Source organism: Notolepis coatsorum (genome assembly GCF_963971535.1).
Source record: "Notolepis coatsorum genome assembly, chromosome: 5".
In the NCBI taxonomy this organism is placed as follows: domain Eukaryota; kingdom Metazoa; phylum Chordata; class Actinopteri; order Aulopiformes; family Paralepididae; genus Notolepis; species Notolepis coatsorum.
In genome coordinates, this window is record NC_140169.1 from 192108999 (window position 1) to 192253177 (window position 144179).

The 144179-nt window shown below is 45.5% G+C and overlaps 3 protein-coding genes across 3 annotated transcripts in view; 2 read left to right on the forward strand and 1 right to left on the reverse strand.

Moving 5' to 3' along the window:
* Nucleotides 1-355, forward strand: part of LOC311229240 (gap junction beta-2 protein-like) — a gene marked incomplete at its 3' end in the record, with an annotated part of 5594 nt that extends 5239 nt beyond the window's left edge. Inside the window, exon 3 of the mRNA XM_084315307.1 lies at nucleotides 318-355. Within this exon, the coding sequence (XP_084171433.1) occupies nucleotides 318-355 (38 nt within the window). The remainder of the gene's footprint in view (nucleotides 1-317) is intronic.
* Nucleotides 1-5670, reverse strand: part of cryl1 (crystallin, lambda 1) — a 140109-nt gene extending 134439 nt beyond the window's left edge. The window contains exons 1-2 of the mRNA XM_084314525.1: nucleotides 5545-5670; nucleotides 1443-1550 (exon numbers count right to left, since the gene is read on the reverse strand). Of these exons, the coding sequence (XP_084170651.1) occupies nucleotides 1443-1550; nucleotides 5545-5582 (146 nt within the window). The 5' untranslated portion in view covers nucleotides 5583-5670. The remainder of the gene's footprint in view (nucleotides 1-1442; nucleotides 1551-5544) is intronic.
* Nucleotides 5671-12067: 6397 nt separating this feature from the next.
* LOC311228996 (intraflagellar transport protein 88 homolog) lies at nucleotides 12068-116392 on the forward strand. The gene is made up of 24 exons (XM_084314983.1): nucleotides 12068-12240; nucleotides 17224-17286; nucleotides 17415-17474; nucleotides 19448-19501; nucleotides 20222-20285; nucleotides 22057-22126; nucleotides 22285-22375; nucleotides 22883-22987; nucleotides 23416-23518; nucleotides 26267-26613; nucleotides 27037-27107; nucleotides 40985-41071; nucleotides 42154-42253; nucleotides 43279-43365; nucleotides 53473-53659; nucleotides 60086-60194; nucleotides 65901-66051; nucleotides 66191-66306; nucleotides 66801-66853; nucleotides 95866-95931; nucleotides 96036-96142; nucleotides 97755-97824; nucleotides 106889-106984; nucleotides 113940-116392. The coding sequence occupies exons 1-24, from the start codon at nucleotides 12139-12141 to the stop codon at nucleotides 114059-114061; spliced, it is 2481 nt and encodes an 826-aa protein (XP_084171109.1). The 5' UTR covers nucleotides 12068-12138; the 3' UTR covers nucleotides 114062-116392.
* The last annotated feature ends 27787 nt before the right edge of the window (nucleotides 116393-144179 follow it).

A 144179-nucleotide genomic window follows, 5' to 3' on the forward strand; every position in this document is an offset into this window, starting at 1 on the left:
TTATAGTGGTGGGGGGGTCAGCCTCTCTGGTGTGTAGGTCTCTACCACATCTGTCTCTGGTCTGGTGTGTAGGTCTCTACCACATCTGTCTCTGGTCTGGTGTGTAGGTCTCTACCACATCTGTCTCTGGTCTGGTGTGTAGGTCTCTACCACATCTGTCTCTGGTCTGGTGTGTAGGTCTCTACCACATCTGTCTCTGGTCTGGTGTGTAGGTCTCTACCACATCTGTCTCTGGTCTGGTGTGTAGGTCTCTACCACATCTGTCTCTGGTCTGGTGTGTAGGTCTCTACCACATCTGTCTCTGGTCTGGTGTGTAGGTCTCTACCACATCTGTCCTTTGAAGACCTGCTTTTAAATGGATGGGCAATTTTTAAGAATACATCCGAATTGTCACAAATGGGAGTTCTTTCAGGGTCACTTGCACCAGTGTTTTTGAGATATTAAAAGCAGAATAATGTTTTGCATATCAATGTGTTATTGCCCCCCGTTGACTTCCACTACACGAGACCAAATCTAAATACTGAAAAGAGGCTTTTCTTTTCTACTGTACCTTGCCAAGGGAACATTTCTGGGGTAAACACTATTTCTAGTGACACGTATCACCTGGATGATGCTACCTGAGGAAGAGCTAGAGTTTGAAAACATGCCGCCCGTCTAGACTCCCCTTAAGACAACTATATGCCTTTAATGCCTAATCTATGAGCTATGTGAGCAAATAAAACAATGTACTTTGCACTCAAGTGGCTTCCCACTTTTCAATCTATCGACCATATTCACACAGTGGCCATTCTTCTCTCATGTCATGCTCAGGTTGGGTTCCTTTCCACCCTGGAAAGAAATCACAACCTGAGCATGACATAAGAGCAAAATGGCCACTGTTTAAATATGGTAAATCTTGGGCTTTTTGGGAGCCAATTTCTCACATGGTTTACCAGGGAGGTAAACACAGCTCAAATATGTCTCCATGATTCCATCTTTCTGAAAAGTTAATCAATAAACAAATAGACAAACTAAGAAAAAAAAGAAAAAAAACAACAACAACCTTGTATCCTTGTACTGTACTAGTCTGCACTCTACCTTGCCTATTATTACTACCTACTATGCTATTATGCACTCAAGTCTGTAGCACTGTTTGACGAACAATGTTACTGACCCTTAGGCCTTAGCTGCCAGAGTTGTACCTCTCCTGCTGACTTGTTGTACAGAACTTGTAAGTCGCTTTGGATAAAAGTGTCAGCTAAATGTAAATGTAAATGTAATGTAAAATAAATAAAAGGATCTCTCTGGTATTGAGAGAACACAGTGACACCTAGAGGAGAGGATGCCACAGTACAGAAGGGGATGTGAGGTGATTCGTTGATGACCTAATAGTTCTAACAATGAATGGACTTGAGTAAGTAAGTAAAGTAGGTCTGGTGTTAGTAGTAGTTAGCAGTACTGACCTGATCTCTGTGATGGCCTTGGCAGCCTGGCCCGGCTGGTTGTCATAGATCTTCACTCTGTAGCCGCCGCTGACAAACACCATGGCCCAGGAACGGCCAATCAACCCACTGCCCCATACACACACACACACACACACACACACACACACACACACACACACACACACACACACACACACACAGACACACACACACACACACACACACACACACACACACACACACACACACACACACACACACACACACACACACACACACACAAAGGATAACATGAGAAAGAGTAAAACCCTTATTTCCGTCATGGTCCCAGGGCTGTTAGGCCACAACAAAAACACGACAATAACACAAAACACATACATTTAAAACATTAGAAGACTAACCTATAGCTAAAATTGTATACCCAACAATAACTAAAAACTGATTGGAAACCCATTCAAACTATGATATGACGCTCTATCAGCCCAATTGAAGTTTAGATTAGAATAGAAATAGTCTGGTTGTTTTCCTGTAGAATAGACAGAAGGAGCAGCATGAGGCTGGTGGCTGCTCTTCATTCCCCACCTTGACTGTACATAAGAGTTCAGTCCCCCTCCCTCCCTCCCTCTCTCTCTCTCTCTCTCTCTCTCTCTCTCTCTCTCTCTCTCTCTCTCTCTCTCTCTCTCTCTCTCTCTCTCTCTCTCTCTCTCTCTCTCTCTCTCTCTCTCTCTCTCTCTCTCTCTCTGTCCTTTCACCAGTCAGTTATATCTGCTCCCTCTATCTGCCCTATAGTGTCATAATTCTGATTCTGATTATTTTATTGTCACAACTTTTTGAAATGTACATACATTCAGAAGAAACTCTTATATAAACTATAACTAAAAACGAAATAAACTATAAACTAAACATAATAAACAAACACAACATATATTATATCTATACAAACTATACAATACAAGGTATATAGATATTTATTTTCTTTTTACAAGGTAAGAAAACAGCAGATACATTGAAAATAAAGAGAAAAATTATTTGACAGTGTAAGTAGCAGCAGTGTGTGTGTGTGTGTGTGTGTGTGTGTGTGTGTGTGTGTGTGTGTGTGTGTGTGTGTGTGTGTGTGTGTATGTGTGTGTGTGTGTGTATGTGTGTGTGTGTGTGTGTGTGTGTGTGTGAGAGTGTAATAACTGTGCAATAATCTTCACTCATTCATTTCTGTAGTATTTTTCACTTGACAACATGTCTAATTACTGTTGGGATCAAAGATCTTGTGTCATGTTAATAATTAACAGGGGACAAAATAATGTCTTAAAATGCAAACATCCCTCACAGAAAAGAATGGCTCCAATTATGAGTTCATGTCATAAAGTTGTCAATTCCACAATATAGTTGCAGAGACATACTATGAGGTCATGTGCAGCCAGACCCAGACATCCTCCTAAACTGATGACTAGACGAGGAGACCCTCAATAACAGGAAACCAAAGTACAAGTTGGACAATCAATGAAAACTTTCCCTCAAATGGGCATATGAGCTTAATACTAACCATGAATATGATTAGATCATTATGAGGGATCATCATAACTAGTTGGAAGCTTAATAATAACCATTAATATAATGCTGAGGTCATTATAAATGATTGTTAATTTATTATGGAGGCCAGTGAATGACATCATATGAACATAGGCAGATACATTAAACCTCATCATCACTAACGTTAGGCGTAATCATGAGACAAAGCGTTGCCTTTGTAGGACAGAGTAGTACTTTAGTTTACATGATTGTGTATAACGTTATAACGTGTATAACGTTACATGTACGTTATATGAATTTACATGTAGGCCTGAATTGAATTGATTGAAAAACTTTATTAACAGATTGCAGAATGGGTACAATACAGTACAGCTCAATACACACAATTGTTAAGGAGATGCAGACCAGAGAAAGACTTTCGTCTTGTTTACATCAGGGTCCCCCGATGTAAAATTTTTCATTTTTCATTTCAACCTTTATTTAAAATCGTAAGCATCTGAGGTTTCCCTCATTTACAGAAACGACGATTGTACAGTACATAATAAAAACAATATTCACAGAAATTTAAACACCAGAGTAAAAAAAATTAAAAACGTTTAAAAATTATTTTAAAATATCAACTAAAACAGTTACAGGTAGTCACACAATGGTCTGAAATCATACATTTAAACATTCCAAGGGAAGGGAGAACCTCCAATTTTAGCTGAGTTGAAGGACATTCCATGAGTTAGAGGCATCAAAGGAAAAGGCTGACTTCCCTAGCTCAGAAAAAATCTGAGGAACCCTAAGAACCATCCAGTCATTCGATCGAGTTGAATAGGTTCCAATATTCCAATCTAACAGTGAGGAGATATAAATAGGTTGTTTACCAATAAGGGCTTTAAAAATAAATAAATACCAGTGTTTGTTGCGCCTTTCTGCAAGAGAAGGCCAACCCACCCTATCATACAGGACACAATGGTGAGTATCATATCTGTCACCAGTTATAAATCTGAGAGTGATATGCAGAATCCAGCGGTTTAAGAGTTGATTCCGCAGCATGCCTATAAATTACATCACCATAGTCCAAAACTGATAAGAAGACTGATTCCACAATTCTTTTTCTACTAAATAGAGGAAAATTGGATCTGTTTCTGTACAGGAAACCAATTTTCTGTCGCAGTTTAGTGGCAAGATTTTCCACATGGAACTTAAATGTTAATTTCTCGTCGAGCCACAGGCCAAGATATTTATACTCCGTGACTCTCTCTATACAAGAGCCACTGACAGTAGATATCCTCACATCATCAAAGTTAATATTCCTTGCTCTTGAAAACAACATAAACTTTGTCTTACTAGCATTAAGAACCAATTTAAGACTAGTAAGGGCATCCTGTAGAGCATAAAAGGAAAGTTGCAATTTCTCAAAGGCCAGCTGTACAGAGTCTGCAATACAGTACACAATTGTGTCATCAGCATACAAATGGGCATGACATCCATACAAAGAAGAAACAATATCATTAATATAAATTGTAAAAAGGACAGGACCCAAAACTGAACCTTGTGGCACACCTTTAGTCATGGCCAAGAATTCAGATTGTGCTTGACCTAACTTCACACACTGCCGCCTAGAAGATAGATAATCCTGAAACATACATAGATACATACACAACACCAGCGGGAGCTCCACAAATCATGTTAAACCCAGATTCGGCTCAAACAAGTGACTAAACACGTTTCGCAATTATGCCACATCAATGTGGAATGCCCTACCCACAGCTGTAAAGGAATGTGAATCACTACCCAGTACCCACTTTCAAAAACACTCTCAAAAAACACCTACGGGAGACTGCAATTCGAAACTGGCCCCTGTAAATGTCCTAACACAACCCCCTCCAATGTACAGTAAATGACCAAGTATGGTCTTGTCAATATTCCAATGTACAGTTTTGCTTGTACAGTTGTACAGTGTCCCCCACCCACCCCTCCTACCCAACCCCCCCCCCCCCACCACCTACCCAACCTCCTCCAATGTACAGTTTCTACGTCAAATGTATATACTCTCTTTTCTGGACTCTTTTCGTATCACAAACAGTACTGTATTTGCAAATCTGGTATGTCATAAATGTATAGATGTAGCAGTACTGTCTATCTGTATGTCATGTATGTCATATATGTTATGATGAATTGAAAATGGGGGACCCTGATGTAAACAAGACGAAAGTCTTTCTCTGGTCTGCATCCCCTTAACAATTGTATTGAGCTGTACTGTACTGTACCCATTCTGCAATCTGTTAATAAAGTTTTCAATCAATCAATCAATCAATCAATCAATATCTACATGTATGTACTACACCACGGCACTATCAGTGCTGCTGCCCTACAAAGGCTCACTGCTGTGCGGATTGTATGTATGTATGTTATGTATGTATGTAATTAATGCAATATTATCAAGCCATTAGAATTAACTGAAGTCAAATGCAGTGAGATGATATAACACTATTGTTAACTGCTGGCTGCCAGTGCAGCAGGACAAATATAGGAACAAAACTAAAGGAAAGCCAAATATTTCGCGGAGACTATCATCATTCTAAAGTAAACGTTAGCCACTCACCTGCCAATTACAGTGATGGTTTTCTGTTTAGAGCTCATTTTGGAACGGTCTCCTTTTCCCGTTCAGATCGCAATGTTTTCCAGTCAAGTCTGCAGTCAAAGCACAGAAACCAGTCACAGGTTTCAGTTCATGACGTCATGCAGGTCGTGCACCGCCCCCGCGTGATTTTTCCCCCCGTAGCCTATGTGTGCGAAGACGCTCTCTGATTGGCTAGTCGCGTACAGCGAAGGCCCTCTCTGATTGGTTTAGCGCCGAAGGGTCTCTTCCGCCTTGTACATATTCTCTGCTTCAAAGAGAGTGGTTATGCTTTGTGTTATATCTGATCTGGTAGTATAACAAGGAATCATCACAGACACGGAGGTACTCAGTAACGAGGCTTTATCTTGATAGCAGGTAAAAACCATAACAACACAGGTGCGCAATCACCACGTACATATACAGGGCGAGTACGGCGATCGCCCTGGGACAAACCCAACCCAATACATAACATCTCCTCCCCACTTAGCATAATGGTACCCCTAAGTTGCAACAGCCCGCATGGCAATACAACATCATAATAATATATATATATTTTTTTCTTTTTCATTTGCCCGGTCAACAACATTCCAAAAAATCTAACTCTCCCCCTTTCCCATTTTGGACACAGACTTTTTTTTCCCCTTTTTATTACATTTTTTTTTTTTTTACTCAGTCTTTCATTTAGGTAAGTCTATAGATCCAAACGAATGGGTGGCCGCCGTTCCCGACTTGGATATCGGCGGTCACCACTGTCCATTTGTGGCGTCGGTGGCATGGACTTTGGTGCCGGGGTGTCGGCGTCATCATCACCCTCCTGGGTGGGTGAGGCCACTGTAGGCTCTTCCAGGGAAGGCAAGTCAATTGACACCGGCTGCATAGTTGGAGTGTCATTCAAAAACAGCTCTGTAATTCCAGCAGTGGATTGGGGTTCCCTAGGGGTCTCTACACTCCCCAATAACTGCTCTTTGTGCCGTTTCCACACCAGATCGCTGTCTGTCTGTACTGTATAGGACAGCGGTCCTGTCTGTCGGACTACAGTGGCGGGCACCCACTTCGGTCCACGATGGTAGTTCCGTGCCAGTACGTGGTCACCAGCACTGAAAGCCCTGGTCTTGGCTCTCAATGCTCTTCTTCTTACTTGCTTATCCTGTTCATGCCACACAATTTCTGCTTCCTCTGGTGGTCTGAGAAGATCCAGGTTGGTGCGCAGCGGTCTCTTAAGGAGCAGTTCTGCTGGGGATGCCTTGGTGGTTGCGTGTGCAGTGTTCCGGTAGGTTAAGAGGAAACCGTGAAGGCGTTGGTGGAGACTACCTTGTCCCTGTGACGCCTTTAGGCTGTGTTTCAAAGTCTGCACAAATCTCTCAGCTAACCCATTAGTTGCTGGGTGGTAGGGTGCAGATCTAATGTGTTTAACTCCGTTGACCTTTAAGAAAGTGTCCATCTCCTGAGAGATAAATTGGGGCCCATTGTCACTCACCAGTTGTTCTGGACACCCGAAACGGCTAAACATTTCCCCCAGTTTCTCAATGGTCCTCTCAGCCGTTGTGGATTTCATTATTGCCACTTCGGGCCATTTGCTGTGGGCGTCTACCGCCACAAGGAACATTTTCTCTTCGTACGGCCCAGCAAAATCAACATGTAGCCGTTTCCATGGCTCACTTGGCCACTCCCAGGGGTGTAGTGGTGCCGGCTGGGGTGCATTACGGACCCGCTGACAGGTGGGGCATGTCTTAGCCTTTTCTTCAATGTTGCTGTCCAGCCCGGGCCACCAAAAATAGCTACGTCCGACCTCTTTCATACGGACCATGCCACAGTGTCCCGTATGAAGTTGTTGTAGCATGGACTTACGCAGCGAAGGAGGGATGACCACTCTTCTTCCCCAGAGCAGGCACCCAGCTTGAGTCGACAGTTCATGTTGTCTAGAGATGAAAGGCTTGAGCTCGGGTGTGTCCTTCATTCTCACCCCCTTTACGATGGAGTCCATTACTTGTGAAAACACTGGGTCATTCCTAGTGGCCCTCCTCACCTGTTGCGCGGTGACTGGTGCATTCTCCACTTGACTGAAATAAAAGATGTCAATCTGACCCGGGCCTGGCTTTGACACAGGTAACGGTAGCCTGGATAGGCCGTCTGCGTTACCATGCAATTCTGACTTCCGATATTTAATTGCATAGTCATGGGCAGACAAGAGCAATGCCCATCTCTGCATCCTGCTCGCTGCGAGCGGTGGGATGCCCACATGCGGACCTAGTATGGTCGTGAGTGGCTTGTGGTCGGTCAGGAGTGTGAACCGTCTCCCGAAAAGGTACTGGTGAAATTTTCGTATGCCGAACACGATGCTTAGTGCTTCACGCTCTATTTGAGCGTAATTTGATTCAGCCTTGTTCAGTGTTCTGGACGCAAAAGCAATGGGTTTCTCTACCCCATCCAGCATGATATGGGAGATAACCGCCCCTACTCCGTCACAGGCCAGCTGTATCGGCAATGCCGGGTCAAAGTACGTTAAGGCCTCTGACCTCAGCAGCGTCTCTTTTGATGCTACGAAAGCCTTCTGACACTCCTCAGTCCAGGCCCATGGCTTCTCCCGACAGAGCAGTTGGTGCAGCGGCTTCAGCGCTGTCGAGAGACCCTTCATGAATCGTCCATAATAGTTCAGTAGTCCCAAGTATGAACGGAGTTGGGCCACATTTTGGGGGGCAGGAGCCTCCACAATGGCCTTAGTCTTTGAAGGAGCCTTGTGCAGCCCTGCAGCGTCAATTACATGGCCGAGGTATTCGATGGAAGACTGAAAAAATTCACATTTCCCTTTGTGGACTCTCAGTCCATAATCCTGCAGCCTCTGCAGGGTCTCATCCAGGTTCTGAAGATGGTCTTTGTCATCCTTCCCCGTCACCAGGATATCATCTAGGTAGCATTGTACCCCAGGCAACCCACACAAAATCTGATCCATCGCCCTTTGGAACAGAGCAGGGGCTGAGGTTATCCCGAATGCCAACCGACAGTACCTGAACAACCCTTTGTGGGTGTTAACCGTCAGAAACTTTCTGGAGTCTTGATCCACGTGCATCTGCAGGTACGCATGGCGGAGGTCAATTTTACTGAATTTCTGGCCGCCAGACAGGCCAGCGAACAAGTCCTCGATAAGAGGCAAGGGGTATTTCTCCACTTCCAGCACTGGGTTCAATGTAGTCTTGAAATCACCACATACCCTTATTTCCCCATCCTTTTTTACAATGGGCACGATGGGGGTACTCCAATCGCTGACGCTAACTGGCTCCAGCACCCCACTTTTCACCAGAGCATCCAGTTCCGCCTCCACCTTGGGCCTGATGGCGTATGGCACTGGCCGCGCTTTCAAGAACTTAGGTGTGCTGCCTGGTTTACCTCTCAGCTTCACCGTAATGTCCTTCATGCTTCCGAGCTCCTTTTTAAAAACATCAGCATGTTTCTTAAGAACTGCGGGTAACCCTGTGTCCCCCTGTGTCACCAGTCGCACCGCGGGCCAGTCCAATTGTATTTTCTCCATCCACGCCCGTCTCCATTGTTCCACGCTCTCATCAAAGGGGCCGATACTCCCCAATATTCCAGCCATTGTTCTTGTTACGACATGCACTTCTTGTTTGTCCGTACTGTTGTTATCACTGGCTGTGTCTAGATCCGACATTCACACACACATCAACGTTACCAGTCCGCCACATAGCTCCGTTAGCCGCTCAGGGTACACGTATTAGCTCCGTTGCTAATGGCAACCAAATGTCCTCCACTTAGTTTCCAAAGTCCAACTTTTCTTTCGACCAAGGATGCCGCGCAGTTCCGTCGTCCTCGTCGCCAATTTGTTATATCTGATCTGGTAGTATAACAAGGAATCAATCATTAAGGTTAGGGTTAAGGGTAGCGTTAGGCCTCTGCATGCTACAGAAACTTCAAAGCAACTGCAACACAACATCGACAAAGCAACGGTGTTGCAGACACATTACCTTTATGCTTCTGCAAAATCAACGCGCAGCCTATGATGCAACAAAATGTACCCCGGTTGTGCGGCTCGAGCTCGCCCAGCCCGCCTGAATACTTTGGGCAGCCGAAGGTGCGCACTCTAGCAATTACAAACGGATTTCCCTTCTCAACCATACATCGTTAGTATAATAATAGCCCTGTTTATGTTTGTTTTCGCTTGTGTTCTTGTATATAGTGTAATATAGTTATATCGCCACATCAACCCAGTCCATCCCCATTGTTTCCCCAATCTCCTTCCACGAATTCATCGTCATAATGCTATCCTTGTAGTCTTTAGACCCGCTATTATATAAATGTTGGTACTTTCGGACCTCCTCTGCAATACGTTCCTGCATTTGATTCATTTTAAACAAACAATTAAACAAGTGTAATGAAACAATACACTAGCTATCGAGCTCCTGTCAGAAAGTTTTCTTTTGGTCTCGAGCTCCTGTCAGAAAGTTTTCTTTTGGTCTCGAGCCAGGAACACTAGAAGTGACAGACAGCCCCGCCCCCATTCACTACCAACCAATCACTGCTACGCAATACCAACGCAACGGGTCTTTAGATTAGATTTTGGACACAGGTACGCAACGCCCAAGCAACACAGTCTACAAGACTGTCTGCAACAAGCGCGCTGAAATCGCGCCGATGTTGTGTTGAAGTTGCTTTGAATTTGCTGTAGCATGCAGAGGCCTTTAGTGTTAGGGTTAGGGAGGGTTAAGGCCTCTACATGCTACAGCAACTTCAAAGCAACTGCAACACAACATCGGCGCGATTTCAGCGCGGTTGTTTTAGAGGGTCTTGTAGACTGTGTTGCTTGGACGTTGCGTACATGTCCCCAGAATCTAATCTGAACAACCGTTGCGTTGATATTGCGTAGCAGTGATTGGTTGGTTAGCGAATGGGGGCGGGGCTGTCATAGAATAATATTAGTCCCGCAGAGAATAATATCCTCCATTGTTGAAGCCAGCGTTGACGCTAAATAATCAGCGTCACATAGCTCGCCTTTTTCTGAAAACCCAGGCACATATTGTTCCATAGCATACGCCTTCAGTTGATCATGACAAATCCTCTCTTACCTTGACGATTAAAAAGCCTCCATAATTTAGTAAATAAAGCTGTAGCCAGCCAGCTAGCATTGGGTCTATTCAAAATGCTATCCACATTAGCTACTTAGCTAACCAAGTAAATACAATGGTATCCGTCCTGAGGTAACGTTAAATACAACGTTTGCTAGTCGAAATGACTGGACACACACAGGGACAAGTTAAACATCAATCAAGTAATTTATTCCAATAGGTAGTTTGAGCTGCATGTGAGCCGAGGTCCTCTCCCTGATGAATTGAAAATGGGGGACCCTGATGTAAACAAGACGAAAGTCTTTCTCTGGTCTGCATCCCCTTAACAATTGTGTGTATTGAGCTGTACTGTATTGTACCCATTCTGCAATCTGTTAATAAAGTTTTCAATCAATCAATCAATCAATCAATCAATCAATCCATTGGAAACTAATGATGTTACGGTAACGTTAGCTCGAAAAGCACAGAAAGTTAAGCTGCTAGCAACAGACACTATAACACTTCCGGTCGGGGGTTTTCAAAATAAAAGAGCGACGTCTAAAATCACCGGAAATACGTTTATTTTGTACATTATCCAAAGTTAACACGAACCTAAACTAACTTTAGATTAGATTAGGTTCGTGTAACGTTAGATATTGTAAAAAATAAACGTATTTACGGTGCTTTTAGACTCGCTCTTTTATTTTGAAACCCCCCGCCCGGAAGTAAAAATTATGCTTATTTTTCTGCTTTTATCAATGGGTTGGTTGAGAAGGGAAGCGTCATCTATCTAGGGAACCTAGCTACATACGGGGTACAATGTTACATAGGCTGCGCGTTGATTTTGCAGAAGCATAAAGGTAGAGTGTCTGCAACACCGTTGCTTTGTCGATGTTGTGTCGAAGTTGCTTTGAATTTGCTGTAGCATGCAGAGGCCTTTAGGCGGAAGAGACCCTTCGGCGCTAAACCAATCAGAGAGGGTCTTCGCTGTACGCGGCTAGCCAATCAGAGAGCGTCTGCGCACACATAGGCTACGTTTAAAAATCACGCCACCGCCCCTTACTCCCTACAGCACCCCGACAGGGACAAAAAGAACGAGAACAGAGTTCGTCAAATCACCCATAGTATCAGCGTTAGTAACATTGTTATGAAATTGCGGCCCGTGGATATAACGTCTGTGATTATAAGGTGGCTGTGTCAAATAACTAGGACGGTGTGGTGGTAGATGTGACGTTACTAGTTGGTTGTAAATTAATTAAAGACAGCGGGGTGAGCAACAGCAGACAGCAGCTTCTTTCTGTATCTTAGCAACGAACAAAAATCCCCTTTAGACCAATTACATTAGCGAAATGTAATGATTGACAATGATTTAACCAACCAGAAGTCTGGAAACGATTTATTCCGCCCATGCTGCGTTGCCTTGTGGGACTGAAACAAAAGTCTAGTGACAACAAACACCAGCAGCGCTAACGTCGGCTAGCTGGGAGGGACATGAAGGACGTGTTCTGTATAAGTGACTTTAATGAGTGAGAAATCAAACATGGAGAATGTGCACCTGCTTGCTGAGGATGATGATGATATTTATTCGGGCTACAACGACTTTAATCCAACATTTGATTCTGAGGTAAATTAATGATCCGTTGTTTTAGCTGAAGCGTTAGCCAATGATCGCAACATGTCAAGTTTAGCTTTTGGTTCAACCAGAATGACGTTAGCCAACGTTTGCTAAAGTTCGTGAATGAAAACTTTATTTAACAGATTGCAGAATGGGTACAATACAGTACGGCTCAATACACACAATTGTTAAGGGGATGCAGACCTGAGAAAGACGTTTGTCTTGTTTCCATCAGGGTCCCCCATTTTCAATTCATATAGACATTTATGACATACACAACATACATGACATTTATGGCATAGGGACATATAGGTATTTAGTACTGATACATTTGTGACATAAACGGTATTCAAATATACAGTACTGTTACCCCTAGATCCTGACAGAGTATATACACATATGATGGGGAGGGGACTGTACATTAGGAGGGGGTGGGTGGGAGAGAGATATACATACGGCGGGGAGGGAATATATACATGCGGTGGGGAGGAGACTGTCTATTAGGAGGTGGTGGGGGTTTTGGGCATTTACGGTGGCCAGTTTCGAATTGCAGCCTCCCGTAGGTGCTCTTTAAGAGCGGTTTTGAATGTGGGTAGGGATTCACATTCCTTTACAGCTTTAGGTAGGGCGTTCCACATTGATGTGGCATAATTGCGAAATGTATTTAGTCCCTTGTTTGAGCCGAATCTGGGTTTAACATGATTTGTTGAGCTTCCTCTGGTTGTGGTATTCACTGACCTTTGGGAAGTATTTTGACATGTACATGGGTACCTTAGTCGTATAGTGTATCTTGTAGACCAGGCCCATTGCAAGTTGCTGTACTCTGTCGTCTACTCTAAGCCATCCTAGGTTGTCAAAGTGGGCAGGGGTGAGGTGGGTTCTGGGGGTAAGGTCAAGTAGTAGTCTGACCAGTTTGTTTTGTGATGTTTGTAATTTTGTTTTAAGCGCCTTTGAGGTGCTTTGGTACCATGAGGTGCACGCATAGTCGTAGTACCCTTGAATGAGTGCTCCTGCCAGAGTCTTCAGGGTATTCTTGTTTACCAGAGAGGAGATCCGGTACAAGAATCTAGTTCGTTGGTTGACTTTTTTTTATTACATTGGATGCCATTTTGTCACAGGAAAGATTTGCCTCTAGGATGGAACCCAGGTAGGTAATTTCGTCTTTCCTTGTGACAATATTGTCACCCACTGCAACTGAGAAGCCGTCGGTCTTGCTGAGTTTGTTATTTGAACCGAAGAGAATGGACTCTGTTTTGCCCATGTGTAATGATAGTTTGTTATCAGCGAGCCATATGCAGATTTTGCCTAGTTCCGAGCTGAGGGTTTTTTCAACCTGCAACTTGTTCTTGTCAGAGACCAGCAGGGCTGAGTCGTCCGCAAACAGGAACAAGTTGCAGTCACAGGCTGACGACATGTCATTTGCATAAATTAGGAAGAGTAGCGGAACACCACAGCTCACTGTGAGGGGGGGGGGATAGAGTACCGTTTACCTCTACCATCTGTTCTCTCCCCTCCAGGTAGGATTGCATCCAGCTCACTGATAAGCTATCAAAACCAATTGCTTTTAGCTTGTCAATCAGAATGGAGTGATTGACAGTGTCGAAGGCCTTTTGTAGGTCCAGCATGACCATGCCGCAGTATTTTCCCGCGTCCACCTCTTGTTTGATGTGGTCGTTCAAATAGAGGAGGCATGTGTCAGTGGAGTGGGACGTTCTGAAGCCAGATTGGAATTCGCCTGGGTCTAATTTGCTGCCCTTTTTGTGCAGAGGGGTCACTCTCGCAATTTTGAAGTCCTTGGGGACGTGTCCCTGTTTTATAGAGAGGTTTATTATGTGAGTGATGACTGGTGTGATGGCGGCTGCTGCGTCTCTGAGGAATTTGGAGGGGATGTTGTCATGGCCAGTGGCCTTGTTAGGTAGGAGGGCGCTCAATTTTTTGAGTACCTCATCGGTTGTTACCATTTCAAGTTTGAAGTCGTCTTTGTGGAACCCTAGGTTTTTGTAATAATACTTCGTTTTATATAGCGCCTTTCAGAGGACCCAAGGTCGCTTTACATAAGGGGGGGGGGGGGAGATAACAAGTCAACAAACATAGTGGACAGACACAACACATAACATATAAAGTGAGAAGGTTAGGGGTTGAAGGCCAGGTTGAAAAGGTGGGTTTTGAGCAGTTTTTTAAATGAGTCCAGAGTTGGGGTGGTGCGTAGTATGGTGTAGTATGCTACTATGTGTTCTACCCCATAATGCCCTGAGTGGGAGGGTAGTTTGTTTACCAGTGTGTTGTGGCTATGTTTGTGAAGAAGATGTTTAAGTAATTGGCTACATCCAGCTTGTCTGTGATGAGCGTGTTGTCCGTCTTTATGTTTATGTTTGAGAATCTGGTTCGGCTCAATACACACAATTGCAGATGCAGACCAGAGAAAGACGTTTGTCTTGTTTACATCAGGGTCCCCCATTTTCAATTCATAGTGACATTTATGACATACACAACATACATGACACATCATGACATTTATGGCATAGGGACATACATGACATACAGGTTGTAACTGAGGGGTACAATTCCCTGACTGTATTGAATAAGTATGGTATCATTAAACCACTACTGACTTATGTACATTACTACTGGCCATACAGTACACAGGTATATGAGATGAACACATCCACAATAACACGGTTTCACACAAATACTCGTTTAGAAGAATATTTATTAGCAGCACGAAGATTATCTTACATTACTTTACTTATCAAGATTGAGAATTGCGCTTGTAAGGCGAAGAATGTGCATGAATAGGTCAAGAGCGTAAGTCCATGAGCATATTACGCAGGAGATAATTAATACCACCTGTATCATAAGAATTATATATATGGTACACTAGTAGGGCAGCTGGAGATACTAATAGGGTCCCTCCGGTTGTAGGCCAGCAGGGGAGAGGATTTGTCGGTAGCGAAAGTCTGGGTCAACGAGGAATAAGGAGACTCCAGGTACAGGAGACAGTGCAATAATCTCTTGATCCGCAGACGAACAACAGCTATTCTCCGGTATGCAGTGCCGCATGGAAGAAAGCTAGCCAGCCTCAGGCGTCCTAGAGGCGGGCTCGACGTTGCTCCTCACAGGGTAAATCCCACACAATTGTGGGTGTAGACTATTCTCCGCTCCATCAGCTACAGGACCAAAGCAAATATAATCCAGCCGAAAAGGGCTCTGTAGTCGCCGGTGTAAGTTATCCAGTGTACATATCCACACGGTTCTCGTCTAGGGCTCCTCGGATGACGGCACCAGGTTAAGCCGCCCAGCCTGGATAAGCACACTAGCTCGGTACGAGGAAGCGTTGGTAATGCTGGTCACTGTAGAACGGTAGCCGCACGATACACTATACATAATAGACTATTACTTAAATAATAGAATAGGTCGAACTCGACGATACAGCGTTAAACTCTGACACTTCAGCTATCAATTCGCACGCGGTCTCAAGGCTCTATTTTGGGGCAAAAAGGGCCCACTTCACAGCACGTTGTATCGTGGTGTGAGGCTTCAACTTATTGGTTAACATACTGCTGTATTCACCTGCGCCGTATTTATACGTTAGGTGAACAATCTAGTACCAGCCTCATTTCTGTCTCGTATTCTTGCGCAGAGCCGGTCATGTCCAGGCATGTCTTTGGCGGTGACTTTGAACTAGACATTGGGGGTATGGCCGTGACGCCTAGGGGATCGCTGTCCAATAGGAGAACGAAATATTATGGTCTGTACTAGGTAAAGGGATATTCCGTGTATATGTACAAAGAATATACAAGGGATATCAGACGATATATAAATACTATACAATATATCTCAAGTAATAAATATATATATTCGGTTTAATCTGATCCTTCGTAACACAGGTATATAGTACTGTTACATTTGTGACATATACGATATGCAAATATACAGTACTGTTACCCATAGATCCTGACAGAGAATATACATATGATGGGGAGGGGACTGTACATTAGGAGGGGCTGGGTGGGACTGGGAGAGAAATATACATACGGTGGGGAGAGAATATATACATACAGTGGGGAGGAGACTGTACATTAGGAGGGGGTGGGTGGGTGGGAGAGAAATATACATACGGTGGGGAGAGAATATATACATACAGTGGGGAGGAGACTACATTAGGAGGGGGTGGGTGGGTGGGAGAGAAATATACATACAGTGGGGAGAGAATATATACATACGATTTGGGAGGAGACCACATTAGGAGGGGGTGGGTGGGTGGGAGAGAAATATACATACGGTGGGGAGGAGACGGTCTATTAGGAGGGGGTGGGGGGTTTGGACATTTACGGTGGCCAGTTTCGAATTGCAGCCTCCCGTCGGTGCTCTTTAAGAGCGGTTTTGAATGTGGGTAGTGATTCACATTCCTTTACAGCTTTCGGTAGGGCGTTCCACATTGATGTGGCATAATTGCGAAACGTGTTTAGTCCCTTGTTTGAGCCGAATCTGGGTTTAACATGATTTGTTGAGTTTCCTCTGGTGTTCTGGTCGTGGTATTCACTGACCTTTGGGAAGTATTTCAACATGTACATGGGTACCTTAGTCGTATAGTGTATCTTGTAGACCAGGCCCATTGCAAGTTGCTGTACTCTGTCGTCTACTCTAAGCCATCCTAGGTTGTCAAAGTGGTCAGGGGTGAGGTGGGTTCTAGGGGTAAGGTCAAGTGGAAGTCTGACCAGTTTGTTTTGTGATGTTTGTAATCTTGTTTTTAGCGCCTTTGAGGTGCTAAAACTCGTCATACACTTTTTGTGAAATAAGCTAACGTAAAGCATAATTTGTATTTGTCTTGAATCAGGTTATGGCCAGGCTAACGTTACGTTTATATAACGTTAGCTAATTTAACCAGCTGACTTCACACAGTTCACACTTCACTCATGCTTTTATTTGCTCTTTATGGTTGCCTTACAGGTTTTTCCTTTAGTTTAATTAACACATTTTTATATTTTACAGGAGCTTGACAATGATGCTGGTTTCCAGCAAGCAGTGAGGACAAGTCATGGAAGAAGACCTCCAGTAAGTAGCAAGCTAGTAAACTGACCTATTCAAGGAGTTGTTTTTGTTTTGAAACAGTGAGAGAGAAAGAGTAAACACTCAGGTTTGTGTTCGCTTTTCAATTTAACATCAGTCTTTTCTTTTTTCAGATGACTGCCAAGTTTCCTGGCACTGCTGTCGGAGGTCGGCCTATAGGGACTTCTTTTGGAGTAAGATCAAGAAAAGTGTTGCTTTTGATGTAAACCAGGGGTTCTCAACGTTTTGATGACTGATGGCCAATCTAGGGACCTAACATTGGATTGAGGGCTGCTCAAAAAAACTTTTTTTCCGGCTCCTCCACCTTTAACTATGGTCAAACCTTTGAAAATGTCAATCACTGAAATCGCTAGGTAACATACCTGCAATGATACACGACTCGCGAGATGCCTAGTTGCCATGGAACTTAGCCCAGGATGCACTGTTTTACCTTCATCATGGTACTGTTTTATTAAAAGGTCATGGAACAGAAGAGCTTCTTGAAACTACTAGTTGTAACAAAACAGAAGACCTTTGGTAGAGGGTATGGATCTTTGGGGTATGGATCTTTGGTAGAGGGTATGGATCTTTGGTAGAGGGTATTCATCTTTGGTAGAGGGTATGACTTTTTGGTAGAAGGTGTGAATCTTTGGTTGATCATTAATGCATAATGATATAAAATATATATCTAACCCTAACTAACCTTACTGTCATGCACTTGTCCTAATATACTAACCAACACTTTGATGAACATTGTTACTCAGCTGATAGAGTTGTACGGCTCTCTGACCCCGTTATTTTTGGGTCGCGGCCTGAAAAGTTTGGGAACCCCTGAGCTAAATGACAAAATGTGAATGTAAATGTAATGCATGTATTTAGAGAGTCAGGCACCATTCTCTGAGACAGAACAAGCCAAGGCTGAGAAAGTGTGACGCGAACTCATTTGAAACGTGTCAGGAGAGATTCAATCAATATGGTTGTATGTTTGTATTCTATGTGTGATCTAAAAACAATCAGATAGAGCAGGGGTTCCCAAACTTTTCAGGCCGCGACCCAAAAATAACGGGGTCAGAGAGCCGCGACCCCCACTATTATAGGAGGTAAAAAAAATTTTTTTTAATAAATGGAAATGTATGGTTGAAACATGCACACGTTCAAACGCACACACACTAATAAGCATTGGAGGCTTTTAACCAGGGCCGGACTGGGGAAATCATTCAGGCCAGGAAATATAGTGCAAAATATAGCCCCAGTCAGGCCACTTTTTAAGCAGGGGGTCTGGGGGTCCCCCACCAGGACATTTCTTGTTACAAAGACTTCATTTCCTGCATTCTGGTGCAGGATTTTTTTTATTTGTACCCTTTAAATGCCAGTGTTTGTGATGGCATCACAAATTATTGTTAAAAAACAGGCTAGCATATGTATGATTAGCAACAACACTGATTTTGATGGATTTTCAGTTTTTTTGTAATGTCAGATTGAAAATAATACAAAATAATACAATCTTTTATTCAACTTCAGCCCCGATCATAACACCACATATTAATTTTATAATTCTAACCCTTTAAATGCCAGTGTGTGTGATGGCATATATGTGTCAATGATTAGCAACAACAGTTTTTTGTAAGGGTCCCGCCTCCACCAATCACATGCGGCTCCTTTTGTGTGTGTGTGTGTGTGAGAGCAAGAGAGAGAGAGAGAGAGATAGTTCTTCAACTTGTGTGAGTTGCAGTGATCTCCTGGTTGTTCCCCACATAGGTTATCTAACTATTGCGCTGCTGCAACTAGAAACACTGCCCTGGCCTGCTTCTAAGTTCAGTGGCCTGACAAAAAAAAATAAAAAATTGTACTTTAAAAAAAAAAATCATCTGGCGACCCACCCCGACTTTGGGAACCACTGAGATAGAGAACAGATTTAGCAGGGAGTGCAGTGTTAACGGCAATATTAAACAAAGACTCTGCGCTTCTATAGTTTATGAGCTCAAGTGTCTCAAACTTGGATATGTTTGAAGAAAGACTAAATTGATGAATCAACGGATTGAAAAAGTTTACTAATAGATATTTTTTTATTTTGTTGAATTTTGATGAACATGTTTTTTCCCCCACAACTGGTTGTCCGTTTCACAACATTAGTGAAAATGATCAATACATCTGTTGTATCTTCCAGGCCAGGGTGCCTCTGGCCTCTTCACTGGGTCGACCCATGACTGGAGCTGTGCAGGTGAGAGCGTCCTGTATGATTATGGAGGTTATGATTCAAAGCTACATCCCTTTTCTTTTTTATCTTTCCCTGACCGACATGATACAACATCATTACATCATTATCTATTAACATCATTACAGCCTCAAACGTTATTTATACCTCATCTTTATCTGCAACCACAGATTGTTCCTGTATGTGTGCATTTATGTTATCCATATAACACTGTATAATAACATTGTACACACTGTATATATATATCTATATCTGTATATATAATATATGTATATATATTTGTAACACTGGCTAGATTGGTTATATGAACCATAGTGTGTTCATACTCGTACCACTGTATATAATAATTGTATACATACATTAGCTTAGTATATTTACTCCATAGTTTTTCATATATATATATACAGAAGTTATACATTTACACTACAGTACACTACAATGCACTTTACTGCCCCTTTGCCCTCTGGTTGGATACAAACTTAATTTAGTTGTACTCTGTACTTGTACCCTGTGCAATGACGAATAAATATAATCTAATATAATCTAATTTGAGTCTCTGCGTGGGTAATATTGTGCAACTATTTTGGAAACAATATCTTCACAATGTTACAGTATATGGCAACTCTGTTTTGTGAAAATAAAAGCATGTAGCAAAATGAAGCATGCAGGCTCGGCTATCGGTATCAGTAAGTATTATATTTTTTTGTTTTGTTTTGTGTGTGTCAGGATGGAACAGCCAGGCCAATGACAGCAGTCAGAGCAGCAGGATACACTTCATCCCTGACCAGAGGTGAGTGTTGTTTAGAAGTTTCTAGGTAGGTAAGAGTAACAATCAATCACCATAATCTGACCAGAGGAGAGTGTTGTTCAGCAGAGTTTAGTGGAAGTGTGTAGGTAGGTAAGAATAACAATCAATCAACATAATCTGACCAGAGGTGAGTGTTGTTTAGAAGAGTTTAGGGGAAGTGTGTAGGTACTAGGTAAGAATAACAATCAATCAACATAATCTGACTAGCAGTGAGTCTTGTTTAACAGAGTTTAGGGGAAGTGTGTAGGTAGGTAAGAGTAACAATCATCATAATCTGACTAGAGGTGAGTGTTGTTTAACAGATTTTAGGGGAAGTGTGTAGGTAGGTAAGAGTAACAATCAATCATCATAATCTGACTAGAGGTGAGTGTTGTTTAACAGTTTAGGGGAAGTGTGTAGGTAGGTAAGAGTAATGATTAATCATCAGCGTCAGTACGGATTATCTGTCAGAAGTCGTCAATATCGCGGCTGGGTGGCGCAGCGGAGATTGCGCTCGTCACCAATGCAAGAGACTCCGGTATCGAATCCGGGTGTCAGCATTGCCTCCGGCTTGGGCCAGCCGTCATACTAACTCATTGGCAGAGTTAGAGGGTGGAAGTCGATGGGTGGGGATTTGGACGCTGTGGACAGCGACTCCTACAGGTCGGTTGGGAGACGCCTGCACAGCAGAGACAGGAAGTAGCAGGGGTAGTGTGAGCCTCCCATGCGTTACACCTCGCCACTGAGAGTCCGTGCTGGCAGGTGAAAAGATGTGACAGGCTGCCTCCTCGTGTACCGGAGGGGACACGTGATGCAAGGCTTCTATCCTCCCTACAACCGACCAGTGGGGGGCATAGTCGAGCAACGTTCAAGACAGGGGAGGGGGGAATTGGAAACACGAAATTGGGATGGGAGAAAAATTGAAAAATAAGGAGAAAAAGTGGATAAAAAAAAATAAGTCGTCAATATCAGCATTGCAAAGCAGAACATTGGTGTCCTGCAGAAACCTTTTATGTCTAATTATTTCAAATTTGTATACTTTTTTATTTATTTATCATAATTGACAGCTGACGTTGCCCCCTAATGATCTGGAACCTAGTCAGACTATTGGTTGAGCTTATATGACTAGATATTACAATCCCTTTGGCTTAGATAATCAGCACTTTTTATTGAATGGGGTAGTGGTAAGCTTCACTGGGGTCTTCAGGTGGGCACCCTCCTTCATTGGTGTTTCGTTGACAGGCCCACGACACCTCCGAAGGGCTCAACGGCAACACCTGGCGTCCCAGCTGTGCCCCCCTCTGCTTTTACCCCTCGATGGTCATTTTGCAGCCTAGTTGGGGTCCTTTCTCTTAATCCATCTGCTGCTTCGTTTGGCAGCCTCTGACAGTGTTTTGACAGCTTGTCGGAACGCCTGTCCTCGCACTCCCATCCCCTTAAGAAGCTTGGTTGTGGACATGGCAACAAATCCTCTAGATCCAACCTCAACCGGAAGCACCTGGGCACGCCAGCCGCGTTGTTCTGCCTCGGCTGCTATGTTGGAGTACTTCAGTCGTTTACGTTCATATGCTTCACCAACTGCAGCCTCCCATGGTAAAGTTAGTTCCACAATGAATACAGAATACATTGAATTGTATTGGACAGTATTAAAAAAGTATGGACGTCAATGGGATTTTCTTCTCATTCGCCTAAAAGTTGACTTGTAAGAAGTAAAAAGACCCTGGAAGAAACTTCTGCAGCTCAGATGGTCTAAAAACTCTCTGCCCATGTTTAGGTTCAGCCTTTGACCCCCTGGGCCAGTCTAAAGGACCTGCACCCCCTCTGGAGGCCAAGAACGAGGACACGTAAGTTGTTATCTCAGTCTTAAATTAAACAGTAGTCTCTTTCTCCAGACTATTCTCAAGATAATTTTTGTGTCTTTCCCCTGAAGAAGAAGAATCTTGTCTTCTAGTAAAATGGTGATGTTGGATATTATGATTCTAATGTCTCTGTGTCCTTTTAGGCCGGAGGAGAAGATCAAGATTCTGGAGAAGAAAGTGAATGACCTGATAGAGGAGAGCTGCATGGCTCACAGTTTGGGAGCCTCTCAGCTGGTCAGACTCTCTGCTCTCATTGGACTCTATAGAAACAGAACATCTAAGATTCACTTTGATATTTAACATTCATTAGGATCCAAAAGTACAGTTTTTTTTTTTTAAGCATTTGATTGATTAAAAAAAAATACAATATTGGATGTAAATAGGGTCTTAGTAATTTGGCAAAATCTGTAAAACCTATTTATTTATGGAGCGGAAGTAACTTGACGCATTTGTGGTTTTGCATGTCATCACAGGCTCTTGTGTGTATGCATGTCATCACAGGCTCTTGTGTGTGCATGTCATCACAGGCTTGTGTGTGTGTGTGTGTGTGTGTGTGTGTGTGTGTGTGTGTGTGTGTGTGTGTGTGTGTGTGTGTGTGTGTGTGTGTGTGTGTGTGTGTGTGTGTGTGTGTGTGTGTGTGTGTGTGTGTGTGTGTGTGTGTGTGTGTGTGTGTGTGTGTGTGTGTGTGTGTGTGTGTGTGTGTGTGTGTGTGTGTGTGTGTGTGTGTGTGTGTCATCACAGGCTCTTGAGAAGGCAAAGGAGGCAGGGAAGAAGGAGAGAGCGCTGGTGAGACAGAGGGAACAGTCAGGCAACGCAGATAACATCAATCTGGACCTCACCTACTCTGTAAGTAACGTCAGTCTACTAGACTACAGCACAACAGAGTAGACATACTTAGACCACAACCTATATGCACATATGTTAAGTGCAATTTAGAAAATGTTTTTGGGTATACATAAGTTATATGTTGTATAGGTCTTTGTATGTGAGATGTTCTCTGTTGTGTACCCTGTGTGTTAGCCTGTTAGAACGTGGATTGTTCTAGCTAACCAAGACAAATTAAACTAATTAAATTAAATTAAATTAAACTGTTACAGTTATAATATACTGTATCTTTTTGTAATATACTGTCTTTTCTTGTAATATACTGTATCCTTTTGTAATATACTGTATCCATTTGTAATATACTGTATCTTTTTGTAATATACTGCATCCATTTGTAATATACTGTATCTTTTTGTAATATACTGTACATGTTTATCTTTTTTACTCAGGTACTTTTCAACCTTGCTAACCAGTTTGCTAACAATGAAATGTACCCAGAGGCCCTGAACACCTACCAGGTCATCGTGAAGAACAAGATGTTCAGTAATGCAGGTGGGTGGGACTGAGAGAAGATGGCTACTGTAAGTTTAGCATGTGATAGCATTCACTATCACAATTATGTTCTCATTTAAAAAACACTTTAACCAGTCACACAAGCCAAGATCAAGTTTCAAGTTCAAGTTTTGTTTTATTTGTCACATAAGCTATTTTAGTTAAATGCTTGGTTCTGTATGACCCTCCTGAGATTGTGCTCCAAACAATATACAAAATGTACAATATACAAAACTAAAATGTACTAAATGCAAAAATTAGGTAGAAGAGGTATTCATTTTGTAATCCCTCCTTTAATACTGTATTTAAAGATACGTTTATAGAAAGTAGCATTTAGTATAATATTTAAGTGTTTAATGTACTATGCCAACAAATTCATTACATTGTTTTTTTTTTTATCCACTTTTTCTCCCATTTTCTATTTTTCTCCCATCCCAATTTCGTATCATCAAATTCAACCCTCCCCTGTCACGGACGCTGTTTCTTGCCTCCCACAAGCCGGCTGCAATGTGGACTAAGTCATACATAGATACTCGAGGTAACAGCAGTCGCATCTTTTCACCTGCGCGGCGCGATCTTTCAGCGTCAGGGGTCTGTGCTTTGGAAGGGCGCCGCCCCCATCGCTTCCTGATTCTACTGCGCAGGCGCACCAACCGACCTGTAGGAGTCGCTGTCCACAACGCCCGATCCCCACCCATCAGTTTCCCACCCCCTAATACTGCCAATGTGTATATTAGTACGGACGACCAGCTAAACTGAAAGCAATGTGGAGCGCTGGGCTCGAACAGGCGAACCCAGCGTCTCCAGTATTTGTGGTGAGCGCCTTGCCCACTGCACCACGTAGCCGCCCTAATTCATTACATTGTTAAAGAGTCTATTGTTAAAAAAGGTCAGCAGAGGATCTACCTGCTGAGAAAGCTGAACTCTTTTAATGTTAGTGCGAAGATCCTAAGCACTTTTTATAGTTCTTTTATTGAAAGCCTCCTAACTTTTTCTTTTATCTGCTGGTTCAGTGGCCTGTCCATTAAAGATAGGAACAGCCTACAGTACATAGTGAAAGTGTGCTCCGAAACTATGTTCTCTCTGGACGGACCAGGTGGTCAAGAAGGGGACGAGCATCACTAATCAACCCCTCCATGCTCTGTCTCAGCGGTTTTCACTGTTGCCTTCTGGCCGCCGTTATGACGTCCCACCAAGTAGGACCAACCGCTACGCCAAATCTTTTGTCCCCTCGGCTATCAGACTTTTAAACACTGACAGTAGTCATTTTAAGTAGCCTTTTGCACTTGGTTGTCTGTTTTTACTTTTACTTTGCTGGATTGTGTATCACATGGAGTGTTTCTCTTTTTTTTTGCCGTGCTGTCGTTGAGATGTTTTGTTGTTTGTTTGTCTTTGTTGCTCGTTGGTGAAGCTGCAAATATGAATTGCCCCACGCGGGATCAATAAAGTTGTCTGAATCTGAATCTGAATCTGAATTTAACTTAAGCTATATTGCAAAGAGCATGCTGATTGTGTGTTTTCGTTCCATACTACTTTGGATGTGAATTTAACACTAGAACAGCCATGGAGAAAATGTCACTGATTCCCGCCGGAAGGGGTCAGATGACCCCACAGCTTATATGAGAAATATGAGAAAGATAAACAGTGAGGTTTACCACAGGTTTGAGTGACAAAAAAAAAAAAAAAAAAAAAAATTATAATGGATAAAAAATATTATTATTTTTTATTTTATTTTTGATGGAAGAGCCACACATTGATGGGCAAAGAGCCACATGCGGCTTGCGAGCCATGGGTTGGCCACCCCTACACTATACGCTCGCAAAGTGCTGTGACTTTCTACATATATATTCCATATGGAATAACGTTCTAATTACATTTTCCTGAAGTCATTTGGAAATTTCAGAAACCGTGCCATATAAAACGGGTACTTTTAGGAAAAGTCATTGAGTGACAGAGCTGGAGCTCGACCGAGTGACGAGGATACATTTATTGAAAATGCCTAGGGGTCATTTGACCCCTTGTCGGCTGTGCTAGTGTTAAGGGTATTTCTTTTTGTATCCATATGTGGTGAACAAGACTGAAGCTGACCGTTTGTAATTAACCTCATAGTTATTGTGTAATTGAAGTAATAACGGCACAGCTGTCAAAGCATCAAACGACGTGTCACTCAAAACACTTCTGGAGTTCACTGTATAACAAGACCTATGTTAATTAATATTTATATTTACAGCATATATACATATCCATATCTGTCTGCATATAATCTTCCTATTCACCTGCATATAACCCATATAACTCTGTATGATAGCATGTACAATAATGCTGTATATACCACGTATATATATTTATTCTCACCGTATATCTATCCACCTGTCCGTATATATATACCTGCACATAATCCTTTTATATATCTGTAGATACTAGATCTATATCTGTACATATGCCTTACCTACTCTACTAGTTATGCTGCTGGCCAGTATGACTACTACCATACTGTCTTTATACCTGTATCACTGTACAAATTGGTATTATAACTCATACACCCAGTAGTACTAATTTATTATTTATATATTTTATACCAAGTTTAATCACCTGTACATTGTATATTACTATTGCACTTTACTGTGACATTTGCACTCTGGTTGGATGCTAAACCTTTTTAATTGTGTACTTGTGATGTATGATGACGATACATTTTAATCTAATCGAATGTAATTAATGCCCCATGTGTCCCCTTTGCCTCTTCAGGCAGACTGAAAGTCAACATGGCCAACATCTACCTGAAGCAGAAGAACTACCCCAAGGCCGTCAAGCTGTACCGCATGGCCCTGGACCAGATCTCCAACGCCCACAAGGAGATGAGGATCAAGATCATGCATAACATCGGCGTGGTCTTCATCCGCATGGGCCAGTACTCTGACGCCATCACGTCCTTCGAGCACATCATGAGCGAGAGCCCCAACATCAAGACGGGCTTCAACCTCATCCTGTGCTACTACGCCATCGGAGACCAGGAGAGGATGAAGAAGGCCTTCCACAAGCTCATCTGTGTCCCTCTGGGCATCGACGAGGAGGACAAGTACATCGCCCCTAATGTGAGTGTGTGAATGGGAAGGGTGTGGACTGGACACAGTTGTACATGCACACAGACTATTTATCTTCCTTTACAAAAAGTCTGTTCATTAGGCCACCACTTCTTTTAAAGGAACACGCCAACATTATGGGAAATTATCTTACCATCTTCTCCAGAGTCAGACGAGAACATAGATACCAGTACCAGTCTCCTCTCTGTGAGTTCAGTAGAAAGCTATCCAGCTGCAAGCTAGCCTAGCTTAGCACAAATGACTGGAAGCGGATACGGACCACTAGCTTAGCTGTAGTTTTAAGCTAGGCTAGTGGTCTGTATCGCCTGACCTGCATAAAGCACAGAGTTCAAACCTTGCTGCTTCCCTGTCGCTTATTCTTGTGACTCCCCTACTGACTGAACCTGTTGGAAATTATTGAATGTTCTCTTTCAGGACGACACCCACGCAAACATGGTCATCGAGGCCATCAAGAACGACAGGCTTCACCAGATGGAGAGAGAACGGTAAAAAGAAAACTATCTGTATTAGTTGACTCTGCTCTGGGTCACCATTGGGTTATATAAACTCCTCAAAAAAGGTTCGGAAACGTTATCTTGGTCGATTATTCCTCCCCTTTAATAATACCAATTGTTATTGTATTTTATATAGTTGGAAAGCCTGATTAGTCACCTTTACAATGAGGTACAACTTGTAAGGAGCATGCATTCCTGGAATGAGCAACACAGCTAACCGTGTGGGCAGCGGCTCAAATTTCTTTGCCAAAAAAGCCTGCAATATTCTTCTGTTGGTATTCACTCTCATTTTGAGTTGCTTGGTGGATTGGATCAGCTTGAGCGTGCTGTATGTGGGATCAGCTTGGGCGTGCTGTACGTGGGATCAGCTTGGGCGTGCCAGAGTGACCAACGCAACCATGTTGGCTGACTTGCAGCAAATCCTGGTTGAGACTCATACAGCAGTGTGTGACCAGGCTGGTGACCAGCATGAGGAGGAGGTGCCAAGCTGTTGTGACTGCATATGGATCTTCCACACAGGTCCCTGACAGTGTAAAATGAATAAAGTGTAAAATGGCCAATATGTGTTTTTTTTTCTTATTACTGTGGGAGAGTGCAATCATCCAATCCACCAAGCAACTCAAAACGAGAGTGAATACCAATAGAAGAATATTGCATGTTCCTTACAAGTTGTACCTTGTTGTAAAGGTGACTAATCAGGCTTTCCAATGATATAAAATACAATAACGATTGGTATTAAAGGGGAGGAATAATCGACCGAAATAACGTTTCCAATTTCTTTTTGAGGAGTTTAAAATTTAAATATATATAATTTTTTATATTTATTTAACCCGGTTTGAAGAACAGCAGCAACACAGAGTTACTCAACAAATACAAAGACATTACAGCTAAAAGTGACATTACAACATGATCAGATAGAACATTTGCACACTCTATGCTCGATGCCAAAAAATGAAAATTTATAAAAAGCCTTGGTGTCACCTTTGACAGTGATCTAAAATTTGACAGACAGATTGGGTCTGTAGTAAAAGGCTCCTTTTTTCAGGTGAGGCTCTTGGCAAAGGTAAAGCTCTACCTCTCTCACAATGACCAGGGCCCCCATTTATCAACGTGGCGTACGCACAGATATGTGCGTAACCCGTGCGTACGATCATTTCTAAGCAAAGTGTGGGATTTATCAATTTGAACTTGTGCTTGACTTTGTGCGTATATTTAAGCACAGGTCGGACCATGCGTAGCTGGCGCCCGTTGGTAGAATATATTATTACAACAAGGAAATAAGCTTCTGTGCATTAGTTTCAACACTGGCATGTTCTGTATGAACCGTAATTCATTATAGTTCATTGTAAAATAGCAACAGTAGTGTAATTATGGTCAAAACCCTATAAATAGCATTTGGAATAATAGGTCTTTATCTCCGAATGAATGCAGCATGGTTTATATAGCGTTATCGCTATCGGAATATACGGGGTGTACTGACTGACTGCGCTCCGCGTAACTCAACTTGTTATTATTTTGCGCACAGACCGCAGAAACACGGGAACGTTTTGATTATATTTAAACGGCTTTACGTTAAACGAAACAAGTGGAATTTCGAAGCTGTAAGCAGAATACAAGTCATATGAACACCCACGATATAGTGTTCTTCCCCTTCCTACTGTATAAGAAAGAATAAAAAACGCATTGCAATGAGACCAGGGTGTATGTGTATTACAAAACCCTTGCAATAATGTGTCTTAAATGAATGAAAAGCATACATGCTCTGGACACAGAGCATATATCGTGTGGGTGATATGACTTGTATTATGCTTACATAATTCCACGTATTTAGTTTTACAATGTCAAAGCCTTTTAATATAAATCAAAACGTCCCCGTATTTCTGCAATCTATGCGCAAATTTAATAAGGAGTTGAGGTAGATACACACTCAGAACGTATTACATGCTGGTATGCTGATAGACTCAGAGTAAACTATTATATGAATATGATATGATATAAGGTATACACTGGTCCGTCGCATACACTGGTATGCGCAAGTTACTGTTGCATAATGTAGGCTATGGCTGCTATTATATGTAATTCATATAGGCTACCTAATAGTATATGATTTTTAGAGGCATCTATTTTGTTGTCGGTATTATTAGGCTAATACCGACAACAACAGGGGGGGACCCTGATGTAAACAAGACGAACGTCTTTCTCTGGTCTCAGGGTGTCTGCGGATCCTTAAAAAGTCTTAAAAGGTCTTAAATTTGTTTATCAATAATTAAGGCCTTAGTTTGTCTTAAAATGTCATAAATCCATTTTCAGAGGTCTTAAAAATGCCATAGAAAGGAAAGATAAAATGCCATGTCATCTTATGTTTTATTATGAAATCTGGGGGAAAACGGTTAACGGGAGATAAAGTTTGACTTTTCATTGACCGTGTTGTAGAATCACGCAGACCGGAATGGGGCGGAACCAACACAACTCCTTGTGTAATGTGTTGGCCGGGGAACCATTTCAGCAACGGAGTCTAGCTAACGTTAGCAAGGCGAAGCGATAACACTAACGTTACGTTTAGTTTAGTTTAGCATTTGCACTCGTTAATATGGGAAAGTGCCAATTTAACGAGAACTGGCTCGACAATCCACTGTTTGCGCGATGGTTGGTCCCAGTCAAAGACCATTACAAGCCCCGCTGCAACAAAAAAAAAAAGCAGTCGCGTCGCACATGCTGAGCGCTCTGCAAAAACCGCCTGCAAACTACTATTTCGCATTTATTTTCGGCCCCTGCCTCCACACCAGCTGCGCCATCTCAGGTAGGACTATAACATCTGCACCAACAGAAGTCCGGATAACATTCGGCTCCATGCCAAAGCTTGAAGCTGAGGTCTTAACTTGAAAATAATCTATTCACGGATGTAAACAAGGACACGTTTGTGTTTATGTTCGATGAGAGCTTCACCCACTATGTATTTTTTCCTCCCACCCACCCCCTCCTAATGACGTACAGTATCCTCCCATGTATGTTAGGATCTATGGGTAACAGTACTGTATATTTGCATATCGTATATGTCACAAATGTAACGGTACAGTACTATATACCTGTATGTCCCTATGCCATAAATGTCATGCATGTTGAGTGTCATAAATGTCACTATGAATTGAAAATGGGGGACCCTGATGTAAACAAGACAAACGTCTTTCTCTGGTCTGCATCCCCTTAACAATTGTGTGTATTGAGCCGTACTGTATTGTACCCATTCTGCAATCTGTTAAACAAAGTATTCATTCATTCAACCAAAACCACAAAAACAAAACAACTGGATGAATGAATGAAAACTTTATTTAACAGATTGTAGAATGGGTACAATACGTGTGTCTTGTTTACATCAGGGTCCCCCATTTTCAATTATAGTGACATGACATTTATGACATACTCAACATACATGACATCATGACATTTATGGCATAGCGACATACATGACATACAGGTATACTATATAGTACTGTAGTGTTACAATTGTGACATACGATATGCAAATATACAGTACTGTTACCCAGAGATCCTAACAGAAAATATATACATATGATGGGGAGGAGACTGTACATTAGGGGGGGGGGGGGGGTTGGAAATTTACGGTGCCCAGTTTCTAATTGCAGCCTCCCGTAGGTGCTCTTTTAGAGCGGTTTTGAATGTGGGCAGGGGTAAAGTGGGTTTTAGGAGTGAGGTTAAGCAGTAGTCTGACCAGTTTGTTTTGTGATGTTTGTAATCTTGTTTTTAGGGCCTTTGAGGTGCTTTGGTACCATGAGGTGCAAGCATAGTCGTAGTACCCTTGAATGAGTGCTCCTGTTAGAGTCTTCAGGGTATTCTTGTTTACCAGAGAGGAGATCCGGCACAAGAATCTTGTTTGTTGGTTGACTTTTTTGATACCCTGGGGAGGGTGGTAATAGTTATGTGTTCTGACAGTGGCTGTTGCACTTGCTGCTTGGCCCCTGGTATATTTTGTATAGCTATATTTGCTATTTATGTTTGGTCACCCCTTTGTTGAAATTCATCCAATCCAGTTACTCCTTTAAGTTCAAGATTTTTAAGTTTCCAAGTTATGTTTTAATAAACATCTTTGGACCAATGTGTACCTAAACTTAAACTAATTGGTGTCGTTGCATGATTTTTGTCATTTTGTTATTGTGAAATTGGTATTAAATTTAATTCTGAGTGGCATTAAAAAGTCTTAAAAAGCATTAAATCTGACTGGGCTAAACCTGCAGATACCCTGTGGTCTGCATCCCCTTAACAATTGTGTGTATTGAGCCATACTGTATTGTACCCATTCTGCAATCTGTTAAATAAAGTTTTCATTCATTCATTCATTCAAAATAGATGCCTCTAAAAATCATATTATAGCCAATCGAACACAACTAATAAAGGCATTCATATTACAGCACGGTTATAATGACACACACATGATGAATTGAAAATGGGGGACCCTGATGTAAACAATTAAGACGAAAGTCTTTCTCTGGTCTGCATCCCCTTAATAATTGTATGTATTGAGCTGTACTGTATGCTACTGTACCCATTCTGCAATCTGTTAACACTTTGGGTGCCGGGAAACGCTTTACAGCGTCATTCCCGGCCATGCTCAAGTTGCCGAAGACGCTTTACAGCGTCTTTGATCTGTTTACATCTTTTTTCGATTTTCCCCGTCTGAACTTCACCGCGGAGCTTTTGGCAGAAAGTTTGAACAGGAAACTGCATTTCCTCTCAAATTACACTAGGTGGCAGTGTCCCCCTATTTTCTAACACTATCACATGAGGGTGAATATTGTACCCCACAATGAATCTGGCATTTGTTTGGCCAGCATACCTGGCCAATGTGACCACAGGTATAAAAAGTTTGCGCGATCCCAGAATCGACAAGGTTTTGGAGGGAGAGAGAGAGAGAGAGATAGATAGAGCGATAGAGAGAGAGAGATTGAGAGAGATATTTGAATTGAGATCAGCCTATAGTCTATATTTATAGTGTTATACAGTATAGTGGTAGTATCAGAATAATTGTAAGGTTTCAGCTGTGCTTTAGAAAGTACTTAGTCGTGCTAAGTAGTAGTACTATTGTGAGGGATTAGTGTGTAGTCTAGGTAGTATATTTCAGTAGTAGTAATAGTAGTTTGATCAGTTAGTAGTTCCATTTAGATTATTAGTTCAGTATGAGGAGACGTAGTGTAGGTAAGAGAGGCGACGAACCGACAGCGGATCGGTTTGTTCAAACGAAGCTGGCGTTTGGACCCGCGGTTACAGCAGCGGCACCAACGACCGGACCTTTGGTAGCTCCAGCAGCGGCACCAACGACCGGACCTTTGGTAGCTCCAGCAGCAGCACCAACGACTTTGGTAGCTCCGATCGGAGAGAGCCGTGAGACCGTTGCTGGGCCCAGCAACGCGTCTCGCCCCGGGACCGGGAGCGGCTCTCCCCGACGCAGTTCGAGGAAGAGGAAGGCTGCCGCTGTGGTCATAGCTTCTTCATCCGAGTCAGCGGACAGCGATTCGACCACCCATGAATCTGATGGGAGCGCCGATTGGGAACCACCAGGTAATTACACGGTCTTATATATATGTGATTGTGTGTGTGTGTGAAACGTGTATTTGATGATTTACCTAACGCTAATTGATTCATTGTATACTGTGAATATGTAACGTTAGTTCGCCAAACCAACGCCGATATGCATTTATTATATGTGATTGTGTGTGTGTGTGAAACGTGTATTTGATGATTTACCTAACGCTAATTGATTCATTGTATACTGTGAATATGTAACGTTAGTTCGCCAAACCAACGCCGATATGCATTTATTATATTATAGCTCCGGAGTCATCTGACGATGATCTCGATTTGGGTCGGAGGTGTTATGGGTCTGATTCATCGCACGAGTCAGACGTGGGACGCGGTGGTGGTCGAGGGGGCAATGGTACGTCATGTTTATGTGAATATTGTTTTACGTGCATGTTCAAATCGATAGTTGATGACCATGTGCTACACGTTAGGTTGCATGGCCTTGTGTGTGTGTGTGTGTGTGTAGGTGCACGCCCTTTGATGCGTGTAGCTATCAATGTAAGTGATATAGTTGCATGCTGTGCAGGACACCATGTGCTAAGTTGGGGTGCACAGCCTTTGTTGTGTGTGTGTGTAGGTGCATGCCCTTTGATGTGTGTAGCTATCAATGTAAGTGATATAGTTGCATGCTGTGCAGGACACCATGTGCTAAGTTGGGGTGCACAGCCTTTGTTGTGTGTGTGTGTGTGTGTGTGTGTGTAGGTGCACGCCCTTTGATGTGTGTAGCTATCAATGTAAGTGATATAGTTGCATGCTGTGCATGCCACCATGTGCTAAGTTGGGGTGCATGGCCTGTAGGCCTGTTTGAAGTGAGATGGAGTAGGGCCTCTCTTTTTTTTTACAAGGGCTTGTGTGTGTGTGTGGTGTGTGATATGCAGGCCTCGCCATAATTCAAAGGTGTTTGAGAGGGTTCATGCCTTTGATGTGGTGTGTGTGTGTGTGTGTGTGTGTGTTGTAATCGATGCTATTTCATTTAGCATAGTCCCAATATCATTGATTACAGCACACACACACACACAAAAAGAGGCCCTACTCCATGCTTTGATGTACAATGGCCGCTGATTTATTTTGTGTTCATTACAGGATCTGACACCGAGTCCGGGGCTGATACACCAACATGCTTGGGTATGTACTAACTACATTTATGTATGTAAATGTATTACTATTGTGTTTTATGAGACTTACTTACTGAATGAATTTAATCCAATTCAGATTCTGGCGCAGACCCTGCAGAGAGTGACGCAGAGACTGGCAACGACATAGGATCACATTCTACTCCTGCAGGTAATTGTACATAAAATATAACACATAATGCTATATATATATATAAATATCATGTAAATACAATGACAATACGTTGCCCTAGTGTAATGTATTACATCATGTGATTCTAGAACTGGATGCTAGTCTGGACTTGCCGGAACCCGTTGCAGGGCGGAAACGCACATCTAAGAACGGTAAGTTGGCCTCACTCTGCACACCACTTCCAGCTCTGACCTCTGACCCCCACACCACGTCCAGCTCTGACATCTGAACCCCACACACACTCACTCATTCACTCACACACAGTTTGTAACTACGTGGCATATGAATGTTTGTCTACAGTAGGGGTGTTATAGTATATTTGTATAATTGACAGGTCGTGGCGTGCAACGCGGAGGAGCGAAGAGCAGGGCTGCGATCCGTCAGGAAGAGGAGAATGCCTGGTCTCGTGAGGGCTGGGTGCCTCACAGGATCCCCTTCACAGCCCAACCGGGGTTGCTCCAGGATGCCGCGGCACTCAAATCGTACCGGCCTGCAAAATGGATGGATCTGTTCCTGGCTGATGCTTTTCTGATTTCAATTGATCTGGCGATTCCTCCACTTTGCGGACAATACATCCCTGGAAGTTAGAGACAAATTGTGTAAAGTACGCCCTGTAGTCGACCATGTAAACGCGAGGTGCAAGGACCTGTACCAGCCTGAACGTGAGCTCGCCATTGACGAGGGGGTGATGGCATGGCGAGGCCGCCTGACCTTCCGGGTCTACAACCCCAACAAGCCCACCCGCTATGGCATCAAGTCGTACTTCCTGTGCGAATCACGCACAGGATATTGCTTTGCATTTAAGCCATATTGTCGGGAAGGCTCGCTCCTGGGGGACACGTCGTCGGTCTGCTTGGACGTCTGTCTGGGGCCGGATATACGTTGTACATGGACAATTTCTACAACTCGGTACGTATGTCCGCCAGGCTCCGACAGTTGAGGACCGACGTCTGTGGTACCCTCAGGAAGCACCGGGGGGAGCCAGCCATCATCAAGAACGTGACCAAACGTGACATCGGTGTGGGGGAGCGCATTGCGGTCAACAACAAGGAGGTCCTGATCGTGGCATGGCGCGATAAGAGGATTGTGAAGACCATCAGCAGCTACCACGAGGACACCATGGAAATGGCGATGGTGTCGAAGAAGCAGAAGAAGGGCAAAGCGCTGAGGGTGGAGATGCTCAAGCCGTCATCAATCATGTCGTACAATAAATTCATGAACGGCGTCGATCAGCTGGATCAGAACATCTCGTACTATCCGGTTACACGTAAGACTGGAAAGTGGACCAAAAAGTTTGTGATGTATCTGATCCAAATATGTATGTTCAACGCTTTTGTCTTGTACAAAAAAAAGCACCCACAAGGGCATTACTACAACCTCTTCCGGTTCACCAGGGCTGTGGCGCGGACCTACACAGATGGTCTGGAGAAGAAGATTCCTGGGGTGACAGCGGAGATGGAGGCGGAGGCGGAGGCAGGGGAGGAGGCAGGGGAGGAGGCAGGGGGTGGGGATGAGGAGGAGGCAGGGGCTGAGCAGGTGGGGCGTGACGACCCTAGGGCCCCACTGGGGGACCCGCAGAGCAGATTAGTGGGTGGCTTTGTAAAGCATGTAATGGTTGCATACAAAGCCACCCCCAAGCGAAAGCTACCGTGTAGGAAATGTCGGGTCTGCAGTAGGCGTGGCATCAGGAGTGAGACCAGATATTTTTGCACATCGTGCAAAGTCCCCCTGCATCGTGACGAATGCTTCGCTCTGTACCACACAAAGAGGGATTTCTCTAAATAGTTTCTTTATTAGTTGTCATACAGAAGTACAGACTACTTCTAAATAATCCGGCACACAGAAGTACAGATTACTTCTAAATAATCCATCATTGTGTGATACAGACAGAACCATGTGTACCGGTACATAGTATAGCTAGCTGAGAGTAGTATAGTATAGTGTATGGGTAGTTGCACTGTTTTCTGTACAAGACAAATGCGTTGAACACATGTATTTGGGCCACGGTTGTCGATATTGCATAGGCATGTTTGGACCACTTGCAGATGAGACGTTATGTTAGCGATCTAGCTGTATCGACTCCATTCATAATTTGCATTGTGTGTATATAGTTTATTTATCTTTTTCCCCCCTCATTTTACCGTTTGCACAGAACCAATGGTTGCTGACAGTCACCCAGTTTATAAAAGTATATACTGTAGGTAACATACCACACTTTTCTAATGCAGTCCATTGGCCTCTTATTTATATACTTTGGAAGCATGTATTGGATATTTTTTGGTCCACAGATCATCTGGCGCTTCATCCATTTATCAATGGACAATGCAGTCATCGATGCGAGAGACCAAGTAAGATACGCCCTGTAGTTCGTGTGACGTGCCTGTACTGTGAATGTTACCAGCAAACTTCTAAATGCACTGAAACAATGGTTGGTTATCCTCCAGTGTTCACTTTTTATAAGGTATTGTCTTGGTAAATTACCATAATCCTATACTGTGAATGTTACCAGCAAACTTCTAAATGCACTGAAACAATGGTTGGTTATCATCAGCCAGTGTTCACTTTTTATAAGGTATTGTCTTGGTAAATTACCATAATCCTATACTGTGAATGTTACCAGCAAACTTCTAAATGCACTGAAACAATGGTTGGTTATCATCAGCCAGTGTTAACTTTTTATAAGGTATTGTCTTGGTAAATTACCATAATCCTATACTGTGAATGTTACCAGCAAACTTCTAAATGCACTGAAACAATGGTTGATTATCCTCCAGTGTTCACTTTTTATAAGGTATTGTCTTGGTAAATTACCATAATCCTATACTGTGAATGTTACCAGCAAACTCCTAAATGCACTGAAACAATGGTTGGTTATCATCAGCCAGTGTTCACTTTTTATAAGGTATTGTCTTGGTAAATTACCATAATCCTATACTGTGAATGTTACCAGCAAACTTCTAAATGCACTGAAACAATGGTTGATTATCCTCCAGTGTTCACTTTTTATAAGGTATTGTCTTGGTAAATTACCATAATCCTATACTGTGAATGTTACCAGCAAACTCCTAAATGCACTGAAACAATGGTTGGTTATCATCAGCCAGTGTTCACCTTTTATAAGGTATTGTCTTGGTAAATTACCATAATTTTATACTGTGAATGTTACCAGCATATGTGTCTAATGCACAGCAACAATGGTTGGTACTGATGACTTGTCACCCAGTTTATTGAACATATTTTGCAATAAAAATGTTCATTTCATCAAAGTTTCAAGTTTTCTGCATTGTAAAGTATTCTGTATTTTATAATAATGTTTTCTGGACCTACACCAGTAGTTATAACTTACTTGTTCATTAGCGCCAGGCATGGTGGTTGATAAGGTAGTAGTATTTCCAGGTGAAACTAATTGATATATTATCAATACAAGATATTATTACTTTATGAATGTGTTTATCATGTATGGACTAATAAATTGGAAAACAGGTAGGTACAGAGCAACACAGTTTTTACAACACAGGAGCAGATTATGCACAGTACATGAATGAGAAACAGTCGAAATGTTTTTTTTTAGTTTATTGCATGCACATGATCTATAATACCTGATCGGTACAATATCTACTAACCTGATCAATACAATATATTCCCACCTGATCGATATAATAGTATTACTGCATTTCAAGTTTGTCAGTCAGTCGGACTGTCAGTCAGTCGGACTGTCAATCAATCAAACAATCAAACAACCAACAAAACAATCAAACAATCAATCAAACAACCAACAAAACAATCAATCAAACAAAACAATCAAACAACCAACAAAACAATAAAACAATCTATCAATCAAACCAATAAAACAATCTATCAAACAATCTATCAATCAAACAACCAATAAAACAATCAAACAACCAACAAAACAATCAATCAATCAAACAACCAATAAAACAATCAAACAATCTATCAATCAACAAAACAACCAATAAAACAATCAAACAATCAAACAACCAACAAAACAATAAAACAATCTATCAATCAAACCAATACAACAATCTATCAAACAATCTATCAATCAAACAACCAATCAAACAATCAATCAAACAACCAACAAAACAATCAATCAAACAAAACAATCAATCAAACAACCAACAAAACAATAAAACAATCTATCAATCAAACCAATAAAACAATCTATCAAACAATCTATCAATCAAACCATCCATCCATCCATCCCAGTCTAAATTGCTTTATAACACATATAAAATAAAATAAAAACAATAAAAAAAATCTAACCCTAACTAACCGTACTGTCATGCACTTGTCCTAATAAACTAACCTACACTGTAGCACTCAACACTTTGATGAACATTGTTGCTCAGCTGATAGAGTTGTGCCCTTCCTGATGGCTTGTCGTACAGAACTTGTAAGTCGCTTTGGATAAAAGCGTCAGCTAAATGACTAAATGTAAATGTAAATGTATAACACGTTCAGTACCTATTATCACCCCGGCGTCGCCGGCGGCGCACCTTTCATAAAAGAGCCCATAACTCCTGTTCTAAAGAATATACCTGGATTTTTACCCTTTGTTGACGTTTTTTAACTTGTAATTGTGAACGAACGAAGACATGCAGAAACAAACGTTTTTTTTCATTGTGTACATCAACTTGTCGTCGTCAAATGAGCCAAACCATTTCCCCATAGTTATAATATAAAATATAGAAATAGCTCCGCTAAGATCATGAGATATGCTAAAATCGCCCAGGAATCCTGGCAATCCAGTCATTTTCCGGATTTCTGGCCGGCACCCAAAGTGTTAATAAACTTTTCAATCAATCAATCAAACCACCAACGCCAAACAGTGGTCAACGAACGGTCTTTATTAGTATTTTGAGCTGTCCAGGCAGAATTGCAACAATGGTCTTAGGGAGCCGTTGATATCTGACATCACTGTTTACAAGTCAGCCTTTTATTTATCCCATAACACCGGTTGTGTCTTCTTGGTTCGACAGCGCCTCAGTGAACAATCTCCCGTGAAGTTTCTCAGAGTTCCGCTCGGGTCAGTCCATTATTTCACATCCCATGGGGGTTGTTTCATCACTTTCATGACCATATATATGGATAATCATGCACGAGCATTGGCGGTAGAACAAAGAGGTATTTATCAACACGGAGGAGCGTAGGACCTGTTTTTTTCACATTCTAAATTCTGTGCTTACGTATGAAAATAGAATACTTTCTAAGAAAAATTGATAAATGAGGGCCCTGGAGAGGGTCATCCATGCTTTTATATCGTCTAGGCTGGACTATTGTAATCCCCTGTATGTGGGTCTAGACCAGCTCTCCCTGCGACGCCTGCAGCTAGTGCAGACCGCTGCTGCACGCCTCTTGACTGGCACAAAGAGGCATGAGCACATCAGACCAGTACTGGCTTCCCTGCACTGGCTCCCTGTTCGTTTCAGAATTGATTTCAAAATTGCTATGTTTGTGTTCAAGACCTTAAATGGTCTGGCCCCTCAGTATCTAGCTGAACTCCTCCATCTTTGTACCCCTGCTAGAGCACTGAGGTAAGCAAATAAACTACTCTTAGATGTCCCGAGGTCTAGGCTAAAGACTAAAGGCGATCAAGCTTTTGCGGTGGCTGCCCCTAAATTATGGAACAGTCTTCCACTGCAAATTAGGTCTGCCCAGACCATACAGAGTTTTAAAACACAGCTGAAGACTCACCTGTTTTTATTGGCGTTCTGAGGCTTGGTAAGCCACACATCCCTGGTCGTGTCGTGATTGTTTTAAAAATTGTATTGTAGTTTTTATGACTGTGTATACTGTATTTTGTATTTCTTTTAGTATTTCTGTTTTTGTATTGTACAGCACTTTGGTACAACTTCGGTTGATTTGAAATATATATGCTATATAAATAAAGTTGACCATGACCTTGACCACACAGAGAACCTGGTTCCAATAGGCTTCACCATCAGCCTTAAATACATTCATGGATTGGTTACCAAGCTTTGAGTTTTAAGATCAGACTGAAGATTGTTCAGTATGTGAAGAGAGTCCTTCTGATGGATATTGTAGTTTAATCTCCATTGGTCAAATATAAAAGAGACGATAAGTAAATCTGAACCATAACCAAGAATGACCCGGTATAGATCAGAACATACCAGTGACTGAGCCTGTAGATCAGAACATACCAGTGACTGAGCCTGTAGATCAGAACATACCAGTGACCGAGCCTGTAGATCAGAACATACCAGTGACTGAGCCTGTAGATCAGAACATACCAGTGACCGAGCCTGTAGATCAGAACATACCAGTGACTGAGCCTGTAGATCAGAACATACCAGTGACCGAGCCTGTAGATCAGAACATACCAGTGACTGAGCCTGTAGATCAGAACATACCAGTGACCGAGCCTGTAGATCAGAACATACCAGTGACAGGCGTTCATATAGAATACATCATCATCATCATCATCATCATCATCATCATCATCATCATCATCATCATCATCATCATCATCATCATCATCATCATCATCATCATCATCATCATCATCATCATCATCATCATCATCATCATCATCATGTGGAGACAGTGAGCACAGGCGTTCATATAGAACGCATCACCATCTTGAATCACAGGTAGAAAGGTTTGGGTTAATGGCTGCTTTTTTATATAGCGCTTTTATCCAAAGCGCTTTACAATTTGTTACTCACATTTTACCCATTCACTCATACATTCACACACTGACAGCGGAGGCAACCATGCAAGGTGCCAACCTGCTCATCGGGAGCAATTAGGGTTTAAGTGTCTTGCTCAAGGACACATCAACACGATGCCCGGGAGGAGCGAGAATCGAACCGGGAACCTCCGGATTGTCAGACGACTGCTCTACCTCCCGAGCCACTGTCGCCCCATTAATGCGTTACTGGGTTAATGAACATTAATTTTCTTCCCTCCGTCATCTCCACATGTAGAAAAGCTCTGGCGGAGAAGTTCATCATGACGTCGGCCAAACTCATCGCTCCAGCCATCGAGACCTCCTTTGCTGCTGGATTCGACTGGTTTGTTTTATCCCCCCTATCTCGCCACTAGAGGGTGACACAGCATAAAAGTGGACATTAGCCACACCTTTGGCGTGATTTTTTAACATAGCCTCTGTTTTCCGACGACACTCTCTGATTGGCTAGGCCACGTACAGAGAAGAAGAAAATACCCTCTCTGATTGGTTTCGCTCCGAAGGGTCTCTTCCGCCTTGTACATATATTCTCTGTTATGCTTAGGCATTCTTTCGAAGTGGTTATGCTTAGGCATTCTTTCGAAGTGGTTATGCTTAGAGTTAGGGTTAGGGTTAGCCAATCGGAGAGGGTCTTTTTCTTCTTCGCTGCAATCAAAGAGCGTCTTCGCTCACAGAGGCTACGTTAAAAAATCACGCACACATTTGACCATTTTATGCCTCCTCTGGTCAGCTGCAATGAGGTTGATTGATTAGTAGGCTGGTAAAGATATGCCTCCTAAAATATCTAAACGGAAGTACAGGAAGTAAAGGCTACAGGCCTTCCGGTTTCGACAAAACAATTATAGAAACGTGTGAAGTGCACAATATTTCCTTGTTTAAGCCACTGCAACGGCTTTGCCTGAAGAATTTACTACATGACCGGGACATTCTAGCTTGTTTGCCGACAGGATTCGGGAAAAGTTTGGTCCGTTCGGAGGCAGCTTCCAGGGGAAGTACATACGCCGGAAATGCTACCCCATAGACACTTTCGGCCGTAGTTCTTTACCAGGCTTTATCTCACGGAGATAAAACTGGGAACGAGGTTAATTGCTGTATGGGTACCTGAGCCAAATAGATCTTTTAGAATATAACCTCTAAAAGCTGGTTGGTTACTTGGTCAAAGTGTCAAACTTAACTGGCCAGTCACAGCTCAAATCTACCATCATTCAACTCGATACTCGTAACAGTAGTTGCTATTCATTTCTCAACCTCATTTCCTTACATGGAAATGCATGGTTTACAATCTTGATTCAAGGTGCCGTCTTGATATTTGCCCTGTGTTCAGCCAAAAACCGAGCTGCTCTGCATTTAATATGTTATTTGATGATGGAAGATTGGAAGGGGCTGCTCTTACGGTTGTCTCTCAAGGTGTGTGGACATGGTGAAGAGTTCTCAGTACGTAGAGCTGGCCAACGACTTGGAGATCAACAAAGCCATCACCTATCTCAGACAACGGGATTTTAATCAGGTGAGTGTGTTCCTAATGTGAACACAACCATGTGAAGAATCTGATGTTTGTTTTGTGGTGTGTGTTTTCTTTCAGTTTTGTGTGTCTGTATAGCTGCTGCCCGTCTCTGTTGTTCATGTGTGTCACCTTTCCTACGCTGAAGCCCTTTCAGCGGTGCAGCTTGGAAACTGTGTCTCCCCCTTTCTCACTCCCTGCGTTCTCTCTTGTGTTCCTTTCCCTATCTCTCTCTCTCTCTCTCTCTCTCTCTCTCTCTCTCTCCGTCTGCATGGCTAAGGTCGAGGTATGTGTGCATTCTGTTTCCTTGTTTGTTTGCATTTTTAAAGTTATTTATTTGGCTTGAAATACAACACATACTGATGGCATTTACTCGAGCATGCATAGATACTCAGGCATGCATAATTACAAAGGATATTAATCGGTTCATGTGTATGAACTCATACTGCGCAATTGCACAATGTCCTTGATTCACACTGACATGTTAGAGGATATACAGTATGTCCAGTTTTAAGATGCTTGTGTCGATGGCTCCCTCCCTCTCTCCTTACAGCAGAATGTGGTAGTGGTACAGTAGTGCTAGTAGTAGTAGTAGTAGTAGTAGTAGTAGTAGTAGTAGTAGTAGTAGTAGTAGTAGTAGTAGTGGTGGTGGTGGTGGTGGGAGTAGTAGTTGTATCGTAACAGCAGCCCTGTGATAGATAACCTAGCTAGTAGGGGTGTGGGGAAAAATCGATACAGCGATATATTGCAATATTTTACATGCTGATATTATATTGATACAATGACGCCAAGTATCGATATACAATCTTTATTGTTTTTTTTTACAAGCTGTATAGTGTGTGTATATATATAATGTATAATTAGAGCTCTGTGGTATGAATACATTTAAATGAATAAAGACATGACCGCAAATTCGAAATTCTTATCAGATTTGAAAACGTGTGTATCGTTACACCCCTACTCGGTTCCCATTCGTGCATCCTTTCCATCCTGAGCCACGCTGAATATCTGTGATGGCTTCTACTCTGCAGGCTGTGGAAACCTTGAAGACCTTTGAAAAGAAGGACAGCAGAGTGAAGAGCGCTGCAGCCACCAACCTCTCCTTCCTCTACTTCCTGGTACGACCCGAGATCTTTAGAAAAACAAAAGGTTGAGATGTTGATGACGTTTCCTTAACTACAATGTGAAAATGCTGAGCTCACAGGACAGTGGCAGCGCAGGTCCCAGGATTCTATTTAAATGACTGAAAGGTTTAGAACGCTGGTCCCAGGATTCTATTTAAATGACTGAAAGGTGGCGGCTACGTGGTGCAGTGGGCAAGGCGCTCACCACGAATACTGGAGACGCTGGGTTTGCCTGTTCGAGCCCAGCGCTCCACATTGCTTTCAGTTTAGCTGGTCATCCGTACTAATACACATTGGCAGTATTAGGGGGTGGGAAACTGATGGGTGGGGATCGGGCGTTGTGGACAGCGCCTCCTACAGGTCGGTTGGTGCGCCTGCGCAGTAGAATCAGGAAGCGATGGGGGCGGCGCCCCTCCAAAGCGCAGACCCCTGACGCTGAAAGATCGCGCCGCGCAGGTGAAAAGATGCGACTGCTGTTACCTCGAGTATCGGAGGGGACTCGTGCTATGCATGACTTAGTCCACATTGCAGCCGGCTTGTGGGAGGCAAGAAACAGCGTTCGAGACAGGGGAGGGTTGAATTGGATGATACGAAATTGGGATGGGAGAAAAATATAAAATGGGAGAAAAAGTGGATACAAAAATATAAAATTACTGAAAGGTTTAGAACCCAGTCAACACTTTACATAAAAACCCTGGTATGACCCATGTATTTATGATTAGTATGAGTATACGTTATTACATGTATTATGAATATAAAATTGGGTAAATAGAACCTCTCCTATCTCTATGTATTGGTTCGACCCCACGTTACTCATTAGTATTCATGTGTGCATTCTATACATGTGGTTGTAAGTAGCCTGAACAAGACAGAATTGTATGCAAAACACACACTCATCAAGTTGTGAGATTAGATTAGATTCGATTCAGAATTCAAATCAAATCAAATTTATTTGTAAGGCCCGACAACACACGTTAATGTCCCCATGGGCAGGACACGTCTTCTTTAAACAAGTCAAGAAGAAACATCACAATAAGTCAAGAACAAAACAAGAAACACCATAAAGTCCAAAAAAGTAAATACACTCCCAGACATACTCCACACGAAGGTAAGGAAAAACTCACTAAAACCTAGCAATAGGAAAAAATGCACCACAGGCAGTGTGGAGGAGAGAAACCTTAGAAGGGGGATCTCCCTTCTTAGATGTCGGTGATAGTAGTGTTGCAGTAAAACAGGCGAACAGTTGGTAAGCATGCACTCATGTGTGTAGTGAAACACAGATAAGTGCATGCGATAGCAACTGAACATTTTGAAAGATTAAAGATAGAGCTGATAGCGATAGCAACTGAACATTTTGAAAGATTAAAGATAGAGCTGATAGCGGATCTATTTGAGGCAAAGGGGCGGCGCAGAGAGGGTCGCGTCCTCCGGGTCTTCATCACGGGACGTCCAACACTCCGGTCATCACTCCGAGACAGCCGGAGACAGGGAGACAGGGGGGGCGGCGCAGAGAGGGTCGCATCCTCCCGGTCATCATCACGGGACGTCCAACACCGGTCGCGTCTATACTTTCTACAACGGAGCTCGGTTTCCGGGTTCCTCCGATTGGCCACGACGCCCACGTGACCTCCGCTAGCACGCCCCCTTCCTGCCGCGTGCTGCGCTCGCCAAGCTCCTGCCGCGCCGCGCTCCCGCCTTCCTCAATGAAATGGAAATTGCTACTTTACATCAGGGTGAACGCTGGCTGTTGGTAACACCACCCACTTCAATGACAGGCTCTCATATTTGTGAATGCATAAACTATTAAAAAAAATATACCGTTAACTGGAATATGTTGTTTCTTTACACATATGTTGGATTATGTAATTGGTTTGTCATGACAAACCAATAAAATCGCTACTTTACATCAGGCTGAACGCTGTTATGCTGCCACCACCCACTTCAATGACAGAGCTCGGCGCATTACATCAGGCTGAACGCTGTTATGCTGCCACCACCCACTTCAATGACAGAGCTCAGCGCATTACATCAGGCTGAACGCTGTTATGCTGCCACCACCCACTTCAATGACAGAGCTCAGCGCATTACATCAGGCTGAACGCTGTTATGCTGCCACCACCCACTTCAATGACAGAGCTCGGCGCATTACATCAGGCTGAACGCTGTTATGCTGCCACCACCCACTTCAATGACAGAGCTCGGCGCATTACATCAGGCTGAACGCTGTTATGCTGCCACCACCCACTTCAATGACAGAGCTCGGCGCATTACATCAGGCTGAACGCTGTTATGCTGCCACCACCCACTTCAATGACAGAGCTCGGCGCATTACATCAGGCTGAACACTGTTATGCTGCCACCACCCACTTCAATGACAGAGCTCGGCGCATTACATCAGGCTGAACGCTCTTATGCTGCCACCACCCACTTCAATGACAGAGCTTGGCGCGGCTGGAGCTTGGCGCTTAGGAAGCTGGCGAGCGCGGCGCGCGGCAGGAAGGGGGCGTGCTAGCGGAGGTCACGTGGGGGCGTCGTGGCCAATCGGAGGAACCCGGAAACCGAGCTCCGTTGTAGAAAGTATAGACGCACACCGGTCATCACTACGAGACAGCCGGAGACAGGGAGACAGGGGGGGCGGCGCAGAGAGGGTCGCGTCCTCCGGGTCTTCATCACGGGACGTCCAACACTCCGGTCATCACTCCGAGACAGCCGGAGACAGGGGGGCAGCGCAGAGAGGGTCGCATCCTCCCGGTCTTCACGGGACGTCCAACACTCCCACTATGAGACAGCCGGAGACAGGGAGACAGGGGGGGCGGCGCAGAGAGGGTCGCATCCTCCCCGTCTTCATCACGGGACGTCCAACACTCTGGTCATCACTCCGGGACAGCCACTCACAGGCAGACGGGACAGGTGTTAGACAGCTCTGGACTATACTTAACCTAGACACTCAGCTCAAGTTTCAAGTTTCAAGTTTCTTTAATAGTTGTCATACAGAAGTACAGAATACTTTTGTACAAAATGCTTCTTACTGTTGCGCTCCAGAGACTGTGCAAGACAAGATAAGTATGAAATAAAAACATAGTAAAATTAGAAGTAAAAAAAAGAGGTCACAGTGTTCAGTTTAGACATATGTACAATGTTCGATGCAGAATAGACGTAGTTACCATACAATATACAATACTGTGCAGTGTACTAATATACAATACTATATAGTGCAAGGCAGAAATGGAGAAATGGGACGAGGTGCAATTTAGGTACAATTCACAGTAGGTGTACGAGTTGTAGTGCAAATCCTTTATCAATAAATATAAAGTGTAAGTGTGTTTGTGTGATCTAAAGTGTGGAGAGTGGGTGCTGCAGTGTGTTGTTTGTTTGAGTGAGTGTGTGCGTGTGGGTGTGTGTGCTGTGTGCATTTGATGGTTGTTGCATAGTGATTATTGTTCGTTTAGCGATTATTGTTCGTTTAGCAGCCTGATGGCCTGGGGATAGAAGCTTCTTCTGAGTCTTTCTGTGCTCGCCTTAAGACTCCGGTATCGCTTGCCTGACCGCAGCAGTTCAAAGAGGCAGTTGTTCGGGTGGCTCGAGTCCTTAATAATTCTCTTAGCCTTCCCCTTGCACCGCTTGTTGTAAATGTTCTGGAGGGTGGGAAGCCCCCCTCCAATTGTGCGTTCGGCTGAACGTGTCACTCTTTGTAGTCTGCTACGGTCTTGTGCAGTGCTATTCCCAAACCAGGAGGTGATGTTGCCGGTCAGGATGCTCTCAGCTTAAGGCACCCTTGCATGTTGTATGAGTCTTATGTATATAAATGTTAAATGGTATATGTGATGTATTGTGATGTCATCATGTCTGTATGATGCATGTCTAAGCATCACACTCCCCTACCCCCCTACAAGGACCACAATGGAAATAAGCTCTGAGCTTTTTTGTGTTCATCCTTGGCAGTATCTCCTGACTGTGCTTTCTGTCACATGTTTATTTTTATTTTTATTTTTTGGTCAAATTTTTATTATTATTCACATGAAACAAGACAACACATTAACCACAATCACAATACATAAAACTTCACAAGAAAATAACAAAAACAATAATAATAATACAGACTAACAATTTATACCGACAAAGAGAAAAGAAAACAGAGTTCAACCTTCTAAATTTTAATTCCAAGGGGTACTATCTAATAAATGGTCTTTCCCAGTGTTCAGCCCCGATTCCCGGCCGTGTGACCCTATATTAATAAAACGTACATCTCCAATCCACCACAAGGACCATTTTTTGAGAACACAACCCGAAAACAGAGCAATGAACCTTCATGAAAAAACAAAAACCTGTAGAGGTGTTCCATAGATTCACAGAGACCGTGTAAAAGTGGCCAAGCAGTGAAGAAATAGTTAAATAGCTGCCCCCCCATAATATCCCCAGCTAAACTCAAGATGACAAGACAAAAGACAAGACAGACAAAACATTTCCTCCTCCCCCTCCCAAGAGACCGCCGGACTCACCCGAACACGCACCTCAACCCTGCTCAGCCGCACACTGCGGTCTTTACCTTCTCAGCTGCTGCGAACCACAGGTCAATTCCAGCCTGCCCTACCCCAATCACCCGGGCTGTGGATATCTCAAGATAAATCACATCCAATAGAGTTAGGGACCAGTTAATCATTGTAAGCTTCTCAGGCTCCTTCCATCTCATTGCTATCAGCTTCTTTGCTGCTGTGACGCCCGCTAGGACAACCCTTTTCAGTTGTACGGAAGCGGGTAGTGTCGTTATATCGTTCAGGAGTAGCGTAACAGCTGTGAATGGGATAGTTAAGCCACACAGATCTGAAAGTTTGTCCGTTATTGACCTCCAGAAGCGGGCCACTGGTGGGCAATCCCAATACATATGCATATAAGTGCCCGTGGCCTTTTGAGAGCACAAAGTGCACCGAGAGTCGGTTATCAGTCCCATAGCATATAGCTTCCTAGGTGTAAGATAGGTCCTATGAATATAATTAAAATTAATTTGCTGGTGATTGGGGTTGCGGGAAGATAATGCCACATTTGCCCAAACATCATCCCAGTCAAACTCGGGGTCCAACTCCGGGATATCCACACGCCAGATTGTATCCAATGATACATTTTTATACGTGGATTGAATTAAGAGCGTATAAAAGTCGGAGACAAACCCTCTGGATGTCGTCCTGTCCACTATGAGCCTGAGGAAGGGGTGTGGGTGCAAGGCTTGAGCCCACGGTACGCCATGCGCCCTCAGTGCTGACCTTAGTTGAAGGTAAAGAAAGAAGGACTCGCCGGGAAGATCATAAAATTCTCTTAAGTCCTGAAACGCACGGAGGCCGTTCTTATCATAAATATCCTCCAGACAGTTTCAAGTACCTCGGAGCCCACATATCCGAGGACTTGACATGGACCACACACATTGACAGTGTTGTGAAGAAGGCACGACAACGCCTCTACTTCCTCAGGCGCCTAAGGAAGTTCCAAGTCAGTCAGAAGATCCTTAGGAACTTCTACTCATGTACAATAGAGAGCATCCTGACCGGCAACATCACCTCCTGGTTTGGGAATAGCACTGCAAAAGACCGTAGCAGACTACAAAGAGTGACACGTTCAGCCGAACGCACAATTAGAGGGGGGCTTCCCACCCTCCAGAACATTTACAACAAGCGGTGCAAGGGGAAGGCTAAGAGAATTATTAAGGACTCAAGCCACCCGAACAACTGCCTCTTTGAACTGCTGCCGTCAGGCAAGCGATACCGGAGTCTTATGGCGAGCACAGAAAGACTCAGAAGGAGCTTCTATCCCCAGGCCATCAGGCTGCTAAACGAACAATAATCGCTAAACGAACAATAATCAATATGCAACAACCATCAAATGCACACAGCACACACACCCACACGCACACACTCACTCAAACAAACAACACACTGCAGCACCCACTCTCCACACTTTAGATCACACAAACACACTTACACTTTATATTTATTGATAAAGGATTTGCACTACAACTCGTACACCTACTGTGAATTGTACCTAAACTGCACCTCGTCCATTTATGCCTTGCACTATATAGTATTGTATATTAGTACACTGCACAGTATTGTATATTGTATGGTAACTACGTCTACGAACATTGTACATATGTCTAAACTGAACACTGTGACCTCTTTTTTTACTTCTAATTTTTACTATTTTTACTATGTTTTTATTTCATACTTATCTTGTCATGCACAGTCTCTGGAGCGCAACAGTAAGAAGCATTTTGTACAAAAGTATTCTGTACTTCTGTATGACAACTATTAAAGAAACTTGAAACTTGAAACTTGAGTATGCACTCCCCTCCTTTGCCATTGAGGAATATTAACCGGCTTGTGTCCAACAAGTAATTGCTGGTTATTAAAAATTGGAGAGTCCAGGTGCCAAGGGCATTTAACCCCACACGACCTCTGTACATTACGCCACGTTTGGATCACGTGAGTTATGATCGGTCCATACCTCAGCCGGCATTTCGAAATAGAGACAGTGGAGTACACTACATCCTGCAATCTTAGCGGAGATACCGCCGCCGCTTCTAAGGAGCGCCACGATACAGCCTCTACAGGGTCTAGCCAGCACATCAGAGGTCTCAGTGAAAAGGACCAGAAATAAAGTTTAAAATCAGGGATTGCGAGGCCCCCATCTTGTTTTCTACGTTGAGTAGTAGCCCTTTTGATTCTCGGGCGTTTGTTATTCCAGATAAACTTAGATACCATCGATTGTACCTTGCGCCAGTGGTCTATTGGAGGGGGCAGGGGGAGCATTGAGCTAATAAAATTTATCCTAGGCAGGATGTTCATTTTGATTATGGAAGCCCGGGCTTGTAAGGAGTTAGGAAGGGACGACCACCTGTCTAGATCCTGGCGTATTTTATCATAAGTACCCGTGAAGTTGTACTTAGTAGTTTGGTTCAGCGTGGGGAATATCTCTATGCCCAAGTATTTAAAATGTTCTACTATGGGGATATCAGCTGGTAGTCGTACCGCCTTGGCCAGTTCATTAAGAGGTAGGCAGGCTGATTTGTTCCAGTTAATCTTAAAGCCTGACAATTTACCAAAGTCGTCGATTATCCTCAATAATTTTGTGGCCGACCGGGAGGGGTCGTCCATGAAAATCAGCAGGTCATCCGCATAGAGAGCAATTTTGTGTGGAGTATTATTGACCATTATGGGGACGATGTCCTCCGATTGCCTAATAAATTGGGCCAAAGGTTCGAGGGAAAGCGCGAACAGTCCCGGGCTCAGAGGGCAACCCTGTCTAGAAGATCTGGAGACTGGAAAGAGTGTGGAACAGTTTTTGCCTGTCAGTATCATCGCAGACGGCGAGGCATACAGGACTTTAATCATATGAATAAAACTCTTTCCAAGACCCATGACCTCAAGTACCTTCCACAGGTATGACCACTCAAGTCTGTCAAACGCCTTCATGGCATCCAAAGACAGAACTGTGGATGGAGTTGTATTGTCTTTACTGTTATCGATTACATGCAACAGCCTCCTAAGATTATCTGCAGCCAGACGCCCCGGGATAAAACCAGTTTGATCGCAGTGTACCAATACAGACATAAATCTCTGCAGGCGACGGGCCAGCACCTTGGCAAACACCTTTAAATCGGCCCGAGAAGACTCAAGGGTCTATAGCTACCACAATCATTGGGATCTTTGTCCTTCTTGAGAAGTAAAGAAATCAACGCCATATTGACATCTCTTGAGAACTCCCCTTGTTCGATAGCGTAATTGATCATATTGAGCATCAATGGACCCAGTTGGTCCCAGAAAGCTAAATACACTTCGGGTGGAATACCATCCCAGCCTGGTGCCTTACCCCTCTGCATTTACATGTTTATTTTTTTATTGTCAAATAAAGTCATTCATTCATTAGACAGCTCGCATGATTGTGATGGGCGGACATAGCAATAGATACAAGTGGTAAGCATATATGTGAATAGAATAGATATATCATATGTAGTAAGCATATTATGTGAATAGAATAGAAGTACTTAACCCAGCAATGAAACCATGTTGACAGACCACGGACAGAAGATGGTAAGAAGCTGATCCATGGCCTCGGTGGTGCACGTAGAACAGTCACTGCAATCTTGGCCAAGACCCCGAGACATCCACCACCTTGGTCAGTACTACGAGACAAGCACTCAGAGAGATGGGGGGGGGGGGGGTTGGGACAGGGGTTAGGGAGTTCCCATGTTTGTAGTGGGCGGAGATGGAGCAATAAATACACGTAGTGAGCATATGCATACATGGTGACAGTAGAATAAGGCTGTCCCCGAAACCTTTTTTGGGATTCGAACTTCATCAGGGTTTTTCGAACGAACGTTCGAACCTTCGTTTTTACTATCCTCAAACTAAATCCTCAATTTGAATAAAGTGTTTAATCTGATTAAATTAGTATTTTTCTTTTTTTTTATTAAATCAACTTTCCAGCCCCAGACCCAGCCCAGGGAGAAGCCCCAGCCCAACTAAATCAATTAAATCAACTTTCTTTGATGAATATAACTCATCAGTTTCTTTTAATACTATAATATTAGTGTAGCCTAATCTTTATCTGCAACTGTGAAGAAAAACCCCATTGGTTTAAACAGAATTAATAGAAAAAAATAAAAAGTCTTTATTAAAAATACAAAATTCGAATGTTGATTTAGAATTCGAATGCCAACGTAACGAACGAAGGTTCGAACGTTCGAACGTTTGGGCTCAGCCCCACAGTAGAATCATAGTATATAAGGAAATTGAGTAATAGATAGAACTACTGCAAGCGTATGGATACAGGATGAGATACAAGACTGGCTCTGGGCCGTATGCCCCGTGGGGGCATGAGAAGCCACTCAGAAGGTTCAGCACTGCAGGCCAGACAGAAGACGGTATGAAGCTGTTCCATGGGACCGGTTGAGACAGAGACAGAGGTTAAAAAGGTTCTCCCATGTCTGCAGAAAAGCAGACATGGGAGCAAATAGACATCCTAACTAAACTAGACAGATTAATCTAAGGGTCAGTCCCCGACCAGGTGAGATCAGGGTAGGTTGAAGGAGAGGGAGAAAAGATGGGTCTTAAGCAGGGATTTAAAAGCTTCGAGAGAGCAGGCGCCCCTGACGACGGCAGGTAATTTGTTCCACAGGTAGGGAGCGTGGTAGACAAAGGCTCTGTGGCCGGCGGATTTCTTTTTAACCCTAGGAATCGATAGAAGCCCCGCATTTTGTGAGTGCAGAGCACGAGCGGGCGAGTATCGAGAGATGAGATCGGATAGATCGAGCGGTGCAAGCCCATTTAAAATGTTGTAGGTGAGGAGTAGCACTTTAAAGTCAGATCGGGCTTGAATAGGAAGCCAGTGTAGGGCGGACAAAACTGGTGTGATGTGATCAAATTTTCTAGTTTTAGTTAGTATCCGTGCAGATGCATTTTGCACGAGTTGAAGATTTTTGATGCTTGAATTAGGTAGGCCTGAAAAAAGTGCATTACAGTAGTCTAGACGTGATGAGACAAAAGCATGAATTATTGTCATTATACAGCACGAATACAATACAACGAAATGAAGTGCAAATGTAAAGTGTAATAGTAATATACAATGTACAGGTGATTGAACTGGATATAAAGTATATAAATTAGTACTACTGAGTAATAGTGCTAATCAGATGTATGTACAGAGTTGTAGTATTAATATGTACAGTGATAATACAGGTATAACGACAATATGGTAGTAGTCATACTGGCCAGCAGCGTAACTAGTAAGAGTGATATGTATCTACAGATATGTAAAAAGGATTATATGCAGGTATGTACAGACATATGGATATATATATATATATATATATATATATATATATATATATATATATATATATAAGGTATATATACATATACGGTATATACAGCATTATTGTACCTGCTATCATACAGAGTTATATGGGTTATATGCAGGTGTATAAGTAGGTATATAGAATGATTATATGCAGGTATATTCAGGCAGATATGAATATATATATGAGAGATAAACCAGGAAGTGAGCATTCTATCCATTTCAGTTGTGTGATGTCATCATTGTTTTGATCTGAAGGAGAAGGACTATGACCAGGCGGACCGGTATGCAGACCTAGCCATGACCGCTGACCGCTACAACCCAGCAGCTCTCATCAACAAGGGCAACACAGTGTTTGTCAAGCAGGACTATGAGAAGGCAGCGGAGTTCTACAAAGAGGCCCTCAGAAACGACTCCTCCTGCACAGAGGCCCTCTACAATCTAGGTAGCATCTAGGTGTCTAATCCAGGGGTTCTTATATACAGTATTGTATAATCTAGGCAGTATTGTATAATCCAGGGTTCTTAATATGCAGTATTGTATAATACTTTATTTGTATAGCACCTTTCATACAGGGGATTGCAGTTCAAAGTGCTTTACATCAGTAAGAAATAAGACATAGAATCAGTGTAAAACAAGCAGCAAGAGCAAAGCATAAAGTGGGATAAAATAATGCAGATATATTAATCAAATCATATCAGAACCTCATGTTCCAAATAGGCTTCTTTTTTGTATCCACCTTTTCTCCCCTTTTTCAATTTTTCTCTCATCCCAATTACCCACTGTGCCAATTCTCCCCTCCCCTGTCTTGAACGTTGCTCACATATGCCCCCCACTGGGCGGTTGTAGGGAGGATCGAAGCCTTGCATCACGTGTCCCCTCCGATACACGAGGAGGCAGCCTGTCACATCTTTTCACCTGCCAGCGCGGACTCTCATTGGCGAGGTGTAACGTGTGGGAGGCTCACACTACCCCCGCCATTTCCTGTCTCTGCTGTGCAGGCGTCCCCAACCGACCTGTAGGAGTCGCTGTCCACAACGTCCAGATTACCACCCATCGATTTCCACCCGCTAACTCTGTCAATTGAGTTAGTATGAAGACTGAACGCCGACAGCCGGAGTCGAACCCGGTGTCTCTAGCGTTGGTGACGAGCGCAATGTCTGCTGCGCCACCCAGCCGCCACCAAATAGGCTTCTGTAATCTGTTACAAAACATGATAAAGGTTATAGTATGCACCCAGCGGATAGTGGGGCGTAAAGATAAAAGTAAAAATAAGTAAAATAATAGCAAGGCTAAAATGAGCAGACATATAAAATCAGTTTTTCACATTGATTGAATTGATTGATTGATAACTTTATTAACAGATTGCAAAATGGGTACAGTACAGCTCAATACATACAATTGTTAAGGGGATGCAGACCAGAGAAAGACTTTCGTCTTGTTTACATCAGGGTCCCCCATTTTCAATTCATCATAACATATATGACATACATGACATACAGATAGACAGAACTGCTACATCTATACATTTATGACATATCAGATTTGCAATTACAGTACTGTTTGTGATACAAAAAGAGTCCAGAAAAAAAAAGTATATACATTTGACGTAGAAACTGTACATTGGATTGGGTAGGTGGGGGTGGGGGGGGACTGTACATTGGAGGTGGTTGGGTGGGTGGGTGGGGGGGGGGGGTTGGGTAGGATCTAACATCTCAACTGGCCACCTTGTTTATGGTTTGATTCAGTTTTAGTAGAATGTAAAAGACATGAATGATGAAATGAGCACATAAGACTATAAAATCACAGTTTCTATAATAATAATCCAGGGGTTCTTATATACAAAAATGCTCTGAACTTCATAAAAGTCAGACAAAGCTTTCCAAAAGCTCAAACAGTGAACTCCAAGCCCACGTGGTTGAACTAAAAATTCAAAGAAACAGACTAAGAAATGACGTAAACACCATGATCAGAACCGCAAAAAGAAATTTCATCAACGACAAAACTGAGGAAAACAAAAACAAACCCCGCGAACTTTGGAAATTACTCAATAATCAACTAGGCTGCAGTAAAAAACTTAAAACCAGATTCTCAAACATAAACATAAAGACGGACAACACGCTCATCACAGACAAGCTGGATGTAGCCAATTACTTAAACATCCTCTTCACAAACATAGCCACAACACTGGTAAACAAACTACCCTCCCACTCAGGGCATTATGGGGTAGAACACATAGTAGCATACTACAAAAACCTAGGGGTCCACAAAGACGACTTCAAACTTGAAATGGTAACAACCGATGAGGTACTCAAAAAATTTAGCGCCCTCCAACCTAACAAGGCCACTGGCCATGACAACATCCCCTCCAAATTCTTCAGAGACGCAGCAGCCGCCATCACCCCAGTCATCACACACATAATAAACCTCTCTATAAAACAGGGGCACGTCCCCAAGGACTTCAAAATTGCGAGAGTGACCCCTCTGCACAAAAAAGGCAGCAAATTAGACCCAGGCAACTACCGCCCTGTTTCTATTCTTACCTCCATCTCGAAAGTCATGGAGAAAATAGTCTACGAACAGGTCGAAAAGTACCTGGCGGAAAAAAATCTAATCTACGAATTCCAATCTGGCTTCAGAACGTCCCACTCCACTGACACATGCCTCCTCTATTTGAACGACACATCAAACAAGAGGTGGACGCGGGCAAATACTGCGGCATGGTCATGCTGGACCTACAAAAGGCCTTCGACACTGTCAATCACTCCATTCTAATGGACAAGCTAAAAGCAATTGGTTTTGATAGCTTATCAGTGAGCTGGATGCAATCCTACCTGGAGGGGAGAGAACAGATGGTAGAGGTAAACGGTACTCTATCCCCCCCCCTCACAGTGAGCTGTGGTGTTCCACAAGGAAGCATACTAGGACCGCTACTCTTCCTAATTTATGCAAATGACATGTCGTCAGCCTGTGACTGCAACTTGTTCCTGTTTGCGGACGACTCAGCCCTGCTGGTCTCTGACAAGAACAAGTTGCAGGTTGAAAAAACCCTCAGCTCGGAACTAGGCAAAATCTGCATATGGCTCGCTGATAACAAACTATCATTACACATGGGCAAAACAGAGTCCATTCTCTTCGGTTCAAATAACAAACTCAGCAAGACCGACGGCTTCTCAGTTACAGTGGGTGACAATATTGTCACAAGGAAAGACGAAATTACCTACCTGGGTTCCATCCTAGAGGCAAATCTTTCCTGTGACAAAATGGCATCCAATGTAATAAAAAAAGTCAACCAACGAACTAGATTATTGTACCGGATCTCCTCTCTGGTAAACAAGAATACCCTGAAGACTCTGGCAGGAGCACTCATTCAAGGGTACTATGACTATGCGTGCACCTCATGGTACCAAAGCACCTCAAAGGCGCTTAAAACAAAATTACAAACATCACAAAACAAACTGGTCAGACTACTACTTGACCTGAACCCCAGAACCCACCTCACCCCTGCCCACTTTGACAACCTAGGATGGCTTAGAGTAGACGACAGAGTACAGCAACTTGCAATGGGCCTGGTCTACAAGATACACTATACGACCGGGGTGCCCATGTACATGTCAAAATACTTCCCAAAGGTCAGTGAATACCACAACCACTACACCAGAGGAAGCTCAACAAATCATGTTAAACCCAGATTCGGCTCAAACAAGGGACTAAACACGTTTCGCAATTATGCCACAACAATGTGGAACGCCCTACCCAAAGCTGTAAAGGAATGTGAATCCCTGCCCACATTCAAAACCGCTCTTAAAGAGCACCTACGGGAGGCTGCAATTCGAAACTGGCCACCGTAAATGCCCAAAACCCCCACCACCGTCTAATAGACAGTCTCCTCCCCACCGCATATATATATTCCCTCCCCGCCGTATGTATATTTCTCTCCCACCCACCCCCTCCTAATGTACAGTCCCCTCCCCATCATATGTATATACTCTGTCAGGATCTAGGGGTAACAGTACTGTATATTGGAATACCGTTTATGTCACAAATGTATCGGTACTAAATACCTATATGTCCCTATGCCATAAATGTCATGTATGTTGTGTATGTCATAAATGTCTATATGAATTGAAAATGGGGGACCCTGATGGAAACAAGACAAACGTCTTTCTCAGGTCTGCATCCCCTTAACAATTGTATGTATTGAGCCGTACTGTATTGTACCCATTCTGCAATCTGTTAAATAAAGTTTTCATTAATTCATTCAGGCAGTATTGTATAATCCAGGGATTGTTTCTAATAGCAATAGCAATAGTAATAGTAATAAACGAACCTACACTGTAGCACTCAACACTTTGATGAACATTGTTACTCAGCTGATAGAGTTGTGCCCTTCCTGATGACTTGTCGTACAGAACTTGTAAATCGCGTCAGCTAAATCAGGGGTTCCCAAACTTTTCAGGCCGTGACCCCCAAATAACGGTGTCAGAGAGCCGCGACCCCCACTATTATAGGAGGTAAAAAAATAAAATAATAATAATATATATATATATTTTTTTTTTTTATAAATTGATATGTATGGTTGAAACATGCAAACGTTCAAACGCACACACACTAATAAGCATTGGAGGCTTTTAACCAGGGCCGGACTGGGGAAATCATTCAAACCAGGAAATATAGTGCAAAATATAGCCCCAGTCAGGCCACTTTTTAAGCAGGGGGTCTGGGGGTCCCCCACCAGGAATTTTTTTTGTTACAAAGACTTCATTTCCTGCATTCTGGTGCAGGAATTCTTTTATTTGTACCCTTTAAATGCCAGTGTTTGTGATGGCATCACAAATTATTGTTAAAAAACAGGCTAGCATATGTATGATTAGCAACAAAACAACACAGATTTTTATGGATTTTCAGTTTTTTGTAATTGATCAAAAATACAATCTTATTCAACTTCAGCCCTGATCATAACACCACATATTAATTTTATAATTCTAACCCTTTAACACATTAACTGCCACGGAGTTTGCCCGTCTCATACCACTCTCTGCCACCACTCTAAGCCTATGGAGATGTTTACCTTCTTTGCAGGGCTATAATTTTTTTAATTGTATTGCTAAATTGACAATCGATTATCTATCGTTCAGGATGTAGGAGCGTTATACTTTTTCATTCATAGTTTCATACAAAAATACCGTCTAGAATATAAATATGTTTTTATCGTTTTCTGCAGTAATTCCTAGAACATGAGTTATAGGCATAAACGCATACCGTAATTCCTCTAATAGTAACCCCGGCTTGTATTTGTTTCAACTGTAGCGGGTACCAGGCTTGTATTAGGAGGAGGCCTGTATAAGAGGGAGGCCTATATTTCAAATGTTCAAACGGATCATAATGAATAAATCAACATTTTGTGTCAGTTTGAACCCAGTAAAATGTACTGGGTTCATTTATTGAAACCAAGTACTGTATGAAATAGTAAACAGTGCAATTACAGGTGGTCACTGGTCATTTCAGTATATTAGTAACCCGGCTTGTATTAGGAGGCCGGCTTATAATTGCTTAGCTCAAGAGCGCACCCGGCCATTAATAGAGACCCGGCTTGTATTTGAGACCCGGTTACTATTAGAGGAATTACGGTATATAGATTATCAACTGCCGTTTGTTGCCAATACACGCTATATAAAAAATTTCAACTGTACATGATCCTAAACGTTATGACTGATCATGCGCGGATGAACGGGGGGGGGGGGGTCGTTTATAATTCCGTGATCGTCAGTAAATGCTTTATGTAGTATGGGTGATATATTGATCAGAGCAGTTTGCATTAATAATAATAAACAATCACGCTGAAAATGACGTCAGCGTCCTCTTACCGTTCGCCGATGAGACTGGAGGAAAAAGATCCCACTTATTTGACGTGGATCGACTAGATCCATTTCCGGTTTGTATAATAATAAATAATAAACGCCCAAATCATATCGATTATTGAGTTATGGCAGCGATCCATATGTACGATGTGTGTCTAGAGTCCCGCAACAATATGAGAGTGCCGGACGCATTTCCCCGGTACACGGAGATCACCAGAGATCCATTTCCGGTTGTAACTCGCCCGATCACCACCAGGTGGCAGTATTGAAGCGTTGCAGAGTTGTGCAGGCTCCCACTGTATCAGCCGAGGCTGGGTGAGGGCATTCTGAATACCATGGCGAAAAAATGAAATATGATCTCAATAACGTTGTATGCCGTGGAATGGCAGAATTAGCATGACCTTGAAACACATTGTACAATGTTTTTGGCGCAGGATGTGTTAAATGCCAGTGTGTGTGATGGCATATATTTGCAATATATCAAATGCAAAGTAGATTTTTCTGGGGGGGATTATTACAGGCTAGCATGTGTCAATGATTAGCAGTTTTTTGTAAGGGTCCCGCCTCCACCAATCACATGCGGCTCCCTTGTGTGTGTGTGTGAGAGCAAGAGAGAGAGAGAGAGATAGTTCTCCAACTTGTGTGAGTTGCAGTGATCTCCTGGTTGTTCCCCACCTAGGTTATCTAACTATTGCGCTGGTGCAACTAGAAACACTGGCCTGGCCTGCTTCTAAGTTCAGTGGCCTAGCTGCATAAAAAAAAAAAATGGATTTTGTATTTTTTTTTTTTATCATCTGGCGACCCCCCCCCCCCCCCCCGCGGCGGCAGCTTGCGACCCCGACTTTGGGAACCCTTGAGCTAAATGACTAAATGTAAATGTAATAGACAGTATTGTAAAATCCAGGGATTGGTTCTCAATAGACAGTATTTTATGCAACATGCAACAAGTCTAATTTATGCAAACTGCAACAAGTCTAATTTACCCCCCCCCCCCCCCCCCCCCTGTGCAGGTCTGACCTATAAGAGGCTGACTCGTCTGGAGGAGGCTCTGGACTGTTTCCTGAAGCTCCACGCCATCCTGAGGAACAGTGCGCAGGTCATGTACCAGCTGGCCAGCCTGTATCCTCATAGAGAGAGAGACACCAGAGAGAGAGACACCACACCAGAGAGAGAGACACCAGAGAGAGAGAGAGAGACACCAGAGAGAGAGAGAGAGAGAGAGAGAGACTACGAGTGTCTGGTGTGCTCATGTGTGTTTGAGTGATGCGTGCATGAACATGTGTCCATATGTATTTTTGTGTCAAAGTAGAGAGAGGACATACTGTATAGGAGGGGTTTCTAATGGTTTTTTTCTTCAGGGACTCATAGGAAATAGTCTAATATAATATACTGGGGTGTAACGGTACACAGAAGCCACGGTTCGGTATGTACCTCGGTATTGGGGTCACGGTTTGGTACGAGTTCGGCACAACAGCATTTTTTTTTTAATAATAAGTAAGGGATAATGTATAGCTAAGAGGTCATTGTCGCAAAATAATTGACCGACACGGAGTTTAGAATACCGAGGCGCCTCGCCGAGGTGTTATTTAAACGTAGTGAAGGTCAATTATTTTGCGACAATGACCGAGTATAGCTATACATTATCCCGCTTATTACATGGCTAACTTACTAACAATATACTTCATTTTACACCATCGACAAGATGAGATCAAATGCAGACGCAGTTCTGTTCTGTCGCTCCGCCCTGTCATAGCCGGCAGTGTCTGATTGCACTGATGTCAGTGGGCTTGATTGCGAACAGCTGCGCACAGCGGTCATTATTGCTCGGCAGAGGTCCGTTATCGAGTAATAACGGACCTCTGACGAGCGCTATTGACCAATCACAATCAAGCATTTCGGCGAATGTTAAAACGCCATGTAATAATTATTATTAATATAATTATTTTTTTAATCTTTTTTAATTAAACAATTTTTTTTATATTTATATATTTATATATTATATTTATGATGATTATTATTATTATTATTATTATTATTATTATTATTATTATTATTATTTATTATTATTATTATTATTATTATTATTATTATTATTATTATTATTATTATTATTATTATTATTATTATTATTATTATTATTATTATTATTATTATTATTATTATTAAATATAATAATTTTCTATAGGCTTGCCGTGGTAGTCAGTGATACTGGTGTCATTCTGTGTTCAGGCATCCACTTGCCTACTGCCCCTTTAACAACTTATCCTTGCTAAGTTTCTGTTTCACTTCTAGAGAGAATTTAACTTCACGACGAGACTGAATACTAGAGAACAGATGACATATTACAACAATGGCAGAGGATTTGTTATGGTTTGTAACCGACCTCAAACGCAACGGCACAGAGAGAAGTTTCAGAGTTAGCCAAAAGCTAGGGCGTATTTATTTACAGAGTCACACGAAGGAATGAAGTACAGCAATAGAACAAACGGGGATCTGGCAGGAGATGATGTTGCGGCTCTGCAGATACTCCCAGTAGAAGTGGTGAGGAATTGGCTTGTGACGTCGTAGCGGCTCTGGAGATTCTCCCAGCTTTCACTCCCGGTGGAAACGGAGAGAGAGAGAAAATCTGAGTTAGCCCAACGAACACACAGAGACAGAGAGGTGACTGGTCCAGTAATAATCCAAGTGATTTGATCTTCGGTGTACCACACACAAGTTAGCAGAGTCCAGAGAAAAACAATACGGTAATCCACAGTGTAAATCCAACACAAAAATAGGTGAGTCCAGTACAAACAAAAACGGGATCTCTTCGGTGTTTCACAAACACACAAAAAACTGATGATCCAAAAAGACTGTTTCCAAAAACTCACCAGAGCGCAACGCGTAAAGCGGGCAGATAACGAGGCGTAGCTCCGAACGGGGAACCAGGTTCTTCACAGCAGTTCTCCACAAAAGATCCTGGAGAGCAAAAAAACAGCAACAGCGATGGGGAAAGCAGGTATATGCAGGTGTAATTCAGAACAGTAGTACACAAAACGACCCGGCATCGAATGACAGAAGGTCAGAGTATATGAAGCCTCTGGGGCGCTGATTAGAACACACATCAGGTGCGTGATGGCAATTGATACTTGACTTAGAAGTGTGCGTTCGGCAACGGACCAATCATCACAGAATCCTCACAGTACCTTAAAGGAACGGAGCGTGTGGCCGGGAACGGACCAATCATCACAGTACTTTAAGAAGCCTGTGGTGGGGAAAGAACCAATCCTCACAGTACCCCCCCCTCCACGGGAGCCACCCGGCGACCCACTCGGCCCCGGCCTGCCCGGACGGGACCGAAGGAAGCCGGCGATCAGGGGCACTGGAGAGGGGGACAAAGACAGAGGCCCGGAGAGGGGGACCGGAGACGGGGACAGAGGACCGGCGAGGGAGGCCGGAGACGGGGACTGGGGCCCGACAGCGGAGGCCGGGCACGGGGACAGAGGACCGACGAGGGAGGACGGGGACTGGGACCCGGTGAGGGGGCTGGACGGCACCTGAAGACACTGGGCACGACAGGAGGGGCCCCACCCCCTGATGGTGCCGGAGGACCAGGCGACGTGGGGCTCATGCAGCGCGAGCCAAGGCCTGCCCAGGACCACAGGGACAAGAGGAGAGCTGGTGATGAAAAACTGGAGTCTCTCAACGTGGTTACCAGCAATGGTGAGAAGGACTGGACAGGTGCGTTGAGTGACGTCAGCCAGGCGGCGATGATCCAGCGCGAAGACCTCCAAGGGCCTCTCGAGGTCCTCAAGTGGAATGTTGGCCCGGGTGGCAAACCCAACGTCCATGAAACTCCCATCAGCACCAGAGTCAATGAGTGCACCCACCGTCGCCCGCTGGTCCGCCCAGGCTAGGGTGACGTCCGCCAGACGGTTAGGTGGTGCACGGGTGGGGGAACAGGAAAAACGGCTCACCAGGATCTCCCGGGGTCCCGGCGAGCCTGGTCTTCTTGGCCGGGTAGGGCAATTGGAGACACGGTGTCCATCCCGGCCGCAGTAGAGGCAAAGGCCGGACCTGAGCCTGGACTCCCGTTCGGCCGGGCTAAGGCGGTTGCGTCCCAGCTGCATGGGTTCCTCCTCGGTCACGGCTCGGGAGGGAAAAAACCCACCAGTCACGGAGGGGGCAGGACGGTCAGCACTGTAGAGACGGCCGCCGGGAAAGGGAGCCCCTGAGCGGAGGTCGATGGCACAGTCGTAAGGCCGGTGAGGCGGAAAGACCTGAGCCCTGGACTTACTGAATACCTCCTCGAGGTCGTGGTACTCGGGGGGTACGTCTGGGGGTCCCCGTCGTGCTCGCTCACGCCTTCTCTCCCGGAGACGTCCGTCGATGCGGATAGCGAGGCTGATCAGGCCCTCGAGAGAATCGGGCTCCTCTTGGGTCACTGCGTCGTTGAGCCCCCTCAGGAAGGTGAGACGAAGCGCTTGATCGTTCCAACCGCTCTCCGTTGCGGCCAGTCTGAACTCCAGCGCGTAGTCTCTGACACTGCCACTGTCCTGCCGGAAGGTGCCCAACCGAGCTCCTGGGTCCTGGCCACGGGCTGGGTGGTAAAAAACCCTGCGGAGCTCAGCCACGAAGTCTGGGTAGGAAAAACAGAAATCAGCCCCCATTGCCCAGGAGGCAGTAACCCACTGTGCTGCTTGGCCCGTGAGCAGGTTAGTCATGTAGGCTACTCGGGATCCCTCTGACGAAAAACGGCTGGGTTGATGAAGAAAGACCAACTCACATTGCATGATGAATGTGGCACAATCCTCGAAGTTACCATTGAACAGACGTGGTTCGGAGAGACGGGGCTCCCGAGGTGCGAGGTCTGCCGCGGGTGGTGAGCTGGCCGAGACTCCTGGGACAGGTGGGGTCAAAAGCAGAGTGTTTAATGATGTACGGAGAGCCTGAAGCTGGTGCAGAGCAACAGCCTGCTGATACTCCTGAGTGCCAATGGCATCCAGAATAAGCTGGACCTCGGCCCGGAGGTCCTGTAAAGCGGCCGCAACCGCACCCAACTGTTGGGTGTGGTCGTTGACCAACTCGATCTGGACCGCCAACGCTGCCCTAACCCTCTCTGTGTCGGCTGAGGTCGTCATGGCCGGGTCGTAATGTTATGGTTTGTAACCGACCTCAAACGCAACGGCACAGAGAGACGTTTCAGAGTTAGCCAAAAGCTAGGGCGTATTTATTTACAGAGTCACACGAAGGAATGAAGTACAGCAATAGAACAAACGGGGATCTGGCAGGAGATGATGTTGCGGCTCTGCAGATACTCCCAGTAGAAGTGGTGAGGAATTGGCTTGTGACGTCGTAGCGGCTCTGCAGATTCTCCCAGCTTTCACTCCCGGTGGAAACGGAGAGAGAGAGAAAATCTGAGTTAGCCCAACGAACACACAGAGACAGAGAGGTGACTGGTCCAGTAATAATCCAAGTGATTTGATCTTCGGTGTACCACACACAAGTTAGCAGAGTCCAGAGAAAAACAATACGGTAATCCACAGTGTAAATCCAACACAAAAATAGGTGAGTCCAGTACAAACAAAAACGGGATCTCTTCTGTGTTTCACAAACACACAAAAAACTGATGATCCAAAAAGACTGTTTCCAAAAACTCACCAGAGCGCAACGCGTAAAGCGGGCAGATAACGAGGCGTAGCTCCGAACGGGGAACCAGGTTCTCCACAGCAGTTCTCCACAAAAGATCCTGGAGAGCAAAAAAACAGCAACAGCGACGGGGAAAGCAGGTATATGCAGGTGTAATTCAGAACAGTAGTACACAAAACGACCCGGCATCGAATGACAGAAGGTCAGAGTATATGAAGCCTCTGGGGCGCTGATTAGAACACACATCAGGTGCGTGATGGCAATTGATACTTGACTTAGAAGTGTGCGTTCGGCAACGGACCAATCATCACAGAATCCTCACAGTACCTTAAAGGAACGGAGCGTGTGGCCGGGAACGGACCAATCATCACAGTACTTTAAGAAGCCTGTGGTGTGGAAATAACCAATCCTCACAGGATTATTTGGATTTAAACACAGTGGAGCTCAGATGATCTGTCCGGAAAAGTATGTTTATTTTTTTTATTTGATTGTGCCTATGAGTCCGGCGGGGGAGAATGTTGTTGTGTTTGTTGGCGCGTGTGTGTGTGTCGGCGACGCGTGTGTGTTTCTTTCCATTGGTTTCATTTGGTTATTGGGCGAACACGAAACGAAAAGAAAACGAAAGAAAACTGTAAAATTGTAATGACCCTGCAGCTGTTCCAATGTAAATGTGCCTTTCTCCGTGCAATTTCGCTCGCTCTGTAGTCGGACTCTGTGTGCCCGGCCACACGCGCTGTTCTTGCACGGAACCTCACGAGTGCCTGCATGTGCAACTCACGTGTGTGCGCTGTGGGGCGTATTTGTTGTATGGCTGCACGTACCGCACCGTGACGGCCGTACCGTAAATTCGCGGGACGAATACACGTACCGTTACACCCCTCCATAGTTCCAGTCACATGACCAGCAGCAGCCTGAGCCCTTCAATGAAGTGTATTATTATGACAACGTGCATATAACAATGGCATAATAAAGTTCATTGAACGGATCAAGCTGCTGTCTCGAACCATCCTCTTATTGGAACAATTGTAATTTTTTGGACTCCCCAGAAAGGGGCCCCTTCAACCCATCTGTGGTCTTGTGCCTCAGTCCAAGCGACGCTGCTGTGTAGTATGTTTATGTGAGTGTTTATGTGAGTGTACATGGGTTTTGTCAGTGTATGTGCTCGACGGTGTGTTAGTCCTTCACTCGTCGCTCCAGCTATGAGTTGCTGGAGGATCCCCAGCAGGCCATAGAGTGGCTGATGCAGCTCATCAGTGTGACTCCCACAGACCCCCAGGTGTTGGCCAAGCTGGGAGAGCTGTACGACAGCGAGGGAGACAAGTCACAGGCCTTCCAGTACTATTATGAGGTACTGTAGGACACAAGCTACACATAAGAACCACTGGACCAGGGACATTCTCTGAAGGATGAAATGTTATACTTTCTATCTGCACAAACAAATAAATTAAACAAAATTAAACCCAAATCTCTGTTGTTTTGCTCTCTAGTCTTTCAGATATTACCCATCCAACATCGATGTGATTGAGTGGCTGGGGGCTTACTACATCGACACCCAGTTCTGTGAGAAGGCCATCCAGTACTTTGAGAGAGCCACGCTCATTCAGTAGGTCTTCATTCAAAATGTCAGAATGACAAGAGACTGTCCTGCTGGTTCACAAGGTGGAAGCACATACAATGTATAGTCACATGGTTGTTGGTTTGAATCCAGCTCCTAATCTTTGTGGTCCATTATCTGTCTCTCCCCCATTTATCCTGTCACTCTCCACTGTATGCTGTCTAGTAAAGCAGAAAATTACATAAAACAATGATTAAGATATGACTGAAAGAAAGAAATTGTCAGTCTAACTTTTTTATACAGTAACTTTATATGTTGCTCATGTCAGGCTCAGGTTGGAATTTCTTTAAAAGAAGAAATCCCAACCTGAGCATGACATACAGTAAGAGCAAAATGGCTGCCGTGTGAATATGGTCAATAGCCATGTCCATTCCAAGTTATTCACGGTGTGTCGCATGCTGTGTGCTGCTCTACACAAGCAGAGTGTGTTGTACCCGGTGTGATGTGATGACGATGTGTTCTATTCCAACTGTGTTCCTCAGGCCAACGCAAGTCAAGTGGCAGCTAATGGTGGCCAGCTGCTACAGGAGAAGTGGTAAGAAACACATGGTACTTTAACAGGAGGTACTGTCTATCTTAACTTAACCCTTTCACTACAACACTATAGAAGGTTAAACTTTCACTACCACACTACAGATGGTTATATACTCGTACTGGCATCACGTCCCACTCTTAAGCCATACCGAGATATACCTCATCTCATGTACCTAGTGTACTCCATCAACGAATAAAAAACAATACACCCAGCACCTGCCAGGCCCCGCCCTACTGCCGTACTATATAGTACTAGGCGTGGCCACCACTCACTCTTCCTCTATTTTCGTTTCCATCATAGCGGATGCATGAGACACCCTATGCAACTAGTTGATATGAAAAGTTTAGAGAAATTAGGTTGAGTGCTTACCGAAGATTTGCCTACCCCTGAAATCTTCGCGGCATGTTCTGGCGGCGCTCGTATGGGTTCTGCGACTCTGCAGCGGGATGCATTTCGATGCATCTCAGCGTCGAGTGCTGTAGTCTCCTTGTCTTGTTGACAGCATCGAGGTAGGACTTGCACCACTAGGCATTATCGCTGGTGTTAGTAAATGCTGCTTGTTGTGAGTTGTATGTCTGCGCCAGGGGCAGGATGTTTGGGTAAACGTCCCTCTGAGGTGAACGTTTCCCAGGCTGTCCTGGAGCGCGCTGCTAATACTAAATGCTATAAATGCTGGGTCACTGTCCTACTGTTCCCCGCTGTGGGATGTCACTAGGCATGACAATGCTGGCGTTTGTGATGTGCTCGAGTTGTCCTGTGTATTGGTGCAAGCGGCGGGATATCTGGGTAAACGTTGTTGTTTTCCCTGTTGTCCTGGAGCGCGCGGCTAACGCTATGCTATATTGGGCTACTGTTTCTGTTCTGTCTCCCGGCTACGGGAATGTCTGTCTATACTACAATCTTCCCTCCTCTCAACCATTCATGCTGACGGTCAATCGGTGTCTACTGGGGGAGTATTGCGGGGGGGGCTTTGTTTACCTTTCATGGGTAAATGGGCTGAGGTCTAGGGCTGGTGTGCTGTTGTGAATATTATGAATGAATGCGGGACTGGTTCTCTCTGGTCCGCATCCCCTTAACGTTGTGTGCATGGGCTTGCCCATTCTACAGTATATTCGTGGCGTTAGTTCATTTATTCATTAACCCCTTCATGGTGCACACCACAGTGGAGGTTGCTGGTTGCAACCACCACTGGTGCTCCGTGTTAGCATCAGTCCTTTGCTTTTGACATGTTGAAACAGTGCCCCGCCCGGCCGACGCCATGAGGTGGGCCGGCCCGGCGAGTGGCTGGTGGGCTGCTAAAGCCTGTACCGCCACGGTATGGAATTGGCAGCGATTAGTAACTGTGTTTGAATTGCTGTTTTTTCTATCAAAAAATGGTGTCTGGTGGCGGGGCCTTGAGGGCCAGTCGACGTCGACACATTGCGCGAGGTTGTTGACGTTATTAGCTTTGACCTAGCCGCAAGCTATAAACGCTCAGGGCTCCCCTCTCCGCAGAGGATTTTGGTCTTCCGCTGGAGCGCGGGCGGTATTGTCCGAGGCCCTCGACAGGCGGCCATGTTTTCCCCCGCCAGAGGTATCCTGGGCGTTGAATCGACAGGTGTCCACAAGGCCGACAGCCTTGGCGGCCGAGGGATCGGCCATGTTGGATGAGCTCGGCTTGGAATATACAAGCCGTCGCCGTCCTGCCGCGAGCAGCCCGCTCTCCGATCACTCCCTCCCCCAACACCAGCGGAAAAGGGGCTCTGATTGTTTCCTTTGGCTGCGGGCCGCGTGCCTTCGTTGAAGCGCGTGCGGCCCCACTTTTCGCTTCTCATGGGGACAGGGGCTGACACCCAGTTGATGGCTGAGCCTGGGTCTGTCCGTAAGAATGTTGTGCCCACACCATAAGCTGTGTTTGGTTGAGCCTGGTGTTACGTCTGTCAACTATAAGTGTTGTCAGCAGGGGGGCTCGAAACCTTTTTGAGGCACACAGTGCAGGCTTCCCCGACCTTGCCTTCGCCAGGCCAGGTATCATGTTGGTGCCTCCCACTCCTGAAAGATTGGCAGTGGTCTCGCAGGCGCACGTGATTTGGGTGGTAGTAATATCACTGCAGGGCTACGGTGTGTAAGAACCCATGGGGGCCTCACACCTTGCATGTCCGGCTGCAGAACAACTCCTCAGCATGTTCTGGAGGGGTGTTCAGTGGGGGAGCTTTTGTCACCTAGAACTGATGTCAGCTTCCCCCGTATCAAACCGGCCCTTTCTGTCGGGGTCCCCCCTTGGGTGCGATTGCCTCGTGGGTAGTGTCAGGGTCAGATGTCCCGACACGGAACGCTCTGCTCGCACGGGTCCAGGGTTGGCTACGCACAGCGGGTGGGCCGGGCCGCCTATCTACAGTTCCTAGCGGACCTGTGCCACATGGCGGCGGGTGCGTTGGGATTGTCATCACATATGGCTACAGCAGTACCATATGTCGAGGTGGATGGAGAGAACGCTGAGGCGGGGACTTGTATTTACACAACCCCACCCGTTTTCGGGTTTGGTACAGACCCTATTGTCAGGGTCACCAGCAGTGACAGCTCTGGTCGACGAGATCCGATCTCTGTGGACGAAGCAAGCCATCGTCGTGGCGTTTTCCTCCCGGTGTTCTCTGGTGCCTGAGAAATCGGGAGGGGGGGTGTCAGACCCATGCTGGACCTGTCCCATGGGAAGGTTCAGCATTTTTTGGATCGTCTCCTACCTGTTGAACACTGTCAGGTGGGGATCTGGTTCTCCTCCATAGACCTGTAGGATGCGTGTTCGCATCCCCGATCTTCCATCCTAGGGCTTACCTACGCTTCCTTTGCAGGGTTAGCGTATGAGTACCAGGGGCTGCCGTTCGGCTTTTCTCTGACTCCCCGCATCTTCACCAAGTGCGTGGATGCCGCACTGGGGCCTCTGCGTCGTCAGGGGTTACAAAGTGTATTCTGCCCTGCCGACGTTCTGGTCCTTGGCGGTCAAGGTGGATCGTCAGGTCTCATACCAGGCAGGTTTCCTACCAGCCTGGGGTTGCTGTAGACTGGAAGTAGAGTACTCCTCTTCCCAGTCAATGGGTGGAGTGCTATGGGCATCCCTCTCAGAGCGTGTTGCGACACGCTCGGGAGGTTCCGTCCTAGGACAGTTACGGTGCTGTCCGTGATACGCCTGCTCGGTATGAGGGCATCTGCTCATTCCGTGGTCCCTCTTGGCCTCCTCTTCACCCCAGGAGGAGGTTACGGAGGTGGTTCTTTTCCAGTATGGAAATAGACCCGGTGAGAGGCAAGTGGAAGCGGCTAAGGTTCCCGTGTCAGTACTGGGGGACCTCGCCCCTGGGGTGGGCCTGGGGTCCTCACCAGGGGGGTCCCCATGGGCAGTAGGCTGTCGCATGTCACGTTTTTCACCGACGCCTCCCTCGCTGGAGACGCGTCGGGCCAACGCCGTAGGGGGCAGCTGGCAAGCCATGCTGCCCGGTCTGCGCTACGTTCAATGTGTTGGTATTGAAAGCGGTCCTTCTGGTCCTCAAACGGTGTTGATCAGGACGGACAATATGACGTCAGTGTCGTATATCGACAGACGGGGGGGAGTACGCTCCCCCCGTCTGCACCGGGTGGCGGGCGGCTGGCTATGGGCGTTCTCCATCTGCGCGGCCTGAGGGCTCTCCACATCCCCGGCAGGGTGAATGTGGGTACAGGTGTAATGTCGCGGGGCGGTCCTCACCCTGACGGGTGGGGATTACGTCCGGACATAGTCAGGCAGGTCTGGGACCGATGCCGTGCCGCCTGGGATTCTTTCCCCCATACATCTGTTAGGTCAGTTGTTGGGGCGGGTACCTTGAGGAGCGCAGGTCCTTGATCCTGATTGCGCCGGACCGGGGCGCAGCTGTGTGGTTCCCGGTCCTGATCCAGCTCTTGGTATCCCGTCATGGCCTGTTCCTTGGTCATCGCGGGCCCTCTCTCAAGCGCACGGGTCTCTGTGTTAGTTCCCTGTGCTGGGCCAGCTGCTGGTGGGTTGGCTGGTGAGTCTGGAGAGGATGGATCCTTCTGTGGTTGGTACCATCCGGAACGCGCATGCTCCCTCCACTATCGCGGGTTACGCGGGTAGGTGGCGTATTTTCCAAGAGTGGTGTAAGGCCACCCTCTTGTGAAGCGTTTCCTGCTTGGCGTTTGACGCCTTAAGCCGGTGAAACGCTCTTTGGCTCCGAGCTGGGATCTTCAATTGGTCCTCGTCGGTTGTCCTTGGCCCCGTTTGAGCCTCTTGAGCAAGCACTGTTGGAACGGCTGTCGTTCAAGACTGCGTTCTTGCTGGCCATTACCTCCGCTAAACACGTGGGTGTGCTTTGTGCTCTCTCGGTACGGCCAGAGTGCCTGTCTTTCCGATAGCGGTGCCACTCTGCGGCCTAATCCAGCCTTCGTGCCTAAAAATATCCGGAGTGCTTCCGCTCCAGGGATATTATGGTTCAGGCGTTTCATCCGCCTCCTCACGCTAGTGAGTTGGAGGCGGGCCTTCACCTGTCATGTCCGGTCCGGGCTTGGGGGTTTACCTCAGCCGTACTCAGGACCTCAGGGCTACCGATCAGCTCTTTGTCTGTTACGGTGGCTCTCGTGCTGGTAAGGCACTGTCAAAACAGCGCCTGTCCCATTGGTTGTGCGAGGGCATTGCCCTTTGCTTCACGTTGGCCGGGTTGGCTCCCCCTGGGGGCGTCAGGGCGCACTCCACTCGTGGGGTGGTGACCTCTGCCGCTCTCCTGGGTGGGGCCTCAGTGGAGGACATCTGTGCTGCGGCTTCATGGTCCTCACCGGGTCCCTTCGTAAGGTTTTACCTCATGGACATGACCGGGGGTTCTGTCTCCCAGGCGGTTCTGAGGTCTGTGGCCTCTCCTGCTTCCCGTCCTTTGGTAGGGTAGCAGGCGTGTGTGGGCCACAATGTGTTGTGTCACATGTGGTTCCGCCTGTGCTGTGCGTTCAAGAGGTTCTAGTTCCCTCTTGTTCGCACTCGGGTGAAGTTGACTGCCGCCCCCTCTTCATTAGGAGTGGGGTGACGGGACTCCCCTCCTCCCTGATGTGAGCTTACGGGTCCTCAGGGGGCGCATTTGTTGGGCCTCGCGTCCGCTCTACCCCATATCTCGGTATGGCTTAAGAGCGGGACGCGATGCCAGTACGAGTATATAACGACAGGTTATGTATATAACCTAGTTATGAGTACTGGCTAAACGTCCCGCTCTTAGCGTGCCCTGAGTTCCCTTGGGGAAACTTTTCTTTGGAAACGATTTTCCGAGGAAGAGTGAGTGGTGGCCACGCCTAGTACTATATAGCAGGGGTTCCCAAACTTTTCAGGCCAGGGCCCAGAAAATAAGGCGTCAGAGAGCCGCGGCCCAATGCACATCGTCAGGCTTTTTTTTTTTGCCAGGCGACCGATTTTTTAAGCCAAATATCACTTCAATCCTATTAAGTTAGTTCAAGTTAGTTATTCATTTATATGTGCTATTTATGAGAGGTGTTGTGAAGGATCAGATTAAACCGAATATATATATTTATTTATGGATATATATTTAATAGTATTTGTATATCGTTTGATATCCCTTGTATATTCCTTGTACATATACACTGAATATCCCTTTGGTCTACTAACAGCCCATAATAGTTTCATTCTCTCATTGGACAAGAACTTGGCGCCAGCAGCCAAGCCCCTTGGTTCAAGTTCAATCGTGCCGACGAACATGTCGTTACTAGCCCCGGTTCCGCGTAGGAATACGTCTGCCGAAATACGAATGGTACTATTTGTTCACAGCGCATATATATATGGCGCAAGTAAAGTAGAACTTCCCTTAGCCCTTAGTTCTTTACCCTCCAACCTAGTGGCAAGACGTTAAGCCTCACCCACGATACACGTGTGGTGCAGTATGGTCAACTTGGCCTCAGAATGGCATTGAGACATCGTGTGGATTAATAGTTGAATTGTCATAGTTTGGCACTATACCGTCGAGTGGGACGTATTTCTATTAAGTTAATAATAGTCTATGTATGGTGCATCGTTCGGTTAGAGTTATAAAGTGAGCAGTACCCCCATCGTTTTCCTCGCGTTATCTAGAGTCTTAACCAGGCTGGGCAGACCACGTGTGGTGCTTTCATCCGAGGAGTTCTGGGCAAGGACGAGTGGACCTGCACATTGGATTACCTTACCCGGACGACGGCGAGCCCTACACGGCTTGGATTATCTACTTGCTTTGGGTGCTTTGATTATGCCATGGATAACAGCCAACACTGGTAAGTGTTGGAACTACCCCCGAGAGGAGTCCAGGTGAGACGGCGCTCTAACCCGAGTGAGGTCGCCTCACGTCTCTTCGTTGTGGACCGGCAGCTACCGTCTACAAGAGGGCCCAACTGTATTCATCTGTGGACCAAGGTTCTGTGGGCACCGTGTTCAGCACTCTGAATTCTCCCAAGAAATCGTTGGCCAGATGGGATATCGCCAGCGGCTCTCCTAACCCCCCCCCCCCCCTACTGACTTACAACCAGCGGGACCCCCTTTAGTGTATCCAGCTATAATCATTAAGTACCATCGCTATAGTTCCCTAAAGAACCAGGTTGTATACTTGCTTCCTGCGTAACCAGAGATTGGACATTCAATGTTGATTTGCCTACGAATACTCATTTGCCTTACAAGTGCATTCAAATCATAAATGTCATTACGTGAACGTTGTATATACCCTTTGCTATATATTAAAGATTCGACGGATACATTTGTGTGGACTTGGTTTCATCAGGTGGGAAAGTGTTCATCATATCTATATCATGTACTGTGTGGCCAGTAGTTAAAGTACATAAAGCGGTAGTGGTTTAATGATACCATACTTATCAATACAGTCAGGGAATTGTACCCCTCAGTTACAATTGGTCCTTCGAGCTGGAGGGTAACTAGTGTAATATTAATATAGTGTTATTAATATTGAAATGGCCTATGATGAACACTCCACGAAACGGTCCTCCTAACGTAGAACGCCCGCGGCGCAGACGACAGACACCTCAGTACTTAGAGGATTACGCTGTCAGTCAACTACCTAGCCTTCTACAAACGGTAAACGCGGTAAAAGTAGAAAGTAAAATTATGTCTGACCTTAACGACCAGGTTACCCCGACCACAGAGGCCCTAGTGGGTTCTAATGTAACTGACCAAGCTCACGGTGGGGACCAGGAGGGAGCTGACATGCCTTTACCCCCCGCCAATACCGGAGAAGTAGTCCCCGACCAGCCCCGGGAGGAAGACAACCCTACAGAGAGAGAACTCTGCACGGAAGAAGAGGAGGAGAGCGCCGAGGAAATAGAGCTCCAGGACTCCCCAACGAGTACCGCCAGGAGCGGCTCACCTCTACAACCGTCTTCCCCCAGCGAAGCGGAGAGGATGCTATCACAGGCGTTCCTCGTCAGCCTGACAGCCTCTACCGAACGCGTGTAGCTTTATGCCAAGCAAGCAGTGCAAAAATTTACCGTAGTGGCGTGCAGTAATGCGCCTTTCATTTTCCGCCGCCCAGCGCCCAGGTCGCGCGGAAATAGGCTGTCTATTGCCATTCTCTTTGACAAACTCTAACCTTAACCAGCTCCTTAACAACGCCTAAACTTAACCGTTCTAACCTTAACCAACTCCGAAACAATGCCTAACCTTAACCTTAACCTTAACCATGCCTAACCTTAACCATAGAAATTATATTGCCATTCTCTTTGACAAACTCTAACCTTAACCAGCTCCTTAACAGCGCCTAAACTTAACCGTTCTAACCTTAACCAACTCCGAAACAATGCCTAACCTTAACCTTAACCATGCCTAACCTTAACCGGCGAAAGAATACACGTTAAAAAAAAATCACGTTAAAAAATATTTTCGATGGGATTCGAACTCGCCAGCAAACGAGCCATAGGATCCACAGCCATGTGGCCTTGCCAATTGAGCTATTGCTAGATACTGAATAAGGGGCGGTGACTTATATATATTGAGCTCCGCTCGTGTCGAACCAAGGCGGGATCTCATGCGCATGCGCGGGCACCTCGCGCGAGCACGCCGGCGCACGCACGCACCTGAGCGAGCACGCCGCCGCCGGTGCACGCACGGTAGCATTTGTCTGAAAAGAAGGGCGCTTTACCGCACTGGCGTGCGGTGACGAATGCGGAAGCATTTTTGCACTGCTTGCTTGGCATTAAGGAAAACGCCTACCGAACGCGATCGACTCCAGGGTGAACACGATCGACTTCAGGGTGAACGCGATCGACTCCAGACACAGCAACGGAGCGAAGAAGAGCGCATACGCCTGGAGATGAGACGCCTTCAGACGGAAGAGAATATGGCAAGAGACCGAGCAGACACCCAGCGTGCCGCTGCCGGTGCCCAAAGAGAAGCAGAGCGCGACCTCGCTCTCATCCAGCGCGAAACCGAGCGCGACAGACTACAAGCCGAGCGCGACAAGCTACAAGCGCAACTAATGGAGCAGCTGATCCTCAAGGCAACACCCTCTCCCTCCGCCAGGGGTTCAAGGAACTCGTCGAGACAACAGTCAAGGGCAGCGTCTCCTAACCGAGCAAGCGACCCTGAACTTGACCAACAGACCAAGCCTATACCCCCCGCAGACCCCCTTCCCCGACCGGTCCAAGCGAGACCCAGCTACAAGGAAGGAGCAGCATACACTGCGGAGAAGCTAAATAAACGACTACAGGATCTAGAGGACCTGATAGAAGAAGAAGAGGGAGAGGAGGAGAACCAAGCCCGACGACAGCACAGTACTCCACCGGACCAGGAGGTCCAGTACAGCCCAGGCTATACCCCCGCGGCGCTGCGCTACAGACCCCCGACTCTATTCACGGGTGAGCACGACGCACGACCAGCCCAGAGGAATAGCACCTGGACCAGCGGGCCATGGTACCCTGCCGGTACCAGCCCACAGAGAGGCGCAAGAGGAGACTCGCCTAGGAGGCCTCTCCCCCAACGCTCGCCGATGTATCAGCCATCCACGGCGTCATACATTGCCACACCGACCATCCCAGACTTCACCCATGAGAATCGGGCACAGTACACGGAGCTCCGAATGTGCTTAGAGACAATGATGGTGGATGTCGTTGATGAACGTCACAAGTATGCAATATTACTGAAGCACCTGAAAGTACCCCGAGCGCACAATATAGCGCTAGCCTATGCCACCTCTACGACCCCATACACCGCGGCTCTAGCAGCGCTGGACCAGAGATATGGACGTATATGGGATTACGTAATCCAAGAGATAAGGCATATTGACCGCCTACCCCCAGCAACAGACAATCGCTCATTAGACGACCTGTCTATAAAAGTGCAGTCCCTGGTAGGGATGCTGGGAGCGCAACGAGAAAAGGGTATGCACGAGCTATACGCCAACTCTAACGTCGAGAGGATTTTAGAGAAGCTGCCACCCGCCAGACAAGAGCGCTTTAGGCAGAGAGACCACCGTGATCCTAACGGTCCCGAACCATCCCTCCTCGATCTAGCCGACTTCCTGGCGAGAGAAGTCAGCAGCTTACGACTGGATACGTTCGTGCGGAGCACACCAAGCTCCAGAGAGGGACCCAGGAGAATAAACGATGGAAGAAGATCGGTGACTGTCATGCACCAATCAGAATCAGTACCGAGCAGTAAGAACCACAGTACCCCCTCGAGAAAAGAGAAGTGGAAGATGGTGTGCCCGTACTGCGAGAAGGAACACTGGCTGTCACAATGTGACCTGTTCACAAAGATGAATGCAGAAGAAGTGAGTCAATGGATAAAGTCCAACAGGCGCTGTTACCGATGTGCGCGCAGTCACATGGCAGCCGAGTGCCGCCTAAAGAAGAGGTGCAGTCGGTGTGACGGAGCCCACCTAGATGTCCTACACGACAGTAACAGAAGAAAGCCTGCACCTGCACCATCGAGCAGCACCAAGGCAAGTGTCATGTACATTGACCCCGCCAGCAGCAGCGGCGCCCAGGTGCTCTTAAAGGTAGTCCGTGTAACATTGAGCCACCAAGATAAAGTCATGGACACTTACGCCGTCCTTGATGACGGGTCAGAGAAGACCCTTCTACTCGCGTCCGCTGCGGCCCAGCTGGGACTGCGGGGGAGCGAGAACCAAATGACGATTCGGACAATAAGAAGAGATTTAAAGACGATAAAAGGCGAAAATGTCTCCTTCACTATCGCAGCAAGCGGGCAGCCAGAGCGACGGTATAGGATTACAAATGCTTTCACCAGCCAAGAAATAGGACTATCACAGTACACCTACCCCATCGCCAAGCTGATGGATAAATATGTGCACCTGCGTCAACTACCTATCCCGCTCATAGACGGCGCCACCCCGACCCTGCTGATAGGCTCCGACCATGCAGACCTCATAGTCCCGATAGACCGGGTCCATACAGGACCCAGAGGCTGTCCTGCAGCAGTCGAGACCCGCCTAGGATGGACACTACAAGGCCCCCTCGCTAAATCTCTCAACCGAACAGCAGCCACTAGCTGCCTCCACTCCAGAGTGACAGAAGAAGACACCACTCTCCTGCAGCATGTCGAGAGGCTATGGACACTAGAGACAATGCCCTTTAAGAATGAAAAGAAAGACATTCGTTCTAAAGAAGACATTTACGCCATAAACCTCCTCGAGCAAGGGACAAAGAGAGTCACAGTCGGCGGAGTGATGAGATACGCAACTCCACTCCTGAGGCGAGAGGGAATGCCCACCTTTCACGCCACGAAAGAAGCTACGGAGCGGTATCTATTGAACACAGAGCGGCGCCTAGCCAAAGACCCCGCTCAAGAGAGTGTGTACCGCGCTGAGATTGAGAAGCTAATCACAGCGGGACACGTGACAAAGATTGACATTAAAGAGGCCGATCAGACGACCGAATCATGGTACGTGCCGCACCACAAGGTCCACCACAACGGCAAGGATCGCATTGTGTTTAACTGCAGCTACCAGATCGGATCCCAGAATCTGAATAAAGAGCTCTTGCCCGGCCCCACACTCGGCCCCTCTCTACTAGGCGTGCTACTACGCTTCCGCCAGGACAAGGTGGCTATCAGCGGGGATATCAAAGGGATGTTCCTGCAGGTGAGACTAGTGGAGGAGGATAAGCCCCTGCTGCGGTTCCTATGGAGAGAGAGGACCGGAGATGAGCACCCAGCCATCTACCAGTGGGAAGTCCTCCCCTTCGGAACCACATGCAGCCCGTGCTGTGCTACATTTGCACTACAGAAACACGTCGCAGAGGACCCAGCAGCAGATGAAGAGGTCCGACACAGTGTGAAGAACAGTTTCTACGTGGACAACTGTTTACAAAGCGTTTCGACTCAAGAAGAAGCCGAGGCTCTCCTACTCAAGCTACGCGCCTCCCTGATCAAAGGCGGCTTTGATCTCAGGCAGTGGGCCAGCAGCGACCCGCACGTATTGCGCAGCCTCTTCCCCGCGGACAAGGCTGCCAGCAGCGAGACCTGGATGGCGACAATCCCAGGAGAAGCCCAAGAAATGACACTAGGACTAGTCTGGCGCTTCAAAACAGACTCGCTCCACTATAGACACAAACCCCTGACCACGGAGCAGGGAAGGTCGACGGCGATACCGACCACCAGACGGAGTGTGTACAGAACACTCGCCAGACAATATGACCCGTTGGGATGTATTCTACCTTACACCACCAGGGCAAAGATGATTGTACGAGCACTATGGGACAAGGACCAGGGCTGGGACGACCCAATACCCGCACCCCTTGCCTCCACATGGAGAGAGTGGGAGACGGAGCTCCGCTCACTCCCAGGCGTCAATATACGCCGCAGCTACTTCCCACCCACAGTGAGGCCAGAGACATGCAAGATGGATCTACACGTCTTCAGTGACGCCTCCGAAGTAGCCTATGGATCGGTGGCCTACTTGCGTGCCCAAGAGAAGGGAGGAGAGATACACACTGCTTTCATCCTGGCTCGCTCAAGAATAGCCCCACGAAAGCAACAATCTATCCCGCGTCTAGAGCTCTGCGTAGCCCTAGCAGGAGCGCATCTAGCCACATTAATCCAACGTGAACTCACCATTCCGGTGCACAGAACAATCTTGTGGTCAGATTCCACGACAGTACTCACATGGATCAAGTCTGATTCATGCAGATACAAAGTCTTCGTGGGAGTCAGAGTCACCGAGATTCAAGAGTTAACAGAAGCAGCGAGCTGGCGGTATGTGGACACCAAACACAACCCAGCTGACGTCATCACCCGGGGAATGTCCCTAGATGACCTCACCCGTCACAACATCTACAGTGACGGACCAGAGTTCCTCAAGCTCCCGGAAGGAGAGTGGCCTACGCCCACCCCACGGGAGGCGAGTAAAGAGGAGGCTGAGAACAAGAAACCTATGTTCTGTGGACTGAGCACAGTCGCCTCCACAGACCCCAACATAGATGACTGCCTCACCCTACAGAGTGCGCAACTAAAGACATTTCTGAGGCACCACCCAGAGATTCAGCCCACTGCCGACATTTCAGCAGCTGACTACGAAGAAGCAGAACTTCTTCTACTACAACGAGCCCAGAGAGACTCGTTCCCCGACGAGCTAGACTGTCTACAGGGAGGAAAGCCCGTCCCATCAGACAGCAGATTGCTCCACCTGGCACCCGAGAGCGACGCCCATAATCTCATCAGAGTGGGTGGTCGTCTGCGGAGAGCCCCCGATCTACCGGATGACGTTAAGTACCCGATAGTCTTGAACAGCCGACACAAGGTCACAGAGCTGATCATAAAGAAATACGACGAGGATGTACACCACGCAGGAGCAGAGAGAGTCTTCGCGGAGATCAGACGTCGCTATTGGATACTTCAAGGGAGAGAAGCAGTGCGACGCTTCCAGCGAACCTGTCTAGACTGCCGAAAGTGGCGCGCGCAGCCCAGCATACCCCGGATGGCTGACCTACCTCCCTGTCGCCTCCGACTCGGCGACAAGCCCTTTCACTCCACAGGCATGGACTGTTTTGGCCCGTTGTATATAAAGAAAGGAAGAGGAACCGAGAAGCGGTGGGGTATTGTATTCAAATGCATGACCACCAGAGCGATACATATCGAACTCCTTCCAACCATGAGCACAGACTCATTCCTTATGGCCTTCCGAAGATTCACATTGCGGAAAGGAAAACCGTCTACATTGTTGTCTGATCACGGGACAAACTTCAAAGGCGGAGAAAGAGAGCTGAGAGAGAGCTTCCAAGCTATGGGCCCAGAACTTAAGACCCACCTCGCTCCATCCCAGATTGACTTCCAGTTTAATCCCCCGAACGCACCCCACTTCGGTGGAACCTGGGAACGAGAAGTACGTTCTATAAAGACAGCCCTGTACGCCGTGCTTGGGGCCCAGACTGTAGCGGAAGAAGTCCTAATGACAGTCCTCACGGAGATCGAGGGAGTATTGAACTCCAAGCCCCTCGGCTACGTCTCCAGTGATATAGCAGATGTCGACCCAGTCACCCCCAACACACTCTTGATGGGGCGGCTGGACCCCGCGCTACCCCAGACAATGTACAGGCCTGAAGAAGCGAACGGCCGAAGAATGTGGAGGTACAGTCAAGTACTAGCTGACAAGTTTTGGAACAGCTTTCTACTCCACTACCTACCGTCTCTACAGACCCGCCAGAAGTGGGTAAAAGAGAGAGACAATTTGACAGAAGGAACAGTCGTCATGATTATCGACCAGTCACTACCCAGAGCTATGTGGCCGGCTGGCCGCGTAAGCAAAGTGATCACCGGTGCCGATGGCAAGGTCCGAGCAGCTGAGGTGCTCGTCCAAGGGCGAACTTACACACGACCCGTGGCGAGGCTAATAGAACTGCCCAGACTCCCAGACACTATCGATGACGACCATGACCCCATGACTTTGTGAGTTGACTGACCCTTACAGCGGACCTTGAGTGGTAGACAGTGCGGTCAATCTGTCTCTGCTTAGCTAATTAGGTGGGACTAATTAGGGGGCGGCTGTTGTGAAGGATCAGATTAAACCGAATATATATATTTATTTATGGATATATATTTAATAGTATTTGTATATCGTTTGATATCCCTTGTATATTCCTTGTACATATACACTGAATATCCCTTTGGTCTACTAACAGCCCATAATAGTTTCATTCTCTCATTGGACAAGAACTTGGCGCCAGCAGCCAAGCCCCTTGGTTCAAGTTCAATCGTGCCGACGAACATGTCGTTACTAGCCCCGGTTCCGCGTAGGAATACGTCTGCCGAAATACGAATGGTACTATTTGTTCACAGCGCATATATATATGGCGCAAGTAAAGTAGAACTTCCCTTAGCCCTTAGTTCTTTACCCTCCAACCTAGTGGCAAGACGTTAAGCCTCACCCACGATACACGTGTGGTGCAGTATGGTCAACTTGGCCTCAGAATGGCATTGAGACATCGTGTGGATTAATAGTTGAATTGTCATAGTTTGGCACTATACCGTCGAGTGGGACGTATTTCTATTAAGTTAATAATAGTCTATTATGTATGGTGCATCGTTCGGTTAGAGTTATAAAGTGAGCAGTACCCCCATCGTTTTCCTCGCGTTATCTAGAGTCTTAACCAGGCTGGGCAGACCACATGTGGTGCTTTCATCCGAGGAGTTCTGGGCAAGGACGAGTGGACCTGCACATTGGATTACCTTACCCGGACGACGGCGAGCCCTACACGGCTTGGATTATCTACTTGCTTTGGGTGCTTTGATTATGCCATGGATAACAGCCAACACTGGTAAGTGTTGGAACTACCCCCGAGAGGAGTCCAGGTGAGACGGCGCTCTAACCCGAGTGAGGTCGCCTCACGTCTCTTCGTTGTGGACCGGCAGCTACCGTCTACAAGAGGGCCCAACTGTATTCATCTGTGGACCAAGGTTCTGTGGGCACCGTGTTCAGCACTCTGAATTCTCCCAAGAAATCGTTGGCCAGATGGGATATCGCCAGCGGCTCTCCTAACCCCCCCCCCCCTACTGACTTACAACCAGCGGGACCCCCTTTAGTGTATCCAGCTATAATCATTAAGTACCATCGCTATAGTTCCCTAAAGAACCAGGTTGTATACTTGCTTCCTGCGTAACCAGAGATTGGACATTCAATGTTGATTTGCCTACGAATACTCATTTGCCTTACAAGTGCATTCAAATCATAAATGTCATTACGTGAACGTTGTATATACCCTTTGCTATATATTAAAGATTCGACGGATACATTTGTGTGGACTTGGTTTCATCAGGTGGGAAAGTGTTCATCATATCTATATCATGTACTGTGTGGCCAGTAGTTAAAGTACATAAAGCGGTAGTGGTTTAATGATACCATACTTATCAATACAGTCAGGGAATTGTACCCCTCAGTTACAAGAGGGCTAACTTGTTGCAAAATAATAATGATAATAATAATAGCCTCATTAAAATACTATTGTTGCTTCGGTTGTTTTCAGCGTTTTATGTGCATAATCTGTTATTTAGTTTGAAATGTTCATTGAAATAAGTAGATTTTTCGTTTTTGTTTATTTATTAAGTTAATATAAAACCATATAGTCACATTTTAGAATACAATAGAATAGAATTTTAGAATACAACTAGAAACACTGTCCTGGCCTGCTTCTAAGTTCAGTGGCCTGACAAAAAAAATAAAAAATAAAAAAATAAAAAATAAAACAAATATTTTTTTTTATTTTTTTTATTTTTTTTTTTATTTTTTTTTTAAATCATCTCGCGGCCCACCCGTGGCTGTTCGCGGCCCACCTTTGGGTCGCGACCCCGACTTTGGGAACCACTGCTATATAGTACGGCAGTAGGGCGGGGCCTGGCAGGTGCTGAGTGTATTGGTTTTTATTCGTTGATGGAGTACACTAGGTACATGAGATGAGGTATATCTCGGTATGGCTTAAGAGCGGGACGCTTAGCCAGTACTCATATAACTAGGTTATATACATAACCTGTCGTTAACCCTCTTAACCCTGCTTTCCCACGGCAAGCGGCTACGGCTGCCCAAGACACTGAAAACCGGCCACACACTCAGTTTCTTCCCCTCAGCAGCTTGCCTAGTAAATTAGTCAGGTGTCCCCCTGCTCCACCCCCCCCCCTCTATGGCGAGTTGCTAGGGCTGGAATTTTTTACTTTATTTTGCACAGACAACATGTCTTTAGCCATTGCACTTTATTGTCTTGTCGTTGTCTCACTGTTCTGTCCTGTTTTGCACTTTTTAATTTGTGAAAAAAGTTTATGCACTGTACTGTATATTCCGTATCACGTTCCTATGTGTTTTGTAAACATAATGGTGATTAAAGTAATCTGAATCTGGTAGTGAAGGGTTAACCTTCTGTAGTGTAGTAGTGAAAGCTTTAACCCTTTGTAGTGTGGTAGTGAAAGGTTAACCTTCTGTAGTGTGATAATGAAAGGGTTAACCTTCTGTAGTGTGGTACTGAAAGGGTTAACCTGTAGTGTGGTAGTGTAAGGTTAACCTTCTGTAGTGTGGTAGTGAAATGCTTAACTTTATGTAGTGGTAGTGAAAGGGTTAACCTTCTGTAGTGTGGTAGTGAAAGGGTTACCCTTTGTAGTGTGGTAGTGAAAGGGTTAACCCTTTGTAGTGTGGTAGTGAAAGGGTTACCCTTTGTAGTGTGGTAGTGAAAGGGTTAACCCTTTGTAGTGTGGTAGTGAAAGGGTTACCCTTTGTAGTGTGGTAGTGAAAGGCTTAACCTTATGTAGTGGTAGTGAAAGGGTTACCCTTTGTAGTGTGGTAGTGAAAGGGTTAACCCTTTGTAGTGTGGCAGTGAAAGGGTTAACCCTTTGTAGTGTGGCAGTGAAAGGGTTAACCATGTGTAGTGTGGTAGTGAAAGGGTTACCCCTTTGTAGTGTGGCAGTCAGGGTGTCCGCGGATCCTTAAAAAGTCTTAAAAGGTCTTAAATTTGTTTATCAATAATTAAGGCCTTAGTTTGTCTTAAAATGTCTTAAATCCATTTTCAGAGGTCTTAAAAATGCCATAGAAAGGAAAGATAAAATGCCATGTCATCTTATGTTTTATTATGAAATCTGGGGGAAAACGGTTAACGGGAGATAAAGTTTGACTTTTCATTGACCGTGTTGTAGAATCACGCAGACCGGAATGGGGCGGAACCAACACAACTCCTTGTGTAATGTGTTGGCCGGGGAACCATTTCAGCAACGGAGTCTAGCTAACGTTAGCAAGGCGAAGCGATAACACTAACGTTACGTTTAGTTTAGTTTATCATTTGCACTCGTTAATATGGGAAAGTGCCAATTTAACGAGAACTGGCTCGACAATCCACTGTTTGCGCGATGGTTGGTCCCAGTCAAAGACCATTACAAGCCCCGCTGCAACAAAAAAAAAAAGCAGTCGCGTCGCACATGCTGAGCGCTCTGCAAAAACCGCCTGCAAACTACTATTTCGCATTTATTTTCGGCCCCTGCCTCCACACCAGCTGCGCCATCTCAGGTAGGACTATAACATCTGCACCAACAGAAGTCCGGATAACATTCGGCTCCATGCCAAAGCTTGAAGCTGAGGTCTTAACTTGAAAATAATCTATTCACGGATGTAAACAAGGACACGTTTGTGTTTATGTTCGATGAGAGCTTCACCCACTATGTATTTTTTCCTCCCACCCACCCCCTCCTAATGACGTACAGTATCCTCCCATGTATGTTAGGATCTATGGGTAACAGTACTGTATATTTGCATATCGTATATGTCACAAATGTAACGGTACAGTACTATATACCTGTATGTCCCTATGCCATAAATGTCATGCATGTTGAGTGTCATAAATGTCACTATGAATTGAAAATGGGGGACCCTGATGTAAACAAGACAAACGTCTTTATCTGGTCTGCATCCCCTTAACAATTGTGTGTATTGAGCCGTACTGTATTGTACCCATTCTGCAATCTGTTAAACAAAGTATTCATTCATTCAACCAAAACCACAAAAACAAAACAACTGGATGAATGAATGAAAACTTTATTTAACAGATTGTAGAATGGGTACAATACGTGTGTCTTGTTTACATCAGGGTCCCCCATTTTCAATTATAGTGACATGACATTTATGACATACTCAACATACATGACATCATGACATTTATGGCATAGCGACATACATGACATACAGGTATACTATATAGTACTGTAGTGTTACAATTGTGACATACGATATGCAAATATACAGTACTGTTACCCAGAGATCCTAACAGAAAATATATACATATGATGGGGAGGAGACTGTACATTAGGGGGGGGGGGGGGGGGGGTTGGGAATTTACGGTGCCCAGTTTCTAATTGCAGCCTCCCGTAGGTGCTCTTTTAGAGCGGTTTTGAATGTGGGCAGGGGTAAAGTGGGTTTTAGGAGTGAGGTTAAGCAGTAGTCTGACCAGTTTGTTTTGTGATGTTTGTAATCTTGTTTTTAGGGCCTTTGAGGTGCTTTGGTACCATGAGGTGCAAGCATAGTCGTAGTACCCTTGAATGAGTGCTCCTGTTAGAGTCTTCAGGGTATTCTTGTTTACCAGAGAGGAGATCCGGCACAAGAATCTTGTTTGTTGGTTGACTTTTTTGATACCCTGGGGAGGGTGGTAATAGTTATGTGTTCTGACAGTGGCTGTTGCACTTGCTGCTTGGCCCCTGGTATATTTTGTATAGCTATATTTGCTATTTATGTTTGGTCACCCCTTTGTTGAAATTCATCCAATCCAGTTACTCCTTTAAGTTCAAGATTTTTAAGTTTCCAAGTTATGTTTTAATAAACATCTTTGGACCAATGTGTACCTAAACTTAAACTAATTGGTGTCGTTGCATGATTTTTGTCATTTTGTTATTGTGAAATTGGTATTAAATTTAATTCTGAGTGGCATTAAAAAGTCTTAAAAAGCATTAAATCTGACTGGGCTAAACCTGCAGATACCCTGGGCAGTGAAAGGGTTACCCCTTTGTAGTGTGGTAGTGAAAGGGTTAACGATAGGTTATAAATATAACCATAGTTCTATGAGTATTAGTGACGCTCAGCGTCATCTGCACATATCTCACTCCAGTGACGTGCACTGAATAAAAACTTCACAAATGCACCTTTACATACCAGCATCCGTCTGGACACACCCCCATCTGCTACCTACATAAGCAGGGGTGGGGCCACACACTCATCTCCTTCTCAATCATTTCACCACAAGGTAAGATCAAGGGCCACAGTAGCGTCTAGACGCTGAGCGTCACTAATACTCATAGAACTACGGTTATATTCATAACCTATCGTTCTATATCGTATTAGCTTTTGCTCAGCGTCATCTGCACAACGGGAGCTGAGCGGGAGCTGAAGCTCGACAAATGTACCCCGCTGAGGCCCCCCACAACCATCAGAACCGGGGAGGACCGAGCCCCCCGACCCTCCCTAATGGAGGGATACCCTCCCTATTGGAGGACGGGAGGGAGACGGATCCGACCGTGCGAAGAGGAACTCGAGCAACTCAACGCACAGGGTGAGCAGACCGTGGCTTGAGCCCACGACTACGCACACGCACAACCCGCATGCCACCAGGGAACGAACGGAAGGAACAAACCTCGTTACCGCCCCCAAAATCACGGGGTCAAGAGCAAACTCAACCCCGTGGCAAGGCCGTAGCAGCGGAGCGCGAAGGAAGACCCAGACCCAGAAAGGACTGGATCCCCCTGGAAAAAGGGGGCCCGGAGAGGCCAATGATGCCACAGCATCAAGACCTCACCAGGCGGTCACTAGTGACACCGCCCCCCACATCGCCAGCGTATTCGGACAGGGCCCATCCAAGAGCAGGCCCTTCCCCCCACTAGCACGCCGCCTGGCACACTGACCCTGGCATACTCAGGCAGTCAGCATGGCTGTAACTCGAAGCACTCAAGAGGCTACACTACAGCGGGAGCAGGCAGCGCACCGGGGAGACGACCTCCAGAAGAGGCCGATCCCTCAATCCAGGCAGCAGGCACTTGACCCGAGCCTGGAGCACTGCGGACGAGACAGGCGCCAAAGGGGTCATGTCAAAGCCTCCACCAAAAAACCCTGATGCTCTAGAGGGGCCGAGGCAGAGAAGGTAACCCGGGAGTTGACTCCGCTCCAACACACCAGGGAATCAACCACCCTCTTGGTTCCACATGCGGTGGTTGTTCCTATAACCCCTCAAGAAAAAACTCAAACACACCTGCGGGTATACACTGGCTATACCGCAGTACAAGTGTTTCAGTTTTCAAAAAAGGGTTATCCCAGGCCTACGGGTCGGCAAAAACAACTTCGGACCGGGCCCGGTGGACCGGGATGCACACAGGGATGCCAGAGGAGGTCTATAAGACCACCCCAACAGCCCCCTCTCAGCCATGCGTAAGAGAGGGGCGAAAAGAATGAACCAGAAAGAACCAGCCCCTTCATGACAGCACAGGGTACAACATGTACCCAACAACAGGGTCTCCATAACGCCCAACCCTGTGACACCCGGGCCGACCTGACATTTTTCCCCCTGAAAAAAGCACAAGTCCCTCAGGGTACCAGAACAGAAGATCTGTGTCCCCGGCGGACAACGGGTTAACTGACCTGGACCAGCGTGACCAGAACCAGTCCCGTGCCCTAATCACGCCGACATCCCCACTCCAGGAGCGGGGGTAGGTACGCGTGTCGATCTAAAACATTATAGAGGGCGCCACCCAGACGGTCCTATTCGTACCTCGCTCAGTGGCCCACCCCAAGGGCGTGAGACCCCTCTACTACGGGTGGACGGTATATACGGTATAAACGGTATGAATTTGCTCTACGGTATGGATTTTGACTATACCGTGTAACCGGTAGAGCAGCTCTAAAATAGCAATGACGTCATGTAACCACAGCGCGACTATTTCACTCGCATTTGCCCCTAAAAATAGATAGAATTAGTCATAGATAATAGATATGTGCAAACTGGAAAAGGTTATTTAGGAGGCTTCGCGCAGTGGGCGTGTCAACACGCAATTGTCATTTCATAATAAACACATATCACCGCTGCGCACAGCAAGTTTCAATTTCAGTTCCTGGCATTTTTAACCAGTGGAGAAAGGTAGGAGATTTCCCTAGCGTTTTTCTTATATGAATTATTCTACGTTAATAAAACATACCTGGTGATCAACTCCAGTTTGCTGTAAACATTATGATGTGTGTAGTGTTATGATAACGACGGCTGCAGCGGGAGGACGGCTGCAGCAGTGGATTTGCGAATAGCATGCAGCTGCAGAGCCGCAGAGCCAGGGGCGCTTTCAAGTCCGGTCACAGGTCCGCTCAACAGCGCCCCCCACCCAACGGCTGAATTGCCAATGGCTGAATTGGAGTATTGCACAGTGCAATACTCCAATTCAGCCATTGGCAATTCAGCCGTTGGGTGGGGGGCGCTGTTGAGCGGGCCTGTGACCTGACCTGAAAGCGCCCCTACTCTGCGGCTCTGCAGCTGCATCTAGCAAAACCAGCATCCAGCCCCGCTGTTGGCAATGGGAGCAGCACGGAGTCTCGACTCGGGACTTATTTTATTTGGAATATAATGTCTGTATACGCAAAAGTAGCCTAGTTTTAAGTTAAAATATTATAAATCTACATGCCTTGAGGATGTCATTCTTTATATAGCCTGCCTATCAGGCAAAAAAAATTATTCTAACGGAAACACTGATACCGTGATATATACCGTTACCGTCTATGCTTCAAATTATACCGTGATATACATTTTAGACCATACCGTCCACCCCTACCCTCTACCTATGCTTTGATCTATTCCGTTAACATCCCCCAGATATGAACGAGAATTCGTCGAGACAACCTAGTAAACTGGCGCTCGGAAGAGAAAAACTCCATCCCAGTTGCCCTATAAAAACGCTGTTTTAATAACGAGCAACCAAGGCGCACCAGCCTCATGCGTGATTCCTATCAGAAACACCCAGAGCCAGCACTATGTACACGTCGAGACCCAAAACACATCAATGGATAGTCTAACAAGACACCAGATACCGTTCCTCCAAGCCGCCTGGGGAACGACAAGAAGCCGCTTTTTTAATTTTACATTTTTCAGAAAAAAGAAAAAATAATACGGACATGGGTCCCATGCGACGCAGCTGAGGGAAACACCACCCCGTCAACCACATTTCATAAGAGGGGACGGTGAGCGACGTACCCCTATGACGGGGGGAAACCCATGACTCAACAGACCTATAAGGCGAGGAGTCAGGGAAACCCTAAACAGTACCCCGTCCACCTACTCCAAAAAGGAGAGGACGGGGAACCCCCAGAGAGACTTCCCACGCAAGCTGTATAGATTGAAAAGAAATATTGCAACATTGAGCTATGTAACACTTGGGTTAGGACTCTCCGAGGAGGAGGCTCTGAACCAATACGCACTCAATAATCGAATTGAATCGAATACACATACAATAGAGCAGAACTCCTTTTTGAAGTTCTACTCACCTTGACAATCTGAGGAGGAGGCTCTTAAACTCTGAGGAGGCTCCCTCACTGGGAAGGAGGGTCCGAACTCACAGAAGACACTTCTCCCTGAGGGGGAGCTTCGTGAGGAGGAGCCTCTGACAACTCCCTGAAACAGATCCATAACATCGAACCTGAACAACTCACGGAAGTCTTACCAATAGAAACGCGCTCAGTGACGTACTCTATGGTGGGGGAATTTCCGTGGTGCACACGCCCAATCTTTCAGGGCGTGGGACCAGGAAAGTCCCCCCCCCCCCCTACCATGTAAAGTGCCGAACAGCAACGTGACAGGAACCTTGAAGGACAGGGGGTTTTAACCCCTGACCAATCAGAAAAGGGGAGGAAAGGTTTACCAGTTCACCCCTTTACGACCCCTCACCCCTGACACGAGTAGAGCCATGACCCAGTCATAGCATGCTACATGAAGCATTTAACAGCTTCACATAGCTCATGTGCTAACCTGCTATCTGATTTTACTAAGGAAAAAACACAGAACAGAGAGGGCCCCTTTAAGAGCCCCGGTACCAGACTTACACATGTGCTTCTGTGGGCCAAAACCTAACCTAGTTGTAGATCTCAACGACACACACAACCCTTCATCACAACAAAAAATGGCAAAAGTACACTCTTACTACAGAGGAATGCCGTTTTTCATAACGAGAGAGACATAAGTCCTTGATTACGTATTGGCCACAGGCCTTGCTAAGCACACATGATAGTGACCAAACAACCTTTTCCCTAGGAAAAGAATCGTTTCTCAAGCAGACGCACAACCCCAGCAGCTTAAGCTGAGGGTTACATCGTATCCCCACAAACACAGTGACACAATATATTGTAAACAAACATGTCTGAGAGGAGGGGGGGAAGCCCCAGGGAAAAACCGGGGGGGTCACCCCTCCTACCTTACCCTTGATACGACCAGGTTGAACAGGTACCCCTGTTAATATGTGAACATGCTGTTCATTGTCATCACAGGCTGAGAAAAGGATTCATTCCTCAATCACATGTCACTAAGCATAGCTTCACAGGTTAATTAACCCACTTAGTTGTGAGTTAGTTGTGAGCAGTGTTGTGCTAGTTACTGAAAAATAGTAACTCAGTTACTTTACTAGTTACTTCATTTCAAAGTAACTTCGTTACTGTACTAGTTACTTACACCCAAAAGTAATGAGTTACTGTGAAAAGTAACTATTTAGTTATTTAAAAAAAAAATAAAAAAAAAAGATTGCTCCCGAGTCCCATGCCCCAGATAGTATTCAAAATCGGTTGATCAACTTGACAGTTTCCATTCACATCACCGAACTCTGCTAAGCAATGTGGTCTAGATACAAACACAAATCTGACACAAACAAATGTTGTCCCGAGTCGATATAATAAGAAGTGCGGCGGTTGAAGGAACAGCCTTGATGTCGCCGGAGCGTTTCATTATAACCATTATAATTCAAGGGTACTTGAACTGTACTGCTGTACTGTACTGTACCCATTCTGCAATCTGTTAATAAAGTTTTCATTCATTCATTCATTCATACTACGACTATGCTTGCACCTCATGGTACCAAAGCACCTCAAAGGCGCTTAAAACAAAATTACAAACATCACAAAACAAACTGGTCAGACTACTACTTGACCTGAACCCACCTCACCCCTGCCCACTTTGACAACCTAGGATGGCTTAGAGTAGACGACAGAGTACAGCAACTTGCAATGGGCCTGGTCTACAAGATACACTATACGACCGGGGTACCCATGTACATGTCAAAATACTTCCCAAAGGTCAGTGAATACCACAACCACTACACCAGAGGGAGCTCCACAAATCATGTAAAACCCAGATTCGGCTCAAACAAGGGACTAAACACGTCCCTATGCCATAAATGTCATGTATGTTGTGTATGTCATAAATGTCTATATGAATTGAAAATGGGGGACCCTGATGGAAACAAGACAAACGTCTTTCTCAGGTCTGCATCCCCTTAACAATTGTATGTATTGAGCCGTACTGTATTGTACCCATTCTGCAATCTGTTAAATAAAGTTTTCATTCATTCATTCATTCATTCATTCATTCATTCACCATCTTGCAAGTTGCAACGTTGTTTAAGATATCAATCAAAGCATTGCAACGTTAGAATAGTTAGGATATCAATTGTGCATGAAAGGACTATATTTATATTGTTTGATTAGTATTATGAGATTCCCTGCTACAGTCAAAATCCGCTGATCAACTTGAGTTTCAGTTGCACTCACCAAAGTCTGCGGTGGTCGAGATGTAGTAACGTTACGTTAGTCGACTCCAGCAGCGCCTCAAACATGTTCTTTATCTCGTTTCCATGTTGTATATTAATTATCTCTCCAAGTAGTTGCTAAATGGTTTGTTAGTTTGTTACTGCGTTCTTTTTATGTGGATTTATAGCGAGCGTTTGTTTTGTTTACAATAGAGAGGGTCTATTTCTTTCCGTAGCCGCATCTGGTTTGCGCACTTCTGATTGGCCAGTGGCCAGACTCGCCTCGTATCATTCTACGCGGGTGGGGATGAGGATAATAATAATAATAATAATCACTACCGCTCGCTATCAATCTACGCCGTATATAACGCAAATAACGCAGTGACGAACCATTCAGTAACGTAAGTAGCGTTACTGAATTTCAAAAGTAATGCGTTAGAGTACTAGTTGCGGCAAAAAGTAACTTCGTTTCTGTAACGCGTTACTTTGTAACGCGTTAGTCCCAACACTGGTTGTGAGTTCACCCACGTTACAAACGTTACATGAACACACATGTTCTCATCACAACTAACCAGTTCACGACTGGTTACGACTAAGGTACCCATGTACATGTCAAAATACTTCCCAAAGGTCAGTGAATACCACAACCACTACACCAGAGGAAGCTCAACAAATCATGTTAAACCCAGATTTGGCTCAAACAAGGGACTAAATACGTTTCGCAATTATGCCACATCAATGTGGAACGCCCTACCCAAAGCTGTAAAGGAATGTGAATCCCTACCCACATTCAAAACTGCTCTTAAAGAGCACCTACGGGAGGCTGCAATTTGAAACTGGCCACCGTAAATGCCCAAAACCCCCACCACCTCCTAATAGACAGTCTCCTCCCCACCGCATGTATATATTCCCTCCCCGCCGTATGTATATTTCTCTCCCACCCACCAACCCCCTCCTAATGTGAGTCCCCTCCCCATCATATGTATATACCGTAATTCCTCTAATAGTAACCGGGTCTCAAATACAAGCCGGGTCTCTATTAATGGCCGGGTGCGCTCTTGAGCTAAGCAATTATAAGCCGGCCTCCTAATACAAGCCGGGTTACTAATATACTGAGCTGCATACTGAGCTAGTTACTTGATTTCACTTTGAAAACGTTGAAATGACCAGTGACCACCTGTAATTGCACTGTTTACTATTTCATACAGTACTTGGTTTCAATAAATGAACCCAGTACATTTTACTGGGTTCAAACTGACACAAAATGTTGATTTATTCATTATGATCCGTTTGAACATTTGAAATATAGGCCTCCAGTCCCTCTTATACAGGCCTCCTCCTAATACAAGCCTGGTACCCGCTACAGTTGAAACAAATACAAGCCGGGGTTACTATTAGAGGAATTACGGTACTCTGTCAGGATCTAGGGGTAACAGTACTGTATATTTGAATACCGTTTATGTCACAAATGTATCAGTACTAAATACCTATATGTCCCTATGCCATAAATGTCATGTATGTTGTGTATGTCATAAATGTCTATATGAATTGAAAATGGGGGACCCTGATGGAAACAAGACAAACGTCTTTCTCAGGTCTGCATCCCCTTAACAATTGTGTGTATTGAGCCGTACTGTATTGTACCCATTCTGCAATCTGTTAAATAAAGTTTTCATTCATTCATTCATTTTTACACATGTAAAAAACAGATGCAGATTTTCTATGTAGAGAGAAGCTATACCAGTGACAAGACAATTCACACACAACACGCGTCGTATCCTCAATGTATTGCAGCAACACACGTTTTGGAAAACATCGTTATTACAAAACATTTAGAAGGGAAGGAAATAAGAAGTGTTTAAAGTCCGGTCAGGACTCCTACCTCCACCCTGAGCGCAGGCCGAGAGGACTGCAACACTGGTTAACGGGACACCAAAGTCGAACCCGGCATCTCCTGCGTTGGTGACGAGGGTAATGTCCGCTACGCCACCCAGCCGCCGTTCTCCATGTTGACGAAGTCCTCGCTGGCATGGCACCCGGTGTAGGGTCGACTAACATCCTCTGTCAAAGATGACGTCGTAGTCAGAGTGTTTAAGGCATGTTATACTCACAGTAACGTTCAACAGTGTAGTATTAAGCTAACAGCCGCTCCCGACTGACGGCAACAAGCTAACGTTTCCTAGCCTAGTGAACACAACGAGCTAGCGCCGCAGCTAACAGCTGACAGGCTAACAGTAGGCCACAAACTAGCATGCAAGCTAAGCAGCTATCACCTGAACTGTACACAACGACATAACAAGCCACACTTTAGACAGGCCGCTGCCTGAAACCCTCCTCATCCTAAGAGAGAAGAGAAAAAGAAATGTCAAACACAGTTTTTAACTGTGATTTACCAGACATACAGCGGAGTCGGCACAATTCCCATACGGGCTGCAGCCGACTTGAGCATGGAACTACCGATAAAGTAGATCCATACCCACATTTCCTCGTGTTTTAGGGTGTACTCTCACATTCATGTGAAAGATGGGGCCTGCACGGGACAGAGAAGCATCCGCTTGTCCAGAGAATCCCGGGTTCAAACCAGGTCTCGGTCGCGGCCCACTAGTTTGACCATCATGGGCGTCAGACCAGGATCCTCCATCAAGCCGAGCAGAGGACCCCAATCTGGGGCCGGCCTTCGTAAAATTGTCAGCTAACCCCCATAGCATTAGCAGACAACTGGCGCTCGCAAGCAAAACATTACTCACCCAGCTCGGAAGCAACCAGTTTCTCACAACAGCCGGTGCCTCCCACAGTCCAGCTGTATAACCGGAGGTTCAATACCTATCCAGCTGCAGCAAGGAGGACTGCAGGTGGGGAGTATATCAGCGACGCGAGCCCCTAATACGAAAAAGCCGGTGGAGGTCAGAATGATCATCATCTTCCAGACACTCCAGTGACGAAGACATTATCACCGTATTTTCTCGAAAATAGTGAGAGAAAATAAAGATATAACGTCAACGTATCTCCTTGTTCCTTTCTTCAGCTAAATACTTTCTTTCCCACGTCAAGTGATTGGTATACAGGCACTCTCTTGGGGTGAAATTTGAGAAGGAGATGAGTGTGTGGCCCCACCCCTGCTTATGTAGATAGCAGATGGGGGTGTGGCCAGACGGATGCTGGTATGTAAAGGTGCATTTGTGAAGTTTTTATTCAGTGCACGTCACTGGAGTGAGATATGTGCAGATGACGCTGAGCGGAAGCTAATACGATATAGAACCCTTTGTAGTGTGGTAGTGAAAGGGTTAATGTAAGCAGTTCCTCCAGGGGATGCTATGCTGGTTCCGTCCGGTAGGAGGTTTTACAAATAAAGGCTGCGATCGTCCAGCTCCCTGCTGTTATCTACCCTGTAGTTTACAAGGCGACCAAAATAAATGAGGTTGGGGCGTACTTGAGCGTGCAATGCCACCTCAGGAACGATTCACCTCACAGCACACGCTGACTGTGTGGCATGTTCAGCCGCGGTTGCAACTCTCTTCCATCTCTTTGGTGGTGTAGTTTGGGGGTCATGGTACCTGTGGTGTAGTTTGGGGGTCATGGTACTGGTGTAGTTTGGGGGTCATGGTACCTGTGGTGTAGTTTGGGGGTCATGGTACCTGTGGTGTAGTTTGGGGGTCATGGTACCTGTGGTGTAGTTTGGGGGTCATGGTACCTGTGGTGTAGTTTGGGGGTCATGGTACCTGTGGTGTACAGTAGTTTGGGGGTCATGGTACCTGTGGTGTACAGTAGTTTGGGGGTCATGGTACCTGTGGTGTACAGTAGTTTGGGGGTCATGGTACCTGTGGTGTACAGTAGTTTGGGGGTCATGGTACCTGTGGTGTACAGTAGTTTGGGGGTCATGGTACCTGTGGTGTACAGTAGTTTGGGGGTCATGGTACCTGTGGTGTACAGTAGTTTGGGGGTCATGGTACCTGTGGTGTACAGTAGTTTGGGGGTCATGGTACCTGTGGTGTAGTTTGTGGGTCATGGTACCTGTGGTGTACAGTAGTTTGGGGGTCATGGTACCTGTGGTGTACAGTAGTTTGGGGGTCATGGTACCTGTGGTGTACAGTAGTTTGGGGGTCATGGTACCTGTGGTGTACAGTAGTTTGGGGGTCATGGTACCTGTGGTGTACAGTAGTTTGGGGGTCATGGTACCTGTGGTGTAGTTTGGGGGTCATGGTACCTGTGGTGTACAGTAGTTTGGGGGTCATGGTGTAGTTTGGTGATACTGAACGTGGTCCTACTGCATCTCTTTGTCTCTTCTTAGGAAACTACCAGAAGGCCCTGGAAACCTACAAAGACATCCATCGGAAATTCCCAGAGAACGTAGAATGTAATTAATTTAGTTTGCTTTGCAATTTTCAACAAGACTCTTACCTTATGACAGATAAGTAGAATAGAATAGAATATATATATATATGTATACATTGTGTCCAGGCCTGCGGTTCCTGGTGAGGTTGTGTACAGACATGGGTCTGAAGGAGGTCCAGGAATACGCCACCAAGCTGAAGAAGGCGGAGAAGATGAAGGAGATCAGAGAACAGGTAACAAGTTATTTCTTCCACTAAATACAATCAAATGTCTGGAACTGGAGCCATTTGCCACTGGAAGTGTCACAGGTCTGCAGCAGGTTATGACATGTTCAGGAGAGGTACCATTTACATCACACCACAGCTTGAAATCAAGGGCGTCTCGGTGTGGATGAAAGTTGTGACTGCGACGGTACAGGACAGATTCATGGACAGTCTCTGGGACGGTACAGGACAGATTCATGGACAGTCTCTGGGACGGTACAGGCCCCTAGCTCATGGAATGAACAGAACTCCAACAGTCCTTAAAGCTTGAGATTCTCCCCTCTGTTGCAGAGTTTAAAATCTTGATAGTTGATATCCAACCTTTGTCAACGTGTTTTAATTTATTTGTTATCCTTGCTCTTTGCCTCGTCTTGTTGTCTTATTGTTATGGTTTTATATGCTTTCTCTTAAATATATATATATATTTTTTTTTGGTATGTACACTTGACGTGACTGTAAATGAGGGAAACCTCAGTTGCCTTTCAAGTTTACATAAAGGTTTGAAATGAAATTGTAAGCCCTGGATTACATTCTCATAAGCAGCTATTGAAGCTAAAGAAACTGAGAAGGTTAATGAGAAGTGATGATAGTAGTAATTGTTGGGCAGTTTGATTTTGACCTGGTTTTATTTGTAAAAGCATGAAGATCCATTTGTGTCCAAGAAGATTTCGCCAGGCTGTACTGTCACCCTGTGCTCAGTGATGCAGTGAGGCACAGTGATGCCTCTAAATGTATAGATGTAGCAGTATTGTCTATCTGTATGTCATATGTTATGATGAATTGAAAATGGGGGACCCTGATGTAAACAAGATGAAAGTCTTTCTCTGGTCTGCATCCCCTTAACAATTGTGTGTATTGAGCTGTACTGTATTGTACCCATTCTGCAATCTGTTAATAAAATTTTCAATCAATCAATGCGTTATAGTTTCAAGTTTCAAGTTTCTTTATTACCGGTAGTTGTCATACAGAAGTACCGGCTCAGTGGCCTCGTGGGTAGAGTGTCCGCCCTGAGTTCGGGAGGCTGGGAGTTCAAGCCCCGGCCGAGTCATACCAAAGACTATTTAAAAATGGTACCCATAGCCTCCCTGCTTGACACTCAGCATCAAGGGTTGGTTTGGGGGGAAGTCCTTGCGACATACTAGCGTCATGTCCAAGGGGTGTACTTGTACATCAAGCTGCCTCACGCTACGGAAACAGGAGATAGGCTCCTGCCCCATGTGCCGTTACGGCTCGAGAACCATTGGTTCTCAAAGGCAATACAGAAATACAGAATACTTTTGCATGAAATGCTTCTTTCTGTTTTGCTCCTGAGAGTGTGCTCTGAGAGAGAGTCTTATGGCTGTCGGAATGAAGGACTTCCTGTGCCGTTCAGTGTTACATCTAGGAGTTTTAGTCTAACACTGAACGTGCTCCTTCTTTCAGCCAAGTCCAAGTATGTTTTCTATTACGTGGCTTAGCCGTTGTCGTGTGCTATTTAGCCGCTTTCTGCTCACGACGTTACATCCTTCACGTCACGTCATCTTCAGAACCATCTTTACTACCACTTTCCTCTCCCTCTCTCCCTCTCCTTCCATCTCTCCAGAGGGTAAAGTCTGCGAGGGAGGGCAGCGCCAGAAGCCGAAGAGAGGGCAGGGAAGGCAGCGCCGGTAGTGGTGAGTGAGCACTCTATTATTATCCTCATCATAATCACCTTGTTTTCTTGTGTTCCGTCTACTATCATGCTGTTGTTGACCTCTCTGCCTTCTCCTTCTCTCTACTGTCTATGTACGGTTGGACAGCGGGCTCCTCCCCTGCCCCTGTTCTCTCCCCCACTAAGGAGCCCAACATTATGGGTATTACTCCTGTATTACTCCTCTTCTAGAATAGTGTCATCTTAGAGTCCTATACAGGTAGAGTCGTTGTAGAAATCCCAGTTTGTACTTGCTTGCTGCTAGGACTGAACAGTTCATTGACTTTATTTCTATTGGAAATCACAATTCACTGCTGCTCTTGGCGCTAAGACCCCTGAGAGGAATCGTTTAGGATTCCTGCATTACTAATGCAGGATAGATGTATTTTAATGTATTTAGTTGTCCACTACCACTGTACAGCCCATATATATAAATCCTACTGCCATCTCTTCAGTGGTCGGTGTCAGTTCTCAGGTTGAGTCTTTCTTGGCTGACTGGAATCTCATCCTTTGCCTTCACATAATGTCACAGCCTCCACGCACAGCCACTTAAAGGAACATGCCAAGTGCCAACATTATGGGAAATGTACTTACCGTCTTCTCAATAAAATGCTATCCGGCTGCATGCTAGCCTAGCTTAGCACAAATGAATGGAAGCGGATGAGAAAAGACTAGCCTAGCTTAAAACTCTGGGACAGGTGTTAGTTGGCCAATGCCTAGGCTGGCCGCTACGCATCTGCTTTCACTCATTGTGCTAAGCTGGGCTAGCGTGCAGCCGGATAGCTTTTATTGGTATCTATCTTCTCGTCTGACTCTGGAGAAGACGGTAAGCGAATCTCCCCATAATGTTGGCGTGTTCCTTTTAACGTTTGATATCTTAGATCTGGAAAGCATTATGTTTAAGCCAATTCTGGATGTAAAATGGCATCCGTTAAAACAACCTATAGCCTGTATAGGATGAGGCCAGTAGCGAGGGCATGTGGTCCAGCTGGATACTTGATTTAATCCTTGGCTGAACCGAAGGACAAATGCACTCTGCTGGGCTGGCTCTGACACTGGAAACACGTTAGATCATGAGCAGCTAAAAGCATGTCGAAGACAATACAGATGGCCTAATCATGACATGCCAAAGACGTTAACAAGCCCCAGGGCTGCGTCTGCCGTGCAGATGGAAAAGCTGCACTGATATGGTAGCTCTCAGTGGCTTTCAGCTGATGATTGAGGTTGATGATTGTGCAGCGTTGGCCTAAAAGGTTAGAGAAGCGGGCTTGTGACCGGATGGTCGCCGGTTCCATTCCCCTGCACTAGCAGGAAAAATCTGGGCGGGGCCGCGGGGGAAACTGTCCCGTCCCTCAATACCAACCGCTGAAGTGCAAGGCACTTAACCCCCAAACTTTGCTCAGTGGCCAACAGTGTCAGTGACTGTGGTTGTACTGAGGAGCTCCTAGTGGTCAACAGTGTCAGTGACTGTGGTTGTACTGAGGAGGTCCTAGTGGTCAACAGTGTCAGTGACTGTGGTTGTACTGAGGAGCTCCTAGTGGTCAACAGTGTCAGTGACTGTGGTTGTACTGAGGAGGTCCTAGTGGTCAACAGTGTCAGTGACTGTGGTTGTACTGGGCAGCTCCTACTGTAGGTGTGAATGTGAAGCTGAAATTCCCCAGGGTCCACTTGAAGAAGAGATGTTTCAATGTGATTACCCTGGTTAAATAAAGGATAAAGAAATGTTTTTGTGGTTGGTCATTGGCCTTTCTAGAGACTTTATCGGACCAATAACTATGGAGAAAAGGACAAAACAGTCCACCGTCTCCCTGCGTTCGGAAGACCTTCCTGCTTCACCTCATCGCAGATGTTCCCTCCTCTTTGTGTGTCTAGTTCCTTTCCTCGTGTTTCAGTCTAGGTTCACAGTCTGTGTGTCTTGTTTCACTGTAGATGTAGTTTGTGTCTCTCCAGCTACTCCTTGTCAGTGATCACCCAGCTGTTTTCTGTTAGCCTCCCTTCCCTTTATAGATGTTGTCTGGTCATACTGTCATGTTCCTAACGGCATACCAGATTTACACACCATTATGAACACAAATCTAGTTCAGAATACAAATTAAAGTAGCAATATTATCTATGTCTATATGTACTAGGTCATCAGTTGCAATATAGTACAATCATAACCAGGGGCGACAGTGGCTCAGGAGGTAGAGCAGACGTCTGGTAGTCGGAAGGTTCCCGGTTAGATTCCTGCTCCTCCCGGGCAGCGTGTCGAAGTGTCCTTGAGCAAGACACTTAACCCCTAATTTCTCCCGATGTGCAGGTTGGCACCTTGCATGGTTGCCTCTGCCATCGTGTGTGAATGTGAGGAACAAAAAAAAATATATATATAAATGCACCATTTATAACCAAATCAATCATGAATTGAAGGAAGGTTTAACAATGACATTTTATTAATTAATTTACAATTAAGAAGCATTGTAAGGAGGATATTCAACTGTACACCTACACTACAGTATATGTTGTATTATACATATCAAGATAGGAGCGTTTCTCTTTCATCCATTTGAACTCATCAGAACTGACAGGTTCTAACCTGTTAGTTAATTCATATAGAAATAAGACGCTCTATTTCTTCAAACAGCATATAGAAATAAGACGCTCTATTTCTTCAAACGGCAGCACTCTAATTTTAGTGTAGAGCGGCAGCTTGGATTATGAGTTCCTGAATCCCTGTTTATGGTATTTCAGGAGTTTTTAATGACAAAAACAAGATCGCTGATTTAGTTTCCTCTGTATCATTACCCTCCCCCTCTCTCTCTCTCTCTCTCTCTCTCTCTCTCTCTCTCTCTCTCTCTCTCTCTCTCTCTGAGATAAACTGTCCTCTCTCTTTCCCTTTGTTGGTTTTATTTGACTGTGTTCTCTGCTTCTCTGCTCGTCTGTTGACCTGCTGTGTGTCTTGCTCAGAGACTAAACACAGTCCACTGCTGGCTTCAGGCAGAGGTATGTGATATGTAACTGTATAGCTCTACTGTAATGGTGTGCATTCAACGAAGAGATTTGTGACGCAGGTTTGTGAGACTGTACGTAATGTCCAGTGGACATGCTGTGGCAGAGAGGCTCTTTCAGTTCCAGCAGTCTGCATGTTTTATTTAAAATTAAAATTCACTTCTCTCGACGTTCAGACGGAATATTCAGAGTTAACTCAAGGTGGCAACTCCTGATGAATAGAGTGAACCGGCGCCATTAATGATTCACATTCCAGGAAACTCTGGCGCTTTGCGTTCCTGTCGTCCATGGGACCTTCTGACAAGTTGCTGTGATCTGAAGCCGAGAGAGAGAGCGAGAGAGAGCGAGAGAGAGCGAGAGAGAGCGAGAGAGAGAGAGAGAGAGAGAGAGAGAGAGAGAGAGAGAGAGAGAGAGAGAGAGAGAGAGAGAGAGAGAGAGAGAGAGAGAGAGAGAGAGAGAGAGAGAGAGAGAGAGAGAGAGAGAGAGAGAGAGAGAGAGAGAGAGAGAGAGAGAGAGAGAGAGAGAGAGAGAGAGAGAGAGAGAGAGAGAGAGATGGTTTACTGATGAGGCTGGACTTCTGCGTGTAGTTTTGTAGGGCGACTGATCTTATGAGGGGTAGCACCTTTGCTTGTCCTTAATAATGCAGGACCTCTTTAGGGGGGTCTTTATTCGGCATGCAACAAACTGGACATGCAATTGGAGCGGCACACACACACCGGGATACACACACACACACATGCATTGTCTTTCCTCAGTCGCCGATGCGATTGAGTCTCTGCGCTTGACCCATCCCGTCGTCCTTCCCCCCATGGGCAGCCGGGAGCAGATAGGGCGTCAACGTGAGCCGCGCCCCGGGGACCAATCCAAGTGCTCCTGTCCGTCTTCGTCAAGGACACCACAGCGTTAGCGATCTGTTGTTGTGCATGTTTTTTCCATTGGGTTTATCTTATCGGGGGGAAACCCTTGCGAGCACAGGGAGAACATGCAAACTCCACACAGAAAGGCCTGGGAGATACCCCACCTGGATACCTGGCATCATGGAAACCTGGTCCCCAAGCGGGAATCAAACCCTGGACCTTCTTGCGGATTAACCACTACACCACCATGACTTTGTCATGGTTCAAGAGAGTTCACAGTATGAGCAAGAGAACACCCTGAGGAAGAGCGCTGCACGTGCTGGTAACTAAAAAATTAAGCTTTATGGGAACATAGTCAGGGAGCATTTTTTCCAAGTATGTTTTCTGTCCAGCACCGATGATTGAAGCACCGAACTGGTGCTTCAGGACTGCTTTGGGAGCACAGACTGGGACATGTTTAAAACTGCTTCTCAGAGGGATGACTCTACTGTGGATTTAGAGGAATACGCTTCCAGTGTAACTGGCTACATCAGCACATGTGTGGAAAACATTGTGCCCACAAAACAATGCAAGACATACCCAAACCAAAAACCCTGGATTAACTGTGATGTTCGGTCCAAACTACATGCCCGCTCCACTGCATTTGTCTCGGGCAACGCTGAGGACTACAAGAAGGCCAGATACAACCTGCATAGATCCATCAGCGAGGCCAAGGGACAATACAGACAAAAGCTGGAGGGATTCTACACCACCAATGATTCCCGCCGCATGTGGCAAGGCCTGCAGCACATCACAAACTACAAGCAGGGGAGCAAGGGGGTCACAAACAGGGGAGCTCCAGTAGCTCACCGCGTACCTCGAACGCTATTTCGGCGTCGGGGACAACCGTGCGCGTCACGGATCTGGGGTAGCGAGTTCGACTCCCGGACAAGCCGTACTTTCTCAGTGTCTTTCCCCCCATCTGTACCCCCATTTCAACCTGTTTCTGTCGGTCATACTTGACCAGAAAAAGCGATAAACGCGAAAAGAACCAGCTGACTGGTCAAAGTTTAAAAAAAAAAAGGGGGTCACAAACAGCCAACCCTCACTGCCAGATGAGCTGAATGAGTTCTATTCCCGCTTCGAGGTCCCCAACACCAACCAAGTGAGAGGGGTTCTGACCACAGAGCGCACGCAGGACCCACCACTCACTGTGACAACGGCAGAGGTACGTGCGGTTCTGAGGAGAACAGACCCACGGAAGGCAGCCGGCCCAGACAACATCCCCGGCCGTGCCCTCGGGGTCTGTTCATCAGAGCTGGCTGACGTACTTGCTGACATTTACAATCTGTCACTAGCACAAGCTGTTGTGCCAACCTGCTTCAAGACCACCACCATCGTGCCCCTGCCAAAGAAAAACACTGTAACCTGTCTGAATGACTATCGTCCCATTGCACTCACCCCAATAGTGATGAAGTGTTTCGAGAGGATAGTCATGTCACACATCAAGAAGACCATCCCAGACACACTGGACCCTCTGCAGTTTGCCTACCGTCAGAACCGGTCCACTGAGGATGCAGTCAACACCATCATCCACACCACCCTCACCCACTTAGAGGGCAAGGACACATATGCCAGACTATTATTCATTGACTATAGCTCTGCATTTAACACAGTCATCCCACACAAACTCTCTGCTAAACTCCTCACTGTGGGTCTGACACCGGCTCTTTGTGACTAGGTGCTGAACTTTCTTACAAATAGGCCCCAGTCAGTCAGAGTCGGCAACCGGACATCAGACAAAGATTTTAAGCACAGGGACCCCCCAGGGCTGCGTGCTGAGCCCCCTACTGTACACCCTCTTCACACACGACTGTGTGGCCTCCCAGAACAACACCAGTATCATCAAATTCGCAGATGATACTACAGTCATTGGACTGATCACTGGGGGAGCTGAGGAGGCGTACAGAAGGGAGGTGGTGGAACTGGTGGCCTGGTGTCAGGACAATAATCTCTCCTTGAACGCAGACAAGACCAAGGAGATGATTATTGACCCACGGAGGAGGAGGAGTGTACAGCACACACCTCTGTACATAGGTGAGACGGAGGTGGATAGGGTTAAAACCTTTAAATTCCTCAGTATCCACATCAGCGAGGACCTCACCTGGGCTCACAACACCCAACAGATAATAAAAAATCCCACCAACAACTGTACTTCCTAAGAAGGCTGAGAAAATTAGGCATGCCACCTAAGATTCTCAGCAACTTCTATAGAAGTACGGTTGAGAGTGTCCTTACCAGCTCAATCACAGTCTGGTATGGAAACTGCACTGCTAAGGACAGGAAGGCACTCCAGCGAGTGATTAAAACTGCTCAGTACATCTCTGGAGCAGCCTTCCCCTCACTACAGGACATTTACTCTACCAGGGCCACCAGGAGAGCACACAACATCATTAAGGACAGTGCACACCCCCAACACAGACTCTTCAACCTCCTGCCATCAGGCAGGCGATATAGGAGTCTGAAAGCCAGAACTACGAGACTGACTAACAGTTTCTACCCACAGGCCATCAGACTCTTGAATGCCTAGCCCCCCCCCCCCCTCCACACACACCTTCTACTATGAACTATGAATCACTAAAGACACTTTTAACTGCTGCTATGACCCACTGTCACCTCCATGGAACGTGCAATGTAACTCACTGTGCCTTTTTTTTTTTTTTTTTTATCTTTTTCCCCCTCCTTTTCCCCCATCCCAATGTTAGTCGTTATGCCAATTCCCGATCCCCTTCCTGGTCGCTGCGCACTTACCCCCCACAGTCGGTCTGGGAGAGTGGAGGCTATCACATGCTTTCTCCGACACACGTCTAGCCAATCAACCGCTTCTTTTCACCTGGCAGCGCGGACTCTCACTGAGAGGGCGTAGCGTGTGGAAGGATCACACTATCCCACTTAGATCCTATCCGCGCTTAGCAGGCGCCCCGACCGAACTGTAGGAGTCGCTGTTTACAACGACCCGGACCCACCCCGCCAGCTTCTCCCACCCTCTAATACTGCCAATTGTATTAGTGTGAACGGCCACCCAAGCTGGTGACAACCCCGGAGCTGTGAGCTGGATTCGAACAGGCGAATCCAGCGTCTCCGGGGTTGGTGACGAACGCAATCTCCGTTACGCCACCTGACCGCCCCCCATTGTGCCTTGTTGTATTGTATATATATTTTTATCTATTTTATCTTATTTTCTAGCACTCGCTTGTATTTAAATATGTTTAAGTTAAGTACTGTGTGATTTTTTTGTGAAGGGTGGACTAGCTAAGTAAGATTTTCATTGTATGGCAAACTGTCGTTTTAACACTTTGATTGCCTAAGGCTAAATTCATGATATACCATAGGTTGCCAGCTCTATTTGTCTATGGAGAAGTTCCCCTTCTTTGCAGGGCTATAACTTTTTAAATTCTATTGCTAAATTGCCATTATTAGGGCCCATTCAATGTCCTATATGTATTGTTCAGGGTGTATGAACGTTAAACTTTTTCATTCACATATTCATACTAAAATATGATCTAAAGTATAAGTATGTTTTCATCTCTTTCTGCAGATTTCTCCAGAACGTGATTTATAGCCCCAAATGCATTATATTGATGATAAAATACAGTTTGATAGCAATCGGCGCGATATAAAAAAATCCAACTGGACGGACTTCTGGAAGTTACTACACGTCATCTGATGTTGACCGGATGGGCGAGGGGGCGTTTATAATTCCGTGGGCAGCGTTATACCATTCATCTAATGTGGGTCAAATGTTCATCATAGCAGTTAGTGTCGAACACGGAAATATTACACGCTAAAACTCACCCCAGTCTCCGCGGGCCGTTGGGCGATCAGCGTGGGGTAGACAGTTTTCCATTATGGGATGTAAAAATATCCGGTCCATTTCCAGCTTGTATAATAGTATATACGTCCAAATCATGTTGTTTATCGAGTTATTGGCAACGGATCGCTATGTATTGTGACGAGCTAGAGTGCCGGAACCTATACCGAGTGCCCGGAAGTAATATGGGTGAACAGCACATCGTCCAAGTAACTTCCTGTTTGGCGATTCTGCCGATCGGCCACCAAATGGCGCTCTTGAACCGCTAGAGGGTTCAGTGGGGCTTTTTGGTGGGTCTCAGGCCAGCGGATGGGAAATATGAATCCGATCACAGATTTTTGAAATATTGATATCAAAGACGAGTTACGGCGTCTTCGGCAACTTGAGCATGGCGGGGAAGGACGCCTAAACTCGTCTTCTGGCAGTTAAAGTGTTAACTGTGCATATGACAATAAACAATCTTGAATCTTGAATCTTTTGGACATTGGAAAAGGGTTGGGAATCTGAGAGAAGGGTTGGAAAAGGCATGAAAATTCCAGCTTGCCAGTAGTTAGTGGGGCCTTGCAGAGAATGTTTAGGACCGGGAGAGATGATGAATATTGGGCCTCCTTCTTCCTGCTTTTGTGCTTTCTTGGAAGACGTTCCAGTTTCCAAGGCTACCTGGTATTGCTGTCTGTCTGTCTGTCTGTCTGTCTGTCTGTCTGTCTGTCTGCCTGTCTGCCTGTCTGCCTGTCTGCCTGTCTGCCTGTCTGCCTGTCTGTCTGTCTGTCTGTCTGTCTGTCTGTCAGTCTGCCTATCTGTCTGTCTGTTATCGCCTGTCTGTCTGTCTGTCTGTCCCTCATCTCTCTGGACTGCCATGTGCTCTTGTCATCTGAGCCTTTGATGAAACACAACACACACACTAACACACCTACAAAATCAGCTTCACAATTAGAATATTCATCCATATCCACTAGAATATCCAATAAACAATTAATATCCACTCACACTCACTCTCTCTCTCGCTCTCTCTCTGTGTGTATGTAATATAATCTGTGTATGTCTAAATGATTAAATTAATCATTAACTCAACAACTTGAGTAAAACAAATCCTCTGCTGGAGTACATATTGTGTATTAAAATATTATTTATATTAATGTAGTCTCAACAATGGGTAAGCTTGTGTGTGTGTGTGTGTGTGTGTGTGTGTGTGTGTGTGTGTGTGTGTGTGTGTGTGTGTGTGTGTGTGTGTGTGTGTGTGTGTGTGTGTGTGTGTGTGTGTGTGTGTGTGTGTGTGTGTGTGTGTGTGTGTGTGTGTGTGTGTGTGTGTGTGTGTGTGTGTGTGTGTGTGTGTGTGTGTGTGTGTGTGTGCGCAGACAGTGGCAGCAGCGCCAAGGCGGATCGGCTGAGTTCCAAGCTGAGACTTCCTGGCTCCAACGAGCCCTACGAGGCCAGCAGCCAGAGAGAGATAGGTACAGTAACATATATCTATCTATCTAGTAACATCTGTATATCTATCTATAGATAACATCTATATCTATAGGTAACATCTATCTATCTATCTATCTATCTATCTATCTATCTATCTATCTATCTATCTATCTATCTATCTATCTATCTATCTATCTATCTATCTATCTATCTATCTATCTATCTATAGATAACATCTATATATAGGTAACATCCATCTATAGATAACATCTATCTATATATACTGTATAGGTAACATCTATCTGTCGTGCTTTATCTGGGGGTGTGTCTTGGATGGGGATGTGGTAGGGATTGATGTGTGCGGTGTTTTGGGGGGACTGACTGTTCTGGGGGGGGTTCACATGCCTTCGAGCGACATTGTACTTTTATACTTATTTTATGCCATTATTAAGTCTGCACATTTACATTGCACTACTTTTATTGTCTTTTATAGCTATTCTTATGTCTGCAATTTATGCATTGTTTTTTATTCTGTCAATCTGTGTGCTGATTTTATGCCTATGTTCATTTTATACTATATAGATAGTTATTAATATTTATTATTGTTATATTGTAGAAATGTGTGCATTGAAATGTCTGTAAAGTCTTGACGACATTGAAAATGAGGGCGCCCCTCACGTTGCTGGATCAGTGCGTTACAGGGTAGGGGGGGGGGGGGGGGGGAGGTTGTTTCCTGGTCCCACTCCATATTGGGCGGTGGACCACGGAAATTCCCCCGCCATAGAGTACGTCACTGGGCGCGTTTCTATTGGTAAGACTTCCGTGGGTTATTCAGGCTCCATGTTATGGACCTCTGTTACAGGGAGTTTCAGAGCCTCCTCCTCAGGGAGTTCAGAGCCTCCTCCTCTGGGAGTTTCAGAGCCTCCTGTGAGTTCAGACCCTCCCTCCCAGTGAGGGAGCCTCCTCAGAGTTTCAGAGCCTCCTCCTCAGATTGTCAAGGTGAGTAGAACTTAAAAAGAAGTTCTGCTCTGTTGTATGTGTATTGAGCTTGGTGGGTGATGCAACGCAGTAGAGACGTTTGTTCTTCTGCTCTGCTCCCTACTGGTAGTGTGTGTATTGGGTCAGAGCCTCCTCCTCTGGGTGTTTCAGAGTCTTCTCCTCTGGGAGTTCAGAGCCTCCTCGGTGAGTTAGAGGGAGCCTCCTCAGAGTTTCAGAGCCTCCTCCTCGGAGAGTCCTAATCCAATTGTTACATAGCTCAATGTTGCAATATGTCTTTTCAATCTATTGCTCACGTGGGAAGTCTCTCTGGGGGTTCCCGTCCTCTCCTTTATGGAGCAGGTTGACGGGGTATTGTTTAGGGAGTTCCCTGACTCCTCGCCGGTAATGGGCTGTTGAGTCATGGTTTTCCCCCCGTCATAGGGTACGTCGCTCCCCGTCCCCTCTTTTATGGAGCATGGTTGACGGGGTGTTGTTTTCCCTCAGCCGTGTCGTATATTTTTTCCTGTGAAAAAAGCGGCTTCTTGTCGTTCTCCCAGGCGGCTTGGAGGAACGGTATCTGGTGTCTTGTTAGACTATCCATTGATGTGTTTTGGGTCTTGACGTATACATAGTGCTGGTCCTGGGTGCTTCTGATAGGAACCACGCATGGGCTTGCGCGCCTTGGTTGCTCATCATTGAAACAGCGTTTTTATGGAGCAACTGGGATGGAGTTTGTCTCTTCCGAGCGCCAGTTTACTAGGTTTGTCTCGACGAATTCTCATTCATATCTGGGGGATGTTAACGGAATAGATCAAAGCATAGGTAGAGGGGTCTCACGCCCTTGGGGTGGGCCACCGAGCGCGGTACGGAAGGGACCGTCTGGGTGGCGCCCTCTATAATGTTTTGGATCGACACGCGTACCTACCCCCCTCCTAGTGTTGGGGATGTCGGCGTGATTAGGGCACGGGACTGATTCTGGTCGCGCCGGTCCAGGTCAGTTAACCCGTTGTCCACCGGGGACGCAGATCTGCTGTTCTGGTACCCTGAGGGACTTGTGCTTTTTTCGGGGGGGAAAATGCCGGGTCGTACCATGCGCTGCGCTAAGGGGGCCTGGTCCTTCTCCATTCTTTTCGCCCCTCTTCTCCTGCTTAAGCATGGCTGGGAGGGGGCTGTTGAGGTGATTCTTATGGAACTCCTCTGGCATCCCTGTGTACGTCCCGGTCCGCCGGGTCCGGTCCGAAATTGTTTCGTCGACCCGTAGGCCTGGGATAACCCCTTTTTGAAAACTGAAACACTTGTAAGAAAACTGAAACACTTGTACTGCGGTATAGCCAGTGTATACACGCAGTTGTGTTTTGGAGTTTTTTCTTGAGGGGTTATAGGAACAACCACCTCATGTTTGAACCAAGGGGGTGGTTGGTTCCCTGGTGTGTTGGAGCGGAGTCAACTCTCGGGTTAGGCCGCTTGAGTGTGCCCCCGCACGTTTCATGGCGTCTGCCAATCGTGTCAGCCTTCTCTGCCTCGAACCCTCTAGAGAGTCGGGGGGTTTTTGTGGAGGCTGTGACATGGTGCACAACAATGCCAGCATACGCCCCTTCCGCCGGGGTGCTGTTTCAGCAGACCCCTTTGGTGCCTGTCTCCTCTGCAGTGCTCCAAGGCTCAGGTCAAGTGCCTGTTGCCTGGATTGAGGGATCGACCTCTTCTGGGGGTCGTCTCCCCGGTGCGCTGCCTGCTCCCGCTGTGGGTGTAGCCTCTTGAGTGCTTCGAGCTTACAGCCATGTCAACCTGAACACGCCCGATCTCGTTAGATTTCGGAAGCGTTATAGGTTCAGGCCTGGGTTGTACTTGGATGGGTGACTGCCTGAGTATACCAGGATCAGTGAGCTAGGCGGCGTGCTATAGGGGGGTAGGGCCTGCTCTTGGATGGGCCCTGTCCGAATACGCTGGCGATGTGGGGGGCGGTGTCACTAGTGACTGCCTGGTGAGGTCTCGATGCTGTGGTGTCATTGGCCCCTCCAGGCCCCCTTTTTCCGGGGGTTCCGCTGCTACGGCCTTGCCACAGGGTTGGTTTTTCTCTTGACCCCGTGATATTAGGGGTGGTAACGGGGGTTTGTTCCTTTCCGTTCGTTCCCTAGTGGCATGCGGGTTGTGTGTTTGTGTAGTCGTGGGTACGCCCCACGGTCTGCTCACCCTGTGCGTTGAGTTGCTGAAGTCTCCTCGTCGCGCAGTCAGACCCGACGCCCCCGTCCTCCGGTAGGGGGGTTCGGAGGGCTCGGGTCCTCCCCGGTTCTGATGGTTGTGGGGGGCCTCAGCGGGTACATTTGTCGAGCTTCAGCTCTGCTCAGCTCCTGTGTTGCACTATGACGCTGAGCAGAGCTATACGATATATAACGTACGGTTATGTATATAACTATAGTTATATGAGTATAGTGACGCTCAGCGTCAGGACTCACTGAGGACCCCTTGATCTTGCCTTGTGGTGAAAGATTGGGAAGGAGCTGATGGTATGGCCACACACCCGTTTATGTAGGTAGCGGATGGGGTTGTGGCCAGACAGATGATGGTATTAAAGGTACATGTGAGAATTTATTTCAGTTCAATACTGGATATGAAGAGTATTGCACTATGACGCTGAGCGTCACTATACTCATATAACTATGGTTATATACATAACCGTACGTTCTGCGGCCTGTCCTGTTAGCCGAAGCCTGTCTGTTAGCCTGTAGCTATCTCTCTACCGCGTGGTCTTTTCCCCTCCCCCTCCTAACCCTCGTTCAGAGAGCTGGGAGCTCAGCTCTCTGTGTGGTCCGTCTTGCTGTCAAAACTCTTCTGCCCCATACCAGAAGAACTCACAGCTATAAAGTCTCTGTCTCGTTGTTGTGACTATCTCCCGGCTATCTGACCTTGGCTCGTATCTCTCCCACAGGCCCTGAGTGAGAAAATGTCTGTCTTAAAGTTTAACACACACACAGGGTCCTTTAAACTAATATCTATATAGATATTTACATTACATACATGTTGTTATAACCATATGAAAACCAGTGATATCCTTCATATATCTTATATGTAACATCTATATATATATAAATCTATAGGTAACATATATCTATCTATACATTTACATTTACATTTAGTCATTTAGCTGACGCTTTTATCCAAAGCGACTTACAAGTTCTGTGCGACAAGACAGCAAGAAGGGTATAACTCTATCAGCTGAGTAACAATGTTCATCAAAGTGTTGCGTGTTACAGTGTAGGTTAGTTTATTAGGACAAGTGCATGACATTAAGGTTAGTCGGGGTTAGATTTTTTTTTTTTTTTTATCATTTCAGATAATGGTTGAAGAAGTGAGTCTTTAGTCGACGGCGAAAGATTGGACGGGATTCGGCTGTCCTAACTGGGATGGGTAGTTCATTCCACCATTGTGGGGCAAGGACTGAGAATAGGCGGCTTCTCTTTGATGACCCTCCGGGAGCTTGGATAGGAGTAGATCTGAGGCGGCCAGAAGATGCAGAGCGTAGGGGTCTTGAGGGTGTGTAGTTAGAGACCATTGACCGGAGGTAGGCGGGAGCGGTTCCCTTTGCCGCACGGTATGCTAGGTCGAGGGCCTTGAAGCGGATACGTGCAGCAATGGGGAGCCAGTACAGGTCCCTAAGAAGTGGGGTGACATGGGCCGACTTCGGTAGGTTTGAGATCAGGCGGGCCGCTGCGTTTTGAATGAGTTGAAGAGGCTTGGTGGCAGTGGCCGGGAGGCCAGCTAGCAGTGCGTTGCAGTAGTCGAGGCGGGAGATGACTGTTGATTGGACGAGGAGTTGGGTGGCTTCTTTTGTCAGGAAGGGGCGTATCCTTCTGACGTTGCTCAGGAGGAATCTGCAGGTTCTGGTTGTCGCTGCGATGTGAGCAGAGAAGTTCAGCTGGTCGTCGAGGACAACACCAAGGTTCTTGGCGGTCGGGGACGCGGTCACAGCTGCATTCTCGACTGTGATGGAGAGGTCGGTCAGGGGGGAGGATTTGGCCGGCAGGTGGAGCAATTCTGTTTTGCTTAGGTTCAGTTTGAGGTGGTTGGTCGTCATCCAGGCGGAGATGTCGGACAGACAGGCCGAGATCCGCTCAGAGACGTGGATATACCTTATCTTTAGGTAACATCTATATCTGTCTAGCTGTCTATCCATCCATCCGTTCTACTATCTATCTCCATCTATGTTTTCCATCTATTCCATCCTTCTCTCATTTCCTCTCTGTTCCATCTCTCTGGATTGGAGTGTTGACCACCCAGTCAGAATAAACAGGGTGCAGCACTCAGGGCGCCTGGCAGAGAACCACAGAACAAACATCTCACATTTCCACTAACATAGTAGAGAGAGGGAGAGAGACACACACACAGATACTCTCTCTTAAAGGGGAACTACTCTCTCTTAAAGGGGAACTATACTCCATATGGCTGCTTTTTTTTTAATTTTTATATAGCGCTTTTATCCAAAGCGCTTTACAATTTGTTACTCACATTTTACCCATTCACTCACACATTCACACACCGACGGCAGAGCAAGGTGCCAACCTGCTCATCGGGAGCAATTAGGGGTTAAGTGTCTTGCTCAAGGACACATCGACACGCTGCCCGGGAGGAGCGGGAATCGAACCGGGAACCTGCGGATTGCCACACGACTGCTCTACCTCCCGAGCCACTGTCGCCCACATATTATTCCTATTGTCTAAGACGGTCCAAAGATATTACTGAAAACAAACTCTCCCAAATCCAAAAGTGCTGAAGCTGCTCCATAGACAATTAATTGGGAAAGGTTTTATAGACGACACTGAGAGCACCCAGGGGAATGTTCTGAGTTCACAGGTACATTTTCAGTTTCAGAACTGAGAACACTACTATAGAATAAAGCTTATTTGATTATGCAAACTCAAACAAACATTCTGCGGGTCCACAAAATCAGTCTCTCATTCATTGTCTATGGAGCAGCTTCAGACTTTCTACCTGCTGACGTCACAGGCTTGAGTCTTCTCTGGTTTCTGGCTTTGGGAGAATTCACAAACACGGATTGAACTTGGTAATGGGAATGACATACTGTATTTACTACATATTGTAGTTCTTAATTTGGATGGCGTTCCCCTTTAACCCTTTCACTGCCACATGACAGAAGGTTAACCCTTTAATATCACACAACCGACGGTCGCCGTGGCAGTGAAAGGGTTAACCGGCTGTCGTGTGGCAGTGAAAGGGTTAACCGTTTGGTAGTGCGGCGGTGGAAGGGTTAACAGCTGTTCAGCACAAGACAGAACACAGTGTTCTTCTTTCTTCTCTGTCCTGTGGTCCATTTCATCTAACTTTGTCATTTAATTTGGATTGTATTCGGTTTAATTGAATTTAAATGACCATGTGGACTTGTGGGTTTGGTTTCCAACTAGGAAATCAAGACGTTTTTATTTTATTTTTTTACTTTATTTTTTAGCGTTTATCGCTTTTTCTGGTCAAGCATGACCGACAGAAACAGGTTGAATGGGATGTAGAGTAGGGGAAGACACTCTGAGAAAATACGGCGGGTCCGGGAATCGAACTCGTGTACCCCAGATCCGTGACGAGCACGGTTGTCCCCGACGCAGAAATGGCGCCGAGGTATGCGGTGAGCTACGGGAGCTCGCCAATCAAGACGTTTCTTAAAGGGACACTTCACCAAAAAACAATGCAGATTTATTTTGCACATAATCTCACACACTTCCAGAAACTCTAAACAGTTTTGCACACATTTATTCACAACATTCTAGTTTAACAGTTATTGGGAGTAAATTTTTTTGAATCCTTGTGTTGTGTTAATTACAGCTCAATGAAATTATAAGGTATCAGTCCCTATAATATTAGATGTTTTGTCATCTACATAATTTCATGCAGCTGTAATTAACACAACATAAGGATTCAATGTTTTTGGATGTGCAAAATAAATTGGCATTGCTCAGTGCAATGAATGACTTAATTATCAGTAATATAACCAGATATTCTCCTTGTTTCTAGACGCCTCCTACGTCGACCCACTGGGGCCTCAGGTGGAGAGACCAAAGACTGCGGCCAAAAAGCGCACAGAGGACGACGAGTTTGCGGATGAAGAGTTGGGAGATGACCTCCTACCAGAGTAGCTCTGCCCTCCTCCTCCTCCTGTCCTGCTTTTGATACAACTGGGACTGGATTTACATAAGAACATTGTGTCTGATTTCCAAACATGTGGGCCATTCGCCCCTTCTTAGGCCTGTGATGTGTAGCGGGGTGGATAACCTTCGCTTCGTGAGGGTGAGATTATACGAACACCGAATAACAGGGACATGGAGGAGCTAAGTCCCACCGAACCCCCAACTGTGGTGGCCGCGCTGTTAGACGTAAGGGGTAGGAAGGAATGCAGTAGGCAGGGCCTTAGGATTTACTAACCTAGGAACAGGTACGTTAGTCATGCAGGATGTTATAATAACAAATACTCATTAGTACCCTGTAACCCCCCTGAACAACTGCGTCCGGTCTAACAAGCGGCGTACCCCCTCACACCCGGTGAAAGTAGGGATCAATAGTCTCCCCAACCTGTTACCTTATTGCTCCGCAGTTGAGAAATTAGGTTAGCATGGAACCCCTTCATACACATTGACAACTGGCAATAAGGGCGACAAGTAATTCTCCGTAAATAAATATAGACACAGCAAACCAGGTATACAGTTCTCAGCAGAGCTTTACTGTAATTAAATCTCAACGCTCAACAGTCACATAAACATTATGGTCCCCAGTACTGCTCCCCCATACACAACGTCTCTGTCACTTAGGCAAAGAAAAAAAGTAACTACGTTACTCAAAATGCATATACAGTGAACGTTCCCTTTAAAAGCGCCCTGTCCGTAGTGACACACGTAGCAATGTATGTCCTTGATATACCTTCGCCCTGTGGCGGCACACTAATAATACTCTGCACAACTGTGCTACTGCACGGATGAACACTCGGAGCACACACTTTCCATTCCGACAACACTGGTACCATAACACAATTGAAATAAACCAAAATTAAGTGGGGCCCACACTTTAAAAGGAAAAGTCACTATACCTAAGCCGGCTGTACCAAAATAACAAACCCCCACGTTGGAGCGCCCTGTCGTGGCTGGGGAACGTAGTGGCTGCAAACGGTATGACCCCTTCACTCTCTCGAGCATGAACAAATAAAAGGGTTTTGTAATCCAACAGTGGGGAACGGCGCGGGGTGTACCTTTAACCAGCACGTTATTACCTCAGTTCACAGACACGGCACTGAAGTCCCACTTATACAATGCCACGAGTCCCAATGAATAGTCTAGCCGTGTCTGGCTCCAGCACGCAGGTTCATAAAGTCTGTGCTTATTCGACGGGGAAATCAAAATGGTCTCTAGCGACTGTCACCTGGTACACCCCTGCCCGAGGTGTTGCAGACAGTCAGTTGCTGGTCTCTGTAGCTGCAGGTGACGTCCAGTAGAGCCCCGGCGAAATGTCCTTCTCTTTGTTGTAGCCTGCGGGACTCGACGAGCTAAGCTACAAAGGCTAACTCACAATACTTTTTGTTAACTAGTAGCCGGTGTGGCTAACGATAGCTACCGACCTATACTTATAATATGCCAACTCCAGCAGTCTTCTCCCGTAGGTCAAGTCAAGTCAAGTCAAGTCAAGAGTTTTAATTGTCACGGCATACAGGTATACAATGAAATGCGGCTGGTCTTGCCCGCGACGATGTGCAATACAGTGGTACAACATATAATAGAATCCAATAAAAACAACAGTGCAATAAACAGGTAACATGGTGTGCCATCTCGGTATCTGTACATAGTATTTACAGAGCATATAGGACATGCTAGGTAGCTTTAGTAGTGCAATACACTGTTCCTGTTTTACTAATTTAAAGTGGCCTTTCCTCTGGCCATAAGTGTGCGTGTGTGCGGCATGAGTGTTAAAGTGGCTGCTAGTGTGAGCGTGCTCAGCGTGCGTGTCTTGTGTGTGCTTGTGTGTGGATAGTTCAGTTTCTGTGTCTCTCAATGTTCACTGTTCAAGGCTCTGATGGCCTGGGGGAAGAAGCTTAGCCTAAGCCTCTCCGTCCTAGTAGCTGGGGTTCGCAGGCGTCTGCCTGACCTCAGCAGCTGGAACAGGCTGTTATTGGGGTGGTGGGGGTCTTTCATTATCCTGCAGGCTCTGGATTTGCACCTCTTGTTGTATAGAGCCTGCAGGGGAGGTAGCGCAATACCCGTGGTCCGCTCGGCTGAGCGCACCACTCTTTGTAGGGCCTTCTTGTCCTGTGCCGTGCTGTTCCCATACCAGGCAGTGATGTTTCTGGTCAAGATGCTCTCTACAGCTCCTGAGTAGAAGGACTGGAGTATCTTCCCCGATACTCTGAACTTCCTTAACTGTCTCAGGTGGTAGAGGCGCTGCTTCGCTTTCTTTACTACTGTGTCTATGTGTGTTGACCATGTCAGATCCTCTGAGATGTGGACCCCCAGGTACTTGAAGCTGCTCACCCTGTCCACGGTAGCCCCGTTAATCATCAGTGGTGTGTGTGTCTCCTGCTGTCCTCTCCTATAATCCACGATCAGCTCCTTGGTTTTACCAATGTTCAGGAGCAGGCTGTTGTCCTGGCACCAACGTTCCAGTACCTCAACCTCCTCCCGGTAGGCCTTCTCGTCGTTGTCCGAGATCAGCCCCACCACCACCGTGTCATCTGCGAACTTCACTATGGAGTTGGAGCTGAACTTGGCCACACAATCGTGTGTGTAGAGTGAGTACAGCAGGGGGCTTAGAACACAGCCCTGGGGGGACCCGATGCTCAGGGTGATGGTGTTGGAGGTCTGACCCCCCACCCTGACCGCCTGGGGTCTTTCAACGGCGACCGTCGTTCCTCTAATTCCTTCTACACCCCTGCATGCAGTCTGACAGTCTTAACATTAGATACTTAAGAGGTGTAGGTAGAAATTCCAAAGTTATGGATCATACTCACAGGCGATAGTAAACCGGTACTGTGTTGTACTGTGCACCACCAAAAGTTATATATGCAGTTAGACAGTTACTTGGAAACAGTTATATATGCAGTTAGACAGTTACTTGGAAACAGTTATATATGCAGTTAGACAGTTACTTGGAAACAGTTATATATGCAGTTAGACAGTTACTAACAATTGTCGTATATTATGATAAATATAGCTCATAAAACTCTATATAAGGTGCTGAAATATGAGTCAAAGTGTAAGGATTGACAAATCAAATACTAGTAACCTGGATTAGACTTTGCTTTTTATAGATTGTGTGTATGAATACAGACTGATTGGTGTCTGCTCACACAGAGCTCGATTTACATTTAGGGTGTTGATCACACAGCTGGAACAGTAGTGGGACTTCAGTTGCCATAGAGTGTGTGTGTGTGTCAATTTACATATAGTCAAGAACTTTATTTACAACAGGAACTGCGGGCCAGCTGCTATGCCAAGTAAGAGCATGAAGACAATGGGCTCTGTTGATTAAAACAAAAGACCAATAGGTCACAGGACTCTGTTATCTTGCTGGGGTCTCTGGTGACACACACATAAAGACAGAAGTCTGAGGAGGAAAATTTAGGTTTACTATTTCTGAAATTAAAGTATGTTTAAATCCTTAATTAAGTGCCAAACAAACTGCAGATATTTCCTGTTATGTTGGACTAATTATGCTGAACAAAATGATATGAAATATGCTGTGTTTATGACAAAAAGAAACACCAAAGTCTGCCATTGAAAACTCTTTCTCTGAACCAATCTGGAGAATACCCATAATACTGAATATTAGCTGTTTAAAATAGATATAGATCTAAGCTAAAAGAAAATGGTTAAAACTGTATAAGAGGGCTTGATGGTAGAAGACTGTGGTTCTCATCTGAAACCTAACGCTTTTAAGTAAAGAATAATATGTCGGGGTTTAGAAAAGCCATCACCCTTCAAATATAAATATCTTGAAGCTCAATACCTTTTAGTATTGAGCTTATTGTAGACTAATCAATTCTCTGATTTGAAACGATGTAAAGGAGCGATTGGCCACAAAGAACCACCCACTTTTCAAATATCAAACTGTGAAAGCTTGTGATTGGTGGAAACCGTCTGCTTGATGTCACTTGGTGACATCACGCAGAGATAATCTACTCATGGATAAAAGAACAGACGGAGCAAGGAGGGAACTAAGACACTCCCTCAGAGACTCTCACTGACTCACACAGACACGGAGGACGGAAGCCAGCGAACAAGAACAAAAACGGAGGGAAACCCCTCACCATGGCAACCGAGCCAAACAACAACAGCAGAGTTTCTGGCTCCACGAAACAAAGGGACAACTGAACAATGAATGCATCAGAGAAACAGAACTTTACTAGCTAGAAGATCCAATGCTCCCTGTGAACATTCTCTTGATCTGGACTCTCTCAGTAGAAACTCATGCTGAGTTTGCTGAAAGCCTAACCTTTTAATTAGTTATGTGTTGTTTTTGATGCAATAAAACGCATTGATGTTTGATTTGAGCTGCTATCCGACTGCCAGTTCCTTCCACCGCCGTCCAAGGGCTGATTCTTCTCCTGTAACTGGTAATGCAGCAAGTAGGATATTGTACACAACAACGGCAGAGTACTCATAATAGTATGACTATAGATCATAAGAAAAACAAGCTCAGATACGAAACAATCCTACACAGAGTCTCTGACTTCAACACTCCCACTTAGGGTTTGTATTAGCATACTGGATAACTTCTTTGAAAAATATTTTACAAAGGAAATAATATAATCCAAAACATCAACAGGGTATGACAGTCAATATCTCCACATAAACATGACCCTTGCAAATCCCTTCAATTTTAATTTGGAACAGGTTTCCAAATCTGCTACCCTGTCATCCGTTGGACAATAAACCAGTGTCATTCTTTCTTCTCTGATGACAGATCTGATGAGATGATATTTTCTATATTGACATGTTTACATCTATGTTGACACACTGGGTTCCTAGCAATCACAATGGTTCCCTGGTTGCCCTCATAAACAACAGCCTTCATATATACACAGTGTCCATCATTTTAAATGATATTGACAAAACGCCCCTCATCTTCAAAAACCACCATATTTGGTATAGAGGATACATTCCAATTACCTATTACATTTTAACCCATTCTCTGCCGGGCATTGTACCCATAATTGTACCCTCTCTGCCAGCGCTATAAGTCTATGGAGATGTTCACCTTTAGCAAATTGTATTGCTAAATTGACATTACTATGGCCCATTCAACATCAATTATCTATCGTTGAGGATGTAGGAACGTTTTACTTTTTCATTCACACATTCATACTAAAATACTGTCTAGAGCAGTGGTGCCCAACCAGTCGATCGCGATCGACAGGTAGATCGCGGGCTGATTTCAAGTAGATCTTGATTAATAAAATTTGATTATAATTTTTTTTTTTTTTTTGCTAAATCAACTCTTCCTCTCCTTGTTAACACTTTGACTGCCTAAAAACGCTTTACAGCGTCATTGCTGGCCATGCTAAAGTTGCCGGGGGACGCTGTACAGCGTCCTTATATCAATATTTCAAAAATCTGGAATCGGATTCATATTCCCCCTCCGCTGGCCTGAGGTCCACCAGCAGGACCCACTGAGCTCTCTGGCGGTTCAGGAGCGCCATCTGGTGGCCGATCGGCGCAACCGCTTAACAGGAAGCGCAGTAGAGGTTTTGCTGGTCGGCCCTATTACTTCCGGGCACTCGGTATATGTTCCGGCATTCTAGCTCGTCACTCTACATAGCGATCGATTGCCAATAACTCGATAAACAACATGATTTGGACGTATATACCATTATACAAGCTGGAGATGGACCGGGTAATAATATATCCCATAATGATAAAATTTCTACTCGACGATGATCGCCCAACGGCACGCGGAGACTGGGGTGAGTTTCAGCGTGTAACGTTACCATCTTCGATACTAACTGCTTTTATCAACATTTGACCCACATTAGATGATTGGTATAACGCTGCCCACGGAATTATAAACGCCCCCTCGCCCATCCGGTCAACATCAGATGACGTGTAGTAACTTCTAGAAGTACGTCTAGTTGGAATTTTTTATATCGCGCTGATTGCCATCAAACTGTATTTCATCATCAATATAATGCATTTGGGGCTATATATCACGTTCTGGAGAAAGTTGCAGAAAGAGATGAAAACATACTTATACATTAGACCATACTTTACTATGAATATGTGAATGAAAAAGTTTAACGTTGCTACACAATGAACAATACATATAGGACTTTGAATGGGCCCTAATAATGGCAATGTAGCAATAGAATTTAAAAAGTTATAGCCCTGCAAAGAAGGGGACTTTCTCCATAGACAAATAGCGCTGGCAATCTATGGTATATCATTAATTTAACCCAAGGCAACCAAAGTGTTAACTACAACAATCAATGCTGTTTGTTATTTAAGATGAGGTCGGACTTGGCACTGACAGATTTGTGTTCATTATGCTGCTTTTATAAAGCCTCAAATGACGTCATGACTGGTCATCTGCGGGTGAACGGAGGGGGGGGGGGGTCGTTTATAATTCAATGACCGACGTTAAATGATTTATCTAGTATGGGTGATATATTGATCAGAGCAGTTTGTATCGAAAATGGTAAAGAAAAACGCTGAAACTCACCCCAGTCTCCTCGTAGCGTTGGGCGATGAGAGTGGAGCAAACAGATCCCAATTATGGGATGTTGATCGATGCGATCCATTTCCGGTTTGTATATTACTAATACACGTCCAAATCATGTTGATTATTGAGTTATGGCAAATATCCATATCGACGGTGTCTGTATTGAGCCCTGGGACGATAAGCGAGTGGCCGGACGAAAATAGGGGACGGACCGAGCACTTCCGGCACTTCCGGTTTGGCAACTCGCCGATCGGCCACCAGGTGGCGGTATTAAAGCGTTGCAGAGTTGTGATGGCTCAAACAGCATCACCCAAGACTCCGTGGGTGAAATATGAATACCATGACGAAAATATGAAATATTGATCTCAAAAACGCCTTATGGAGTTATTGGCAGACAACGCATGGCGGAGAAACCCGCCTTAACACGTGATTGGCGGAGAATGGGTTAAGTAATATACTCATAATCTTATCTCCATCACTTCTAGCAGTTGTTCTGGATAAATACACTCCTGTATGGTCATAGCTCGAACCATATATTCGGCTTCACAAGTTGATAGTGCCCCTGTGGGCTGCTTCTTTGTTTTCCACGAAACCAGTGAGCTGTCTGGGTTCAAACCCACACAATATCCTGTGGTACTCCTTCTACATGTGGTGTCAGCTGCCCAGTCTGCATCACTGTGGGCTTTAAGTCTGACCTAAACCCTCGCTGCTCTTTCTGAAACAGTTGTTTATCTGCTGTACCTTTTAAGATAACAAAAGACATGTTTAGCTGTAATCCAAATGCTCCTCTGTGGGGTCAGCAAAGTGCTGTGACAGTCTACTCACTACAAACCATCGGTCAAGGCGGGTACACATTGTTAAATAAATGAGGCTACCCACAGCTTCTCTGTACATTTTTACATCTGTCCGTTTCTGAGCATCCTCCTGATAGTCTAGTTTTTGATCACATGGTGTTTCCCTTGATCTACATTCTTAGATGTCTAAACGTTTCAGGGTCTTTCCCACATAGTTACATCATTGAGAACATGGTAAGTCATCCACCTCTGTACTTAAACATGGGATTAAACATATGATCCATTTCAGTATTTTGACATGGGCTCTTAATCAGGTATTTAAACTTAAACATAGGATCCATTTCAGTATTTAGACATGGACTCTTAATCAAGTATATAAACCTGGATTCTACTCCTTCCGTATTTAAACCTAGAGTATCATCCTCCTGCATCTAAGCGGTGTAGCCACCTTCCTTCAGTATTTAAACATTTGAGTACCCTCCTTCAGCATTTAAGCAATTTTCTACGAATCATACTTTGTATTTGTCGTGGCCTTCAATACCCTCCTGGTTTGAATACACCCATTTCCCTCCCACTGTCTGTCTGCCCTCGGGTAACTTGGTTGAATACACCCATTTCCCTCCCACTGTCTGTCTGCCCTCTTCGAGGGACAATGTGACCTCCTTAAAGGTTGGGGTTACCCCACTGACTACCCTGTAGCAGTAATCAACAGGGGTAGGTGTACTGTCCTCCTCGTCACTCCCTTTTCGGGCATAGTCTGTCGGATACTTTGGGGGTTTGTGTTCCCTTGAGGGATACCTCCCACTGCTTGGGGCACTTGACGTCACCCTTGGGTGCTCCTCGTCATCGCCCTCTGGGGGTGGCTGACTGTCTGCCTGCACAACCGTACTAAGTACACTGGGCTGATGTGTCTGTTTCTACACACCTTACTCTGGAGTCCAGCTCTGGCTCCTCTGTCTGTGTCTCGCTCTCACATGTTGCCTTGGTGACAAACTTGACTAGTATGTGTTTCTGCACTCTCCCTTTACCGGGATGATAAACTAGGAAAGCGGGGCTTCCCTTGTCGTGTCCTACAAAGAATCCTTTTACACATCTGGACTCAGGCTTCCCCCTGTCCTGCAGGTACGCATAACACCCTGATCCAAATCGGTGCATTCTGGCTAGATTACACTTTCCTGTCAGTGCTGTATATGGGGTGGTGCCCGAGTGCTTATTAAAGCACCTGTTTCTGGTGTAAGCGGCTTCTTGCACCGCATAATGCCATAGGCTCTTAGGTAAGTTACTATCTACTAGCTTACACCTAGCCATTTCGAAAAGGGTGCGCCATTCCCTCTCTGCAACTCCGTTCTGGTGTGGGGGATATGGACGTGACGTCTCGTGTCTTATCTTATACCTTCTCAACAGTGATTGGAACTCTCTGTTTGTGAACTCTGTTTCGTTGTCTGACCTCAAGCATCCTACGTTACCATAAGGGGCTACGTCTGCCAGGAATTTCTCTGTGGCCTGGAGTGTGTCACTCTTTGCTTTGAGAAAGTAAACAAACACTGCCCCTGTGCACACATCTGTAAAAGACTGTACATATCTAAAGCCTCCTATGGACTCGTTGCTTACTGGGCCGGCTAGATCCGTGTCAACTAATGCAAGTGGTACCCTTACTTTTTCTGTGGGATTTCTGTATCTCGGTTGAGTAAACTTCTCCGTTTTGCACACTGCACAATTTGTCAGGTCTACGCTTTTCACCTTCAATGTGCATGCCTTCTGTCACTGCTTGCAGTTTCAGTAAATCCTCGTAATTACAATGACCCATAATCTCGTGCCATGTCTGAATATCGTGACTGGCCGTCACGCTACACATATCATTATTATCATTACATTTGTCGTTGTCATTACACTCCGTTTGCAGATATATTCTCTGGTACATCTTTATGTCAAACCGTGTACCGTCAGGTTCTACAAGAAAATGTTTACCTTTATCGAAGAATACCTTGGCACCGCTTGCAGTAGCAGCTATTACAGAGAATAGTCCTTGTGGGAACGATGGTATGTAGAGAGCGTTCTTTAATGTCACCGTACGCCGGCGCCCCCTACTGTCCGTGAGGCATACCTGTGCGTCTCCTCTCTCTTGCGCCAATCCGTAGGTGCGTCTCCCGTCTGCCAGCTCCATGCTGTGCCTCTCCGGGTGGAAAGTGTCGTCAAAGTTCTTGAACCGACTCCTGTCGTTGATGACATGGGACGACGCACCTGTGTCCACGATCAGTCCCCTCCTCTGGGCCCGCTGCAGCTGGGCCGGTCCGGCGATGCACGCCGTTTTGTCCGTAGCCGCCATTTTGTCCGTGGCCGCCGTCTCGTCCATGGCCGTCATCTTGTCCATCGCGCGCTCTGGTCGTGTTTCTTCATGCACGCTCTGTCTGTGTGCCCCGTGGATTTGCAGAAGCTACACCAGACAGTCTTTGTGCAGTCGCTTCTCCGATGGCCTTTCTCTCCGCATCGCCAACACACCAGTTCCGCCGTGGTCCTGGTCCTCTCCCTTGGCGTCGCTCGGGCCTTTAGCACCCTCTCTCCCGCCTCCGCGGCGGCTGGGTGGGTATCTTCTGAGGCCTCGAAGTTTCTTAACTTGGCCTTGAACTGTCCCAGTGTCATGTCCGTTGAACCGTGTGTTACCAGGAGTGTGAACGGTTTGTACAGCTCCGGTAGTCCTCTCATCATCATCGCCATCATTAGCCCATCGCTTGGTGCTTCTCCGCCACTCCTCAATGGCGTCGTGATTTGCTCCGCTCTGTTGACGTATTCGGTCACAGTCTCGGTGTGCCCCTTCCTCAGGGCCGTTAGTGCTATGTAGAGGGCCACGACTCGGGGTCTTCCTCGCCCGATGTAATGCTCTCTCAACACCTCCAGGCTTTCTCGGCCTTTGTCTTTAGTGTTGCGGAATACCAGCCCCAAGCTGGTGTCATCGAGCAGTGGCGCTAACTCACAGTACGCGTCTGCGTTACGCTGGTCGTCCAGGGCTTGCTCTTCCGCCGTCAGGTCTCCCGTGGGGGCTGCCAGGATCGTCTCCTTCAGTCCCGCATCGTGCATGCAGCATAGCATGCGCTCTTCCCAGAGCTCATAGTCCTCTGCTTTTCCATTGAATGAGGGCCATTTGCCCCTTCCCTTGTTTTCCATCCTCTTCGTTGGTGGTATGTGTAGCTTTAGCTCTTGTTGGCCTAGCGTCTAGCCACACAGTGCTCCCGGCGCTAACCTAGCCTATACTTCAGCTAAGCTTGCTACCCTTATTATTTCGCCCCGGCGTTATCTGGGCCCATAACCTGTTGACAGAATCCGGCTATAGTTCAAGTTCAAGTTCTTTAATAGTTGTCATACAGAAGTACAGAATACTTTCATACAAAATGCTTCTTACTGTTACGCTCCAGAGACTGTGCTAGACAAGATAGTATCAAATAACATAATAACTAGGGATGTCCGATATTATCGGCCGACCGATATTATCGGCCGATATCGGCAGTAAAATGTGATATCGGAAAATATCGGTATCGGTTTAAAAACAAAAAAAAACAATAACAATATTTGTTATATATATATCCAGTGAAATTATTAGTTAACTGAAATTATTCAGTTTTTTGGACGGGGAAACCCTGCATATATCGGTATCGGTTGATATCGGTTGATATCGGTATCGGAAATTAAGAGTTGGACAATATCGGAATATCGGTATCGGTAAAAAAGCCAATATCGAGCATCCCTAATAATAACATAATATAGCATAGGGCGACAATAATGTGGTCTAGAGTCATGGTTTGTATCTTTGGTGTGGTTTATTTATTCACATGGCAGAGCAGCAGTTCTATAGTTCTCCTCTCACTGAGAGGCTGGGGGGAAAGAGAGAGTGGGAGGAGACATCCATATTTATACTCGCCACCTGGTGGTGTTCCTGAGTGGCTCCGCCTAGAGCGCCCTCTAGTGGAAACAGTTATATATGCAGTTAGACAGTTACTTGGAAACAGTTATATATGCAGTTAGACAGTTACTAACAATCCTACACAGAGTCTCTGACTTCAACAGAGCCAAATGTTTTTTTGCGGGTCGCTTTGTTGACTAGTTTACAAGAGCTGCCTTTTCTTATGTGCCTGAGCACAAAATAAAAACCTTCCAAATAGGCTTAATTCATATGAACAGAGTTGACAACATTGCCACATTGACCATAATGAAATATATGATTTTGTTGTATTAAAAAATATATATTTAATTATCTTTTGCCCCCTTCTTTTTTCTGTTTTTCTCCCCTCCCAATGTTAGTCGTTATGCCAATTCACAATCCCCTTCCTGGTCGTTGCGCACTCTACCCCCTACCGTCGGTCTGGGAGGGCGGAGACTATCACATGCTTCCTCCGACACATGTGTACCCAGCCCGCGTGTAGTCTTTTACCAACACACTTGCAGTTCCGCGATCTGATTGGCCCGTTTCTCTCTGCGCCAATCGCGTAGCTGCCGCCTTGCAGGTTCTCATTCAACTACTGTCCAAGTTGCTGTATAACAGCAGCGTGATTGTTAGCGTAGTAATATCTATACTTTTCAAGAAAACAAATGCTGTATCTTGTCGGTGGAGAACAAAAAGACACATAGCCTTTGCTTTAAAATCCTGTCGAAAGTCTGGGAGAAGCTGTTTTCCTTAAAGCAGTGTTTTCTCTCTCTCTTAACCCATTCTCTGGGGTGCGAACCATGGGTAAGCTGGGTGAGCCATTGGCTCCCCTAGATCAGACATCAGCTCCCCTGAAAACATGATTTGTGAATTTTTGGGGGGTCTCTGAATTACTGAAAATAAATGCTATTTTTGCCATGGATTTCTCATTTTTCTGTAATTTTCTGTATCATCATCATCATCGTGTATAATAATAAACGTAGGCTATTTTGATGTATGATTAATGATTTGCGCACTAATTCACCATAATAGACAATAGCATAAATCTATGGGGTTGCAGCACTGCAGATATACCATACTCGTTGTAACTGAGGGGTACAATTCCCTGACTGTATTGATAAGTATGGTATCATTAAACCACTACCGCTTTATGTACTTTAATTACTGGCCATACAGTACACGATATATGAATATGATGAACACTTCCCACAATGAAATCGGTTCCAGTCAAAGGTATTAATCAAGTATTTAATGGAGCAAAAGGTACATAGGATACTTTACATTATTCTTTGAATGCACTTGTAAGGCAAAGGAGTATGCGTAGGCAAATCAATAACGAATGTCCATTCTCTGGTTACGCAGGAGGTAATTATACAACCTGAATCTTAGGGAATTATATCTATGGTGCACTAGTGATAGCGGGAGATACTGGAAGGGGTTCCCACTGGTTGTAAGCCAGCAGGGGGGGTAGAAGATCTGTCGGTAGTAGGACGTCTGGTCAACGATGACTAGGGAGACTTCAGGTACAGAAGCCGGTGCAGTAGCCTCTTGATCCACAGACGAATACAGCTTGGTTCTCTTGTAGACTGTAGCTCTACAGGGAAGAAAGCTAGGCGGCCTCAGGCTCTCTGAGCGCCGACTCGACTTGACTCCTCTCGGGGTAAATCCAACACGTGCAGCGTTGGCTGGTTCTCCGCTCCATAAATCACCGGACCAAAGCAAATATATTCCAGCCGCAAAGGGCTATGTAGTCGTCGGGTAGATTAATCCAGTGTACATGTCCATACGGCTCTCGCCTAGGTCTCCTCGGGTGAAAGCGCCATGCGGTCGGCCCAGCCTGGATAAGAACTCTAGCTAATACGAGAAAGCGTTGGAGATGCTGGTCACTGTAGAATTCTAACCGCACGATACACTATACACAAATAGACTATTAAAGACTCAATAGAAATATGTCGCACTCGACGGTATAGCGCCAAACTCTGACAATTCAGTTACTAATTCGCACGCGGTCTCGATGCTCTATTCTGAGGCCAAACAGGCCATACTTCACCGCACGTTGTATCGTGGGTGAGGCTTCAACTTATCGGTAACATGCTAAGGAAGGTAAGGGTACGGAGGTGAGGGGCTAAGGGGCTTCTACATTCACCTGCGCCGTATTTATACGCACGGTGCACAAACTAGTTCCACTCTCATTTCTGTCGCGTATCCCTGGGCAAGGTTGGGCATGTCCAGACACATCTTGACGGTGACTTTGAACCTGGCTCCGGAGGCCGGTCCCTGGCGCCGGTGGACCGCTGTCCAATAGGAGAATGAACTATTATGGTCTGGGCTAAAGGGATATTCCGTGTATATGTACAAGGAATATACAGGGGATATCAAACGATATACAAATACTATGCAATATATATCAATAAATAAATATATATATTCGGTTTAATCTGATCCTTTGTAACACTCGTAATACGCATGCTATTGCGTTTACCATTCGGAGTGTGGCAGCGCTGCACTGCAGTCTGCACTCTGCAGACACAAATAGATGCATCCAGGATAATGTCGAAAGTTAAATGGAATATCAAAGAAGTAAGCCTTCTAACCAAACATGCAGATTTTGAGAATTGGGCAGACCATCAGGACAGGTGGGTGGCGATAATGCTGCATTTTTTTGCCTACTGGAGATGAGTGACTTAATTTTAATAAAACTGCAAGAAAAACTAATGTAATTCTCGTCTCTCTCTCTCTCTCTCATTTCTATGCGAGAGGCGCGCTCCTTTTCCCAGCGTTTGGGGCATAAAGTTGAAACTATGCCCCAAGAGAGAGGAGCGCGCTCATCAAAGTAACTCTTTTCGACCGACTAATCAACATCGAGGAAGTGGTGGAGCCACGGCAGTCGTGGGACTCAGGGAGACGCTCAGAGTTTATTTTTTATTTATTTATTTTATTTTTTATTTTTTTATTGAATTTTTTTTAACTGTACATGGTCCTAAACGGTAAGACTGATCATGCGCGGGTGAACGGAGGGGGGGGGGGGGGTCGTTTATAATTCCGTGATAGTCGTTAGATGCTTCATGTAGTATGGGTGATATATTGATCAGAGCAGTTTGTATCGAAAATGATAAACAAAAACGCTGAAACTCACGTCAGTCTCCTCGTACCGTTGGGCGATGAGAGTGGAGCAAACAGATCCCAGTTATGTGGTGGGGATCTAGGCGATCCATTTCCGGTTTGTATATTACTAATACACGCCCAAATCATGTAGATTATTGAGTTATGGCAAAGATCCATATCCACGGTGTGTGTATTGAGTCCCGCGACGATAAACGAGTGGCCGGACGGAATAGGGAGACGCACCGGGATCACAAGAGATCCACTTCCGGTTGCAACTCGCCGATCAGCCACCAGGTGGCAGTATTGAAGCGTTACAGAGTTGTGCTGGCTCACACAGCATCCGACAAGGCTCCGTGAGTGAAATATGAATACCATGGCGAAAATATGAAATTATGATCAGAATCACGTCGTACGCCGTTATTGGCAGAATTCGCATGAACTTGAAACCCGTTGTACGACGTTATTGGCGGGGAAAGGGTTAATGGTGTTGTGTGTAATGCTGTTGCCCGTTTCGAGCTTCCTCGAAGTGTTTCTGGCTTGCGGTGGCTATTCTGAAATTAGGCAATACGATTATGTGAGCATGTGCTATCAAGAAAATATATGAAAGTTATTACTTCAACCCTAAATCCGTGGATCTTTAAAAACGAAACACAAGTCAGTTAACTCCGCTGGCACGATTCATATCCAAAATATATCCATTATGCACGATCAATTCCGTGATGGTGAAGATGATGACAACATATAGGCCTGTTTTACCCTCTATCTTGCTGGTAAAACTAAGACTACACGCAACAGGGACCCTTACGTCACGGCTCACGATTTATGTTCATTGGTTGTTCAACATCACCGAATTGTTATTTTACCGATGAGAGGTATACGGTCTAATGCTTCCTTTAGTTGCCCGTGGCACGGGACTCATCCCGCTGTAGCTGCTGTTCTATTAGAAAATATTGAAATGACAAGTTCACAAGAGAGAAAAGCAAGATAGAGGGTAAAACAGGCCTATATGTTGTCATCATCTTCACCAGTGGCGTCGTTAACCCTGGGCTTCCGGGGCTTTAGCCCCGGATGTTTTTCTCCTAGCCCCGGATCTAAAAAGAAAAAAAAAAAGAAAAAATTGTTTACATTTTTTTTTTTTTTTTTTTTTACTTTATTTTTTTTTTTTTTTATGTCAGCATCCCCATTGTCTGTGCTGAATGTTTGTTAGTGTTTGGTATTTTTTGTTGGTTTTTAGTACTTTTAAACATTTTTAGTACGTAGTTTTCATTTGATCCTATAATTCTTTCATTCACCGATTTGTGGACTTTTTTTTTAGTGTCCTGAAAGGCGCCTTATAAATCAAATGCATTATTATTATTATTATCATCCAGGAGGGAAAAGACACTTTGGATAGTAGGGACTGCATCTCTGCCTGTCCTGACCAGGAAACACTTAGCAACTGTGATCTCCTCTGGCAATAGTTGGATATTGTAATGTGTGGCGAGGGGTTGCAGCAATTCCACTGAGAGAAACTGGTCTGAGGCTGGATAACATGCCTGTATGCCTCTCATAAATTGTTATCCAACTCATGAGAACCTGCTCTCAAGCTCTTGCAGCATTCTGTCGACGACTGGATAGAACAGTCTCTGTCTCAGCTGATCTCCTGAGCTGAGGTCTGAGCTTGTGCCACAAGATGACTCAACTACATACTCGTCCATCCTTTTCTGCTTCCTCTTTTTGGCTGGTAGTATGTTCCTCAATCCAAAGGCCATTACATATGGCCTTTGTCCTGTCATACATGTCCACTGCCATCTCTGATGTGCGATAACCTTTGAGTGTGTCCTGCACTGTGCTTTTAAATAGTACAGATATTGAAGATGTGCACTTTAACGCAGCAGCACCTGGAGCCATCCATACCCATGTCCAGTGTCCTATAATAAGCTTTAATCGAACCTCGGATAGTCCGGTTGGTTTGGGGTGGTGTGAAAGCTCATTCACTCTTGCAAGTGAACCCTGCTGCGGTTCATTTGAGATGTGAATGCAAAGCGGACCAAAGGCAGGAAAAGACCCAAAAATCGAATCTTTTTTTAATGAGAAGACTGAAACATATGTATATAATGAAACACACAATCGTTTTTTTTCGATTGCCTAAGCATGATTTTGAAAACGGGGCCCGGTGTTTCAAAACACACAATTAGCACAACCACACACACAATTATCAGAACACCTCAGATCCTTTGCTAAATTAAACACTTGTCAAAACCATACACTAATTTTGTTACCATATGAAACACACGTTACATAATGACTTAATTCTGTTTGAACCAGTTACACACACTGCTGTGCTTAACCTAAAACACATTTAGCAATTCTACTTCTCAGTGATTAGAGTACTGTAAGTGAAGTACGCAGATAATGTGCAAATATACAATAAATTCACCAAACACTACACAAGACCAATGCTGTAGACTGATGAAAATATAATTTATTTATCTACATATACCCAAATCAATGATGCAGACTGATGAAAAAAATAACATTTTCTCTCCATATAACCAAATCAGTCAACATTTCAACATGGAGAATCACAACAATACATGTCCCAGTTTTCATGCTACTATGTGCATAACACTGTAAGCTCAGCAAATATCAGACAAACATAAAATACTGTATCCAGTACAGGTTAAAATTCCAGTAACACAATTTTTTTCTTCTTTGAAAAAATGTAAACAGAAAATACTAGACATTATCTCTTTGCCTAGCTGGATCTGGCAAGATAATTTTTTGTTGTGATTCTCCATGTTGACTGATTTGGGAAAATGGGAGAAAATGTATATTTTCATCAGTCTGCATCATTGGTTGTCTTGTGTAGTGTTTGGTGAATATATTGTATATTTTCACGTTCTCTGTGTACAGTACTTCACTCTCCTTCCATTTTGGTTGAAGACAGGTGAACTCACCTGCTGCATTTTTATAGTGCTTAAACCTGATTGTGTATCTACAATTAACTGTGTTTTTATTTTGTTATTGGTGTATATGTGTATGTATGTACAGTACATGTATATATATTATATGTATATATATGTGTATATATGTATATTTGTACTCCTGTTGGGGCTTCTTGGACCAGATCAATGTTTTATCTGGCTAAATAAATAAATAAATAAGAAACTGATGATTTGGTCCTGTTAACTTTGAATTTTCTAGGGACTGCCCATATCCCTCTCATGGACCTGGACCTCACTTTGAGAACCTCTAATGATTCTAGTTATTCAGTATTCATCTCTAATTAATCTAAAATTGCGTATTTCTGTGCTTAAAAAAAAAAAAAAAAAAAAAGGGGGGGGGGGGGGGGAGTTGGTGACCCCCCCCTCCACCCCCCTGGGCTGAAGCCCCCAATGTTTTCTAAGCCTAAAAACGCCCCTGATCTTCACCATCATGGAATTGATCGTGCATAATGGATATCTTTTGGATATGAATCGTGCCAGCGGAGTTAACTGACTTGTGTTTCGTTTTTAAAGATCCACGGACACACTACCTCTCTTAGATCCTTCCCTCGCTGTGCAGGCGCCCCGACCGAACTGTAGGAGTCGCTGTCCACAACGACCCAGACCCACCCACCGGCTTCCCTCCCGCTGACTCTGCCAATCGAGCCAGTATGACGGCCGGCCAAGCCGGAAGCAACGCTGACAGCTGGATTCGATACCAGTGTCTCTTGCGTTGGTGACGAGCGCCTTGTCCGCTGCGCCACCCAGCCGCCTTGTTATATATAATTTAATGATTGTGTAATTATCAATGAAGCACCCAGAAATGAACTACTATGAAGTATGTTTTTTCTACTTGTGTTTCTACTACCGAGAGCCAAGTGGTCTATTTGGTCTGGTGCTCTACAAGACAATGAAAACTTTAAAACTGTTATCAGGTTATTGAATGGTTAAATATAAACAATACAGGAAGTGAGTGAGTGAGTGGATTAATGAATTTATTCTCTGTATGGCCACAGAGCTTCTTCATATTAGCCTTCAGTTAATCTTGGGTAGTAATTACAATTTAACTCTATAACACATGTTCTCCTGAAGTGCGTTGTCATCTCACCATAATGTTTAACTGATGATGAGTCAGCAGTAAAACAGTGTTTTAGATCCCAGTGTGTTTCCAGAGTAAAAAGGATTCACTGATAACAGCTACGGCTGTGTGCCTTTGGTGTGAGTAGGCGCAGCGAGGAATGGGTTGTATTTTGGTTCATGAATCATGACTTTGTGTTATTACATCAATCATCCCTCATAATTTTAAAAAGGATACGCCCCTTCCTGACAAAAGAAGCCACCCAACTCCTCGTCCAATCAACAGTCATCTCCCGCCTCGACTACTGCAACGCACTGCTAGCTGGCCTCCCGGCCACTGCCACCAAGCCTCTTCAACTCATTCAAAACGCAGCGGCCCGCCTGATCTCAAACCTACCGAAGTCGGCCCATGTCACCCCACTTCTTAGGGACCTGCACTGGCTCCCCATTGCTGCACGTATCCGCTTCAAGGCCCTCGACCTAGCATACCGTGCGGCAAAGGGAACCGCTCCCGCCTACCTCCGGTCAATGGTCTCTAACTACACACCCTCAAGACCCCTACGCTCTGCATCTTCTGGCCGCCTCAGACCTACTCCTATCCAAGCTCCCGGAGGGTCATCAAAGAGAAGCCGCCTATTCTCAGTCCTTGCCCCACAATGGTGGAATGAACTACCCACCCCAGTTAGGACAGCCGAAACCCATCCAATCTTTCGCCGTCGACTAAAGACTCACTTCTTCAACAATTATCTGAAATGATAAAAAAAAAAAAAAAATCTAACCCCGACTAACCTTAATGTCATGCACTTGTCCTAATAAACTAACCTACACTGTAACACGCAACACTTTGATGAACATTGTTACTCAGCTGATAGTTATACCCTTCTTGCTGTCTTGTCGCACAGAACTTGTAAGTCGCTTTGGATAAAAGCGTCAGCTAAATGACTAAATGTAAATGTAAATAATTTGCAGTACAATAGGCCTGATCTGTCTTTGTGCAAAGAGGATGGTGTGATTAATCAAGTTTCAATTTTAATAAACATTTTGACTTCCCATGATCATGAAAACAAGATAATCGAGATAAAACATTTTGTGCCACATGTCGTGTTGCTCTCATTTTATCTTGTGTTGTAAATGCAGCGCACCCTTCCTTCACAGCGATGCACTCCGCCAACAACCTAGAGCAAGATTTGTTACATGGTCATGGCTGCACCACAAAAAAACAAAGTGTTAAAATTCAATAAACACATGATGATTTTGCCATAACTAAGCAGTCCTGTGTTATAGTGGTGGGGGGTCAGCCTCTCTGGTGTGTAGGTCTCTACCACATCTGTCTCTGGTCTGGTGTGTAGGTCTCTACCACATCTGTCCTTTGAAGACCTGCTTTTAAAGGGATGGGCAAAATTTTTAAGAAGTCCATCCGAATTGTCACAAAATGGGAGTTATATTATTGTATAGCTTACGCTCTGCTCTCTAGTGGAACTATCCCTTTATCCAATCTAACACTGAATAATTTGTCTCCACATGTACACACCCATCCGCCTGGCCACACCCACATCCGCTCCTCTACATAAGCGGGGTCGTGGCCACACTAACATCTCCTTCCCTATTTTCACCACCGTAAAGTGACTGTATACACCACTTTGAGTTTAGTGCCAAAATAGTTGTTGGAAAGGAGCTACGTTGACATTGTATCTTTGTTTTATTCTCTCTCGCAATTTTATGGAAAAAAAACTAAGAGATAATGTCTTCACCGTCTGAGCGTCTAGACGCTCGCAACGTCACCCTCCACCAGCGCGTCACTATCGCCGTGTCCTCCGTGCGTCGTGGGGCGTCTCTGGCTCCGCGGTCGTGGCAGCCAGATACGCCTGGGCGGCGCCCGGTGGTGAGTTTGCCTCGCAGAGGGCCCGTTGAGCCTCCATCTCCTGTGAGATGGCCTGGTTCTGGCCCTGGTTCCCCCGCCAGTGGACAGTCGGCCGACAGGCCGACAGCTCCTCTGGTGGCCGGGGATTTGCGTCGCAGACTCTTCGCCTCGGCTCGCTCTCGTCGTAAGGCGGCGAGCAGCAGGGGCGAACGGCCTGGCTTTAGTGTTGCGCTGGAGCCGGACGAGAGTTCTCTTGCCTCTTCTCCATTTCCGATGGAGACTGAGGATTACATGGAGGGGGCGGGAGCTCTCTTGTTCGAAGCCCCAGTAGAGACGTATCACTCTCCCCCTCGGGGAGTGGCAGGGAGTGCTGCGTCTCCTTGGGGTCCCTTGTACTCCAGGGTTGGGTTAGAACCTCCGACCCCGAGACAAGATGCCCAGCTATCTGCCACGTCGGACGTTGGCGCCCAAAGCAGCCTCCCGTACGTGAGGGACGCGAGTGACGTGGAGGGAGGTACGCAAGGGGAGTTGCTTGCCTTGTTCCCCGAACTCATGGCGGCCGCCGCAGCCGCTAATGGCGTGGCGTTGCCGCAGCCACTGCCAGCACATGTTCCTGATGACATGATGGGTCATCTCTGGCAACGTCGTCTTGTGAGAGAGACGGGCGTTGTCTGCCCATTCTTCCCAGCAATGGAGGCCTACGTGACACAGGGACAGGTAATCTCCCGCATTGTTGGCCTTGGGTTTGGTCCAGGGGCTAAAGGACGGGGTGCCTCGACTTGATAGCCCGATGGCATCCATACTTTGTCCCGAAATGGTGTGGGAGCCGTTAAGAAAGTCGGTTCCCCAAGGGAAATCGGCTAGGCAGTTGGCTAATTGGAGTGACCAGGTGTACATCGCCACGACTCAGAGCCTAGCTGCGACCTCCAACATCGTGCAGCTAGCGCGCTACATGTCGGGACTGATGGCGGGCGGGTCGGTATTGGATGACCATCAACGATACCTTCATGCCCAGCCGCCAAATGGGGCTGGAGCAGGCGCGGGTGCCAGAACAGAGGAGGATTCCGCTGCTCGCAGCCCCCCTCTCCGATGCTGGATTATTTAGGTAGGCCATGCAGCAGATGATGGCAGCCTGCAGGGAGATGGAGGAGCGCTCCGTGCTCCAGCCCCATTTCCCCCGACCTGATGCCACCGGTGATGTCCGGAAGAAACAACGCCTGTAGAGGACTGCGACCGTTGCCTCCGCCACCACCGCCGCTGCTGCTGGGCCTTCGGCGAAGAAGGCCAGGAGTGAAGGGAGTGCCTCGTCCGCTGCAGCCAGCCAGTTCCCTGGTCCCACGCCATATTTTGGCAGATGGGTCACGGAATTTCCCCGGCCATAGAATACGTCACTAGGCGCGTTTCTATTGGTCATGAGACTTTCGTGAGTTTTTTTCAGGCTCCATATTGTGGACCACTGTCATTGTCAAGATTGGGTGATGCGGTGCGTTGGAAACTGTTTGTTATCTGCTCTGCTCTCTATTTGCATATGTGTTGAGCTTTTGGTCACGTGGCTCAATGTTTACATATATCTTTTCAATTATTACTCACGTGGGAGGTCTCTCTGGGGGTTCCCTGTCTCCCCTCTTTTATACAGAGCGGTGTTGACAGGGTTTTTTCCCTCAGACACGTTATATAGGACCCATATCTGTGTCTTTTTGGCCAGCTTCCTGCCGCTCGTCCCATTATCTGGTTTCTTGTTAGAATTACCATTGATGTGTTTTGGGTCTCGACGTGTACATGGCGCTGGCCCTGGGTGCTTTCAGTGTGGAACCACGCATGGGCTGGCGCGCCTTGGTTGCTGATTTATAAAAACGTAGTTTTTTATACGAGCGACTGAGATGGAGATTTTATCTCTTCCGAGCGCCAGTGTACTAGGTTAGTCTCGACGACTCACGCTCATCTCTGGGGGGAGATGACGGAGTAGATCAAAGCATTGGCGGAGGGGTCTCACGCCCATGGGGTGGGCCACCGGGTACGGTGCGTTCGTGTTCCGACCGTCTTGGTGGCGCCCTCTGTGATGTTTTGGATCGACACGCGTACCTACCCCCCTCTTAGGACTGGGGATGGCGGCATGACTAGGACATGGGACTGGTTCTGGTTGCGCCGGACCAGGTCAGTTAACCCGTTGTCCGCCGGGGCGCAGATCTGCTGTTCTGGTACCCTGAAGGACTTTGTGCTTTTCCGGGGGGAAAATGGCAGGTCGGCCCGGGCGTCGCGGGGATTGATGTTATGGATGTGTGTGTCGTAGGTATGTCACTACGAGTTATCTTTTGCAGTGTGCTTGGTCCATATTGTGTTGTACCTTGCGCTGTGCTAAGGGGCCTGGTCCATCTCCATTCGTTTTTGCCCCTCCCTTCCCCTGCTGGGCAGGGCTGGGAGGGAGCTGTTGAGGAGGTTTCTATTGAACCCCTCTGGCATCCCTGTGTACGTCCCGGTCCGCCGGGCCCATGTCCGGACTCGTTCTCGTCGACCTGTTGGCCTGGGTTAACCCCTTCTTGAAAACTGAAACACTTGTACTGCCTGTATAGCCGATGTATACGCGCAGTTGTGTTTCTGAGTTTTTTTCTTTGGGGGTTAAGGGAACAACCGCCTCCTGTTAAACTAAACATAGGGGGGTGGTTGATTACCCGGTGTGTTGGTAGCAGAGTCGACTCTCGGGTTTAGGCCGGGCTTGACCCCGTCTGCCTGCGTGTGTGCCCCCGCACCTTTCATGACGTCTGCCAATCATGTCAGCCTTCTCTTGGACCTCGACCTCTCTAAGGGGTCGAGTTTGTGGAGGTTGCGACATGGTGCACAGCATACCGAACGCCCCTTCCGCCGGGGTGCTGTTTTCAAAGTAGACCCCTTAGGCGCCTGTCTAATCTGCAGTGCTCCGGGCACAGGTCGAGTTATGCTCTTTGGCCAGTTGCCGGGATTGAGGGATCAACCTCTTGGGGGTTGTCTCCCCGGTGTGCCGACTGGCCCCACAGTATTGTGGGGGTGTAGCCTCTGTGGAGTGCTTCAGGGTGGCATGCTGTAGGGGGGAAGGGCCTGCTCTTGGATTGGGCCCTGTCTGATACGCTGGCGATGTGGGGGGTGGTGTCACCAGTGACCGTCTGGTGGGCCTCACCGGGCCTCCTTTTTTCGGGGGGTCCTGGCCCTCAGGCTGTTCCTGGGGCTGGGTCCTCCTCCGCGCTCCGCTGCTACGGCCTTGCCACGGGGTTGGGTTCTTGACCTTTGACCCCGTGATGTTGGGGGCTGTAACAGGGTTTTTTCTTCCCGTTCATTCCCTAGTGGCATGTGGGATGCGCGCCTGAGTGGTCGCGGGTCCTTCTGTGTGAAGGTAAGTCCCACGATCTGCTCACCCTGTGCGTTGAGGTGCTAAACCCTCTTCGCACAGTCTGATCCGATTCCCTCCCGTCCCCCTCTAGGGGGGTCCGGGGGCTCGGGTCCTCCCCGGTTCTGATGGTTGTGGGGGGCCTCAGCGGGTACATTTGTCGAGCTTCCACTCTGCTCAGCTCCTGTGTTCCACTAGCGAGCAGAGCGTAAGCTATACGATAATATAACATACGGTTATCCTATAACCATAGTTATATGAGTATAGCGAGCGCTCTGCTTTGACTCACTGAGGACCCTGTGGTCTTCGCCTTCAGTGGTGAAAGACTTGGGAAGGAGCTGTTAGTGTGGCCACGACCCCACTTATGTAGAGGAGCGGATGTGGGTGTGGCCAGGCGGATGGGTGTACATGTGGAGAAAAATTATTCAGTGTTAGATTAGATAAAGGGATAGTTCCACTAGAGAGCAGAGCGCTCGCTATACTCATATAACTATGGTTATAGGATAACCGTATGTTCTTTCAGGGTCACTTGCACCAGTGTTTTTGAGATATTAAAAGCAGAATAATGTTTTGCATATCAATGTGTTATTGCCCCCCGTTGACTTCCACTACACGAGACAAAATCTAAATACTGAAAAGAGGCTTTTCTACTGTACCTTGCCAAGGGAACATTTCTGGGGTAAACACTATTTCTAGTGACACGTATCACCTGGATGATGCTACCTGAGGAAGAGCTAGAGTTTGAAAACATGCCGCCCGTCTAGATTCCCCTTAACCTGTTCCACCCGTGGTGAAAATCCGCCTAAAATATAGGTAAATGGAATATTGCTCCACTTCTACAAGGTCCTTTTGCATATTCTTGGTATCTAGGTACATCTATGGACCTCAGGGAATGTATTCACAGTGTCAGAAATATTGTGTCTATTACTAGGCTTGCTTAAATTGTGATGAAACAAAGGAGAATATGAATTATGATTTTTCTTTGCATCTTTGACAGTGAATAACACCATGCTAATAATGACCAAACATAAAAAACTGCCACTGATCTCGTTCAGTACCTTCTTGAGATCATGTGTACAAAAAATCTAAGGAAATTAATAAAGGGAAGATGATTAAACAGAAGGTTTTGTAGATACAGTACTGAATTATCCCATCCGGACCAATGCAATTCAAAATATTATTATAGAATATAGAATAGGAGGCTTATAAATGACCTTATTATAGCCAATTCACACATTTATATATATATATATATATTAGGGATGTCCGATATTATCGGCCGACCGATATTATCGGCCGATATCGGCAGTAAAATGTGATATCGGAAAATATCGGTATCGGTTTAAAAAAAATAAATAAATATATTTGTTATATATATATCCAGTGAAATTATTAGTTACCTGAAATTATTCCGTTTTTTGGGGGGGGGGGGGGGGGAACCCTGCATATATCGGTATCGGTTGATATCGGTATCGGAAATTAAGAGTTGGACAATATCAGAATATCGGTATCGGTAAAAAAGCCAATATCGAGCATCCCTAATATATATACATATATTATCTTTCAAATGCCCGAGTTTAATTTGGATTTAGTATCACCAGGCGTGCATAAGAACAGATAATAATAATAATAATAATAATAATAATAATAATAATAATAATAATAATAATAATAATAATACATTTATTTTATATAGCGCCTTACATAAGTTATCTCAAAGCACTTTACAGATAATATCTACTGTAATTTACTGTACTTTTTTATTTTCACCACAGTGCAACCATTTTGAAACTAATTTCAGATCTAATTGTTGCTACATGCGAACAATAGGGAGGAGAAACTAACTGCGTTTCAATATTTGTCAAAAACGTTACCTTTTGCGGCTTATTATCCCGAATAATAACAGTTATTGATATAATTAATTCAGAACGCTGAACTTTGAACCCCCATAGAATCTGCCAGGAAGTGTAGATCGACACCTATGCAGCCATAGATATATATAGATATCTATGTATGCAGCACCCCCCCTCTACGAAATGGCCGCAAAAAGACTACAATTCCCATGGTTCAAAATGTCCAAAAAGGTCGCCGTCTTGCAATAGACTTCAGCAAATCGGAAAGTTAAAACTATCTAATGGCACTTTTAACCTATTGCTAAACTAACGTATTGATGATAATATACATTCTACATGCTGTTGTGACATGTTAGTGATGTTAATACTTGAAAACGTTTGATATTAAAATCGCAAAATGTATGCACTCTGATTTACCACCCTGGAAAGAAATCACAACCTGAGCATGACATAAGAGCAAAATGGCCACTGATTAAATATGGTAAATCTTGGGCTTTTTGGGAGCCCATTTCTCACATGGTTTACCAGGGAGGTAAACACAGCTCAAATATGTCTCCATGATTCCATCTTTCTGAAAAGTGAATCAATAAACAAATAGACAAACTAATAAAAAAAAGAAAAAAAAAAAAAACCTTGTCTGCACTCTACCTTGCCTATTATTACTACCTACTATGCTATTATGCACTCAAGTCTGTAGCACTGTTTGACGAACAATGTTACTGACCCTTAGCTGCCAGAGTTGTACCCTTCCTGCTAGGGCTGAGCCCGAACGTTCGAACCGTCGTTCGTTACATTGGCATTCGAATTCTAAATCAACATTAGGATTTTTTATTAAAATATAAATATAAATATTTTTTTCTATTCATTCTGTTTAAACCAATGGAGTTTTCTTCACAGTTGCAGATAAAGATTAGGCTACACTAATATTATAGTATTAAAATAAACTGATGAGTTATATTCATTAGAAAGTTGATTTAATTGATTTAGTTGGGCTGGGGCTTCTCCCTCGGCTGGGGCTGGGGCTGGAAAGTTGATAAAAGAAAAAAGACTAATTTAATCAGATTAATCACTTTATTCAAATTGAGGATTTAGTTTGAGGATACTTTTTTTTTTTTTTTTTTTTTTTTTAATATATATATATTTTTTTATTAAAAACGAAGGTTCAAAGGTCCGTTCGAAAAACCCTGACGAAGTTCGAATCCCAAAAACATGCTTCGGGGACAGCCTTACCAAACATTATTTATATTATTCAAATGGAACGTTGTTAGGTCATGCCTCCCACAAGCCAGCTGCAATGTGGACGAAGCCTTGCATCACATGTGCCATGTTCCCTCCGGTACTCGAGGAGGCAGCCATTGCATCTTTTCACCTGCACAGTGATAGCAACATGTCAAGTTTAGCTTAATGTATCATGAAGTGATGCTTTGGCAATAGGTTGCTTCTAGGAAATAACTGCTTGAAGAGCCGATGATGATCAGTGATTACATGTTTGAGATAAATGGTCATGCCATATGACAGGACTGGTGAAAATACAATGTTAACAATCTGTAGAAGCAAAAGCAGAAGATGCCAGTACTTATCATCAGTCTGTATTAAATCACCAAATAGCAGAGGCATATTGCGCAACAAGCACCAAGACTGTGTGGCATTCAACCCCAAATCCTTACTTTCATCCAACAACTTGACTCTTGGCGGACGGTTTCGCTGCTGATTGTAACCATAGTCAAAAGCATGTATTCTGCCAGCCAGTTGTTCAGCATTTAGAAGTTTCTCCTGAAGAATGTACTTGAGAATAAGTTTCACCTCAAACTGAGCAACCCCCTCTAAAATATCATGCATGATATCTACAGAGAAGTTGGTGGCTGTGTTGAAATACTTAAGTGAATTCAACAAACAACTGCGTTTCACGCCATATATATGAGGTAGCATAGGATCTGTCTGTATAGTTTGACAGTGTTGTGCGTGCATCTCAACAGTTCTTAGTACAACAGCCGGATCATCTTCACAGAATACAGTCTGAAAACGAGCTTTCTCAAGGAGACAGAAACGACAGCAATACCGAGCCCCAAATGACTCCACAAACCCAAACAGACCATGCAAGCCAAGGTTATCCCCAGTGACCTGAACTATGGTACCACGAATCACGTGTCTAAACATGGGAATTTTAAGTCCCTCTGTCTCCAGTACTTTCAGATCATTGACAAGTGGCTAAAGTATCAAATTGAAATCATAACGCTTAATGTCCTGTGCATGGAAAAGAGCACACAAATGAATATGAATCAAAGAGGAATTATAGATTGGGGGGACATTTCTTAATGTAAAGTATACACCACCTAATTTATGTATACCCTTTTTAGAGCCCAATGGATTTGCAGTTTCAAAGTCATAAAAAAGTTGAATTTGAAAGGAATCTTTTTCTACTGAAAACAGGGGACTTTCTTTCAAATAGGAGGCATCCCTCAAGTCTGCATACACACCTTCCTTAGTCATGTGCCTGGGCTTTAACATGTCGGCAAGTTCTGGGTTTTGGGAACATATGCAAACTTATCAGTTACAATGACCTGGTCATATGTCCCAGTAGTTTTGTTTCTTCTGCTGTCAAATCTTGTGCCAAGCACCTTTTCAACGGGTTCAACTTTTCCCCATTTCTCTTTGAAGTGTTTGTTTATTTTTGCCTCAGAATTTAAGTGTGTGAATGGGTTTTCCAACTTTTGGAATGACTGTGTGGTAATATTGCCTTGGAATTTCATAATTAATATGTGTGAATAAATTGGAGAACCATAAATATAAAGCCAGATGTACCTTTCAATAGCAGAGTGGACTCAGTGGTTAAACAGTCTCAACTGTCAGTTGAGACAGCTGCATCAGATAACAGCTGCAACAGTTATTTCAACCCCCACTCAAGCAATGACTAAATTAGAGAACAAACGACACCTTCTCGAACTGACTATATGTAAATGCTGATCAGAGAAAGCTGGGTTGACCACAGGGCAGACCAGTTTAGACTTGTTGAAGCATGGACACTAACTCACAGACAAAGTAATCTATTAATCAACTGTTTAGTATCAAAAGGTCTCATATGATGTCTGGTATCAGTCTTAGAAAGCACTGACTGTACTTGGATGATATTAGACATCTATAGCCATACCAAAGGGTTAAAGCGATCATGTCACACCCCCCCTCGTGAGACAAGCCAGGTCCCTTCATCTCAGCAAAAGATCACACGGACGTGGGCCACCGATGGGCCCCTTCTGTCCCATCACGTCCCCACAACCCCAGGGGGGGGGGCTGCCAGCGCCCACAAGGACACCCCCCACAAGAAGACGCTAGGATTGGACCAGCCATATGTATTATTGGCTAGAAATGATAGTATATAGGGCCCTACATAGGGTTATTCAGGAGCTCTCAGGCCGGAACCACCGAAAAGGGGTCTGGGGGCTCCCCCACCGCTTCGAAACCACCCAGAAACAACTGTGAGCTGATTGCATTTTACGTGAGTAAAATCATGGGAAACACCAAATGGTTGTTTATAGATTAGAGTAATGTTGTACAGATCCCTGATCTGTAAACCAGATTTACTCATGTATAATGTGTACAGTAAACCATGTATGTTCAAATTATGTTAACCAAGTGACTGTTTGATGTGCAGTATTTAGGTTTGGGATGCAAACCTGATTGTGATATTTCTGTACAACAGACAGCTGTTAAGGTTATCTGATCATCTTTTGTATGTAGAAGTCAACCTTCTATTCACCTTGGACTCCTGGCTCTGATCAAATAAATCAGCTGAGTTGAACTACAATTCTGGTTTGTCTGGCGTACACGTTTTATTCTTCATCTGCATTAAGCCAGATGAGGAGACCAACCATTCTATCAAGTATGAATCTTTCCGCCTCCGTCCAGATAATCAATCTCATTGTATTGTACTACAATAACCACAAATTATTGTAGGAAGTCTGTGGGATTTTACTACAGAAATGGTGCCGTGCTGCCCTACCCCTTCGTGTCTCCCCCTGGAAAGGTGCGGTAGGGTCTTGTTATATGTATCATATCTGGATCTTGCTGTGTGTTGGGGACACGGGGCGAAGAGCTGGGGTGTTGCTGCGTTTGAAGTGACTAACGATGGGCTTGTTGTCTGAATGGATGAGGGAGAGGAGAAGGATGGAGGTTGGTTGTGTACGCCACTGTTTGGGGCCCGCGGTGAATATGGCGTCTGCATGCAGGGTTGGGGGTTGCGGTGGGAACAACTGGAGCGGTAAATGCAATATTATTAACAATAGAGCTTTGTTTTGTCAGCCAGGACAACAAAGGCCAGCAACAATTTATCTTTATACTGTAATATTAGTCTGGTTGTTATCATCTTACGGCATAGCTTTGTTTTGTCAGCCAGGACAACAAAGACCAGCTTTATACTGAAAACAGACTGCTTTGTTTTGTCAGCCAGGACAACAAAGACCAGCTTTATACTGAAAACAGACTATAACAACAACAACAATATCTTAGCTTGTGTGTCCGGAGGTATGACGATCGCGCTTGTTGTGCAGTGAACATGCAAACGTAGGCTTTTTGTGTTTGTGTGTTCATTCAGACACAGGAGGCCGGTCTCGGCCCAGCGGGCCACGGGGGTTA

What these genes read in the sequence shown, in the direction of transcription:
- LOC311228996 (XM_084314983.1), top strand. Translation starts at nt 12,139, where the DNA reads ATGAGTGAGAAATCAAACATGGAGAATGTGCACCTGCTTGCTGAGGAT. An exon ending in ATCTGGACCTCACCTACTCT is followed by an intron (nt 22,988 to 23,415) that starts GTAAGTAACGTC and finishes TTTTTTACTCAG; the next exon opens with GTACTTTTCAACCTTGCTAA. An exon ending in TTTGCTGCTGGATTCGACTG is followed by an intron (nt 41,072 to 42,153) that starts GTTTGTTTTATC and finishes TTGTCTCTCAAG; the next exon opens with GTGTGTGGACATGGTGAAGA.